General features: G+C 41.3%; 1 protein-coding gene across 3 annotated transcripts; it reads left to right on the forward strand.

Moving 5' to 3' along the window:
* The first annotated feature begins 19900 nt into the window (after positions 1-19900).
* Positions 19901-81717, forward strand: TENT4A (terminal nucleotidyltransferase 4A). 3 transcript variants are annotated; one of them, XM_076330307.1, is made up of 12 exons: positions 19901-20738; positions 34938-35061; positions 36589-36635; positions 37565-37685; positions 39297-39404; positions 40138-40266; positions 41361-41574; positions 48195-48321; positions 55459-55559; positions 55818-55990; positions 67947-68105; positions 79471-81717. In XM_076330307.1, exons 1-12 carry the CDS (start codon positions 19909-19911, stop codon positions 79648-79650), a joined length of 2313 nt encoding a protein of 770 aa, XP_076186422.1. In that variant the 5' UTR covers positions 19901-19908; the 3' UTR covers positions 79651-81717. The 3 variants fall into 3 exon arrangements, with proteins under 3 accessions (XP_076186422.1, XP_076186423.1, XP_076186424.1); XM_076330308.1 differs by having other exon boundaries at positions 79474-81717; XM_076330309.1 differs by lacking the exon at positions 67947-68105.
* The last annotated feature ends 62462 nt before the right edge of the window (positions 81718-144179 follow it).

Raw genomic sequence — 144179 nt, forward strand, 5'->3', positions numbered from 1 at the left:
GGTTGTTTAGCCTGGAGAAGAGGAGGCTGAGGGGAGACCTCATCGCTCTCTACAACTACCTGAAAGGAGGTTGTAGTGAGGTGGGTGTCGGTCTCTTCTCCCAAGTAACTAGCGACAGGACGAGAGGAAATGGCCTCAAGTTGTGCCAGGGGAGGTTTAGATTGGACATGAGGAAAAATTTCTTCACCAAAAGTGTTGTCAAGCCTTGGAACAGGCTGCTCAGGGAAGTGGTGGAGTCCCCATCCCTGGAGGTATTTAAAAGTCATGTAGATGTGGTATTTAGGGACATAGTTTAATGGTGGACTTGGCGGTGTTAGGTTAATGGTTGGACTCGATGATCTCAAGGGTCTTTTCCAACCTAAATGATTCTACGATTCTTGCATTTCAAGAGCAAGGTACATTGGTGAAAAGCATACTATCAATTCGGTCAAATGCTAGAACTGCCTTTTGTTTAAACAATATCCCATTTATTTGTCATACTTCACTCGTGCTCCCTTCCCCTTTCAGCAGCTTTGACAGATTTTCTCTGTTAGAAAATATCTGATACTGAAAAATTTTTCTTGAAAATACGTAGTGTGAAAATGAACTCTGTTCTGCCCCTTCCAGAAGGAGAAAACATGTATGCTTGCTATTGGGTATAATGTCTATACCAATTTTTGACAGAGACACTTCCATTCAGACTGCCTACATCTTTTCCAAAAATCCCCTACTAATAAAATATGGTTTGCGGTGTCTTGCTTGAATACTTTTTGGTCTGTTAGTAATCCTTGCTATAACTTGTGGAGGTTGACCAAGGCTTTTGTACCAGCGATTTCGTTATCCCAAATGAGGTCTTGAGGACTGCATAGTAAGGTTGTATTAGAATAACTTAGATGCATATGTGAACTTGACAAGATGCACTCAAAAAAGAAATTATTAAAAGTCACAAGATAAATTTGTCTAGTGATACATTCTTAATTATGTAAAACAAAGTATGTAGCTGAGATGTTCTACACTTGTGGTTAGAGCAAAGATTAACAGAAGCAGAGGCTACTCGTTTGGGTTCCTCTTCTGCTGTTAGGTCACAGTGAACTTTTCATTTGGAACAACTGTAGCACCTGCTGTTTCAACTATTTTAATTGTCGTTCAGCAGCATATTGTCTTTTTGAAGAATGGAGATAGTCTACAAATGACTTGTCTTATAAACTTGTATTCTTTCAGCAGACAAGAAATCCTGAATGCCTACCACAGAGTTTTTACAGCCTGTTTAGGAAAAACACCTCTAACAAACACCTGTTTGTTAATTTAAATAAACTAATAATTTTAGTATGAGAATGTTCAAGCCTGTTCTGCGCTACTAAGTTTTTACCAATAATAGTTGCACTTGTTGGGGCAGCCTTTCACACATACAACAGTCAGTTTTCTGAGGAAAACAGACCTCTGGGTAAAATTGCACCACTTTTTGCAGTGATGCAATGTATCTATCAGCATGTATGTGCCAATGTGCCCATGTGCCCACACAAAAACACATGTGAGCAAGCAATTGTGGAAATTCCTGTTGCGAGACAACTGAAGGGATAAGCCGAAAACAAGGTTTGCATCTGAAAGAGTCGCACAACTGCAACTTGCTGTTGAGCTTCTTAAAAAAAAAAAAAAGTCTTGTAGATCCCTTGCTTGATTTACCGTGTTTGCTTTGAAAGCAAACCCAATACGTTATGTTTTGTTGTGTACAAGTGGATGGTGGAAGCAATAGGTTATTTGTTCACAGAGATGAAAGAATACCTGTATAACGATTGGTACAACATTTGGTGCAATGCCTCTCCAGAGATGATGCGTTACCAGTGTGTTAGCAAGAGCCTCGCAGTGATGTTGTTTGTCCCCGCTCCCTAATATTTGCAGCCTCTTTCTTGGAAATGCCTTTCTACCTGTCCAGTTTCTGAGAGGGCACAGACGGCTGGATCTGAAGAGGGAGCACTAGCGAAGCCATGTGTTCCAGCTGCTCTGGGAGGGAGCGCTCCATTTCTCTTGGGCTATTGAAAAGGAAAAACAGTACAAACTTAGATATAAACTTCTACCAGAAAAGAAAGAGCTGTGTGATCGTATCCATGAATCGGGGTTCAAATGTTGAGCAGCACTGTCAAGACTAAATAAAGGCCTGTCCAACGTGAGCTAGCAGAAACTACCCCAGGTACCTGCTATTGCTGTGTCCTGCTGGCTGCTGTATTGAGTTGGGACCCAACCTTTTTAATCCATATCAGTGTATTGGTGAACAGTCCGAGAGGCTTCCAGCTATACCTCCCCCGTCCCAAGTGTTATGTTTGCTGCAGGAGACCAAGAACCAGATGCTATGCAGAGCCAGGATTTTGCTAATATGCAAGTGGCCCTGGGAGGAAACCCCGTGAGAAAGAAGCCCGGTGCACTAATGTAGATTTGCGGGATTTTAATGTTTTGCAAGGGCGGATATGTTTCCCCTCTGATTCTCTGCCTGCCTCTTTGAAAAATGGTGGCTGTATCGCAACAGCAGAACTGACTTGAAAGTCCCCAACAGTATTTTGAAAGTGTTCAAGCATTAAAGCAGAGTCATTAATATACACTAACATCAGTAACCAAAGATAAAAATAGTCTTTAGGGTGCTTCAAATAATCCTTGCAAATTTTACTAGGCCTCAGAACCGAAGACTAATAGATTATGCATAATATTTAGCATAAAACAATACAGCATATAATTGTTACTGATAGAATAAAGTAATACTAGAAAAAGTACTTTAGAAAATATGAATAGCTATGCAGACAGCATACAGCAGCTTAGTCTTATGAATAGAAAGCTAAATGATCAAGAAATATCAGCTCAGAGAAAAATCAGCTGGGATATTTTCATGAGCAAAAAGAACTAGTTTGTTGATGAACAGGATATAATTTTTATTAATTTTAATTTGAGATAAGGTAATATATTTGATTACTTAGACCGTGGTAATTTCATATTAGTCATTAAAATAGTAATGAAAAAATCTGGCGCTATGCATTGAACCTGCGTTCACCCAGAGGTTCCCATCTGAAGACACTCAAAACCCTCCTTGAAACATGATCTCTAGGTGCAGATAAATTAGGTAAGGTTTTTCTGCCTTAATAGTTTAATTCCCACTAAGTGTTCCCTAAGAAGTATTCCTGTAGCATTATTCCTGGACATCATTTTTTAGATCCATGGCTTAGAGTGGTTAAGAAGGAGGGTGTTGTGGAGCACGCGGCAGCAGCCCTTCTTATCCAAGGCATGCTGGTTGAATTGAGCACAACTTTATCGTTGCTTTCTAGCATGTTCTCAGCAACGTCTCCAAGAAGATACACTTAAATCTGTCAGTTATTTCTGAGAAGGGACGCCATTTGGTCTGCTGAGGTGGAAGACCTCTAACACAGCTCTGAAGAGGTCCATTTGTACTGTTGGAGTGATCAAGATGGAAGCACCTGGGACACAGCACACCTTCTCACCCCCCAAATCTCACCAGACAAAAATAATAACATGCTTGTGAAGCTGAAGTTTATCTCTTTAACTAAGCAAGTCCACTGAGGTAGATTTATATGTATATTATTTTGTTTTTAACTCACTCATTTTATAAGTTCACCTTCTTTTGTTTTGGTTTGTTTTTTTTAAATGATCAGTCCACTTTCTAATAAAACTAGATATAAAAAAGTCAGGTTCCATTAAAAATTGCCATGCCTATGATATGTGATTCTCTCAGTTCTCAATTTGTTACTTCCTTTGCTCACTGAGGTGTGTTGTCCTCATTAGATACCATGTGGCTATTGCTGGTGCGTCGTGGTTTAACCTCAGTCGGCAACTGAGCACCACGCAGCCGCTCGCTCACTCCCCCCCACCCCCGGTGGGATGGGGGAGAGAATTGGAAGAGTAAAAGTGAGAAAACTCATGGGTTGAGATGAAAACAGTTTAATAATTGAAATAGAATAAAATCCTAATAATAATAGTAATAATAAGAAGAAGAATACACAAAGCAAGTGATGCACAATGCAATTGCTCACCACCCACCGACCGATGCCCAGCCAGTCCCCGAGCAGCGGCCCCCCCGGCCAGCTTTCCCCCAGTTTATGTACTGAGCATGACGTCACATGGTATGGAATGTCCCTTGGGCCAGTTTGGGTCAGCTGTCCTGGCTGTGCCCCCTCCCAGCTTCTTGTGCACCTCCAGCCTTCTCAGTCAGTAGAGCACGGAAAACTAAAAAGTCCTTGGCTAGTGTAAGCACCACCTAGCAACAACTAAAACATCGGTGCGTTATCAACTTTGTTCTCATCCTAAATCCAAAACCCAGCACTGTGCCAGCTACTAGGAAGAAAATTAACTCTATTCTAGCCAAAACCAGGACATCGTGGAAGGGTTTCTTCCTCCGATTTCTCTTTCCTTTGTAAATTAGTCCCTGCAACTCCCTGATTTGTTGATTTGCTGTCCTTTAAAATCTTGGTTAAAAGTATCTATTTTTTCCTTTACCCTGTTCAGTCTCTTTGCTATTATGCTGTAACTTCCTCTAATATATAAGCTTTTTATAAAACACATCATTCCTGTTGCTATCAAATTTTCTCATGAATCGTTATTTGCTCCTGATTAGGCAAATGTTTAGGTAAGTTTGTGGTTGACTTTGGCTGGATGCCAGGTGCCCACCAAGCTGCTCTATCAATCCTCCTCCTTAACTGGGCGGCGGGAGAAAAAATACGATGAAGGGCTTATGGGTCGACATAAGGACAGGGAGATCACTCACCAATTGCTGTCACGGGCAAAACAGACTAGACTTGGGGAAATCAGTTTAACTTCTTGCCAATCAAAAGTCAGAGTAGGGTAATGAGAAATAAGAACAAATCCTAAAACACCTTCCCCCCACCCCTCCCTTCTTCCTGGGCTTCACTTCATTCCTGAATTCTCTACCTCCTCTCTGCCCCAAGCGGCACAGGGGGATGGGGAATGGGGGTTGCGGTCAGTGCATCACATGTTGTCTCTGCCGCTCCTTCCTCGTCACTCTCTTCCCTTGCTGCAGCATGGGGTCTCTCCCACAGGAGACAGTCCTCCACGAACTTCTCCAACATGGGTCCTTCCCATGGGCTGCAGTTCTTCACAAACTGCTCCAGCTTGGATCCTTTCCACGGGTTGCAGTCCTTCAGGAACAGACTGCTCCAGCATGGGTCCCCCACGGGGTCACAAGTCCTGCCAGCAAACCTGCTCCAGTGTGGGCTTCTCTCCCCACGGGGTTCACAGGTCCTGCCAGAAGCCTGCTCCAGCACAGGCTTCCCACAGGGTCTCAGCCTCCTTCGGGCGCATCCACCTGCTCTGGCATGGGGTCCTCCACATGCTCCACAGTGGATACCTGCTCCGCTGTGGACCTCCATGGGCTGCAGGGGGACAGCCTGCCTCACCATGGTCTTCACCACGGGCTGCAGGGGAATCTCTGCTCCGGCACCTGGAGCACCTCCTCCTCCCCCTTCTTCACTGACCTTGGTGTCTGCAGAGTTTTTCTCTCACATATTCTCATTCCTCTCTTCTGCCTGCTGCTGGTGTTGCACAGGTTTTTTTCCCCCTTCTTAAATATGTTATCCCAGAGGTGCTACCACCGTCGCTGATAGGCTCGGCCTTGGCCAGCGGTGAGGCCCTTTTGGAGCCGGCTGGCATTGGTTCTATCGGACACGGGGGAAGCTTCTAGCAGCTTCTCACAGAAGCCACCCCTGTAGCCCCCCCCACTACCAAAACTTTGCCACGCAAACCCAATACAAAGTTTTATTTCATAAAATTGCAAAGTAAAGCAATTACATGGTACCTGTAGGCTAAAGTCTTCTCTCAATTGCTTTAAGCGGTTTTCTTAAACTGTCATGCAATGTTTTGGAAGGTAGGCATTTCAAACTTCAGTGGATAATATGCTATAATTACTACTTTTGAAAGGGTTACAAGCAGAAGTCCATAAAAGTGAAGTGATTGTACTTTGTTTCCTAATTCTTCATACTAGCTGAATTGCCATCACAACAGCTTTAAATTTCAATTCCAAGTAGACAAAACAGGCAACTCCTTTGCAAATGTAACCCCGTCTGCTACTGTGGTTAAATCTCAGAGATTTTCTTGAATATTCCCATTTCTGATACAGATCAAAAAAGATAAATTACAAGTAACACTGCAGATAACAAACCATGCCTTATTTTTCATCAAGTAATAGTGTCATCTTCTAGCACTTGGTGTCTAGTTAACACTAGGCTAACTAGAAACATGAACTGATTATCTAACTTATTTTGTTACATGTAAAATCCAGTCAACGACTGTTCTCAATTGTCTTATTGTGGCACTGCACAGATGTGGGCTTACTGGGTACCTATTGCATCATAGCTTCCAGTGCCCAGTAGGCACTGCCTGGAGCAGAAATTGGTAGTCACAGTACCAATTTCAAGGACAGTCACCTCCTCTAGTTCAGGGTTGTGCTTCTTCCAGATGTGGACCACAGAAGCAGACGAGAATACAACCCCAAAGAAGCACCCAAATGTCATCAGCAGAGGTCTTCACCAGTCATCTGTGTCTATGTTGCACAATGTGTAGAACAACAAGGGATGCTAACCTTCCTCCTCATGATCCTCTTTCTCCTCCAGCCCCCCATATGGTACCCCTCAGTAAGGTGCGCCAGCCTCTACAAACTTACTGGTAACTAGACCAGTTCCTTGCCAGCACCTAAGGCATCGACCCTAACCTGGTATCACGGTGCTCAGCCAAGCAGGCCAGGAAAGATGGAAACCCACATAGAGAATTTTTAAATTCAGCCTTTCAGAGGCTTACAATTTTTGTTTGGGTTTGGAAGTTTTTTGGTGGTTATTTCGCTTTTGGTTGGTTTGGGGGGGGAGGGGGCAGGGGGAATGAGCTGTCCCACCCAGAGGGGACTTCATTTTTTGCCGTATTGTGCATGGGACAGAGGTGCTGGGAGCAGAACATGTGTTTGGCATTAGAGAGACATCCAGACAAACAGGCATGAAGGCCCATGAGATAGGTAGGAAACTGAGGATCTCTCCAAATGTTGCATGGTATACACACAGTTGGAGCTCTCTAAAAGCGCTTAGTTTTGAGGCAACAGGGTTTGACGTGGCTTGCTGATCAGGGATTGCTTTTCAGTGTTGAAGACTTAGCAGAGTAGAGGAAGACTGAGTTTTCCTGGTCAGGATTTGGAGGGAGAGAGACTTTTTTGTCTTCTGCACAAGATGAAAATAACAACAGCGTATCAGATGGAGCAAAGAACAAGAAACTAACAAGAATAAAGCATGTGGAACCTTATTTCACCCAATAGTTGGTAATTCTAGCAACTACCCTGAGGGTTAAGCTTCAGACATGCTGCTGTAGCTGTTGTAGCTGTTGTAACATAAATTTTACAAACACAAGGGATTCAGTTTCTTCCTAAATGTCCACAGATGTATGATGAAGTATAAGCATAACGGACTTGTAACTTCTAGGTGCTAGGGCTTGCCAAATCCAGCAGCCTGAGAGAGGTGAGGGTCCAACAGCTCCATGCCCCCAGGTCCAACCAGTAGCGAGGCTGAGCATGTATTCCCAGTGGACACACATACAAATGCCCATCTACAACACATATATACATATATACACGCCTAGCCAGACAGATCAGCACAAACAGACACACTCAGCACACGTGCAAACACAAACAGCACCAATAGCCTCATCCTGTTTCCCTCTCTGGCTGATCAGGATGAAGGTCTGTTAGTGGGAAATATGTCAATACAAATGTACAAGGTGGATCTCTCCAGCAGCTGGGCTTGGGCACCCAGTCTGCCCAGTAGCTGCCTCTGGATCCCAGTCTCTCCAGTCACTGGCACCTGGACGTATGAGCCCCTGAGTCTGCAGCCCCACTGCAGTTGCTGGTACAGACCCCCCCTTGCTCACAGCCATGCACACACACACACACGCATGGAGGCACAGTAATTATCCACCCTTAACTGTGCTTAGACATGGAGGGCATCCAGCAAGTGGCCCTGGATCCTCACTCTCCGCAACTGACAGCACCTGGGCATGCAAAACACTGAGGCCCACAGCTCCACCCCAGCTGCTGGTATATTTCGTCTATTCTCTGCTCAGATTTTCTCTAAACACCTTCAATTTTTTAAAAAAACTATTCAATGTTTTATTGATGTAACATTGTTTAGCACACAGTGTATTTATGGACTATCTCATGAACTGATCACAAGAGGGGTTCCTGGATACCAGATGCTTGAAAATCATTCGTTGTGCTTAGTCATCTCTAAGGCTCCTTCTGTTTCATGGCTAATGAGATCTAACTTTTATAACAATTTTTTTGCCCTGAATTAATTTCCTTTTAGCAAAATATATTTCCCTTAGCAATCTGAAATGGTGATGTAAATACAAAATCTACTCTACAACCATTTGCACAAACAGAATTACTGTCTGATGTTCACACAAGGAATTTAACTTCTCTATCCACTTCCCACAAGTGAAGTACTCTTATGTAAAAATAACTATGATGCAGACTGGCCCATATATGTGCAGGCTGAGCAGAGGGGCCTTCCAAGCATCAATAGAAAGGAAAGCAAGTGAGACTGTGGCCAGCTAGGAAAAGCAGGCTTCTGTAAGTCACTCACGTGACTTTGTATTAGTATGTCATTACTATTCTCATTAGTATGACAGTATTAGTCCCTATCTAGAAAATAACTACAGAGAAAGATTGCTTACTGAAGCAGTTTTACTTTGTTGGTTTTTACTTTGTTGTGTTTTTTTTTAAAATAACATCAAGACTCTTTAACATGTTTGTGCTGGTGAATTTTAGGCAAAGCACTATTTACAGGAGGAGCAGAAAGGAAAATGCTGGTACTGACCAGAAGCAGAATTTGGTCCTACATTTATTAGTGATTTGCAACTTGAATATGTTCTAAAGTACATGAGTGTAGCATGAGATGTAGGGGAAAAGTACAAAATACAAAGCACAGCTCTATTGTTTATAGAGATTGTTTTCCATGACACCATATATTTCAGCCTAGGGAAGTATGCCTCCATGGGCATTTTGAATAGCAGCCTTTGAATGGGCTTTCATTTTAAGTAAATCAGTTTTCTTAAAGGCTCTCCAGCAAGCATTTGGAATGGGTATTAGTGAAGTCTCCAGGTAATTTTGGTCTGCGAGAACAAGGTCTCTGACCTCTGTTAACCTCTGTATAGATTCCTCCAGAGAAACGTACTTCCTTTTTCTACTTTCTGCTCCAACAGCAAGGCCAGCTGTTTGGCAGCAAGGCTGGGCACTCAGCCAGAGCTCTACTTGATCTAGAAAAGGTTTTATCTTTCCTAATGTATACTGTAAATATTTTGTTCTAGCAGATCTGATTTGAAACTTTCCTGGGTGATTGATGAGATCTGCCCTGAGACATCACAGACCATTTCTTCTTCCTTGTGGGTAACTGCAGATTTAATTTCTGTGAGACTAAAACATTCTGTCTGTAATTCTTGCTGGGTTCCATGTGGCCCAAATGAGAGAGTTCAAAATGAATGAGAGAGTTTGAATCAGACCCAGCAAAGAATTACGCCATGCAGTACAAATGTCAAGAAATTGTTCTCAGCAGCTGTGCAGAAAGCTGAGGCAGAGCTGTCTATCCCATAAATGTCACAATCAAGGTCAAACCACTTCCACCCTGTCTCCCAGCCCTACACCAGAGCCATTGGTAGTAACGACAGATTGTTTCCAGGTCAGCACCAGGCAACAGGACCCTTATGGCCAGGCTAAGTAGCACATTATGCACCGTAACCTGTTGTCAACAAGAAATGTATTACACTCAGGGCAGGGGAAGGATTTCCCTTGACACAAAGGTGCAGAAAGTAGAAAACAGCAGGAAGAAATACAGAGCAAAAGGTGAAAGATGCAGCTTCCACATCCTCAGGACAGCAGTTGCAGACAGATCCTTATAATTTTTGCTCTCTACTCCTAACAGATACAGTCCAAGGGAAGACTCTGAAGTGGTCTGCAATTCACAGCCAAGAGTCAGACACAGATTTATGCAATGGCACTCTGGAAGCATCCCACTGGGTAGTATGGGGTATAGACTGGTACTATGTATTGTTCTCATAGGTAAGTTAAGGAAGCGAACGATCAAGAGAGAGTCCCCACTAGCGGTGCAGAGCGACTGGTCAATCTATACAAACAAGGAGCTAGAGGAGGATGACTGTATCACGTAGGAATTGGCTGCGTCCCTGACACAGCATCCCATGAGAACACTACTGTCAGAAAGGGTCGCCTCTGGACAGCATGACCTAGACCATCAACAAGGGAAGGAATCAACAGAAGCATTTAAAAAAAATGGCAACAAAGTCATCAGAGAAGCACTTTTCAGCCGGTAAGTGATATATGTGTGCAGTTGGAAAGGGCAGTAGCACGGCTTTATGCTCAGAATCACTTCTGTGGCGTTGTCTGCACGGCCAGTCTGATTGAATTCCTCCTAACTCATAGTAGACGAACTGAGCAAATAAGAGGCGGAGACTGCACAAAAATTATTCATTCAGTGCATCTTGTTCTACAGTTTTCTCCCACCATGCAAGACTCATTGGCAGCACGGATCTTGACTCTCTGCACTGGTAGCCACATGGCTTAGCCAGGTTCTGAGAATTTTGCACAATCCTAAAAAGCTCGAGGTTTACATTGTGTTAATGTCTGTCACCTTCTGAGTACATGCTCAAGAGATTAATTCCATCCAACAAAAACAGGTCTCATGAATCATGTCTGCCACCACCTCATGAGGAACAACCTGGGATAAACTTCATAGACATCACCAGGCAACTCTGAATGAGAAAACAGCTATAGCATGGTGATGAAAAGAGGCTCTCCAGGTCCCACTAGGCAGCCCTAGAGCCACAACCACATCTGTCTTGTGTCCAAATCAACTTGTTTCCAGTGAGAAGGAGGTCCATGCATCCTTGCCACCACACCAAAAGAAAAAGACAGCTGAGCAAGCTGTGTGTTTCTGTGAGCAGAACGAGTACTCTGTCTACCTGCTCCATGGCATCAGTCAATACCACACCATGAGCTCTACCAGAGACTCTGCAAGAAAAGAGTATCCCATTGCGAGCTTCATCCAGCAGCAACTATGACAAACAAACAGCTTCTAGTTAGAGTTGTAGTAATGGAGGCCAGCTCGTTCAAAGGCAGGCTCCTGGCTGCAGGGCAGTCAGACCTCTCACTCAGCTGGGAAGCACAAGAATCATCAGTGAACTGTCTGGACACCAGGACTCAGCAGAGAGGATCACTGGCCTGTGAGGCCTCCCTGTGGCCTCACTGGAGGAATCTGGAGCTGTTTCCAGCCTTCTGGATGCTTTGAGCCAATGGTCTTTTTGAGGCACGGGAAAAAAATGAAGCTGCCCCTTCATGAAGTTACATGGGTGCTTCACCTTCGCACATGGCAGCAGGAATGGCAGCCTCTCCTCGCTCCGGCCCATGACCTGCCTGGAGGGGCAACAGCTATTCTCCTAGCTCAATCTAAGCACAGTAACCGCAGGCAACCAGAATTCCTGATCTATTTCAACACTGACATTTCAGTCCTCCTTCCTCATGCCTTTTCTGCTCTCACCACAGTAAATGAATGCTGTTTCTTCAGTGTTACCTACATGTCCATAGAGTGCTCATCAGCCCAGGAGCTCAGAGGTATAGACTTACCGTGGAGATGATGCTTGCTGAGATTGGACACTGATATTGTGAACAGACTCCTTAACTCAGTTCACATGGCTGTGGAGTGGAGACTGCCATTGCAGATAACTGTCACATTCACTGCTGATACCCACAGACAGGAGATAAAGGCACTGACACCACAAGGGGGTTTTGGGATATTCAGGTATGTTCTGTTCATCTACAGTCTTCGGGATCCCAAAGGCATGTCTGTTCCACCGCATGTGCATAAGGTCCCAAGGTGAAATGGTACTGACAAACTGAAGAAGTCCTGGAGAAGTCCCAGCTGGTCTCTGTCCACAGTCTGTCTATGCACTAGAAAGAACTGATGGTGAGGCTGTTTATCATGTCTCAAGGGAGGCAGAGGAAGTTGTAAAGTCCTATATGGTTCCAGTATTAAGCTAGGAGGATTTGGTGTAAGAAAGCTGGAGTGCCGGTAAAGTCTGGGGGAGAGGTGTCTGAATACTGTTCTGCTGGTCCCTGGCCTTGACTTTAGCTCCTTCAAAGAGCAAATGGCAAATGTGTGTGCTGATGGATGAGTCAGTGCTCTGCCAGTTTTCCTGCCCTCCTGGCCAACACCCGCATCTGTCCACTCCACCTCCTTTGTTCTCCTTATTCCTAGTCCAGGTCTTTCTCTACATCAAATTAAATGTTCAGCCGTGCTCTCTTACTGACTCACACTTTTCCCATCCTTGTTCCTATCCTCATTCTAAAGGACCTGCTAAGCCATATTATTCTTTCCTATCAGTCCCTATCTAATCTATCCTACAGCTGCTGCACGTTAATGTTACCTAAAAACCCTGCCAAAAAATCTTGCTCTCCTTTGATCTTCTGTACTCCTCTGCTCACTTATCCATGGGCCAATGTGAATATGGCTTGGGTCAGCACTTTTATACTGGCATCAAGCTGTTTCTCTTCTGGAAATCTCCTTCCTGAGATGTCCAAGTGATTTAGTTGTGGCCCAAGAACAGTTAAAAATAATAGCTTTGAAGGTGGAGATGCAGGACAGAGACATACTTAAGGAGAGGGAGGTGCACTGCAACAGAGTGCAGTTTCTATTTAAAGAGTGAATGCGTATAGGTATGTACATGTGCTGCCTATAGATGAGGACCAGTGGGCAGGATGAACCAATGAAAAATACTTAGGCAGCTGACCACGCAAGATAAATTAGCTTCTAGAATCTGTACAAGATCAAATAAGGCTTTGATCTAGCTTGGAAACTAATAAAAGTGAGCAACATCTTTCACCATGATAGTCTTTGCTGACACCCCACGTAACTTTTCTTTAATTCTATCCACAGTCATTCTGCTATGCATAAATGATTCTTCCAGGTTTAGTATAGAAGCAGCTGGTGTCCTATCTGATGCCATGTTAACATGGCAGATGAGGGCTCCAGGGCACGTCCTCACTAAGCAAATTTTACATCAGCTCTCTCACAGCTTGTCCTGTACGTCTTAGCACTTTTTTATCCTGCTTTTTTTAATAGTATCTTGCTCTCCTCAGCAGAAAGCTTACATTCAACAGATCTGAAGGAAAGTGTTTTTATTGTAATATTGTTCCTAGGAGGAATGATGCATTACTTACAGATTCTTTTCCTAGCAGAAGATCTAGCCAGATCTACTTTTTCCTTCCATTTTAGAGCACGTGCAACCACACTGTGAGCTGGGATCCCTTCCCCTTGCCAGGATTCACACAGCAGGTTCCGTATGCCCTCAGCTGTCCTCTACACAGTAGCCTGGAGAATTACAACTTAAAGATTATCCTGGGACCTCCTAGATTGCAAATATGAGTAAGGGAGGAATCCTGACCAGTTCATTCCCATGAACTTTCATGAGAGTCTCCTTAATGTGCTCTCTCAACCCGTCATTCAAAGGCAAGTGATCCTTGTTACAAAAGCAACTCTCTGCAGGGTTCTGCATTAACCAGGACAGGAAGACAGAGCACCTGATTTCATACAACTCTTCAGATCACACTTAGAAAAATACTTTCAAGAGCTTTATAGACATGTAACATAAACTTCACTTGTTTATGATCTCTCTCACAGATTATTTTCTACACCTAAAATTATTCTTAAAACCCTCTCTGTGCTTGTTATCACAATTTAATTTCCATGCCTAAATAACACTTTGAAGAAAGAAAGTCTGTAAGATTTAATTCTCTTCAATTAGGTGTTAGTGCTGGCAGCACAGTCTCTCTTAAGAAAACTGACATGTCTTAAAGGCAGAAATTCCTAATCTCTGAGTTAAAAAACAAACCTTCCAAAATCTGTATCCTTCCAAACTTTCTCTAGATGAGGAAGAGAAACAAAATAGAACACAAGAACAATTTAAAAATTCACATAGACCATCCTTGATACAGAACAATTAAATAATTATTTGTTTTATGTCATGGAAAACTGTAAAAAAATGCTGTGTTAAGTATTTAATTGCTGTGTAATAAACCAAGATGAATATTCATAATAAAGCAGCATTTTGAAAGTAATCTCTATCAGAGCCCCAAATATATCAATGGAAATAGAACGTGGCTATATCAAGGCGACACGTTTATCTTGCTCCTGTTGTAGTACTGCACTTCTATACAATGTAGAGAGCGATGAAGATCTCCAAGAGAGAGTTCCCACCAGAAGTGTTGACACGCATCTGGCAGCGTGAGGCAAGAATCACACCTGGCTGTCCATGCAACCTCTCCCCCGCAAGCTGCCACCCTGACTGCAAGTGTAATTGAATGGCTTGTGAACCGCCTCCCACGCTTTCTCCATTTACCACCCAGCTATTTTATGTAGGCAGCTAGAAAAGGATTTTCATGTGTATGAACATGCCTGGCTGGAAGCTGCAGCTGTTCAGCTGTTGATTTATCGTCTCTTCAGCTTCTCTGACACAGGGTTGGCAACCCTTGTAGGAGTGGGGGAAGACGGAGTGGGAAGAGGGGATGGCTGGTGGTTGACAGCTGTTTCAGCCTCTGCACTTTAATTGGCTCTGAATATGCCTCAGCACTCTAAATTTGGCTGACGCTCAGCGTTCATCAGAAGAGGACGTAGAGCCATGAAGAGAGGAGGGACTGAGCAAAGTGGAAGATTTAAGGAGGAAAAGATAACATGATTTTAACCTGTTCAGGGTTACTCATGCCAGGCCTTCTTTAATGGGGGACAGAAGCCATTTTGAAGAAGGTAAAAGCCTGTGTTTCCAGAGGACAGATTACAAGAATGCCCCAAATCATGCCTTGTAAGAACCAGAAACTCCTGTTCTGGATTTCTACTCGTCTCCCCATTGTGATCAGCTCCGTTTGAGAGATGAAAACTCTATCTCCACTCTTCTGTCCAGGAATGTATTTACTGAAAAAAAAGTTACAAGAGTGCAGCTAAGGAAACTGTCTCCCCTTTACCTTCTCCCCAATGCTGCCTCCTGGTGACTAGCACGCTCTGAAGATCACTTGTTAGAGATGCACCTCCTTGGCTGGGCAGCCTTTCTCTCACAGCCCCATCCAGCTCGAGACCGTGGTTTGTTCAGTTCTTTCCTCTTCCCGCCTTCAGCAGATACAAGTCTGGTCAGATATACTGCTGAAGCCTACTCTCTGTGCCTTCTCCATCCATCCTATGGCCGCAAAGGCTATGAAGAAGGATATCAGAGCTGGTGAGCATGAAGGAGGTGATGCATCAGAGGCTTGCAGCGAGATTGTGGGGGACCAGAATGAAGGTCATATGGGACAAAATCCTGGAGATTTCCTGGAGAGTGTGAACTGTTGGAGAACCTGTTGGTCGCCTCTCGGCTGCTGTGTCACCCTGGTGGAATCACACCCATGGCAATTCCCAGCTTCAGAGAACAGAATTAAGGTTGCATCACATGGGTATGCTGTATTTGCATCTCATCATTTCCAGGGGCGTAAACTGAGCCTTAATATGGCTTAATATGTCTCATACTTTTAATATAAGTATGATATAAGTATTTTAATATAAGTATGAGACACTATCCACCCTTATCTGTGTTAATGAGTTCAGAGGGTTCGTTAAAAAACTAGATTAATAGCAAGCATTGGGCAACCCTGCCCAGCATATATTCCACTTAGGTATTCAACTCAATTGCCATTATTTACCAAAACATATGAACCATTCACAGAATTGGAACTGCAGTCATCAGGATGTCAAAGTCATCAACTACAAGGTTACCAAAGACTCCAGCACTGTCACTGTTGCCAAATCAAAGATGTATTTGGCTGAAGCTGAAACTGAAATATAATCTTCATCCAAGAGGGAGCTGTCGTCATGTTGTCTGTGACAACCAGCCTGATTAAAACACTTTATAACAGATTAATTAAATGACCTCAGAAGTAATGAGACTACATTTTTAGTCATTAGTTCTATAACTTCAAAGTTAAATAGTACCTTAAAGAAACTGAAGTAATGAAAAAAAGAGTAGCTACAAGGACATTGTGTTACTGGTATAGGACAGGCAATGCTAGTATGAGGCATTTTAATCTGACATTAATAATCTGAATCAAGCATTTGAACTTCCTGACGGCAAACAAGGCATTGTGTCTCCTGAGGTTAGGATCTTTTCACTATCTGCGTCCTCACAAGTTCACCAGTGGGAAGGAAGCTCTTTTGAAAAAAAAGCAATTTTTTCTGATGATCAAAACTATATTTGACTTTCAAACTTTCTGAGGGTCTTACTTTCAGTGAGTAGTTTCATTCAGTAAAGGACAACTGAACTAAAATCAACCAGTCTTTTAAAAAATCAATCCTTGCAAAGGAAATTCTCACTTACTACCTTTAGAGGGAAATCCTCACTTTAAGGAGACAAGATTAGAAACATGCTTTATTTAGATTTCTTAATGGAGAGGCTAGAAACAGAGGAGAGTAAAAGCTGATGTTAGAAGACGATAACTTTTCTTGTCCTTGTGCCACAACAGGCCATTGGGTGTTAGTTCTTCATATTATACACACTTATGAAGGAAACATGTAATGTCTCCTTTTCTGCAGAGATATTTCAGTGACTTGCCGCAAGCTTCGACGAATCATCATGGGATACATGAGTGAAGTGGTGTATTAACAAACCATTGCTTACAGATTTCTCAGAGGAGACTTCCTTCTTCTCCATGTTCTTAAAATGTGGACCCCCGAGTAGGTTGTGCCCAAAACTTCCATCCCACGCCCTCTATTACACTCACATTTGCTGCCTTGACCCCATAGAAAGAACTGACAAAGCACCATTGTAGCTTCAGAAATTCTGTCTACAGGAACAGAGTTTAAGTCAGTGAGAGGCAACCCCTTCCGAGAAGACTGTAGCTACTTCAGGAAACAGCCTGGCCCCTTCCAAGACAGCACTGGGATTGGTGAGAGTCTCAGGAATACTGTGTCTCTCCTCAATCAAAAGCTGCTTTTGAGTTACTGCCTCTTACCAGGCAGCGGTCTCTACCAGCTAGACCTCAAAATTAAGTTGGAGATAATTTTAGGAAAGTGGGAAATCAGGCCCTCTCGAAAGCGCTGACTTTCAAAAGATGGTAGCAGGGCAGGGAAGGAAATAAAGAAAACAGGTCATGAAACCGCAGAGCTTGGAGTTGCCTCCCTAAGATCTTTTTTTAAGTGTCTTTTTTTTTTTCCTTTTTTTTTCCCAAAACACTGATCAGTACTTCTTTATTAGATTTTTAACTCAGCAGCTTTAAGATGTGATCTTCACCTGTTGCATGAAAAGTCAGAACACGGAACTAAAAAGGTTGAGATACGGGCTCTACGGCCTCCTCAGCCTTCTCAGTACTTCAAAGTAGATCTACAAAGTAACCATTCTAACCACCAGCATACCACACCAGCTACGCTTGCAGAAACACTGCCGGTCCTCACCTCTCCTTGCTGAACCTGGGCCATCACAGAGGCAAGAATACAAAGTATTCAGGGCTAAAAGAAGAAAGAGACAGTATAATTCTGTGGTTTATTTCTTATGGCATTTATATAAAAAGAAGAGAGTTGAGGGACCTGTTTATTTGTCTCCATTCAAGCTCAATTAAAAACAAAACAAAAATATCCAAAATCCTTTGGGAAGATGAACTGTAGAACCAAGGACTGCTATCAGTAACTCAAGCGGCTGAATTCTGTGCTGAAGATTTGTATGCCTAGTTGACCACGCAAGTTAGAAGGGTGCTTTGGTTTGATCAGATGGAAATCCTGGTGAACATGCTTTTTTATGAGCCAATCATCTTAACGGCTTTCACGTGGTTTGGTTTTGGTTAGTTTATTGTGTACTTTTATGTGTAGTTTGGCTGTTATTCCTGAAAACAGATCTGTTTCTCAACAAAATCAAATGAATGACTTGCTTTTTCTATATGACTTCAAACAATAAACATTAGGCTATCACCCTCAAATCAGTTTTCTCTTGCTCTGAAGTCTAAGGCTATAGTTAGAGAATACAGCTGCATCAAACACAACTGCCCTCTGCTAATAAACGACAGTCCTGTTCTCTCATCCTCTCTCCACTCCCTCCTTAGTGCCAGCTCTGATCATAAAGTAAGCTCATTCAAAATGAACTGCTGAAAACTATTACTTTTCTTCCTAGTGCAGTTTTCTGCTGAATTAGCAAGTTAAATTGGCTCACTGATATCAGGGCTCGTGCAAGGGAGCAGAGAAAGGCAGTAGCAGGATTACAGAGGGTGGGACCTCTTCTTTTCTCCTCTTCTGTGGCAGTAAGTTGTTAGATCACCTAAGATGTACCACACACCTGCATTGGAGGGTTGCTGTAACTGGGATTCCCTGACAGTATTTGTCATTATGCACATACAACCTTTCCCTCTGCTGTTCTGCTGTCAGGTAAGGGCTGTATCCAACCGACTGGTGATTCCTGGACCACTGGAGGCTCCGGGGGTACCCCGGGGAGAGGACACTTGATCCGTATACATGCTGAAGGTGCTCAAGGAAAAGGCCAAATCACCGGATTAGAAAGAGAACAGTTATGAACATCATTCTGGAAGGCTGGCTGTTAAAGCCAATCTTTAGATGACAGAAGAAACACAGTGTATCTGCATTTGATGCCACTGCAACAGCCATGTGCATTTCACCCAGTGATCGCTGCACATGAAACCCACCTATTAGAGAGACACCCCTTGGAACAGGCACTGACCCCCCGAGATTCAAACCCAGTAAAAACCGAAGTATCCAGTGGAAATGTAGTACGTCACGATGCTTTCTCGGTGCTAGGAAGACAAGGAGGAGAGCCTCCCCTCGCTTATGAACTGCGTGCTTCGGTCTGCACGCACTGCCCGCCCGCTTCTGGCCCCCCCCTTTCCTCCAGGGGGTCAGCACGGCCCTGCGCAGCCCCCGCACTCCCGGCCATTCAGCCCCTCTAGAAGTAGGTCTGCCTGTACTCGCTGCTCATCTCGATTACTCCTCAAAATTCACCCTTTTGTGCCTGTGGGAACAGGGCTACACCTCTCCAAAGGGATAATGCCCGGCACGGAGGAGACAACGCAGTGCTTCTGGAAAACCGCCGCTGGGCCGCGGCTGGCTGCTGCCCCGCACCGCGGCTGCTCCAGCCGCTAACGGCCGCGCACAGGCTCCCGCCAGCAGGGCCCAAGCTCGCAGGGCCTAGCGGCAGCGGCGCCACCCCCCACTTCTCCCTGCCCGGCGGCGCCGGGACCCGGCGCGGCCCCGCCAAGCGCGGCCGGGGTGAAGAGGGTCCGCCCCGCGCAGGCGCGGTGGACGCCGAACCCCCCCCCCCCCCCCCCAGCCCGAGGGCTTCCGAACCCTTCCGACGTCCCCCGGGCGCGCATGCGCAGGAGGGCGAGAGCCGCCGGAGCGGGGGAAGCCTTCCCAACGTCCCTCTCCCTCCCCCTTCCCACCAGCCTCGGCGGGCCTGGCCCCTCCCCCCGGGGCGGCCAGCGCGCATGTGCGGTTGCCAGGGCGGCCGTCTCCAGTGCAGGTTTAAAATCTGCGGGGCATGCGCAGTGCCGGTTCTGGCCCTGGCGAGGGGGACGCCACATTGGAACGGCGAGGGGAGCGCTCCGGGCAGCGCCGGGCCGGGTACAGTTTGCGCCGCCTCCGCTCCTCCCGAGCCGCGCTCGCCTGGCCTCGCCCGGCTCTGCCCCCCGCCTCCGGCCGCCCTCCCTCCTCCCCGCGACACATGCCGCTGCTCCCGGCCCGTGTCTAGCGCCGCTGCCGGGCCCGGCGCGCTGAGGCGAGGGAGTGTGCGGCGGGCGGTGAGCGGGCGGCGGCGCGGCGCTCTGGCCGGGCCGTGAGGGTCGGAGGCGGGCGGGCGTGGATGGATCCCCGCGTGGCCTGGATCCAGCCCGAGCAGAAAGGCCCCGCGAATGCGCTGTGGATGCAGATCTGGGAGACCTCGCAGGGCGTGGGGGGCCGGGGCGGCGCCAGCTTCCCGCACTACCTCTGCCTTAACTCCCCGGCGCTGGACTCCGCCGCCGCCTCCCCGCCCCGCGGCCACAGCTGCGTGCGGTTCGGGGCGCCCGGCGGCGGCGCCTGCTGCTCCTCTTCCTCGCCGCCTTCGCCTTCGCCTTCCCCTCCGGCCCTGCTGACCGGACTGGTTCCCGCTGCCACTGCCGGCCCCGCGGCGGTGAACGGCGGCGGCGAGGGAGGGCGGCGGCTGCAGAAGTCGCCTTCCGTGTCTTCCTCGTCCTCCTGCTCGTCGGTGGAGTCCGGCACCGAGAGCCCCGGCTTCTCCTCCTCGGGATCGTGCAGCGGCGGCGGAGGCGGCGGCTCCTCCTCTTCCTCCTGCGGCCCTCGGGCGGCGGCGGTGGCTCCTCCCGGGCTGCTGGGCAGCGGGGCCGGACCCGGGGAGTTTTTTAACTTCCACGAGAACAAAGTGAACGGTGTGAACGGGCACCACCAGCCCCCGCACCTGGCGCGCAGCCCCCACCCGCCGCCGCCGGCGTCTCCTCAGCAGCACCAGTACCACCCGGGCCGTAGGAAACGAGAGAATAAAGCCAGCACCTATGGGATGAATTACCTGCTCTCCGGCAGCCGAGGCGTCGCCATCAACAACTCCCCCCACCAGCAGCGGCAGCCGCCTCAGCCAGCACTGCAGAGCCCCGGCACACCCTGGAAGACCAGGAAATACAGCCCGGGCGTGCAGGGGTGAGCAGCCGGGGCCCCTGGGGCTGCTGCAGCCCGAGAGGAAAGGGGGACCTCGGCAGCCTCTCCTGCGGCCCCTCCGGGCACGGGGCGGGTGGGTTGGGGGTCGCACAAACTCCTCTGGAGCCGGCTGTGGCAGCGAGGTTGATGATAGAGGATGGTGGGGCACAAAACCGTGTTCTTTCGTAAATCACCTTGGTCTGTGCTGGCTGGGTGGCTCCTGGCGAAGCAGTGATGCAGGCAGGGCCTGGGAACCCATAGGTACAGGGGTTTAGGCCTTGCCTTTTAGTAGGTTGGGAGGTGAAGTTGTCAGGCCACAATCAAATGGTACCTACAATAATTAAAGCAAAGATGGGTGGGGGATTCATGTCAAAGCTCCTAGGGGTCAATTCAGATTGTAAGGGGGAAGTGGAAGGCTTCAGTTCAGAGAAGCTCAAAGAAAACCCTTGCACTAATTTTTAAATGCCTCTGCTTAGGCTGTAGCAGACTGGTTACTTTGGGGAGTGTTAGGAACATCAGCTGGAAGGGAAGTGCCCAATTCTGGCTGAAGTAAGCATGAAAGTCAACGTGGTCTTAGAATGTTTTTGAGGGAAATGTTCTAGCTCTAGAATAGATGGAGCTAGCCACTATCTGAACTGAAATCTTGGCTTTCTAAAGAGAACACTTTTCTGAAGCTTACCCTATTCTGTGGCCATAACTTTCTCATATAAATGGGTAGTTAGTAAGGCTGAGTATTCAGTTTGGTCCGATTGGCATGTGGAAGGGACTAAACTTGAACAAAGTGCCTCTGGGGTGCTCTGTGAGATTTCTGTATTTCAGCTGTCAAATTTCACTCAGTCAAGGGGAAATGCTGCTTTCTAATGTTATTTTATTCGTGGGAAAAGTGCTAGCTGCATTGATTGACCATAGCAGATTTCTGATGTCATTTCAAAAATAGTTTCTTGGAACTCCTAAAATCCAAGACCCTTGGATGCCCATGGATTAAAGGCACTGCATATTTGTAGAGGGAAATAGATAAAGATAACAGGGTACACTTTCAGAGCTGGAGAAATTTAAGTGAGAGATTTAACTTAAGGACAGTGTCTTCCTTTTCTCTTTTGGGTGGTACTGTCAGGCGTTGAGTACATTAAAGTTTTCCAGAAGTATTAAAAGATGTTTTTAAAGTTCTGCTTTTGCAAACCATAGCCTCTTCTGGGGATGACAAGACTTGGGACTACTGCTTTTTAATTCCAGACTACTGAAAAAATGAAAATTGCTTACAGGAAGATAAGATTTGGATGTTTAAGAGGTGTCATATGCTAGGAGCTTTGGGTCCTGTACTAATAAGATGTATGTCTAAAATTCCAATAGTATCTTAAAAATAGTCTGAATTTCTTTGTTTTATTTCCATAGAGATGCAGTAGAAGATTGAGTTAACATTTTAATTTATCTGTGTAAGACAAATCAGTGCCACTGAGGTTAGATCTCCAGGCAGGTGGATGAGGGAGTTGCCTGAGGTCACCCAGCAGGCCTATGGCAAACCTGGGAACCGAGTCCAGGCACGGCAGGTTCTGTCCTCTAGCTGTTAGGCGGCACCACCTATGCCAATCACATATCCTTATCTTTCTTCTTCTGCCCTTTTGTTTTCTGTTGGCTTTCCTTTAATAAAGTTTATGCCACTTTTCAAGTATAAGTTTATAGAGAATCCATACACAAAATTGTTTAGCCAAGCTTCAGTTGCACTATTCAGTCCCATAGTTGTTCTTTTGCTGATGTGTTAATGACAAGTTCTTGGCTAAATATCTTCGAAAGTGGAAGCTGTTTCCTGATCTTCTGTCAAGGATCTGTATTACTACAGTGAGACCTGGTGCTAGGAGTGGGACACCAGTAACTACAACTTGTGTGATCCCATAGTTCCAGCTTCCCTTAGAGTAGCAGGGAACTAGTGCTGAAGGAGAGCATGGAAATTGAAACCATAGACTTAAATATAAGAAGCAGTTTCTGCCTTAAACTGAGTTCTGTTACCCAAGGTGAACCTTGGACAAGCATGTATTCTAAAACAATTTTCTGTTTGGTGTTAGAAATTTTTTAATGAAGTACTTACATGATTGAAATAACAAAAATATTGTCACTGATGGAGTGGCTTTAGGTGTCTGTCTTCTGCAGTAATTCCCGACTACTGGTGAGTTTAACTTAATTTTGCTGAAGCCAGGCTGGTGTGTTATTTGCTGTTCAAATAAAAATGCACTGAAAAGACTAGGGTAGGAACAGATCCCTACAGAAGTTTCTTCTGGATCCTTTATGTTCCTGATTTATTGCCTGGTGTTACTTGGAACTGTCAGCCCAGTCCTGAAGCATCACTTCCGTAACTGTGATGGTCTATTGACAGAGCATCTTCAGTGGTGTCAAACTGGTGTATGCAACTGTCAAAAAATGTGATCCTTACAATCTTCAGTAATTGTAGAAGACTTCAGTCCAATCTGCAGTCTGCTTTGGACATAGATTATAGGAAGAAGGACTTGATTGTAGATACTCTTATGCTCATATTATGCATGAATGTTAGAGCTTATTATGCCATGAATATTGTTCTCTGCAGAATGTTTTTCTACAACATGCTGAAATTTCCAAGTGATACGCAGTAGCTCACAGTGTTACTGTATTGTCTTTTGGTAACAGACTAAGAAGGGTAATCTCTGTTTGCCCTCTCCCAGACTGCAGTAGTACTTTTGATGAAATGCCTGCATGCTTTGAAATAGTACTGTGCTCTCTCCGCTTTTTCATTCAGAGCTGGAGATGGTCTGTAGCAGTGCAAGTTGTCACCGTTTTTTTCAAATGGATCATATTCAGTGGCTGTGTGACGGTAGGTGTGGTGATGTTTAGGAATGCTTTATGTTGTAAAGGCTGTGTTCTGCTGTTTTATGTACAGCATTCCTTTTTTCCAGTGGAGTCATACCTATTGTTTTTACCACCTTCTGACAGCAGCATGCCAGTCCTTGTGCTGTAAAGGGAATTCTGCCCCTCATAAAACACAAGTGTGAATAGTCATGCTTGATTAGATTTCATCCTAAAGCTATGCTTTAGGATGCCCTAGATTGACCTGTTACCATCTTCCAGATTTTTGGAACGTAAGGAGTGAGGAAAATGAAGCCATATTCATTCCAGTGCTTCAGCAGAGTGATTAATATAGCAAAAGTGTAAATTCTTAAATGTCTGGGTTTAGGTTAGGAGTACAGATGACAAAATGATTGGTTTCAGGTGTGATGCGGAGAAGTGTCCTTTAATATTATGAGGTTAGCTTAAACTGTTGGTGACTGTTCAGAACTACATGTGGTTTCTTGCTACTGTAAAGTATCCTCTCAAGTGGTTTTAAACTACATCTAGCATCTTAGGGTCTGCCTTCTTTGTACATCAAAGTAATACCTTCTGTTTCTGTAAAGTCAGTATTTTAAATATATCTGACTAATTTAAGCATCCAGAGAGTTTAAAAATACTGGAATTTTATTTCAAAATATGGAATCAAGCTATTCTAAACTTTTTACTAAGGACTCTACTGCTAGGTTTGCATTGTGTGGGTGCTCAGCTAATAGGGCACTTTCTCTTAAGATGTAGCTAATAGCTTATGAATAGTATAAAATCATATCTGATTTAATTATTCTGCTTCTTAATATGAATTTAACAAAGTAAAGAATTAAGGCATTTTTAACAATATAAGCCTGTTCTGCTTAATACTTTCAACTAAGTATTCAGATTAATTGGAGATTTTGAATGAGATTAGTGCTGAAATACCTGGCATATCTGCTTGGTACATTACAGTGCTGTGCAGAAACAACAGAACTGGCTTGTTGAGGATCAGCGTGGTTACCAGAAGTGTTACAATACATTGGAATGGTGCTCTGCCTGGACTAATTAGCGTTGCATAGCATCTGACGACTTACTGCATTCATTTTTCCCCCTCCATACCTGTTGTCTTTAACCATCTCTTGATAATGACACAAAAGTTCTGTTGTAGAGCACAAGAGCACAAATACCTCCGCATTGGTTAGGCTGAAGGAGGATTCAGGCCAGCATTGTCTGGTGACCATAGCAGATACCTGGGGAGAGTTCTCATAAGCAAGGTAAGCTTATGATGATGCTTCCCCAGAAGACTTGCTTCAGTGTGCAGCTGAAGGATACTGTGTATCAAAAGTGATGTCCAGAGATTCATTTCTGTAGCTACTCAGATGTGGTGGTGGTACTGTATACTAAGTCTGTATTAGGCTTTGTTTATTTCCTCACCTGTATGCTGAAGTGTTTCTAATTCCAGTCTTACTGGGTTTTTTGCTTTTATGATATATTGCTGAGCTTTGGTGACCAAGATAAATTTAATTACTGGGTTTTGTGCAATGCACTATTAAAAATACATTGCATTCAGGACCTTCCATAGCTCTAGTTCTGTGTTTGTCAACCCTTGCTGCTTCTTATGCTGCTGTCAGAGCTGGACAATGCAAATTAATTTGTAGGGATGCCACATTGTCAGACCCTTTTGCAAATTTTATTTTCTTGTACTTTGGCTGAGCTGAAAAAAATGCAGACTTTGGAAACTCTGTGAAGCCTTTACTGTCTGCACTGCGGTGTCCAGCACTTGTAAGGGCTTTAAGGGATTCCCAAGGGTGGTATTCTAACTCCTCCCTGTACTTAACAGTGCTGTCTTGCTCTATACTTTCTAATGAAGAATCAACACAGTGAGCTATGCTTCATCCACACTACTGTTAAATCATTAGTGTCTGTTATCTGCAATGTTAGGTGGATACTTGTAGTGAAGGTCTTAATGGAAGAGGCAGGCAGTGCTGGCAATGTACATTTGACTCTTGTTTCATCTGGCTTTAGGATCAGGGCAGAACTAGGCAGTATATACTGTAGTATGCAAGGAGGAGGGTGGGGGTAGTTGCCTGTTAGTCATAGCAAATTTCCGGAGAGAGACTTGAGAGAGCATTGGGACAGGGTTGAACGGATTGTTTTCATGCCTAAAGGTTGGTACGCAGCAGAGTTCAAGGGCAGCCGCTGGATGAATTGTCAAAAGAACAGAACATCTCTTTTTTTGCTGTTGACTAAGATGTCTAGAGCAGGTAGAGCTCAAAGTTTCCTTGCAAAGTAGATGCCTAGTGTAGAGTTAGAGACTGATGCTTTCGGTAATGGAATGAAAGGAATATTTTGGCAGCAGTAGACCTGAGAGAGAACATAGTACTAGAGATCAGAAAGGCTGAGCTACAGTAGTAAAACATGAGAAGGCTTTGCATGACAGGTGCTCACATCTGTGTGTAAAGGAGAATGGGACATGTTTGGAGCAGTTTAATTATGGCATCAGCTTCATGATGCTTTTCACAGTTGTTAGGCTTTGGCAGTAGAGGTAATTGGCACTAAGAACATAAACAGCTGTACTGAGTGAGACCATTCGAGGCCAATGCCAAATGTTGGGAGAAGAATATATCAACATGAGCCTGTGGTGATATTTCCTGGAATAATCTCTCAGGTTTAAATGATGTATGGTTCTCGGACTACCTGGGCTACAGGCAGTGCATTGTTAAGCTTATTGTGGATTTTATGTATGAATTTGTCTCATCTCATCTTGAGCTAGTATGAGCTTCAGGGATCAGCAGTGTCCTGTGGCAAGGTGTTCCTCAGTTAAGCTATGCATTATGTAAAGATCCAGTTTTTTTGTCCTGAGGCTGTCACTACGGTTGTAGTTGCTGCCCGCCACAGGTCTGTGCATTTATGAGGCAGTCCATGAGTGCTCTTTGCAGCTGACTTGGAAGAGGGAAGGGAAAAGTTGAATCACCTGATAGTTGTCTGTTTTCTAGTCTATTTAATCATTCCTTCTGTTGAAGCTGTTTCCTGCTTCTAGATGTTTATCACCTCTGTATGCCTTACAGTTCTGTTGTATCTCTGGGACTTGGACGAACCAGACCTGTGTGTAATAGTGTCGCAGTATTCCTATATCTTGGGCTATCTTGCTCTATCCTGTACTTTGTTTCCTGATTACTAACATGGGACTTGCCTGTTCTTTTTGGCTACTGAGTATTGAACAGACCTTTTAACAGAATTCTTATTTCAAGATCTTGATTCTCAGTGTTTAGAGCCAGTGCAGAGCCCCTCATTGCATCTTTGTAAAGACAATTTTCTCATATGCCTCTGTTGTGTTTATATTTATTCTATGTCAAATTCAGCCAGTTCTTGAGCTGGCTTATTCTAGATAACCTTGCAGCCTCAGACTTTTCTGCTTTACTATTTGTCCCCTTGCCAGATCACTTATGAGGATGTTGACTAGCATAGGGCACTCTGGGGCTTCACTAGTGACCACCTCCCTTTAATATGGAAACTAAGAGTTCCAGCTGCTTGTTTTCTGTTTAAAACAGTTCTTTATCTACATGAAGGTCTTCCTTCTCATCCCATGTCAGCTTAGTTTCTTTGTAAGTCTTCATAAGGACATGTGGGACCATTATCAAATGCCATTTGGAAATCCAAGGAGATAACAGGATTTCCTTTGTGGTTCACTGATTCTTGCAAATAATTCCTAATGGTTTTCTTTAAGACACTACTTCCATTTACGAAAACTATGTTGACATCTTGATGTAGTCATAACTATTCATGTGTTGCATTGATTCTACTTTTGACTAGTTTGACTATTATGAATGTCAAAACTAATGCTTTTAAATTTAAAAAAAGAAAGATTACTGCTTAATGCTCTTCTGATACAAATGCAGTATCAAGTGAGTGCTCCTTTTGGTGAATACCAGATTAATAGGAATAGATTTTGCTGTGAAGTATTTTCTACTAAAAAGTTGGTTTGGGACAAGTTCTCCCCATATGGTTAGGGATCGGGGAAACCTCTGAGGAATAAAAAAAAATTAAAAAAACCTAACTACTTGTCAGGCATTGTGATCACTTAACTTTCTCTGTTCCGATCACTTAATTCACTTAACAGAAGCAGGTTTTTGGGCTGCTGAGCTAGTTTATCCTTTCTCAAGCATAGGTTTGCATCTCGTTAAGTTGTTCTTCATAATCCTTTTTTATATCCTTAATCTTCCAATCTTCTTTTCCTGCTTTGTACGTGACTTCAGGGTTTCTGAAGACATCTTCTGATGGAATCCTGTGACAAGGTAGTAGAAGCTCTTTTTTCCCTAAAATCTGATTAGTGATGCACGCTTTGCTGAACAACCAGTGTGGTATCTTTAATACTCTCTGAAACACCTTATTCTTTTGGTTGAGATTCTTAAATTAAGAAGCTTCCTCTTTTATATGGCGAACTGGAGCAGTACTTAAATCCAGAAAAGGCTTTTTTAGCTTTTGTTGCCTTGCAGAGATACTGACTTTGAATGTGCAGGGTTTGCTGCTAGTGGTGCTTTGATGGGTGTCTCTCTGCTGCAAGATTATGTCAAGAGTTGCTTCTCAAATGTTTCAGTGGCTAATATGGTGTAATGCATACCTGATCTACATGGGCATAATTAGTCTCTCATCACTAATGTGTTTCTGCTGTTGCAACCTTTCTGACTTGTCTGGGATGTTAATCGCCTGCTATCTTTGGGCATTTGGAAAAGAATAGTATTAAGACAGGAATTTCAGTGTTTAGCGGTTCTATTTATTGGCATAGCAAGCTTGCTGATTCAGTTCCAAGGTTTAACATATGGTATGCTCCTTCACTGATGCAACAAAATAATTATGTGATGTTTTGGTGTTGTGGTGAAGTTCAGCAGCCTAAGTCAGCAGTAATGTACAGCTGTTCAGAAGCTTAAGAAGTGGATCTATTTTGCCATGTATTAACTTGGAGATATATATCTGTTTCTTTTCTAGATTTTTTTAATGCAGCTTTTTCAAAGTACATCCAGCCATTAATAAGGCAATTGGTTGAGTTTTATTGGATTGATATACTTTGCAAAAATAGATTAGTTTTTGATTCTTTTTCTCTTCCAAAATGCGAACAAATTCTGTTACTTAAGTCTGGAAATTTGCAGTGTAAATCAGTCAACAAGCTTAGTTTCTTGAGTGGGTGACCTGTCAAAGTGCTCCTAAGAGGTAAAATTTAATTGGCAAGAAACTCAAATCTAAAATTAGGACTTTCTCTGACTTGCAAGAGTGTGGGGCAAAGAGAAAGCTTAGAGACAAAATAGGAATACATTCTTGTGTGGAAAAGGTACAGTATATTTTATAAACTACTCTTTGTTCTGTGGATGAGAACAAAAGTACTTTTTTCTTCCATTCTCTCCTTAGTAGCTAACTTGCAAAGTAAGCTTGATTCTTACTTGAGTTTAGTATTTAGGGTACTTACCTGTAAAACATTTCACAGCTCTGATTCAGAAGTTCTATATAGCTGAGCTTTTTTTGTTCTGCCAGTCTTTGAGTTTGCTGCCTTCCATACAATTACAGTGACAAAGGTAATTGCTGTCTGAATTACGTAGTAATATGAGACTGATTTGGTGCAGCAGTACAGTCTGTGAACGTAGCACTGTTTTCATAGTTTCTCTCATCTGTAAGCCTAGAACACTGCGTAGGGCATAGAGTACTATTACCTGAGTGTTACTGGTAGTGAGGAGGACTGGTATAAAAAAGTAAAGGCGCCTGATGGGTGTTGAGTGGGGTGGGAAGAGAGGAATTGTAAGTTCATCTCCTCTTCTCCGTCATAGTTCTATTTTTGCTACTTTTGCAGACGTCTTAATCTTAGATCATATTGGAAAAAGTCTGTATCTCAGAATATACTATTGCTTTCAATTGTGTATATGTATTGTCCTTTATTTCACTAAACTGTGTTCCCGAGTTTCAGACTGTAACGCTGATTTCAACTATTGAATTTCCATGATAATGCAGTTGTGCTTTGCAGTAGTTGTAGGTGAAGGTATAGTTCAACAGATTTCTGAAATATGCACAGTGGCTGCTGGGCCTTTCACCATTTAATCTTTAGACAGTGAAGTTCAGGCATGTTTTGGGGTTCACACTTCATTGAAAGAATGTATCCTATTATTTGTAACCTTTATTTCTGTTGAAATGCTGCCTATGCCTCCCCATTTCTTTACCTCCCTTTCCTACTCACCCCTAGTGTTACACCCACATGCTTTAACTGTGGCATCCATTCTTTCCTTTATAAAAGGATTCTTGGCTGATGTGTTACTCTTTTCAGTTTGAAAAAAATTCTTGAATGAGTATGTTTTTAAAAAGAATCAGTTGTTCCACGTCATGTTGATGCAGTCATGTTTCTGTCTGTTCCTTTAGAATAAATTAATGTGCTTAGTAGTGTAGACATGATATTGAAAAGAAACAGGATGCTTACTTGGGGAACAAAGTCTCTGTAGCTTTTCATTCACCTTCTAGTTTGTTGATGCTGTTTGAGAGTTTCATTTCACCGCATTGAAGTTAGCCCTTGAAGTAACAAGTCAATGTTATATATAATAATAGTTGTAGATACAGTAAATGATGAGTGAAGTAAATGACCTCCTTCCTTAGAAACCTGCCTTTAAGGAAAAGCATAGCAAAAGTCTGAGAATGTCTCCTGAGTATTATTTTAACCTGAAGACTAAAAGTGTGTCTGCCTTTCCTAAAACAGTAAAAGGGATAAATTTTTGGTAAACAAATGGTGTCAATTCTGTTGTATAGTTCAGCCTGTAAGCAACAGATGTTTACTGTGCTTAGCAGTAATAGCATTAGTAACTGGTAGGTTCCTCCAGGCTGTTAAAATTAGCAAGCTGAATAGTGTAGTGAGTACAAGCAGCCTCTCTTCTGCATCCCTGCGTTCTAATCTTTTCCACCTTGCATTAAGAATACAGTTATGTCTTGCCAACAAGTTTTGTTCCCAGTGAAACTGCCATGTGAAAAAGTCAATTAAAATGCCTATCTTTGCTAAGAAAGTAGTGTAATAGGCATCTTAAAATGTGATAGAAGATAGCTAGGTGCTGGGATGCTGTTGGAGCCCAAATTCTTTATGAAGCCAGGAGATCGAGAAAATGGACTTGTGCTATATGTTGAAGGAAGTTATATTTTTTTAAAAAAAGAGCTAAGGTGTTACTTATATCTGCATGTATGTCATGTGTGGCAAATTGAAATTCTGTTCCTAATGATTAAGATACTGTCATAGTCCTGACTTAAGAAGTAACAAGTGCTTATGAAGATCATAGAGGCTACATGGGCAAAAAGCTTAACTGAAAACTATCCCTGTATTGGCTGGGTAAACATCCTGTGGTGATTTGTTTTGTCAGACACCAAATTATTCCTTCAGCTAGTAGAGAAGTTACTCCGAGATTAGTCCTGAGCAGCATACAGCATCTTGTTTTATGTATATCAGAGCTGCTTTTGTGACTGTGTTCCAATAACCTTGTCTGAGCAAAGATGTTTAGAAAAATGTAAACTACAGTAACATTAAATTTTAAAAAAGCATCTCAGTTTTGAGAAGTTTCTTCAGGAGGAAGCCAAAAGGGTAAAATGCTTGAAAATGCTGTATTAAGATGGTTGTGTTGTCATATGCTGACAGTGAAGATAGCATTGATGCTTATCCAGAAGGATGTAGACCAGGAAGATGTTCTCTGAGAAGTAGCAGCTGTTGAATTAAGGAAGACTGGAAAGAGCAAACAAAATAGAAGTCTGTTAAGACAGAGGGATTGAGCACTGGTTTGCTAAGTGCATTAAAATCTGAAAACATTGCACATTGAAAGCAAGAAACTTGCCGGAGTCACTAGGGCTCATAGAGAGACATGAAAGGGCACCCAGGAGATATCAGATCATGTAGTAAAAACTAAGTGAACTAATTGCATTGCTTTTTGTCAGAGAAGGGCTTAAGAGACTTCTCACCAGAACTTTCTTTGGCTCCAGGCAACTGTAACTTTAAATTTCAGTAAGGAGTGTTTAAATACATCAGCAGAGTAACTGTTGTATAGCCATGTCTGGTGGTATATGCTGGAGAATTCCAGAGGAACTTAACCATGAAACCGTGGCGTATGGTTTGAACTTTAAATGAGTTTTGATTATCTAGCTCTTGTGCTGTTGTCCCATGCAAACTGAAGCATTAAATGAAGTGCTGCCTTGCCCGTGCAAGGTAGAAAATATGAAGCTGACTTCTTAAAAAGTAGATCAGGGAAGGAAATGTAGACTAGTGATGGGTGGTATTCTTTCGAGTCTTTCATGATATGATTAAGAATTGCAACAGCGTTAACCATCTGAACAGAAGCTCAGTGGGGCATTGAAGTGAGAGTGTGCTTGTGTGCTTGCTGTTTTTCCGACCTTGCTGACACATTAGGGGCTGCTTTTGAAAGACTATGCTGTGTATGGTAGAGAGGCTGCAGTGTGTAGGGGAATGAGAGACCCCTTTTATTCTCCTCCTTCCCTAATATGGGATGGCTACTGTAAACGCATTTTTTTGAGGAATGCCTGGATCTCCTGGAGTGGTTGGATGGGGAATATTCTATAACAAAACAGGACTTATTTGTGTTGACTAAATATAAAGAAAGGGGCTAGTGCATGCTTTGATAAAGGTAGTTGTCTCGCAGGTCTCATTTCCTTGAAGGATTCATTGTTAATCCTTATGCACGTGGTCAGTCTGATAATACAGAACTGTTGGAGTTTTTCAGAAGAATGTTTCTGAGATTTTTTGAAGACTTTGTAAAAACTGAACAGTCACAGGTTTGCTGGGCTTATGGGTTAACTGCTTAGAAGTAACCAAAGGAAAGAATAAATTATTTACTTTATAATAAGGGAAGGTTACCAGTGGAATTACTCAAGACGGTTGCTTGATATATTCATAAATACCTGGAGGGAAGAAATGAATGAGAAAAGGATAAAAAGGATAATAGAAAGCTAGAGCTGACTGCAGACAGTCACAGTGGGAGTTCATTGTTCATTAGGTTATAAAATTGCTGATAAAATTAAATTCTAGTAAATATGGAATAATCTGAAGAAAAATAATTCAGGCTGAATATACCCAGTGGGTGGGCTTTGTTTGGTGGTTATTGTTCAGAAAACACCTTGAAGCTCCTTCATAATGGCTTCCTTTAAAGAGCAGCTGTATGCTCAGATATCCTCAAATAGCAGTTAGCAGCAATTTTTGCAAAGATGTGGACAATAAAATGAAAACAGGTGTGTGTCATGGACTGAATGGTGTAATTATGTGTTGACTCTGTGTGTGTTTCTGGCCACCTGTCAGAAAACATGGTGCAACTGAAAACAAGCTGAAGAAGGTTAGCAGTGATCAAACTTTGGACCTGCTCCTGTGTAAGGAGAGAAAAACAGATGGATTGCTAGCTTGAAAAAGAGCTGGTGGATAGAGACAAGTGGATATGAATTGAGAGCCTGAGAAGTGTTATGTTTGGAGATGAACTGCCAGTAATAACTTTTTTCCCCCAAGAAAGAGCATCAGATAACATTATTAACAGGCAGCAGTTTAAAATAAAGCACTTCTTTATTCTGTTGCATACTTAAATTCTCATAGAATGCTATGAATGACAAAAGCATAAATGGACTAAAAAGACCTGGAAAAATTGGTAGAAGAAAAGTCCTTTGAGCTAATACACATTATGGTTGGGATCGACCCCAAAAGTATGCCAAATGAAATTACTGGAGGCTTGGAAGGATTGCTGCAAGGGAGTTGGATGACTGCTTTGTCTTTTCTTGCTTTCACCCTGTATCTGCCTACTGCTGATTTTTATAAGCAGGACAATGGGAAGTCTTTAGTTTGGCCCCACTGCTGTTAGGTGTATTCAAGTATTTTCTTCATTGGTCTTGTCATCTTGGAAAGGGGGGGAAAAAGCATACTTTCTAGAAACAAAATAAAATAGGAGCATGCTAGTTTGTATTTTGTGTCATGCTCTGAAGTTTTGAAATCAAGTAGGTTCATCAACAAATTGAAAGGTTTAGTTAAGTCTGCTGTGTAGTTAAATGTTCAATTGTGGATCCAGGGCCAGTTTAAGGTAAGAGAAAGGGCAAACTAATTCTAAATATGTATGCTTTTTAGAAGTATCTTTGTGCTTTGCTGCTAAAATCTCTTTGTGTATGGAAAGGAATCCTGACACTTAAAAATCGGGCATATGGTCTGTTGGAGGCTATCTGTTAGAGTGGGAATTCTCTAGTAAAATGAGTTGCAAAAGTCTCAGGGGAGGAGTTGAGTTCTACTAGAGATCTATAAAATTTTCCTTTTGGAAAGCTAAGTATGTTAACTAAGGATTGAACCTGATTTTTTTTTTAGGACAGTATTTGAATTTCACTACAATGTTGAATTGATAAGTTTCTTGAATTAGAGTAAAATCTTAGAAATATGTCAACATCAAAAATATTTTTGTAAAATATCACAGCAGTAGTTATTTGCATTTTTTTGTTTTTGTTTGGCATGGCTTGATGTTTTTTCCATTGAAAGCAAACACAACATTCACCTGAAAACTCAAATTGATCTTCTTTCAAATTTGGCAGCGAGTGTTCTATAGTATCAGGAGATGGGAAACAAAAGGACTTAACAGGTGTATAAAGATCCAGTGTCAGAACTCCTCATGTAACACTGGTAAGAATATATTTAACACTTCTCACTTTGAGTAGTTCAGTTGGAAGGTCACTTCCTATATGAATGAATGGCTAATAAAGGGCTTGAGAGGTCAAAGGAATCTCTGTTTGTCAAAGTGGACATTTTCACATCAAGGAATACTCAAATGTCCCTTTTATCGCCCTCTACAAAAACTCATTAATGCCAGTGGCCTGTTTCCAAGTCTGTGTAAACTTCCACATACACAGAAGTAAGAACCCCTGGAAGAATAAACCGACTTGAAGATTTTAATCGTTCTTGTGCTGTTTCACATTTGGATCATTGTGTAGTTTTTAAGACCATGCTTTGTTTTTTAAAGAAAATAATCTTTGGGAATCAGGAATTGAATTTGACCTTCACTGTTGAGCCAGTAAGAAAGTTAGTAAATGTCTACTAGTGTTTGTGTCCTGTGTCTTTTGACATCTTCAGCATTTAGGTAATGTGATGAGGGCTGATGTGTAGGTATTGTTGAGATTACTGAGGTGCTGCCGTGAAAATCAAGTGTGAATATATGTGTCCCAAATCCCAGATTCCAAACCCTCCAGTTTCCCATATGAAAGCCTAACTTGTGGCATTCACCTTTCTTGAAAGTACTGCTGGTTTTGGTTAGATGACATTAAATAAAGCCTATGCCCTGTTTTTGTTGAAATTTATTGTAATAGTTAAATCGTCATTATAACTGATGCTACTCTCTCTTTTAGGCTACATGAAGAAATAATTGACTTCTATGACTTCATGTCCCCTCGTCCTGAAGAAGCAGCTATGAGAAGAGAAGTGGTGAAAAGAATAGAAACAGTCATCAAAGATCTTTGGCCTACAGCTGATGTGAGTGTAATTTAAGTGTTGATTTGTCTCTCCAGTAAATTGTAGAGCTTGGTTCACTTAACCTTGCTATTATCTTTGTGTTTAGAAATGAAGAGATAAGACTTCAAACTTAAGGCAATTGACTTAATATCACAGCTCTTGCAGTATGTGGCAGTTTATTTGAAAAAGTGGAGGAAATGTAAAACCTAGACTTCAGGTTAATGAAGGCTACTGATAATTTTTTTCATTTTGAGAACTGGGGATGTGAAGAACTGTCCACTTCAAGAAGTGAATTTCTTGAAGTAAAAGCTTATTAAGTTGATTGTCTCTGCATAACTTAATTTTGAATATTAAAGTGAGACTGACTACCTATGTATCCATTTCTGCAAGGAGTCCTCACTCTGTGGATACTTGTAAATACAAAAATTTTACAAAAGAACAGTTAAAAACCCCAGATTTTTTTGTACTCTTCACAAATTTGATATTCAGGGAATTACTTTAGCCCTGCTTTAGTGGGAAAATTGGACTTGACTTCCTGAGATCTTGCAACCAAAGTTGTTGTATTTTCAAACTCTTTATTACCCAAAGAGTAAGTTTCCTCCAAACAAAAAACATCCCAAAGGAGTGTGATGTAAACTGTATCTCTAGCATCACCTTTCTGATTACCAGATAGTAGTGTTGTCATTTAACAAGCAGAAAAACATTTCAGACCACTGTGATTTCATAGCCTTCCATGATGAAGAGTGAGGGCTGTGGCCACAGTACTGAGCTAAAGATACTGTAAAGCCCATCTACTTCATCCTCACCTATGATTTTCCTTAGTAATGACATTTTTCTAGCTTGTGGGAACAGATATAAACACTGAAATGGCCCAATGTTGCCCAGCCTTTTCATAGGTCACTTCAAAGAAGTGAACTTGTAAATTGTACTCTGCTGTAGCAGAGGGAAAAGAATGTCTCAATTCTCTAGATTGGAAGCATACTAAAAGTATTTAATGTGGACTGAGAACGTCTGTTCAGCATGCCTTCTTTTATACACACAAACACCTACCACAATTTCATAGTCATCCTTACAGTAAAATCTGGAGTATTCATGTTTATCTGAATTGTATGCTTAGATGCACTTGCTGTTTTTTAAACCTAAACATTTGGAAAAATGTTTCCCTTAAACTCTCCCAATTTCAGTAAAGCTGTCCTATGAGGAACAAAGGGAGCAGGGAGGAAGGAAATTTATAACAGCTTATACTTCTATCGAACTGGAAATAAATAGTGAAAAGGACTTGTTTCAAAAGTTTGTGCTCTGCTGCTAGCAGGATTGGTAGTCATTTCATGTTAAAAAAAAACCAAACAATTTCCTCTAAAGTTGCATCTATAAGAGAAAGTGTATTTGTATGGGCTTAACAGAGTATGTAGTAAAGTAAGTTCAATAACTTTTTTACTGGGCTATATCCTCAACAGGTCCAGAAAAATCTTAAGTCTTGTGAAAGTAAAATGAAGTGAGCATTCATAATTACAAGATACTTCACTGGTGTGATTTTTTTTTTTTCAGGTCCAGATATTTGGCAGCTTTAGTACAGGGCTTTATCTTCCAACTAGGTAAGTAATAATTTACTTTTATATAAAGCTTGTCTTCTTCTAGAGTAATGGTAAATTTCAAAGCAGAATTTAGACTGGAATGTGTAAACCTATCAAACTTCCAGTTAAAGTGTTGCCTAATGTCCCATGTGACAAAGGGAAGAGCTTTTGAACTTGCAGATTTGAGATAAGTATTTGATATATCATTGTATTGCTCTAGGTACTTACTGGCCCTTTGAGTTACCTTTTCTTCCTTGTGTCTGGGGTTAGTCTTTGGCTCTTTGTTTTCAAGATACAGTGAAATTGAATGTTTAACATTTCCTGTGTAAAGATTGTATTTTGTTAAATAAGGTGAATTACTGAGTGTGTCATTTATCACAGAGTTACTGTGCAAAGTCAGAGGAGTTGTCACAGCTGTGTTTTCCCATTTTTTTTGAGAGCAAAATGTCTTATTCAGTTCAGCGTTTTATATTGCTTAATGTTCAATAGATGGATGTGGAAAACCTCTGTAGCTTTGTCTTAAAGACTATGTCGTCTTTACATCAATTAAATTTTCAGTAGGAAGGCATTGGAAATTTCTTTTGTATGAATAACAATCACTGATAAAAATTGTTTGGACTGTTAACATGCCTGTCGACATGGGTAGATGAGGGATGGGATTGGGCTGTGGAAGTCAGAGGGGAGGGGGCAAGAAAGGTAAAAGAGAGAAGAGCTCAAAGAACTCATCAGAGAACTGGAAGCAAGAAACTACAGTACTACTTTGGGTCCTAAAGCATACTAGACCATCTCTTAACATTGCTAAAGAAAGCTTATTGGGAACCTAGATTAAAAGTTGCAAAATGGTCACCCTGGAGGACTTGTAATATGTAGAATGTCAATTTTACCATTTTTTTTGGAGGAGTGTTAGGCTTTAGACTTAATGGATGACATGCTGTGTTCTTTTTGTCTAGTGATATCGATCTAGTTGTTTTTGGGAAATGGGAACGGCCCCCTTTACAGCTGCTGGAGCAAGCACTAAGAAAACACAATGTGGCTGAGCCATATTCCATTAAAGTACTTGATAAAGCTACGGTAAGTAATAGTCTTTGGAATACTGATCGGAAAAGCTTTCAGACCCCTTAAGATGTTGGTGATAAATAGTGTTCTTAATTCATGAAGCAAATAAGACTGTCTTAAGCACAATGTTTTGCCCTGTCTATGCAAGATTTTAGTAGAATCTGTCTGTGCTTAGCAATAGCACACAGTTTTTTACACGGACAATGGTAATTCTGTGTACTGTATTTGCTGTAAGGCCATATTTTATGCTTACGTTGTCAATAAAGATCTGAAAGTCAGTATTTGCAAAATATCTAGTAAAATAAGTTAACTATTTCTATGAAGTTTTTCCACTGACCTTTGAGAGGACTTTGTTTAGCCAGGGGTCAGTAACTAGACCTGTCTAGCTTGAAACCCTGATTTTTCAGGTTGTCTTGTTTCTAGTGGCATAGTGAAGTGTTCCAAACCTAACATTTGTTTTTTCCCTTCCAAAATATGCTACTTAAGAGCTTTATTTCACTTGTGAAACTGATGTGTAGTATCTCTTGCATCTGTCTTGTAAGCCTAATGGATCACACTGAATATGCTAAAAGCTTAAAGTATGAGAATTTTATGTTACTGAGCAAGTGGTGTTTTCTCCAGGAGACTAAGTAGAGTATTCCAAGCTTCTATTAGCAAGCTGTTACGTTTTTGTGGTCTCTGAAATAGGGTGACTTTTAGGTCCAGAAGATTCCTGTGGCTTCTGTTGGAGTAGCAGTACATAACAGTAGCTCTGGTAATCTTTGGTTTACCTGAGAATGAGTGGGATTTTCAGAATCAGTGATACCAGTTAGTGATGGAAAATGGCGCTAGGCTTATCAATTTTACTAGCCTTTCTTATTTTATTCCCTCTGCTGTTGGTATAAAATGATGCTATACTTCTGCTCTTTTTTCTTTTCCATTTCAGATTAAAAATACAAGCAGTTCAATTTAAAATAAATGTTATCAGCTGAAGTTTAAGTTACGATTGTAAGACGTTTTTGTAGGATACTGCCTTCAAGGTGGTGGTGTGAGACTGAACTACATATTCAGTAGTTCTGTAATAATTTATTGCTGCCAGAAGAGGAAGTATTGCTACTCCTGCTTTGCTTTTATCCATTCTGGCTTTCGTTTGACTCTGCGGTGAACCAGTTCAGCTTGATAAACCAACAGACAGTGCTCTGTTTTTTTTTCTGCTAGGCTAGTCTTCTGTTGGTTTAGCAAGTGAATGGTGCTGTGCTGGGTCAGATGAATGCAGTTCCCACAGGTTATGAGAGTAGAATGTCTCCTGTTAACAGCAGTGAGTCATTAAATTAAGTAAATTTAGTTGTCTTACAAAACACAAATATTGCAGCTATGAAGGCAGTTATCTAATAGCTATGGGAGAGTACATGAGTGATCATAAGTCAATGTGATCATACATGCCTGTGTTTTTAATCACCTCACTAAAAAGTGTTTGCTTGTCAGTCAAGTTAGGACTATTGTTTTTTCTCAAAAACACATTTCCTTGTCTTGATAGTTGCATTCATTTGGACTGATAGTATCCATGTGTCTTAAGTGAGTAAGCTGGAGAATAGCACCAGTGTTGCATTTCTGGAGATTCATAAAACCTTGTTTTAATCTTTTCAGGTACCAATAATAAAACTTACTGACCAGGAGACAGAAGTGAAAGTTGACATCAGTTTTAATGTAGAAACTGGTGTGAAGGCAGCTCGGTTTATCAAGGAATACATGAAGGTATCAACCATATAATGAATGTTACACTACTTACCAAGGACGTGCTAGATGCTTAGCTAACCTTTTTTGGTATGGCTTAAGACTTTTGAAGATTTATTGCTGAAGACTGTTTTCATTAATACTAATTAAACATGGATATTTTAATTTATTTTCTACTGGTATCTACTCATTGTTGCCTTTGAGTGCTAGGTGTTTTGTGTGGATAAACCTGTACACTGAAAGGACTTCTACAATCATATCTAGATCTGCAGATAGGTACTAAACTTTGCTTCTAAAGCAAGTCTGTTCAAATTTTGCTTACCTTAAATTTAAGTGATGCTTGATTATGAGTACTATCTTGCCAAACAATGTCTAAAAACAATTCTTCTGTAGCTATGCACTTAAAATCAAGTTTACTTTTATGTTCTGCAGTAAAAGTACGGTTTAGATGGAAAGCTTTGACTATGAGTGACACTGGCATTCAAAGAAGGATATAAAAATCTTCCTGTTTAGGGGGGGGAAATAAATTTGATATGTAAGCTGTTTGATCAAAAAAGAGTTGAAGTCTATTCATCTGTTTCTAGAATAAAAAAGAAATGCATGTCTCAGTTCTTCCTGTGGAAATACTTTATAGTACAGTACTGAATAACATTTTTGTATTAGAAGATGAATCTTCTTGTGTTCAGATTGTGTAGTTCGTTCTTTGTTTTGGAATGTTGAAATTGTCATTGATAAGACTTATTTTGCTTTGCAGAAATATTCTTTGCTGCCTTACTTGATTTTAGTATTAAAACAGTTCCTCCTTCAGAGGGACTTGAATGAAGTTTTTACTGGTGGAATTAGCTCTTACAGCCTAATTTTAATGGCAATTAGTTTCCTGCAGGTAAGTCTGTTCCGTGTTTGTTTCTGTGTTCTTTAAAATATTTCAGTTTCTGTACTTATGCCCTGTTATGGTGCTGTTTCTTTAGACTCCCCTAGCAATGCACAGCTTTACTGTTATGGCTCTAGCTGTTTGATCATTGGCAGCTCCTATGGACTACCTCTCAAACCTCTAAGAACTTCTGTTCACTGTGTGAATTGAAACAGCAGCAGGAGCCTTGTGAACGGCATAGAGGCTGTGCATTGCTTTCTATACCAGGGCCTGTGATGTGGATTATGCTACCTTCCTGGGCAGCCTATTCCAGTACCTGATTCATCTTACTGACGTTTTGTAAATCTGCCAGGATGCAGTTTAAGTCTGTTGCTTCCTAGACTACTGGTACTGAATGTGCAGAGTAGCCGATTTCAGTGGTTTTTTTTTTTTAAATGATGAAATCAAAGAATCAAGTTTTTTAGTTATTTGTTGGTTAGGTTTTGACATACTTAAAACTGGCAGATATTGTAGGTAACTGATGAATTAGCTAATGAGTTATAACTTCTTCCAATACATTTTTGTGACAGTGAGCTTTGTACGAGTATGACTAGGTACGTTAGCGTCTTTCAGCAGCTGTGATAATGGAAAAACCTACATATTCTGCTGCTGTTAATGATTAATTGAAATGTTACTATAGATTTTACATACTTTATATAATATGGGGAGATTGAGAAAAGAACTGTATTTCAGTGGGGGTAAATAGATTCCCTCTCTGCTTCTGAAAACATTAAGACCAATGGATTTTATGTGAAAGATCAGGTATTACTCTGTTACTAACTAAGCCGTAATGTAGTATGCAGTACTTCTTTATTGCTTTTGGCTTAGGGAAAAGAATTTACTAATCCTCAAAAAGCTGGAAGAGGAAGGAAGAAAGAATTCTTTGGCTTCCAGTGCTGCCCCCTCTTGGTTATGTGAAAGTAGTTTAAGTACATGAAGAATTAATGACTCAGTTCGGACTTGTGTAAAGAGATTATACTCAGCTGTTTAAATGAGAGCTTTTTGTTGCACTGTTACGGTCTGAAAAGCATTAGTTTTTAATAATTAACAACTGTTCTGTGTCACAGCTGCATCCAAGAATTGATGCCAGAAGAGCTGATGAAAACCTTGGAATGCTTCTGATAGAATTTTTTGAACTCTATGGAAGGAATTTTAACTACTTGAAAACTGGTATTAGAATAAAAAATGGAGGTGCCTATATTGCCAAAGAAGAAATCATGAAAGTCATGACTAATGGATACAGACCATCCATGCTATGTATTGAAGATCCTCTCCTGCCTGGTAAGATTGTACACTTCTTGCAATATTCTGGAGCTCTGGCTCAACTTGTGCTCTCACAGCTTATGTTAGAGTCCCTAAAGTCTGTCAAATGAGTTAAGAAGCTGCACTGAGAAGAGGCTGTTGCTGGTGTCGAGCTACAGTTATGGTGATGGGCAAGGGATAAGGACCTGAAGTATTTCAAGATTCATAGCCTGAGTAAATTGGATTGCACGCAAACAGTGCATGTACATAATGCATTGGAGATTCAGAACTGTTGAGTGTATAATAAGATTCTCTAACAGTGTGGAGGGTAGTGAAAGAAAGAGGTCCAGGAAATCCTGGAAGGGGGTTTGTTAGTAGGAACAGCTCTCCATTGTTCATTATGAGAGAATGAGAATGGAAGGTGTAGCTTTCCTGCCACAGTCTGTGGTGCCATACTTCGGATAAATTATACCATATGGGAAAGAAATGCCCCAGATGAGGTATCTGTCCTGCAGGGCGGTGCAGCAGAGACTGCACAGAAACATGGGTGTATATCCATGAATGTGTAGCAAGGGAGCAGCCGTATTATGGTGTTGGTGTGAAGAGTGGTTTGCATAACTGGCTTCTGTACTGCACAGGGACCTTTAGAGAATGCCAGTTATAGTTGCATGTACTTTTGAAAGTAACTAACTTAAAATATTTTTTTTTCTTTAAGATTTGATTTTGATTCAGTAACCTTCAAAGTAATCAAGATTAATTTTGGCTGAGCTCCTGAAAAAAATTTCCAGCTCTATAGTACTCAGTTTGGATTCTATTTAGACTGTCACAAGTAGCTGAAATTCCAAACCAGCTTTTTAACAAAGACAATTTTCAGTTAATTTGGACTTCAGCGTTAGTATTTCTAGAATGTAATTGGCACTCAAACTCCATACTGTCACATCTTGTGGGTAGACTGCTTATATACAGCACTTTTAAAGCAAATACCATGGATCAGGAGCTGAAGTCTGGCACCTTTCTAAATACGCATATGCTGAATGTTCATATTTCTCTAGAACAGGTTGCAAGCTAAGATACTCATTTGTCTAACCACATCTCTGATAATGTTTGTAGCTCTGAGTTTGTGTCCATCATGATTCTTGCACTTGGCCAGGCATAGGTGTGATTTTGCAGAACTTTCATTAGGTTATTGAGATTTCCTTCAGTAGCTGTGTACTTACTTGCCTGAAGACCCATTTGAGTAGCAGCATGAGCCACATTTCTCTAGAGTCAAAAATCTTTACTGTCCTCCAGTTCTGTTCCTTCCTATCCGCTGAGGACTGAAAGAGAAGAAATTATGTATGCTGCACAATGTTTTAATCACTGCTAATAGTGCTTTGGAATTTTTTCTTCTCTTCAATGACTCTTCAGAGAAGAAAAAAAACCTTGCAAATCCAGCAGGGGTTCTGAACTGTTTGTCCTAGCATAAATCTTGCAGAAGCAAAGAACTATAGGTTAGAAGAAAGGTATCTAGTTATATGCTATCAAAGAGTTGATAAGAATTAAATTTTAGATGAGGTTATATAGGGGTGAGATAATGTAATTCTTACAGGAGAGAAAGTGTTTTGGCAAGGGAAATGAAAGCTGACAATAATTTGAAGTTATCTGACCACTATGTCCCATAGGGATATTTTCTGGCAGCTACCACAGAGCTTCAGAACTTGTCTGATGGAACTAGGAGGAAAATTATATAGAACATATAGGGTGGCTCTCTGAATCGGATCTCATGAATACAGCCTCCTTAGATCTAGACTGAATCACATATTCCTACAGTATCTAAAAGTACCTGTCAAGTGTATGTAGATAATGTCTAGAATTCTGTTAATAAGTTTAGTTCTGTTACTGCTTGTGTCCCAGTACAAAAAACTTTTCCAAGGGTTCAGGTCTTTGTCCAGTTGACAAGTCATCATCTCTGCTTGATTAGTTTATGGTCAGATCCACTCACTGTCTAACTCCATGAGGGTCAGTGCCAGTACTGTGGAGGAGATGGGAACAAGTATTTCGGTAAAGAATGGACACACACTTCTTGACTTAAGTTAGCATAAGCTGCTGTAGAGTTTTTCTCTCAAACCTGTTTTTGCACTGTATGCATAAGTTTTTAATCTTTTTTATTTGTGATCCTTTTTTAGCCTGATCACAGCTTTCTCTAAAGTTCTGGTTAAGCCTTGGAAGAAGACTTTGAAAGATGATTTCTTAATCCAGAAATCAGACAAAAAATACAGGGATGAAAAAAAGCCTTTCAGTTTCTCAAGATTATCCAAGTAGTGTAAAAGTCCCTCCTATGAGTGTATGCACTAGTTCAGCAATAGGGTGCTGAAAGGTGTAACTCATAAGAACACCTTTAGACAGTCTTGTAGGGGACAGGACTAAGTTCAGTGGGATTAGTTCTTTTAAGTTGGAGGAACTGTTTTTCCTTCAGTGTGAAATGGTTATGTCAGGCTAACAGATAAATAATGTCATCAGAAGGATATGATACTTCAGTTCTACCTGCTCCGTAGCTTCTGTTAGTTCCTAGATTTGGAAGGAATAGGCATTAACCTGTTGTGTTGCTGTTTTGGTCGTAGTGGGTTTTGCTCAGATTCTGCTGGGTGCTGTGGGGTTTCCTCTGAAATTCTCAAAGCCTGATTATTGGGTGCTAGAGGATTATAATTTCTGATTTGAGAACCAAGATTCCAACAAAGATGTCAGGAGTCTACAGCTGAAGTGGGAAGTGTGTTGAAATCTGGATTTGAGATGTCAGACTAATCTAGCTGGTGATACATTTTAAAGTGGTAGTTTATACTTGATCTTCATACGTAGCCTAAGATTGTTCATCTTCAGTTAGTGTCCTAGGACAGGGTAACGAGATGAAAATCTTTCCTTTGGCATCATCCGAAGAAGGGAGTTTCCATAAACATCTTGTAGCTGCCACCATTTCAGTTTCTCAAAGCAGTTGTCTTTTCTTTGATGTGTAAAAAGTGAAAGCATTCATTTAGGAGAACTGCAAAGCTAGGCACTCAGAAGTCTGTTCACAGGAACATGCTGGAGCAGGGTAGATGACATCATCCTAGAAGAGGTTTGTGCCGAGTTGGTCTAGCAGTATCCTGTCTTGGAAGACATGACTCCCGTTGCAGGTGACAAGTCTTTAATCCGTGGTTGTAAAACAAACTTGGCATTTACTCAGTAGATTGTTAGGGAAGCTAATTATTTTATGCCTTTGTGAATCAGGTGATTATCAAGGTCATTCAGTCATTTCTGATGCTCAGAACAAGAATGATTTTGATCTTGATTCAGATTGGCAGTGGCAAGACTTGCTAAATTGCAGTTTAAGACTTGGAGTTGAACCTGTGCTGCTCCCTTCATGAGAAAGGTTGTTCTTGATCCTGAATTGCTATGGGCACTAACAAAAGTTCTAAATCCTAAATTCAATGCATTTTCTTTGAAAAGAGGCTCTTCAACTTGCAGGAGTAATTATGCTTCATGTTGCTTCCTTCTTCATCTTGATAGGTCACAAATACAGGAAGTAATTAGATTTGAGATTGGCAACAACTATTGGGATTATCTGTTCTAGCCTTAGTGGCTGCCCAAAGTTATTCATTGCAGCTTTTCAGTATTGCATTAGATCCTGCAAATAGATGTGTGTGTATATAAAATATATGCCTTTATAAAAATACACAAATACCTTGAAGTTAGCATCTGAAAGAACCCCTTTAATGCTGAGTGTTGCAAAAAGGTACTTACTAGATAATAGCTTAACATAAATGGATCTGCTTCAGTCCTAGCTCATGGTCTTATCTTTACCTTTCCAGGCCATGTTCTTAAAACTGCTTCAGGTAATGGAAGGCTACCTGATGGAGTGGTAATACTGATAGTGAGCGATGGAAATCTTAGACATGCTCCTTAGGGATGAAGGGTTTGTAAGAAAGAATGAGGATTGAATTATACATGAAATCATACACCATTGTTATCTACTAATGTACATCTGAGGATTGAAGTCTGTATGATTTTTTTAAAAGAATGAGAGCATTTGGATTATGTGCTTTAACTGATCAGTCTGTAGATTGTGACAAAAGAATGATGCTCAGGTATGTAAGACGTGATCTGCTAATGAGAACGATCTCTCAGAAGAAAATCTTTTCAGGACAGCAAATGCAAATATGTGATCTTCTGGCTTCTTTAATGTGTTGCTTTCTGGATTGGGTAGGGCCACCTCTATACAGACTTGGCTGGTACAGTTCACAGTAGCTCGCGTAGTAGCTTTGGCTTCCATACCTGCTTTTCAGCTGCAGCGCAAGTCAGAAGCTCTGCAGACTGTACAATTGAATAAGATGTATTTATTCAGACATTTTTATGGACTAGTTACAGGTGCAGAATGAGGCAATCCAGGAACCTAAGTGTGCTATGGCATGAGCTATCCTGCCTCTGTTCTCAAATCTGCTTCAGTCAAGACTCATACACAACTTTGGTTTAAACTGAACTGCCTGAGTTTGCCCTAAGTGGATTAGGGAAGGCTTATGATTTCTTTTGCTGGCACAACAGTGGAGGTGGCAACAGCTGATGAAGGGAGTAACCAGCAGTTTGTAGCAGCAGTGTCTTCATTTTGGTGTAACTCCATGCAGGATGCATGTCAAATGTAGCAGCCGTAGCATCAGATTGGACTAAACTAATAAAATTCGTTTGTGTGTGTATTCTTAATTCCTGTTATGTGAATTTATAGAATCATTTAGGTTGGAAAAGACCCTTAAGATCATAAAGTCCAACCGCAGATGGAACTCGAATTTAGTGGTAGGTGCAGTTGTGTGTATTTAGCCACATGTTTATATTCCATTTCTGTACTGCTTCTCAGTTTCATTCTTTTGTATATATGTTTAGCATGTCATTATGTGGAAGGTGGCATTGTTGCAGGATGCAACAATGCGTCCTGCCCCTGGAAAACCTGTACTGAATTAATCATTGTTTTTCTAGTAGAATTAGCATTTTTGTGTTCTGTTTTCTTGACCACTGAAATACCTTGGTCTCTGTTCAGCTGCCTTTGGACTAAGTCCTTTGTGAAGTCCTCTGTTACTTTGTAGTGCAGCTCTGGACTTAACTACAATGTGTTTCTTCCTAGATTCGCTGTCCCAGACCCACATTGGTCTCTGCTTCTACTTCAGGATAGAGTCCAATTGCAAATATGCCATTTAGAGAGGCTTCTGTAATTTTGAGCCTAGTAGCTGCTGGATACTGCAGCGGTGCTTTCAGAACAAGATACTGAAGTAACTGAGTAAACAGGAAGTATTTCTTGATCAGTTTTTATTTGACCATATAAATTACTGAAGAAATTCTGTGTTCCCAAAATGCTGTTGTGTTCCCAGTCTGTTTTCATTGATTATGCTTTTCTGTTAAGTGGCATTATAGTTGGAGAATCTTGAAGGACTAAAATGTGTTGTCAAGTAGTAAAGCCAAGGCTGTTTTTTTTTTTTTTTCCCTGGATGGTGGGACCTCAGCATGTTTGTTTATAATGGCTTGCTGGACAAAATACTTCAAGTGAAGGGTTTCTCTAAAGTCAAATTCAGCCTCACTGGATTCAGTCCTCCAAAGGATAGATTCTGTCCTTCACCATCAATTTTCAAAACAGATTTTTAATTAAAACCTGTTCATGGGCCCTGATCTGATTTTCAAGCTTAAAATAAACATGTTCGGTGGTTCATCCCTTTCCAGTGTTCTCACAGCATTTCAAGCATCATTCTGAAGGAGGGAACCTTTTACTGTAAGCAGCTTTCTACCCACTCAAGTTCTAGTCTGTATTTTAGACATGCAATTTGAAGGAAGTTTTCTTTGTATTAAATTGAGTGGTGACAGTGAACCTTTGGTGTCTGGTGCCAAATATATCTACAAAAAAAACCCCAAATGTTTCTTCTGGCTAGTAATGGCAAGCTCTTTCTAGGTGTCAAATGGGAGACCAATGCTTGTACATTGTCACTGATACAGAAGCTTTAGCATGTTCTTAACTCTGCAGTTCCTCACGCATGGCACTGGATTTGGAAGGCGTTCTGCTATAAATGTCACTCATGCTTCAAGAGGGGCAGTCAAGAAGTGCCACTAACTTGATTGAAAAACAATGCTGTACAAACTTCTGGAATCATCTATGATAGATTTTTACAAACTGGTTTATCCTGTGGAGATAAATAATCTGTATGAGCTGGTTTATTAATCTGTAGTTTTGATAAGGTTAAGTAGGGGTTGATGTAAGTATACCTGGCCCTATGAAGGTAATGTGGTTGCACAAGTGGAATTTTAAGCTGAATTTGGCCTGCAGAAACTCCACTGGTAAGTGAGACATGATGCTTTAAGCTTGGTAGGTTCCCTCTTAAAAGACAGCTATAAGAGCTTTAAGCTGATGTCTGTTCTCTGTTTCTTTCAGGCACTGGTACATCGGTATTTTAAAAGTGGTAAATTGAATGCATAATGTTAAGTGTCATTCCTAAGATTAGCTGCTTTTATTGAGATAGGCACATTTAGTTGTTCCTGATATGAGTAGGATGGGCTAACCGGTTTAAACAGAGTTAAGCTGTATTGTTAAGGCTTCTGAGCTTTAAGTATGAATAATTTTCTGGTTACTGATATTAAAAAAAGATGATCTGATGACTGTCACATTATTTCAGGAAACGACGTTGGCAGAAGTTCTTACGGTGCCATGCAAGTGAAACAAGTTTTTGATTATGCCTACATTGTTCTTAGCCATGCAGTATCACCACTTGCAAGATCATATCCAAATAGAGATTCTGAGAGGTAATTAGTCCACTTTTTGAATATCCATTTGTCTGTGTAATCAATTAGGAATGTTTGGGTCTAAATAAAAGGAATATTGTTATTTATTGTTTAACTGTGGCTGTATTGAAATCTGCCCAGAAATTTAGGCTGCCCAGTGGTATGAGAGTGTAATACCTCAATGTGCAGCACTGAAATGAAGACAGCATGAGAAAACCCAGGATGAGTCCAATGTGAGGTTCTCTTAGTGTGGAAGGAAGCCAGAAGATAATTGGTCTTTCCTCAAACATTCTGCTTAAAGTATTTCAAAGGAAGGTCTGCTGGTTTAATGTTTGGTATGGTGTGTGTCTGTACTATGGCAGAAAGAAATGTGTGTGATCAAATTGCTTGTTTAGACACACTGACATGTGAGACTTTTTAAAGATAGATTAAAGGTGTATCTATTAAATGTGTACTGGCTGACAATTCTTGTTGCTGAATGAAACTTCATTCTTATATAAGTATAGATAGAACAACTTAGGGATTCCTGAAGTTTTGCTTGTGCCTTGGGTCCTGGCCTTCGTTAACTTCTCTGTGGTTCTCCAAAGGATATAGTCATTCTCTTATGAGGTGTACCTGTATTTATTACAGACATCAAAGAGTATATTTGTAAATGCATTTAATGGAAGCCTCAGATGTCATCAATATGTGTACTTCACATGTACACTTCTTACTGTATTTGGGGAAAATGTTTGAATTTTGTCACAACTTCAAACCTGGGGAGAAGTCCCAGCAGCAGTGTTCAGGTGTTGTGCATCTGACCTGTCTTTCTGCTAGTTCTGGGCTGTCTGTGCCAGTGATGCCTGAGTCTCAGAACTTGTCATGCCAGTGGCTTGCCATTCTGTCAAAGGGAGTGGTGCTGCAAGAGGAAAAGCATTCAACAAAGCCCTATATGCAAGTAGTTACCACAGCACCAATCTTGTCAATGCCAAAGGACCTGTAGGTGGATGATGAGCTGTTTGGTAACAAGTTTGTTGCAGAACCTCAACAGCAGTTCATGTGCAGTCTCAGTTTTTAGTTAAACCTGATGTGCCTGGGCAATCCAGGTGTATTTCAGATCCTTCTTCCACCTGTTAGGCAGAGTGGTCCAGGCTCTGTATAAAGACTTTTCTGGTGGTCTGACCTAAAGCCTTAGCCATCCAGGAGCCCTTTGTCCTGATCCATTTCTTACCTTTTCTAGGCTTGTTAGTGGTAAGTTAAACTGTAAACAATGGGCTCCCTTTAAGAGCAGTGACTAGCTATATGACATTTTACTAGAAGGATCAACAGAGACTAAATGAAGAACACTTGAAAGGGTAGGAACTTGCAGGAGGCTGAACTCCCCAGGCTGACTTGAGTTTATTCAGTTTTGTCATAATTGGGGCTAGCTTCCTCCTAAGTGGAATGGTTTGTTCTTGAACTACCTGGTGGGTTTGAATTTATATTGGCTCTTTCCAGGGAAAATTTCTGTGTACAGAGTCCTATTTTGTAGATGACAATCTCAGTAGATTTCAAATCTTTCTGGATAATCATCATTACTGTTTTTTTTTCAGGGTCAGTCCAACTCAGAGGAGCACAAGCCTATGTTAATTTAAGGCTTTCTAGCCAGCTGCTGCTTCTGATATTCCCAGTGTGAAAAGAGAGTCAGATTTTGGTCCTTCAGCATAGGCCTTTTTCTTGTCAATGTTCTGTAGTAACAAGTCCCACAGAATAATAAGGGGTAGATTCAAATCACTCTTACCAGTATCTTCATTCAAGCTTCCAAATATAACATCTGGAGTGTAGTGGGAGTTGAAAGCTATCTTCTGTCTGAGTGGAAACAGTAATCAGCTGAGTCCTGAAGGTAATTCTTACAGCTACAGGAATTACCTTAACACTGGTTTGTCCCCAGTCTCTCTCACCCATCCTCTTTCAAGAATGGCTCAGGAGAGGTTGATAGACAGTTCAGTAGATCTTGTAAAAGCAAAGAGAGTCCCATCATCTTGTAAGGAGGGGTTTTCCTAGTAGGAAAATGAGGACGCTGATCCATTTTTGAATCTGTACAACTTGTACGCAAGGTTAGGTTTGGTGTTGTGACTTCAGCCAAGGTCGTTGAAAATCATGATTGATTTCTTAATATTTGGGGCCACGGGGACACGAGTGTAGCTGTAAAATATAGTTGTGGACAGGATAGCTCCTGCTTAAGGGTCAGTGTCATGTGCTTTGAACAGCTTTAGTATGGTCTTTGACCATAGCCTGTCTCTAGAGAAGAGTGTGTCATCTTAAGTGAGCTAACTAAAGAAGTCTGTAAGGAGTGATATTTTCATAGAATCATTTAGGTTGGAAAAGACCTTTAAGATTATTAGGTCCAACCGTTAACCTAACACTGCCAAGTCCACCGCTAAACCAGGTCCCTAAACACCACATCTACATGTCTTTTAAATATCTCCAGGGATGGTGAATCCACCACTTCCCTGGGCAGCCTGTTCCAATGCTTAATAACACTTTTGGTGAAGAAATTTTTCCTGATATCCAGTCTAAACCTCCCATGGTGCAACTTGAGGCCATTTCTTCTTGTCCTATCACTTCTTACTTGGGAAAAGAGACTGACACCCACCTTGCTACAACCTCCTTTCAGGTAGTTGTAGAGAGCAATAAGGTCTCCCCTGAGCTTCCTTTTCTCCAGGCTAAAGAACCCCAGTTCCCTCAGCTGCTCCCTGTAAGACTTGTTCTCTAGACCCTTCACCAGCTTCATTGCTCTTCTTTGGACATGAAGTTTTAAGTTAGTGACCATTTTCCCAGCTTTATTCTGTTTCTTGATAAACCACAGGAAACCTTAGCAGATGTTTGGCAACAAGCTCTTGCTCATTGATTCACGTTCTTTGAAATAGTGGACTATCTGTTACTACCCTGTCTATGGTCTCTATTAAGGTGCAATTTCACATTATACCTTGTCTAGCCTAACTATCTGTGGGCTATCTCCTGTCAGCTGCTCTTTTTCTTCCTTCTCGGTCTGTATATTCCTGACTCTTGCCTTGGATCAGATCTAGCAATCCTGCAGTCAGAAGGTGAGTCAGATGAACTTTCTGGTCTGACTGAAACAAACACATCAATGCTTCTGTCATATCAAGAAGTTGATCTGGGCTTGTGGCTGCATGATGGGTGGATCAGAAGCAAGAGAGGCAGCAGGAGTTCATGTTTGGGGAAAGATGGGAAGAGTGGTATTGTACCACTTGACAATCATAAGTTATGCTGATCTGGATGTGACAAAGATGCATCCTTAGGTTAATACGTATGTCTGTAGATCAGGATGTTGGCTTACGTGTTGACCTGTCGCATGGTTCAGATGTGAATGTGTGCTCAGACTGCATCTCTAAGCAGCAGCGTAGCCACATTTGGGAGGCAGACGAGGTCATATGAAATGAGGAATGGAAGACTGGTTCTGCTGTGATGTGCCCTTCCAGTATAACTAAGACTTTTGAAACCTTTCTTCATTTCCTAGAGTTGCAGATTGGCACCAATAAGGAGGAACCTGTTACCAGACGTGCAGGTAGATGAGGGAAAGGGACTGTCGTGCCCACAGGCCAGAGCTCAGAGTTCGAGGAAACCTTGGCAGGGTTTTGTTACTGCGTGTCTGGAGTTGTCATTTACAGGTGATGATCTTCAAAAAAACAATAGTTTGGGCCATATATAGAGTGGTCTTTCTATCTGTGCTTGAAAGCTGCTTGGTCTCTTCCTAGTGTACAGTTCAACTGATCTAACTGCTGACAGGTCTGTATGTTCAGCTTGGGTTGCCCCTGGTTGGCCAAGATAGTCCTGGGAGCTGTCAAAGGGAATGTTAAATTTGCCTGCTAGATCTGCTGACACAGAAAGAAATGTGCTGTCTGAAACAGTCCTTCCTTTGCTTCACATCTTGAATGGTGGGTGGCTGTTGCTAGAATGCATGCTGTCTCTTAAGAGGTATCAGCAATATCAGCTTTTCCTCAACAGAGTATTTGTCTGGGTAATGGTTTTAGATTTTTTTTATCATCATACTCAAGCAGATCCTTCTCAGGTGCTCCTTAGTCTTCTTTTAGATTATATTGCCTTTCTAATACCAGGGGGATATTTCATAAGTTCAATTAAGGCCTACTGAACAGTTATTTTAACTGTTCTTTCACAGACTTGGTGTTTTTTCCCTGCTCTGGTACTCGTTCATGCGAAGCTTGGCTGGAGCTTTAGATATTTGATTTTACTGAATCTTATGTCAGCAATCTGAGCCTTTTAAGAGTGATCTTAAGATTTATTTGCATCGTAGTTGTGCTGTAATGACAGCTAGAAAGTGTCCCTGTGAACTGATGGCTTGCAGTGTGTAAAAAGAGGCGCTTCTAACCTCTTACCATAAAATAAACTAGGTATGTAAATAGCTTATTCCTGGTTTTACTTTAAGGTTTTTCCTTTAATAATTATCATAAAGGGGCATCTTTCATAGGAGAACTGTCTAATTTTCTTAACCAGTTAACTGTGTTTTTTCCACGTTTTCCAAACAAGCATCTCTGAAGAATTGTGGGAGTGTCTCATACATCTGTAGAAATTCTGGCCTCAGCCAAAAAAAGAAATGCAGAAGCATGGAATTTCCTCATACTGAAGATGGGGCAGATTAATAGGTTTTTTTGTTCCTAAGCATTTTCAGTGTTGAAAACAGAAATAAGCACAGTTTTTAAATGTTTATTTTAAAAAATTGTTCTCTGACCCTGTGGATGTGCTTGAGTCCCATACATATGAAATGGTGTTCTTTGAGAGCAGTATCTAGTTTGATCACGCTTGCTTCCTCTTTCCTTGCTGCTGTATTAAGTATATGGCAGTATAGCCTTCATCACCTTTCAGTTTCTGATGTCTCATAATGAATGTTTTTAATTTTGGTGTATGAACAATGTAGCATGGATCTGCCTTTGAACTCCTGACCTCATAACTTAGCAAATTTCTTTTTTTCTAACTTTCTACCAAAATGAGAGTTTGGGGCTTTGATCTCTATTCTCTGTGAAAGGAGCTAGTGAGAGAAGAGATTCCCAGGTTCTGTATGTGCAACTCTGCCATAATTGTTGGTGTAGCAGTAGTTTCACCCTTTATGCCTATTTGATAGCAGGCATTTTTGGTCTATCAGTCACCCAGGCTGATAAAAATACCATCCTATATCATTCATTTTCATTCTGGTATATGAAGGCATGACTATGGATTTGCTTCTGGGAAAGTACTCCAAGAAGCTTCAGACTTGACAAACTCCTTCTCCATAAGAGCTTGTGTTATGCAGTCCATGTTCATTTTCTGGTTCTAAGACCACAGCTGGTAGTAGTTGTGAAATTTATAGGTTATCCTGGAGTAAAAGCTCAAATCTTTCTGAAGGCATTCTCAGATGAAACTTCTTAGCTGCAAGATTTCCTTCTCTGTCCCGGTTCTGGAGACCCAGCATATGTATGTTTGAGTCCCGTACTGGCATTGCTGTTTTGGGAACTGCAACTTCAGGGCCACGGCTGATTCTCTGCAGTATTGGTCATCCCTGTCTTCATTTTGTCTCCTCTGGCTTAACTTCCTTTTTGAGATTGAGAAACCTGAACTGCATCGAGTAGTTAAAATGCTGTTATGTCATGGGAGTGTACATTGACAAAATACTATCCTCTGTGTTATTTGTTCCTTTCTTAATGTGCTCTACTTAGCTATTGAACTGTGGTTTCCAAAGAATTACCTGTTATAACTCAGATTTTTAGCTGCTGAGTGGTGACAATCACACCTTTAATTCCGCATGTAAAATTCAAAATTTTATTTTCCAACATGCATCGTTTTATCTACATTACATAAATAGAATGGTGGATGACATTCATTCTGTCCGTGAGGCCCTTCTGCAGCTATTGGACTTGAACTTAGATGATATTACTTGGTTCAATGTTTGGTTAAAATGCCGGACTGCCTTTTTCAGTACTAACACACTGACATGTCTTTAAAGTTGGAAGACCAAATATGGAACATGTGGTACTTGGTCCTGCATGAAATAGTAATCCCTAAGCCAGTAGGAGAATTATTGCTCCTTTAAAGGAGCTCCTATTGAATCATAGGTCAATTTATGAATTGACCTAATAAAGGTGGTCTAAATACACTTAGGCTATGTATGTCCTCCCTTCCCATTACACACCTAAACCAAAAGAAAATTCCAGTACAGGTACAACATACCTTTATGATGTGAAATACAAAAATAAGTTTTATTGTAACCGTTGAAGATTTTCAAAACTGAAATAAGATTACTTTCTCCAAGATGGTAACTTTTCACAGCCCATTTTTGTACAGTAGTCAGTCCTTCATCTATCTTGAGCGTGGAGTTTATAGTTAGTGTTTCAGCCACTAGTCCCCAATGAAAGGAAAGCTTGAAGGTTTAGCTCTCAAACAAGGACGCAACTCCTGCTCAAGAAGTACAATTCAAATAGCTGAATGTTGGGAAGGTATGTTGGAAAAATATTACTTTGTACTTGTTGATAACTAGTCACTGTTTAGCAGGACCAGGTAGGCTTTCTCTGAACCACTTACTGTCATGAATTTTCTTAAATTCTAACTTATTCTGGTTTTGGAGCCAGTCTCTTTCTTGTTTCCACTACCTCACGATCCATGGTACTTCCTTTATAATTGTGGGGATCTTACACCTTTTAAGTTGTCTTGTAAATCTGTAAGCAAGTACTAGTGAAGGTCTCTGTCTTCAGTGTGAAGGTCAGCTGGGGGGCTGGGATATTAATGTCTTCAGTGCATCCCATGACTGTTGTAATCCAGATTCTGTGGAAAAAATATTTTCTGTATGGAGAAATGCAAGAACATGTAAATTGCTTTATCAAGTACACTGGCATCTGCAGGTACATTCTTGATAATTAAGGTGCACTCCATTTAGAAATACAGAGTAAAAATCTTACCTATGTGTCAGTGCTTGCATGTTAGTATGGTAGAAGATAAGTAATATAGTAATGTAAAAATTGTGATGCTTCAGTGGATTAAATGGTGTGCTAAGGAAATGAAAATTCAAAAGGATTCTTTGGTTAGGGATATCTTAAACTGACTTTTAGCATAATTTAATTGCTTGTTGAAATGCTTGCAAATATGTAACCAATAGTCTTTGTTTAATACTTAATTGAAAAATTTTTTTAGCACATTAGGTAGAATCATCAAAGTGACCCAAGAAGTGATTGACTACAGGGCCTGGATTAAAAAGAAGTGGGGGAGCAAAATTAATTTATCACCTGAACTTGGTAGGTATTGCAAGATCTTTGAAACAAACATAAATTTTTTCTTGAATTTGATGTAATTCAAAATACTCATGTCTTGAAATTAATCACTTTCAGATATGTAGGAAAAAATAAAAGAAATTTGTAACTTTCTAACCCAAGACTAGTTTACTCTGAGCCTGCTTTTCAATTAGGTTGTTAAACTGCAGCTCTTCTTAGACCTCAAGGCCCATGTGTTTGTATTCTGTGCTCTTAAATGATACTTATGTTTTCTGTTAACAGATAATAGGTTGAAAATAAGAGACCAGATAGCTCCGTGCAATGGAGAACAGCAACAGAACAGAGACTCTGAACCATCTTACAACCAACGCTTGGCTTTGTCATTGGCTAGTACACAACAGTTATCCTCTGGCTCATCTGCCTCTTCTGTATCATCGCTCTCCGGCAGTGACATTGTAAGCTTTTTCTTTTAATGGGTTAAACTAAGAAGTGCAGAGTTTATCATACTCTTCAAAGCCTCAACTGATACAACAGCAGTTAATGAGATGCTGTCCCTAAGCTGCTACAGCAAATTAATAGCTTCCCCTGCTCAGAAAAATTACTGAAATCAAGTATTTTTTCATTAAATTAAATGGGTCTTAATTCCATCCTAAATCTTTGGTACTCTTTGTGGTGGTAGTTAAATGTAATAAAATATGAAAACCCAAGTTAACAGTAGCTAATTAAGTAGAAGAGTAGAAATATATCTTCATAAATCTTCCCATCAAGCAAAATCTCCCATTGTCAAATCCTGGTCCTTTTTTTCCACGCCCCAAACTGAACATGAACATCATATCGTGCTGTGAAGGTGAATAATATTCCTTACGGTTTTCAGCCAAGCAGTCAATTCATGTTTTAACGGTAATGGGGCCCTCATATGTAAAGTCTTGCTGTCAGCTTCCTTGTTTGAAAGTGTAATTTGAAAGTAATTGCTGGGCTTTATTGTAGCTTCCTGGAAGAGGAGGCTGTAGTCTTTTTAGGTATGTTCCCAGACTCTTAAGATTCTATAAGGTGTTTTTGTTTCGGTATGGAGTTAAATCAACAGGGAACTGGGCAGTGCAGATTATAAAGCACAAAATTGCATTGCATGGCATGAGGTGCTCATTACAAATCTACTGAAGCATTCTGTGCTAGGTAGAGGTATTAACTGGAACAAGGTGTAATACTCAGTTAACTACAATAGCGAGTAACTGGATGATGCCAAGAGAGGTCCAAGTACCTGTTTCTTGACTGCTTTCAAAAACTAGTCAAATATGGAATTAAAAGTTGGGAATTGTATTCAATAAAAAATTAATAACTTTTGAGGGACAAGTGCCTTCTTTATATGTTCTGGTTACTTTCTGTAATTCCTTTACACTACTGAATTTTCTGTGTTGAATTGTCTTTTCACTCCACCTCCAGTAAATAAGGTAAATGTAAGTTGCACTGTCTGGCTAATGGAAAAAGAACAGCATGATGCTTGCCAGTGATGCTACTAGCCATGCTCCTGGTTTGAGTATGTCAGTGAGAAAGATTCTGCTGCAATAAGTTTTATGAGAAAATGCAAATATTTGCTTAATATTGTGCACTCCCAAGGTAATGGGTGGTTAGCGGTTATGACCTCCCCTTAGTCCCATTTTGCCTGACGTTGAAGATGAAACTTCACTGCCTGATGCCAGAGAAATTAATGAAAAGTGAAAAGGAAGCTCTCAACAAGAAAGACCTGCAATCAGTTTGGGCATCCACAAAGTAAATGCAAATGCTACCCTTTTTAACAAAATAAAAAACCTTATGCCCATGTGCTTGTGACAGACCCTGGTTTAAGCCCTGGTCACTTATTGGTGTTAAGTCCTTAGTAGACTGCCAGCATGTTATCTTAACTTGGAATGGAATGGCAGGTTTCTGACAAATAACTGGTGAGTTCATCCTACTCACACTTGGATATGTGAGGGTGAGCAAGTTCTGGTTAAGCAGTCCTGAGCTGCACCTGATTCAGCAAAAGCAGCCTATTCTGCCAGAGTCAAAGAGGCTGTCCGTGGCATGATCTGGCATAATACTATGCCTAGGTTCCAGCAAGGGAACATCTAGCATGTGTGACAACTGGTATTTGTGCCAAAACTTCTGGTGCGCTGCAAATAGATATGATGCAGTGAACTTTGGTACCAGCTTCAGAACAAGGGAATATGAATATGGTGCATCTCATCACTGTAGAGTTATATATAATGTTAGCTCTGATCTTGTGGAAGGATTGTTTTTCAGGAATGATTCTGTATTCATTTAGAATATAGAAGTTCAAAGTTAATCTTCTGAACTTCTCTGATACTGAAGACTGAAAGCAAGGTACAGATTATAAAGAAAATGCAGGAGGCAGGGAGGTCCTAGATTGACGGTTTGCTGATCTCTTCCCAATAATTAACGTTTTATTTTAATAGCAAAATACTCATCCCTATGATGTCACTGTTAACCTTAAGCACAAGGTCTGCGTCAAGACGTTGTTTCTGGACATGTATTTTGCAGGACTGCAGAATATCTTTTGCTGTGCATCAACTACAAGATCCTAGCTGTCAAATTAGAGGGACTTGATAGTGTGTTTGCTTTTCAATTTACTGCTAAAGTTTCACTGGTAATAGTGATCAGCTGCACCTTGACCTTTTTGAGATCAGCCTACCAATGTAATAGAAGTCAACTTCTGTATGTTGAGGAAGAGGAAATAGGCTTGACAATTTGTGACTTTACTTGGTCATATTGCCCCTCTCTGAACTTCAGCTTCTACTGAAGTTCAAGTATTCCAGCTGTCCGTTCTAGCACAGAGGTAGCTATATTCTGAAGTCATCACATCATTGTACACAGGCCATAAGTCTGGAGGCCTTGCATATATTCGTCAATATGTCCTGGAAGCAATATTGGCGGTATATATTAAGTACGCAAGCATTATCAAAGCAGTGCAGTATTGCTCATAGGGATCCTAGAATTTTTATTAAAACCTATAGTTCAATGGTTGGTTGTAACACTAGTTAGTTTAGTTGGTTGTAATACAGCATGCTGTATGGTTTTTAAAGATTTGCTTCCTTGAAGTTCTGGCAGCATTACAGATTTTGCCTTATATTCCGTAAATATGGCTCAGCAGCTGAATAGACAAGGCTCCTGGTGTCTTGGACTTAGGGGCACTTCACAGATAGCAGTGGTTATAGATTTGTTCCAGCAGCAGGAGAACAGGTGTCAGAATAGAACAATAAAAAAGAGCAGGTTTTTCTGGAAGACTGCATTGGCATAAACCAGAGCTAACATTTAGAAGTCAGCCTATCAACTTTTGTACGTACTCAGAAAAATGGAAGTGTAGGGATGTAAGAGCTTAAAGTTACTACCCTGAGTTGTTTCCATTCCCGCTACTGCTTTCCTTCCTTTGGGGACCATACTGATGGTAACCTTTTGAAGATGAGAACTACCACTGAGGAACAAGAGAACTGCCTCCTTCAAAGACAGCCTTCTCTTTCCCCGTGTATTTTAGATGTATATGCTTTTCCTCAGTACAGCGCCTCAAATTCATGAGCATGATTGGTTTCACCTCTGCATGTCCAGGACTAGCTTGCAGGGGAACACACTTCTAGGCCACTGTCTACACAGCCCAAAACTCAGACCTGGATCTAATGAGACTAAATCATAATTTGTACAAAAAGTATACTTTTATGGATTTTCCAAGGCAGCAAAGCTATTTACAAAATGCCTTATGCTAGCACTATCTGGCTGATGAAATCCTAGTTGTGCTGTCTTTCATAAGTGTCCTAGCAAACTGCGAAATGTTAGTCACAAAAGAAAGCTTTCATAAGGACCAGTAAGTTTTGGATCAAATACTGTGTAGAAGAGAAATCTGTCTTCTGGTATCACTATTACTGTTAGTGAGATAGCTGTTCAGTTTATGGGTTTGTCTTACTGTACATGTCAATACAGTCAACACATGTCTCTGACTCTCTCACTGGCACTTCTAATGTAGTTCCTTGCAAAATACTAAGTACTAAAGTTCCTGCCCTGTTACCTCAGCTCTGTGAAGAATATAAATATTAGTGATCAGGAGCAAACTGAGGAACACATAGAAATAAACCCATGGATACAAGGAATCTGATGATCAGAATGTATTCGACTGCGCATATGTTTTTCTGGATTCTGTTAATTATCAAACTGATCTATGTAGTAAGTCTTTTCTCAACGAAGTATTCTGCTGTGCAGGTATTTAAAATACCATATGATGCCCTGACAAAAAGGCAGTATGTATTCTTCACTTATTCATGCAAACAGGTAAGTTGCAAAATACTACACATTCCCACATGATCCAACAAATGTTGAAGTGAATAATGGAAGATGCTTTATAAATATCTTTGCCATCAAGGACAGTGCAAAGTGTGTGAGTTTTTACTCTATGGGAGCAAGAGTCAAACTGTTCCACAATAGAAAATAAGCCTCTGGTGTTAGGAAATCTCACTTTAACTGTCATACTGAGTTAAGTGATTGTTATGAGAATCTGAAACCAGGTGAAATGAGCTATATTCACCCCCAGCTCTCTGCTTGTTCTGGCTAGTTGCAGATGTCAGTCTGAGAACCTAAGCAGTGACCAAATTCCTCTTGAAAATGCCTTTTTTTTTTTTTTTTTCCCCCGGGTGCTTTTTTGTTCTGGACCTGCACTCTGTAACTGGTGGCCTGGATTTCTTGTTGTTTAAGCATTGTGGAAAGCTGCTTTTTATTAGCTCAGGAAGTCCTAGAGTAGTGCTGGAGTATATCTGCTGCCTGATCAACACTCTCTGCCAAGTAAAAAATAATCCTAGGTATGTTTTTGCAGTCTCATTTTGGTCTGGTATAATTCCTGGTGCTAAGTATGCTCTGCAGTTTTGATGCTGTTATGCCAAATAAAGTACAGCATTTTATGTGACAGTGATACCTGCATATCAGTAACAGATGTAATGGCTCATACGAAAGTTTTAAAGCTCTTTTCTGTTACCTAACGGATATATAATCTCATATCCAGTCCAGCACAGAATCTCAAAGTTGTCTGTTAGAAGTTTGGATCTAAGAAATTCCATACACCTTATTTTAGTGTTTCTGGTGTTCTTTGGGCTTCTACGACAAGATTATTTTGTGAGGAGTTCTGACTTCTCAAGACTGTGCAGTCATGTCAAGGCAGTTAAAGTTTCAGTGAACAAGGTACTTGCATAGTCTAGTTTGGGGGAGAATGCAATCCTTGCCTCTATTTAACTTTTTAGCATTTACAGTATGTTCTTTCAGACTGTTCTTGAAATTTTAGCTGTAGCCATTGCTGTTTGGGCTTTATAAGAACCTTTCATCAGAATGTCAGTGCTTGATCTGCCCACCGTTCTGCCCCCGTCAGCTAGGGGATACGGTGAGCAGTACCGTAAGTGTTTTGTGGAATGTCTTTTCACTGTCTTCAAGTATTACGTATTCAGTACTTTGATTGGATGCTTACAGTGTGAGAGTAGTATATAAATATGACTGATAAGACTAATACTCATTATTCCTGTCATTCTGCTGAACGCATACAAGATCCACACTGACTTTGGAACTGTTACTTGCTCTGCAGTAATTGCGGCTTAGTACTTGAACTCAACATGCTTAATGAAGTTATCACCATCTCCCCTTCCTATTAGTCAAAGACTGTGAATTTCAGTTTATTAGCAGGAACTGTTGTACTTCCCTATTCACAGATAGAGGTGATAGAGTATATGACATATCTTGTCCTGATAAATGTTGCTTTTTTTTAAAGTGATTAAATTTGCAGGTGTAAGGCATGTGCTTATCTGCAGTAGAGGGACAGACGCTTCAGAATAGTTACTCTAACAGCTCTTCTTGTAGTCTTGTTAAATCTTTCTTAATGACTATGATTAATTTGTAGAGTTCCAGTTGAAATTGTGTGTAGGGAGAGGGGGCAGAAGGGGGTGGCCTAACAAAATTCTCAGTCTAAGAGCAAGAGCTACATAGATTTTTCTCACTTCTTTCTATGTGTCTGATTATTCTCATGTCCTAACCAAAGTAACAATACAAATATGTGTATGGATAGTTGATCATCTTTTTGTAAAAGAATGCAGATTCTGTCTTGCTCTTTTCCTGAACAAATAGAAACAAGTGCTCTAAAAAGTAGGCCTCTTAATCTTTAGTCTTTAAAGAAAGATAAGTGCTGACTTGCAGTCAGCTTGTCTCCAGATAAAGCAGTGGGCAACCCTGAGCAGAGTTGCGCAGACACAGACAACCTGATTTTACCAGGGAAAAGCATTTGATTGACATTTGATTTGTGGCATTTAAGAGTTTAAGCCTCAAATCCTTTAAAACTTTCTCCTATTCTGGCTATGCAGATTACTGACAGTTTCTGTGGACGAGAGGGGAACAAATTTTTCCAGGGCTGCTTTTGCCTGTTTTCCTCTTTCACCATATAGGCCCACATTTGCTTTTGGTTTTTTAACCCATATCTCTGACCGTGTGCTGTTTTATACTGTCTCATGCTCTCCTTCAGTTCTTCTGTCTCAGTTGCTTGAGCAGTCTTTTATCTGTATCCAATTGAAGTAAGGGTAAATTTCTGCAAAGCTGCAGGAGGCGCAATTTTGAACACAAAATTATAAAGTAATTTTGGTAACAAGTTATTCTAAACAGTGAAGGGTACAGAGAGAATGTGTAAAACAGCAAGTAAAATTGGATTTTACTGCTATGATGTCAGTAAAGTAAGGAGAGAAGCACACAGTTTTGTAAAAGTCAAGCTCAAACTCCTTTCTGATGCCAAAGGCTAGTTGTATTCTTGCAGTATCCTAACATTCTCTGCCGTGAAAAAAAACAGAGGTACCTAAGCCATTTTAGGATGGAAGAAAACCTAAATTCAATATTAACATTCTAGTATGGTATATGTTCAGCTTACATAATGAGTCCTATAATTTAGTGCTTAACTTGAAAAACACTAACTTGAAATATTACTATACTGTTAACAATACATACCAATTGAAAGCCTGTGAAATGAAAGTATTAGGAGTAACAAAGGAAATTTGAAATGACACATTTCTGGGACCTTTTTTTATTTAAGATGGCTTATCTGCAATACAGTGAGTATTGATAAAACGTGGAATAAGCCTGCAGTCAGGCCTGGCAGGATATAATGAGGTGAGGTTAAAGGGGTACTGTGCTTGTATTTAATCTTGGTAGATACTAATTAGATGACATTTTTAGTTGTCTTTCTGTAAAATGAACACTAATGCTTTTGGAGGATGCCTATTTTTCAGTTTGCTTTTGTATCCTGTATCTCTTCTTTCATTTTTCCCCTGCTGTAAGCACGATGACCAAGATTTTTTCCTTTCGTAATGTGGTTGACCTAAAGGCAGAAAAATCAACTAATTGCATCTTACTCGAGACTGTTTTGTATTGTTTATAGGCTGGCAAATGGAAATGGTGCAACTGTGTTGATGCAAATTCTTTACCCTGTGACCTCCCATAGAAGTAGAAATCTTGTTCGTCTCAATTCTACTTTATTTACACCATAGTTAAAGTTATGGCTCCACCTACCAAAACAGGAAATGGCACAAGCTGATGTGGAAGAAATTAGATGGGAGGGTGTAATCCATGAAATCACCTTGGAAGCATGTTGATTTATCAAGCAGAGTTAAGTACGCTGGGGCTAAAACCATTCCAGCGAGAGCATGCATTGAAGTTCTGCTCCTGCACGTGGCCCCAAACTATGAAATGTCTGAAGTTTTCTGGTGTTGCTTTATGTTCCAAGGAGTGTGGTTTTTACGCTTTTACTAAGCCAGTCCAGTAGTTAGATGTTCTTGCTAGGGATGTTTCTGTTCACTAGTTGCTCCTGCTTTTCTGCACTGGTGTTCACCTAATCCTGTGGTGAGCTGATTCAGAAGGTGAAGCTAGTAAAAAGGGGATTACTGTTTCTGTGGTTCACGTCCTTGAATTGGCTCATTATAATGTCAAATGCTAATGCAGGTATAATGGAGAAGGCCAGAATGGGAAAAGAGGCAAAAGGAGTAAGACTGGCAGCAGTTATCTGTTAAATCACTTTCATTGTAAGAAAGCAGAGGGGCACATGAAAAAATCTGTATAGTGTAAAGTGTTAACTATAAACACCAATTTTCTCACTATTTTCTGTTCTTTGCTTTCAAAGATGGAACACAATTTTTACTGAAGTGGTTATTGTTCTCTCACAGCTTCCAGCTCCTGAATGTTGTGGGAGAGAGAAAAAAATTGTTTAATTAGTGGGAGAAGTTTGGAGAATGGAAACAATAAGAACCTTTTTGCCAAGACCTCTGTAGTTCATTCTTAGGGGGTGGGGAGTGTGGTGTAAGAACCCAAATCTGTCACATTAGCAAGAAACTTTCATTCTATTGTTTAAGTTTTGATTTCTGAGAACTGACTTCTAGGATAGTTAGACTTTTTAACCACTGGGCCAAAACTTAAACAGACTGGGATGGTGAATTAATCTTCTTAGGCCACTCCAGCTTTTAAAAAAAAGTATTGTCTTGGAAATTGAAAGCTCTAAAATGGTAGCTATTGTCAGTCAATTGAAACTTCTCAACTGACTACATCATGAAACAAAGCAGAAGGCACCACTTCTTCATGCATTTAGAATCATGGAAAGGAAGCTTATGAGTATAATTGAGTGCACATGAAATTTGTGGAAACTGAACCTATTGTCTTGATGGATGAATGTACCAGTACAGTTTACCTTGTATCTTAAGCCTTGAGTTATTAATGGAATTGAAATAAGCTCTTACAGCCAGACCTAGTTAGTAAGGAGCTTCTGGTGAGTAAATATTCTCTTGCTGATGAGGTCCTCGGACTTTTTATAATGGCAGATGCATTTTGCAGAACAGTAAAGGATTTTTTGTTCTCTTCCGATGTCAGGAAGAGAAGTTTGGATTGTAAGATTGCTTCAGCTCTTCATCTTTCATATGACTGCAGTGCTTCACTGTTTCTGTCTAGACAGAAGGCTAGGGGATCCCATTTCTCAAGCAAAATTTGCAGTTAGGCGAGTTCCTCAGTAACACTTGAGTTTATAGGTCTCTTCCATACTCTATCTTCTTTCCAACATGAAGCTAAATTAAAGAGTCCTCAGTAATCAAGGCTATGAATAGTAGAAATCTTCCTTCCAGGTACGAAGTTCTTAGGAAGTTGAAACTGGTTTAAAGAGTATGTTTTAAAAGGGAAACTTCCCAGTAGGATAAACCTGTATCTGGCAGTCTCTCTTTGTTTCCAAAAGCATCTCTTCAGAAGATATTTTCCTTGCAGAATGAGAGACTCTGTATGATTGGCATTCATAGTAGTAGTATTCAAGAGATCAGGAACTTATCTTGGCTTTTAGTGCAGTCATTGTAGCTTTATCCCTAGATTATTTACTAGAATCAATTTAGGGATCTTACCCCTTTATTTTACATTCATCTTTTTACAATGTGACCTCTGTAGCCTTTACTCTAGTAAGGGTCAGAGCTTTTGTCTTCCAGACATGGATCTAAAGTGTCAGAGTATTACCTGTTTGCATTTACTTACTTGTAGGTCTTCTGAGCTTCTGTAATGCTTCAAGTTTGCCCACTACACTTAAGAATCCTCTCCAGAAGACCAAGTAAGACTTAATCCCTCAGTGTAGGCAGTGCTTGTGGAAAATCAGTTTTGTTCACATTAGGCTCAATTTTCTGATCACTGAGGTTAACCTTTCAGTTTGAGTAAGAAAGGTAATGCTCTTCACAAAAGGATTTTGATGCTGATGAGAAGTCAGCATATCAACTCCATACAGTAATCCTGTTAGCAATCCAGGATTGCCTCAGAAGAGAGATACAATCTACTTGTATGAGATGTGTTATCAGTAAATGACGTTGATGCAGAAGAACGTACCTATTACAAAATTAAAATAAAGCAACACAAGCTTCCTTGTGCTGAAGTCTCAGTTAAACCATATGACCCCCTTTTCTCTTCCATCTGCTGCTGCTTCCATACTGGAGTTAACTTTTTATTGCACAAAACCCCTTAGAAATCTTATAAATGAGAAGTGTCCCATCTGGGTTAAGTATGTGAATTTTCAGGGGGTCTAATTGTATCGAAGCAGAAGAGAAAGGGGAGGCTCTTTGAGTGGAGAGACTAAAACTATTCTTTGGTCAGGTTTGTGAAGGTTGCATCACAGAAGATAACGCATTGGTTTGGATAGACAGTAAGATCCCCTTTTCCCTCCCAACTGCCTGCTCATGGTTACTTGTGAGCATGCTCAGAAGTTGTCTGTTCAAACATGACTACCCCTGCTTTATTTTTCCCTCTTTTTATAAGCTTTTTAATAATTCCATGACCAATAGTGTCTAAAGAAACTTCAGCTTAGAAATCCAAGTTCTTGCCCCTGTACCTGACTCTACCACCTACTTAGGAGAATGTATCAGCTTCATCTTTGTAGAGACCTTAGCCTGTTCCTGTGGCTAATATTGTAGGATTGGGCAAAGGAGAAAAATGCCATCTTATCCAGGCAGTCGGCTTTGCATGTGCATACAACTAAGCTTAATTTTTTGATCAGTGCTACAGCATGTAGTTGCCCACTGTGAACATATTTATTAAATGGTAAACATCTGATCTCATAAATAAGACTTAAGTTTCTGCACAGATTCTTATTACCAGTATGATCTCTCTAGTGAATTAATGAGGCAAATATCTGAAACTGCTTCACAAAGGCATACTGTAACTTTTACCACTAGTTGACCTAGTAGAACAGCTCCTCTCTTTCTAGAACTTATTTTTTAGTAAGCACAACTTTATATGGACCAATAAAGGAGTGATTGTTCTAATAGCTGACAGTTTTATTGAGGACTGTTTCTACTGTGGGTATTCACTTCAGCTGGGATGCAAGTTTTGCTTTCTAGTATTTCATTCCTTAGGCTGCTCAGTATTCACAACTGTCAGTCTCTCTTAAATGACCTTCTCCTTTCCCCAGGAAAAGCTTTAAAATATTTTCTTGTTCCTGAAAATATTTTCCTAGACAGCCTATTCGCTAACCAAAGAATCTTATTCGGAAAGCAAGGCTGTGTGAGGGCAAGTAGTAGTGCTGGAGGTCTATTTAAAGTTTGCTTGGTTTAACTGAAGAGTCTTTGCTTCCAGGCAATTAATCTTTAGAGAAAGAGCAGTAGTATATTTCAGTAATTACTGTTAAAGGTCCTTGATGATCTGAGCCAATAATGTCTTTTAATATGGCAACTCCTAAACTACTAATTGGCCAAGCCCCATCTCTTGCTATACTTCGAGCCAGATGGCTGGGAACGGAAAAAACACTAGTGGTTTGGGATAAAGAATAGGTTTTTCCATTATTTTCAAGTTCAGAATACTTTGGAGTTAAGGGTGAGGTAAAAAGCAGCAGTAAAATGTAGGGGAAGCTACTTATCTGTTGCCGTTATGTTATGGCTGGAAAATATGTTTTACAAGATCTGTGTTCAAAGTTGTTTCAAAAGGCTGTAGCTTGCTTTTCAGCTTTCTCAGTGTAGAAAATAATTGGTCATTTAAGAATTGAGACAGTCAGGTGTTTTCTGACTTCAGTAATTCCTATAAACCCCTGCATCTGTGCTTGCCTCCTTGCTTGTTGTCTGTTAATTGCACCAGGCACACAGTGTTATAACATCACCAGTATGACTGCTTATGATGCATATGTAATTGCTGTTGGTCAGGCTGGAAGGAGGAGGAATAGTAATCAGTAATACCAGTTCCATTACAGTATCTGTTTCTGTAATCCTACATCCATCTTGCTTTCCCTGAAGAATTATCACTCAGATTTCCGATGGAAAGCGAGGGGAACAGAACTCCTAACTAGCAGTGAAGTGGGTGACTGGTGTGCATATACTAGTCTTGACTGGCAGACCGTCTCCTTGTTTCTTGGTAGGTGGAGCCCTAACTTTGCTGTTGCTGGGTAGAATGGCAGAAGACTATAACAATTACAGTGAGTAACTTTGCTGTACAGATAAGTACAATGCAGAACACTGTTCAGAGGACTGATTCTGTCATGACACCTAAAATTCTAGCCCGTGTATCACTAACAGTGTTGCTGTTCTTGTTCTGTTTTCCCAACCTTAGTTCTCATCTTTTAATTCGAATTTGGTAGAGGTATAACTTTGGCTTTAGATTGCACTGACTGGAACTGACCTCTGATTGCCATAGACCTGTTGACATTGTCTCCTTGATGCAGGTTCAATTAAACTTTTGCTAGATGTGTAAAATAAACATAGTGCTAGCTTGTATTTTATTTTTACCTTTGAAAAAAAATCATTAAATTTTACAGTATTCACATGAGTTGATATTTGGGTGCATTTTCACATGCATAGCCTGTATATACTGTACTTTCTGTAAAGTTGCTTTTCTTTTCCCCTTTTTCTCTGCCAAAAGGATTCTGATACACCACCTTGCACAGCTCCTAATGTTTACCAGTTCAGTCTGCAAGCACCGACTCAGCTTATGGCCAGTTTACCACCCGCATTGCCTATGCCAAGTGGTAAACCCCAATCTGCGCCTACGAGAACCTTGATAATGGCCGCCAGTAATCAGGTATGAGCCAACTAAATGGAGCGACTTTTTCATGAGAAAGTGATCAAATCGGAAGTGTAGATCATTTGCGCTGTGCTGTCAGTCTAAAAACCTCTGAAGATAACCTTCATATAGCATGTGCTAAACTTCATGTAATCATAAAAGTACTTACCTGCCATGTCAGAAGTGTGGGGAGAAGAATGGGTGGGAAAGGGTTTGGTGTTTGAGATGCATCTCTGAATATAAGAGCCCTTCCACAGCACACTGACATCTAGGAATAAGTTGAAGGGAGAGTCTCAGATGTCTGACTCCTTAAGTTGTATTTGAGACTCCTGGTGCCTAACCAGTGGGATATTTGCAGCTTTTTAGGCTATTTAACTTCCTGTTCTTAAAATAGACACTTCATGTAGGTGGTGTATCTGTAAGCTAGTTTTTGAATCTGAAGAAATAGTACTGACCTGTCTAGGCTTGTTTAGTTGTCTTGATTTTGAACTATTAGAACAGATCTGACTAGACTTGTAACTTTCTGTAATACATTTTAAAGATAGAGAACAGAAAATTAATTACGGGCATGTGTACAAGAATTTTTACCAAAATATTAAATGTGTGCTAAAATGTGCTGGGAGGTGAATGTGCAGGGAAACTGTATGCTACTCAACTAGCCTGAAGTATTTTAGCTAATGTATCCATTATAGTACAAGGGGAAGAAAAATCCTCAGTTTTTCTCACAGCCTCAGTGCCTCTATCGGAAAATATTCCCTCAATCTTGATTATTAAAACTATTCGTCAAAACAGCTGCCTCACATGAGCTGTAATGCAAGTTGTGGGTTGTAGGTTGCCTATGGTAACAAAATAATGAGCTGGTTTCTTTGAAACCTAGTTTTGGTCAGGTTCTTACAATGTTTTCCTTCTCTCAGTCCTTCTATCACAGTTTTTGGGAATCTAGGGCCAGGATATTTTCAACTTAACCTTGTCTTTTTTATTTGATTCAGCACTTCTTTGACACTTTGGGCATGATGCAAGATGTATTTGCTTCAGTTTCTGCTTCAAGATTGTTCAAGTATTTTGCAGAATCACAGAATAGTTGAGGTTGGAAGGGGCCTCTGGAAGTCACTTAGTCCAACCCTTCTGCCCAAAACAGTGTCAACTACAGCAGGTTGCTCAAGGCCTTGTCCAGTCAGGGTTTTGAGTATCTCCAAGGATGGAGACTCCCCAGTGCCCTGGGCAACTTATTCCAGTAAAAAAGTTTGTTCTTAAATTTAAATGGTGTTTTCTGTATTTCAGCTTATGCCCATTGCTTCTTGTCCTTTTACTGGGTACCAGTGCGAAGAGTCTGCCTCCATCTTCTTTACACCCTCTCATTAGTTAGACCCATCAATAAGATCCTTCCTGAGCGCTCTCTTCTTGAGGTTAAACAGTCCTAGCTCTGTCATTTCCTTGTATGACAAATGTTTCAGTCCTTATTCATCTTCATGAATCATCATCACTCCCATATGTCCATGTCTCTCTACTGGGGAGCACAGACCTGGGCCCAGCACTCCACGTGTGGCCTCACCAGTGCTGAGGGGAAATGATCACCTCTCTTGACCTGCTAGAGATACTCTTCCTAATGAAGTCCAGGATGCTGTTGGCCTTCCTTGATGAAAGGGCACGTTGCTGGCTCATGTTCAACTTGTCCATTGGGAATCCCTGGTCATTTTATGCCAGGCTGCTTTCCAGCTGGTCAGTGCCCAGTGCGTACTGGTGTGTGGGATTATTCCTTCCCAAGGGCAGAGTTTAGCATTTCCCTTTTTCAAACTTCATGAGATTTCTGTCAGCCCGTTTCTCCAGCCTGACGAGGTCCCTCTTTATGGCAGCACAACCAACTTACGTATCAGCCACTCCTTCCAATTTTGTATCATCTGCAACTGTGCTGAAGGTCACTCTCTTCCATCATCCAGTTCATTAATGAAGATGTTAACTAGTACTGGCCCTAGTATCAGCCCTTGGGATATACCACTGGCTGCTGACCTCCAGCTGGACTTTGTGCTGCTGATCAAAATACTTTGAGCCTGGCATGTAAGGGAATACTTTTCATTCAGCTTGTGAGTTTGATTTATATGTCTAGAGATGGTAACTGCCACTTACTACAGAATAATAGAAAAATCAGATAGTGCTTTAAACATTGAAACATTTAGATGAATAATGAAGAAATTTCATCTGGACAACATTTTCAACGTTCAGTAATATCAGTATTGAGTTAGGGCATGTTATAGCTTGATGCTCAAATTCTTCATAGTTATTACACAAGTGCTTGTTTTAGGCACTTCACTGAAATGTTTTTCACTCTCTTTTTCATTTAGACCAGGCTACTTTGCATACTGTAGGTGTTTCACTATTTCCTTGCCCTCAGGTTAATATAGAAGGGGCACCATCTTTGAAAGCTGTTACCACATGCTCTTCCCAGCTACCTCTGCAATCCTCAGTCATCTACCAAGCCCCACTTGTATCTTGAGGTATGCCTTTTGGTTTAATCTTGTAAGTGATTACACAGATTCCTCCCTGCTCTTCTCCCCTTTACCTGCCCTCCCCTACTGCTGAATCTTACCTAGGCAAAACCAGCTTATCTGCACAGGAAATGTTTTCTATTAGTGAGAAGCTAATAGAACAATATATTGCTATTTTAGTGTCTGCAGTTGAGTATTCACATGCTAGTATACAGTCTGAAACATTTAAAGTTTGTTTAAAATAAAACCGGAGAGCTATTTTAACTTAAACTTAATCTAAAACACGAACTTAGTCTAGTTTATTCTTTTCCTTAACAACTCTGCTTTTCTGAAGAGGTACCCTGGAGCTTAACTTCATCAGAATTACACAAAAAAAGAATCCAGTTTTTGAGGCATGCAATTGTTGGTACAAAACAAATTGGCATCCAGAGTTTTTGCCTCAGTTGTGGAGAGGCAATGTGTTGCATGAATTTTGGATCTCTGTTGGAATTTTGAATCTTGGAAAACAACTGCTTTGTAGCACTTTTTCTGGCTTTCTGTTACTTGGCTGTCCTTTCCAATACTTGTTAACTGTTCTTTTAGTAGTTTGTACAATACTTATATGTTTAAAATTGGGAATTTTTCTGTGGCTTTTGCTTGACAAAGATGTGCCTTTGAGATTCATGTTACATCAGAGGAAATTTCTTGCTATCTACAGTTCAGAAATGGGATGATGGTTTTTCTGCCTTGAATTTACCAAAAGCTTATGTATTGTGAAGTAGAAATGTTCTTTTTTTGATAAGGATTGTGACCAAGTCAGAAGTGGGAAATGAAATCATTCTACCCAGAATACTGTAAATGTCTCCTTGTCACTTGCAGCTTTCTGGAGCATGACTGAGCTAGATTAGGTTGATGGCTTTCCTTTTGCAGTTGATGTAACTTCAGACCATGCTAGTTTATAGCTTTTAATGGGCATATTTTACTAGCTCAGAGGACTCCTATCCTGGTAGACTTGAACGTGTACAACTTTTTCTTAACAGCAAGTGTTCTTTCATATTCAAAAAGTCTTTGAAAGGGGTTAATTTGTCTGCATGGTGTCTTCAGCCTTTTCCCTGGCAACTTTCTCTGCCTCAGTTCAGCTTGGAAGCTGTACCTAGGTGTCCAGTACTACCCTCGAAAGCAGGAGGTGCCAATGTCAAGAGCACTAACTGTGTTTTGAACAACTTGCAGCCTTCTAAGCAAATTTCTCTGCCATTAGAGCTTCCTAATACTTTCTTTTTTGAAACAGCTTTGGTGTGATTACCAATTCTATTTACATACTGCATAATTAATTGGAGAATTTCCAGGTAGTTCAGGGACTAATTAAGCTCCTGATACAGGTCTGCTTGCTTTTCGGGATCATCATTATAATTTTTCCAAGGTAATCATTCTTCTACTTTGCTGACAAGTAGTTTGAAATTTCACTTGGGAGAGCAGAACAGTTTATGAAGCAGTGCTGCCCACTGCAATAAGCAGAAAACCAGATATTGGCATGCATGTCCAGATGAATGGAGGGGGGTGGAAATTGCTTGGTGACTTCCCATGGAGAAGAAAGGACTACTTTCCTTGTTGTTATTTTGGGATGAAATAAGTTCAGTTTGTTCTTGGATTGTTGGTCACCTAGTCACCAATGAAGACAGAAGAAACTTCATGTCGCTTAGGTCAGAAGAACTCTTTTCTTTTACGCTTTAAGTTGCGTTTTTTTTTCCAAAGAGTGGTCTTTTGATTCAAAAGTATCTAAAGCCAGTAAGCACCAGTCCTTCTGCTGCACTGGCTTCTGGTGTGTCTAAGAAAACCTCTACTGAAGACCCTTTACATGAGTGGAGTCTGATCGTGAATGTGTTCATTGAAAATTTCATAGCAGCATTTATTAGCTCAGTTGTGAAGCACAAGAGACAACTAGGAAATAAAACCATAATGTCAATGCTGAAATACCACAGTCTAAATAACTCTTAGAAGAACTTGTAGAAGTAGTTTGTTTTTCAGATTCTTTTGTGTTTGGCCATATAAGGCCAGACACTTAAACTTATAAAACACTTGTTTATATTGCTTTACAGGAACTTCACTGGCTAAAATACTTTGCTTCAGTGTTTGCTCTTATTCGGAACAATTGTTAATGGTGTTGCTTTTTATCACTAGTAATGCTGATACTGCTAGTATATCTGGAATGGTTCCTCAAAAGTTAGCAGCATTGGAAACAAAAATAACATTGGTCAGGGGCTTGAGTCAAAAATGTATTTCTTGTAGATGAGTGCAAGCTGTTAAATGTAGTTCACTTCGATGAAAGATACATTTGTAAAGATACATTTTAATTCACATCAAGGCTGAACTCTAGTCCACTTTACCAAATATTTCTGAGAATGCAGGTGTCATCAGCTAGTCAGATGTACAAATATGCTAAATTCCCTTAGTAGTGTGATGCTTCAGAGTTTTTAGTATGTTAACTTCAATTTAGAAGTGACCTGATTTGTTTCTTCAATGGCATTGCTAAGCTGTTTAGGTACTGAAGGTTTCTTCAGTCAACCAAATGGCATTTTTCTTACCTTTTATTTAGAGCGCTCTCATTTAGGATGGAATACTTTTTCGGTGTCCATGCATTTTCTTAGGCAAAGGAAGGATACTACCATCTTACTTTGGAGACAGTTTCGTTTCTAAATGTCAGACTCCCATCTTCTGTGTATGACAGAACATTGTTTGATTTTTGATTTAATACATGCAAAATTAGGAACAGAAGATGATGTTTTATTTCCTTTCCTAAAGAATGGAGAGAAGAAAAAACTGCATCTCAGTTTCAGAGGCTGTTCAGCTGAAAACAGTACTTAAAATATTTTTCATCTTAGATTGTCATATATTTATATGGATAGTCTTTACGTGGTGAAATCCTTCCATGTATGGAAACTGACTCAGCTTGACTAGACCCTGGATAACCTAATCTGACTCTGCTTAGAACAGAAGGTTGGATTAAATGATCTCCAGAGGTCTCCATATGGACATCCACCCTAAAATGTTTATATGACTGTATGAAAGTCTCTGGCCAGCTTGGTGGTTGCTTCCTGAGTGCTTTTTGAGTTGCAGGAAAGAGACAAAGTCTAAATAGTAGTTTCTAGGAACATAAATAAACCTACCATAAATAAAAGATAGACTTAAGGAAATGTAAAAGTAATACCTGATTTTTGTTTGCATAGTACACCTTTATCTTCCAATGTCACTGTAATCAGATTGTTGGTCCCAAACTGAGATTGATTTGAATATTCACACACGCGTTTCCTCTACTGACTTTTTCACGTGTACTGTATTGATATCAGCTCATCATTTGGAAAGTGTTTTGGGTCTGCTCACTGTAATAATACTTTTTTTATTCCAAATAAAAAGGTGAGAAATCTCAGTGAGGTAAGATTTCTCTTTAAGGTCTAAAATTGTCAGCCTTATGCTAGAGAAGCTATTATCTCTTGTTCTCATTAATGACAAGTATGCAGATAACACTTCATGGCCCATGTCACAACAGTAGCAAAGTTGCAGTATGAGTTCTGTCTTCTGGTAGTGTTGTTTTGACTCTCGCCCCTCATTTTTGAAACTTGACTGTTAAGATCAAAAAGGGTATTTATTTTGTGCGTCAGATTCTACTTTCTTTACCATAAGGTAGTTCAAAATATGCTCAGATTATGACGGTAGTCTCTACTGTCAGTCACTCATTCTGAGGTCTCAGCCCTCTGTTCTCTCAAATACTAGTTTATCTTCGAACTGTCATACTAATAGTTGCTTAACCTGTTGTTAAAGGTGAAGAAAATAAAAAGCTTCCCTTTGTTACAGGCTACTGGCAGACCTACCGCACAAAGTAAAATAAGATATGAAGGACTGATATAACCTGCTCCCTTGTGGCTTTGAGTATTTCAGTCCTCTAGTGTTAGAAGATAAGAAACATCTAAAACTCTTCTTGCTTTTGAGCTCTTTCTAGTCTCCATGTTGATTTTTTTTCTTTGCTGCTCTCACAGCTGGTTGCATAAATGCTGTTTTCTCCTTTTAATGGGAGCAGAAATGGGTTTTGGCTCATTTTATAAAATCTGTTCAGGACTCAAGATCTTGGCAGTTGTAGTTGAAAGTGGCCAGTAGGTCCAAACAAGGGACCCAAAAGGAAGGGAAGTGTCTTTGATGTTTGCAGTGGTTTGGACCTTACTTCCCCAGATCGCCAGTTCTAAACGACTTGAGTAAGAACTTATTTTGATTTTGCTATACTTCAGCTTAGAAATCCAAAACACTTATAAATCTTACCAGGTTAAGAGTATGCCCAAGTAGCTGGTGCAAATATCTTGTAGAATCCTGTTAGCTAATTTAAAGTAATGAGGCTAGGTTGAACCATTGCCTAATACTTGATTTATTGCTCATGCAGTAATGACTAAAATGTCGGTTAGGTCGTTGCCCATTGTTTCTCTGCAAAACAGTGGATTTATTTCATAAAGAACAAGAAGTTGAATTTTACTTACATGCAAGATGCATTTTTTAGTATATTTCCAGATGTTGTTATGCTCAGAAAGTGGGAAAGTGAATATAAATCCTTTAAAAAAGGGTTCTTTATGGGTTTTTTTTTGCTACAAGCCTAAAATAGAGAATTTGGAAATATGGTGAGAAATTGAAAAGAACTTTGTGAAGTATTTTGAGGATGTATATTAAATTATTTAAGGGGATACTTAAAATGTTAGCGATGCATTAAAGCTCTTCTGAATACTACTCTGTAATATTTCACATGGAATGAATTTGAAGTGTACGAGCTTGATTACAGTTCTGATCAACTGCAGATGAGATTCAATCATGGCCATTAATCCTGTAGTCTTAACAACAAAGTAGTAAATATCTTCTGCAAAAATTATTCTTTCTAAACTGTCCTATGCCTTTTCTAAACTTTTTCTTCAGCTTTGTAGGTCCTTACCAATTATTTTTGAGCACTGTATGTATAATCTCTTTTCTTTTAAAGTTAAGAGTACTGATACTTCATTTTCATTGCTAACACTTCCCTGCTTTTTTCTGCTTACTATAGAGAAGATAACAGTCAAAAAACCCAAACATTGAAACAACTCAGAAACCTTGTTTATGTTTAGACTTCAGCTCTATGTTACTTGTGTTATTTCAAAGTGTAGGTGATTTATTTTTGGCTATAAATTTTCTTTTTGAATCATGACAGTCTTTGAATGTCAGCAGTCTTGTATACTAACTGCCAGTATTTAAGAATAAAAGTTTGGTTTCCTTAGCAAATAATTACTTGGTATTTCAGTTTCCACCAGATTTCTGTTGTTTGGGGTAAAGGCCAGGAACATCCTTTTCTTAAATTTCTGTTAAAATATCTGGAAACTTTTTTAACCTGGTATGTGATACAGAATTCCACCCCCACCCCCCCACCCCCCAGCTTGTCTCAAATGCAATTTTTTTAGTTTTCCCTCCAGATCTAGCAGCTTTTATTTGCAGAGGATCAAATTCAACAGACTTCTCAAAAAAAAAACCCAACCAACCAAAAAAACCCCACAAAAACCAAACCAGTTCTATCATTCAGTTGTTGAATCAATAGCCCTATGATGGGAAAGCAGACTATTCTATTGAGAAATAGATGTAAAGAAGTAAAAACATATAAACCAAAGATTTGTCTGTTGTATCACAGATGAAGGGCTTTCCTTTTTGATTATCTGATCTCTCTCCAGCCATCACCTGCTTACAGACATGCCATTTCTCAGTGATTATGGGAGTCCTGAGCATGTGAATATCCAGAAGTGTGTGGACAAGAGAAAGCTGTCTGATACAGCCTCTTGGGATTTCCAAAAGACATGAAGTAAATTGCTTTTACCGAAGATTCTGAAAGGAAACTAAGTGAAAGATGTGTGTCGTTTTGTAAACAATGAACTAGTTAGAAGATGAGAAACAAAGATTCCATTTTTTGTAGTACGTGGAGTTCACCAGGACAGCCCTGCAGGAGGTTGTGCTGGGCTTTGTGATGCCTAACATCTGAAAGGCAATGGATGAAGTGTGGCGAAGTTTGCTCGTGGTGTTAAGAACCTTAAGGGCCAACTGAGAAGGGGTGCGGAAGGACCTTTCAAGGCACTGCATCAGGAGGGAGAGAAATACTTTAAACTTTGTAGAGAGTGGCAGGCCCTGGGCTGACAGTTTCTTGCAAAGATGAGATCTTGACGTTTTTGCAGAAAACTGCTTTGATAATGCTTTCTTGATTTCCTACTGAGAATTGAGTGTCAAACGAAATTTCAGACAGTATTAGGAATAAAGAGCAGAAATGAAAACATCATGTAAAAATCCATGTAGATCCCCCATCATGAACAGTGAGTACAATTTTGCTTCCTACATCAGAAGAAAGTTATAATACAAATGGAAGAATAGGGAAGGATGGTGAGAGTGGTCAAACAAATGGAACTGCTTCTGTGTGAAGAATGAATGATTCTTTAACCTGGAGAAGAAAATGAGGTATATGAACTAGGTCTGTGTAGTCATCAGCAGTATATGGAAAAGTCAGAGAGCAGAATGACAAGAAATTAATTACTTCAAGAGCTGAAGAATCATCAGATGGCTGAAATTAAGCACGATGCTCATTTAAGCTGTGAAATGCCATAGCACAGGATGCAGGATGCTAAAAGCTTATGGTTTCAAAAATCTGAACAAACTAGCAAACAATATCTAGTGGAGAACTCGTAAATATAAAGGCACCATCTCTGACTTAAGAGGTCTCTGAGTCAACTTCCTTAGGCACCTGCTCTCAGCTGATGAGTTACAAGACAGATGGATTCAGATTCTGCTCTGATAGTTTGACAGTCTGTATCTTGATGGCCTGAAAAACAGTGCAAAATGCTTCATGACAAGCTAGAGATCACTTTCTGGCTAGCTTATTAATCATTCTTTGGAAGTTCGATTACCTTTTGAACAAACCAGGGATATAACTTCTTTTAGGATAGGCTTAATTCTCATACTTGCTGTGGTGCTTGTCTGATCTTGTTGTGACCTGCTTTCCTTCCCCCAATATTTTTTTTTTTGCTGAATCCTCAAATTAAGGATGAAGTTGCCAGATTTTTCACATTTCCAGCTGAAGAGGATAGGCTTGCTGAGACTGTATGCTCCTTGGTCAGAGTTTTGTTCTGGTTGTACAGCAGCAAAACTAAAGTTTTCCTCTGTCTCTTTTTCACCTTACAGTTGAGGGTAACTGTAATGACTGGCTGTTTTTAGTGTTTTCACTGTTGAAGGATTACTTTTAGTATTTTGACCTCACTTAATGTAGATGCTTAATTGCTTATATGATTGAGTCAGATTTACACTTATGAACTAGAAAACTTTGCTGTGCAAGAATGTGACAAGATGGTGTGTTTGCTTGAAGGACCACTTGCCAAAAATATAAAACATATTCTAAGTTTTTTTTAGTTTCATGTTGTTGACTTTCATAAATAGTGTCTAGTAGATGTTTTAGCAACATATGTCAATAAATAAGGTTTGGGCAGTTGTGTCTCTTAAGAATGAGGGATTCTCAGCTTGCATTCCCTTTTTCTGTTTGTCCATGAATATTTTACCATTGGTAGTCTGAGGATAGCACTTAGCATGTCTGTCTTGGGAGCCTAGAAGTTGCATGTTGAAGGTTGATTAGGTTGCTGTAGCACACAGTTTACAAATTAAAAAACAGTTTAAGGGTTTTTTACCACCATGCAGTTAACTTTAATTATTTCTCAATACTAGTCTTTACCAGTTTGTTTTTCTGTATGCTCAGTCTCTCTTCTAATTATAATTTGACAGTAAAAAGTTGTTTATGGAATTATGCATTCAATAACTGTTTTGCTTTTGTGCACACAATTGTAATGATGGCTTGGTGTTCTCATATTTCTTTCTACTCCAAACTTGTTTGGAAATACAGGTTACTAAAGTAGCTGCAGATATTTCATATTCTAAGCTGTTGCCTCAAATGTGAGCTTTGTGGTGTTCCAGTTTAACCACTTACAGTAGATAAAATGATGTATTGGCTTTTGTTAAAGGCAGTCAGTTGTCTGTCTTAGTTATTGCTGTCAGACATCAGAAAATGTTTCTTGCATTGAAGTTACCAATATTTGGGAAGTCTGTTTCAATTTCATCTTTTGCAACTTGTACCTATTTGAAGTACATATATGTCAAACCAACTTACTGTGTGCCATTAAGTGATAGGGCCGCCTGTAGTACCTTATGGTGTGGTAGATTTAATCAGGCTGCCACTAACCCTTTTTGGCAGTTTCTGTTCCAAGTTATTGGAGATTCCCCCCAAAGAAAGTGTCATGCTATGTTCCTGATCATTGAATTGTTTTGCCTTGGTCTGGATGTGAGGTATGGTCTAGGAGCCGTGTAGCCCTATGATCAGACCAGTAGAATTTACAAGCTCCTTACAAGCCATAGCTAGTTTACCTGTAGCTGAGTGAGATTATGGGCAGAGCAGACTCGTGCTTTGTATGTATCAGCTCATATGATCACGCCTTTACACTTAGCTATGATGTTTCTGAAAGTCTTACTGGGTATCTCACCTGGTCATGCTCTTGCTAAGATCCTCAAAAATAGAAACGACTGTCACAATTAGCATTTAACGTGGAAGGTCTCTGTTTTTATAAGGGTGATGCATAGTGAGTGTATTTCTTACTCATTCAAGGGTTTTAAGGACGCTTTGAAATCTACACCATTTCATTTGCAGGACATTTACTTCAGAAAACACTTCTTAAGCTGTTAGTGCCATAGGACTTGCACAGCTAAAATTAGAGAAGCATGAAAGTTGTTTCAAGTAGTGTTCTGTGGGAATGACTTGTATGTTGAGGAAATACCACTGGTAATATGTGCTTTGTTTCGGTTGTTTGTATGCCTAAACTGAGTGCTTATCTTGTGTTTTTTAGCAGCACGGTGGAATGAAGTTTTCCATGAAAGGAACTCATAACCAAGGAAACAGCTACAGCCCCGTCAGCAGTGGAGGCATAAGGCAACCAGTTGGTAACCGAGGACACCACCAGTACAATCGTAACATATGGAGAAGAAAAAAACACAGAGACAGTTTGCCTATTAGTCTGAGCAGATAATGGCAGATGCCAAAATGACCTTCCCTGTTCAGACAAACTGAGTGAGTGCCACTCGACTTGAGGGATGGAGACCAGCGTCCAGCACATCGTTTTATTGGTGTTGCCAAATATCTGCAACTGACTTCTTTGCATGTTTCTTTGTGTGGTGGTTCAGTCCATCTTCAAGAAGTAGTTGTGCTTATCTGTGAAGCCTTATTAAATGTGGAAGTTTGTTTTCTGCCTTCCCACAATGGTTCATACAGTGCCGAAGCAGCTCTGACAATAGAACTGCAAGGACATTTACAAATGCTGTGGCTTTTTTGCTGTGGCTACATCTGTTCCTTTGTGGGTTCTGTTTTCTTTTATTTTAGAAGTGAAGGAAACTTCAGCCCCTTGGAATTATTTTTTTTTTTATTTGCAGCAAATCAAGTTGGGAATTCATACAAGTAAATTTGCTGCTCTCCTGTTTTCATTTCAAAGTTCAGAATTTTTTGCTCTGTAAATATTGGAAGTATAATTTGTGCAATAACTTGGAATTTTTAATTTAATTTCATATTGTCACATAAGTTATATTTAAGGGGAAGAGGTTTTTTTAATTTACAGATCCTTTCCCAGGTTGCATTATCTAAGTTGGGTTCATAGTTTTGGCAGGTTGTCTGAGCAGTGTTACAAACATGACATTTGGTAATATTTGAGGCTTCTTGATTCACAATGAAAGTGCGATTTGGCTTACGGTTTTAAGAAGGTATTAAGCTCCAAAGCATTTTGACCCTGTGTTTTTTAGCTCATTGTCTGGCCTCTATCAGTCGTCTTGCTCTGACCAATGAGTTTTAATTTTATTCCTTTAACTAGACAACAAATCCAGCATTTGTAGTACCAGAAGTAAAACTTTTGAGAGGGAGGGGGAAAAGGTTGGTTCGAGTCCTGATGTGAAATTAAAAAGCTGTGAACTACACGCTTTGATGCATTTTAGTAACGTAACCTGTTGATGTTTGGGTTCAAACAACATTATTAAACAGAGGTACCCGGCTTAAGGAATGTGGAGAAAGGAAATATGTTGATTCCATTAAGGAATCTGTATAGCAGTATGCATTAGTTCTGTTAAGAGCAAATATATAAAAAGTACTTCAGCTGCTCTAAGCATTACGAGAAGTATCTTTTAATGTATTGCAGGAGAGCACAGCCCAGTGTTGTACACAGTATGAGTGGCTGGCACTTAATTTACAGATGCATACAGGTATACTATGCAAGTGTGTATTGCCATGACAAACACTGTCTTTAACTTTTTGAAAAATGTACATCCTGCCTAACCCTGAGTTTTTTAAAGCACCACGGTTGTCCTGGGAGTAGGTCACATCTCACGCCCTCTGACTTCCTGTTTTTTTTAATGAGAGTTCTTAAGCTATACAGAAAACTACAGATCAGTTATACAAGTCCACTAGCAGAGAGAGCTGAAGAATCCTGTTAACAGGACATCTATACTGTGTACAGATACAGAAGGTTTTAAAACTGATATCTGAATATTAAAATGAGGTGTCAAGCATGAAGCTTTTTAATATGCTGTATGCCTTTGAAGCAGAAGTAGTTCACGTTATTACTGAATCTGTCAAACACAAACAGGTCCTTGAGGGGGAGAGAGGGCAACATTCCAAAGTAGAGTAGTGCATATCTGTTTGCAAAAAGTTTGTCTTAATGCTCCAGACTCATCACAATTTAAAAAAAAAAGTTTTAAAAATTGTGAGCTGATTCATAAATAATATCTAAGGGCTGTTACATGAGCCTGTACTGCTTAGTCTTCACACACTAGCAATATTGAGCATAACTACGTTAAAGAGCCTTCAAAGGCTTTAGTTGGTGTCTTATACTAGCGTCCATTTTAAAGCAAAACTCATTTGAAAAGTGGTATCATGTAACACTTCAGTCATGGTGAACCAAATAAATTGGCCTGGCTATCACTGTGGTTATGTGCTACAGGTTTAAAAAAAAATCATGTTTAAATTTTTTGTGTGGACAACTACGTGGAAGCTAAAATTGACATATTTTTATGTAAAGTTTTCTATTCTTTGATTTTTAATAAACTTTGGAGACCAGTCACTCTTCTGTACATTTTTATGGGAAATGTAATGGATGAAGTAATACTTGACCTTATCCCCTTGTTTGACGTATGCTTTGAACATCTGCTTTAAATTGTTCATGCTGAACACCTTCAGAATGAGCTTGGAAGGTGGATGGACGCCCTCTGCAAACGTGTTTGTGTTTATAAAGGGAGTAATGAACATGGCTGTTGGTTTCGTAGTTGTGGTTTTGATCCCTTGATAATGAGAGAGCAGAGGAGCTGGAGGTAGTTCCCAACAGTATTCTTAAAAGAGGAGATTGACTAACTGATCCCTTGGCATACCTTAACTTTCCATATAATTTTTTAGTCCCTCCCTGTAGTTTCTAAATTCCTTTCAAAATCTTTGTCCAGTTTTCAGCCTCCTCAAAAATTGGACATACCTTGTCTTTTTTGTTGATTTCTATTAACCCTCTGAGAGGACTCTGAAATGTCAATAACTGACTCGAATTCAAAATTTCAGAAACTGAGGCTTTGGAAGGAACTTGTGTAAATCCATGAACTCCAAGAAAGGGAACTGAAGTGTTTTTAGTAGACAGTAATGCAGGGCTAGGGGTTCAGAATCAGAGAGGTCTGTAGTACTTAGTCTTAATGAGGTCGTTAGACTCCATATTTTTTTAATGGTGAAAAAGAGAGAAGTGGTGGGAAGGGAAAATAATAAGCACTCAGTAATAGCTGGGATAGTAACAATTTTTTTTTTCTGTCAAGGTCAGTTAGCCAGTGGGACATGGCTGACAGAGGGATATATAATCTCTACAGACACAAAGATTTGGTCTTGGAACTTCAGTTTTCCTGGGCTCCACCTTTTTTCCCTTTTCCTGCCCAGATGATGACGTTGCTTTATTCTTCCCACAGATTCTGCCCAACTATTTATCCTTGTTAGTAGTCTCCTTTAACGCGTTAAGAGTCTCACTTTGTTCCTTTGAACGCTTGTTCTCTGATGATAATCTCGGATACCCACCTCATCTGTTTCCCAGCCCTACTGACTATTTTGTACACTGTTGATAGGCAAAATTAGCCATGGACTTTAGATGTGGCAGGAAGAGACGGCACATTGAATGGATGAACAGGACCCACAGAGTACATCGTAGAAAGAGCTCCGTTGCTATCTGTTGCTATTTCCAAGAGATGTCAATGCTGGTGTTGCATTGGACTTGTCCTGTAGCTCCATCCCCCCATGCACTGAGGCAGGGTGAGAAGGCAGAAATGTGACTGCTGGTACAGTGTTGCTGGTCCAGCAGTGTTTCTTTCCATGCGAACAGCTGTGGGACAGCATCTTGAGAATGGGCATAGCAACAGTCTGTCAAAGAGCAGTGTTGAAATACAGTATACCTTCAAGTAATGTCAAGCAATGTGACCTCTTTATCATTTGTGGGCAAAAAGAAAAGCTTAAATTGTGAATGCTAACAGGCAACAGATAAGTTGGTGTATATATATGTGTGTGTGAGAATGTGTCAGCTTCTGAGCTCTCAAGGACAGCAAGCCGCCTACTTACTGGCTGCTGCCAGTATAGTCTGGTTATAAATTTAATAACACCTGCATGACCGAGCCATTGATTAAGTGGCTGATCATGTCTTGTACTTCTGCCCATAGACTATTTTGATTGGGGCTTGGAGTGTTCTGGAAAGCAGGTGTGGTGCCAAAAAGAAGGATTATGGAAGTGGCCTTAGAAAGAAGGGAAGCCTGAAAAGAAAGATCCTGGAGGTCAGGAAGATGCATGGAGAAAAACACCAGGGGATGCCCCGGGACCTTGGCTGATGCTGCCTCGGACTGGCGACTGTGGGTAGCTGTATAGCATGAAGGGACATGGTTTTCTGCCTGACCTTTGCACACCAGCAGCAAGCCTGCCTGCTGGGAAGGGAGTTGAGACCCTGGCAAATGTAATGCTTTGGGGGAGCGAGTGGATGAGTGTGTGAAATAATCAGCTGGGATAAAAAGCTCTGATCTTGTTGGTTTGTAAATAAACTCCGGTGTTCAGACCTAGTACAGGTTGTTGTTTACTTTAATGCACTGGTAACAGAAAATGGTGTCAGAATGGCAATACTGACCCTTTACTGAACCTCAGGTTCACAGCCAGAAGACTGTTGTAGCTGACCTTTCCCAAAATCTTCTTCAGGTGGCTTTAGGCTTTCTTTTCAACCAGGATATTAACTTGTATTAAATTTGGCTTTGGGTGTTTTTTTTTTACTTCCTTCCAACACACTGCATAAGTTTCGGCCTTGCCTATTTTGGATGACAAAAGTCCTTCATTTGTTCTTGGCAGTAGGAGATCACTTTAGGAAACCTATGGACAGCTTGTGTCTGCAAGAGATCTATAGGGCAAAATGTTTTTAACTTTTTAACCAAGGATTCTTACTAGAAGATCAGCCGTATATTTCTAACTGATTAAAGTAATGGTCATAAGCTACAGTTGTGTTTTAGTGAAAAGATGATAGGGATGTCTCTTGTAGAACTTCTTTGTTCCCGAAACATGCAAAATTATTGCCTGAAGCTCTGGTCACATTTCTCTGTTACGCTGCTGCAAAAGTTTTGGCACAGAATGTTGCCTATGGCACAGCAGCCTTTCAGTTTCAAATCAATTAGGGATTCTCCAACCATTTGCTTTTTTAATAAGCCTTTTTTATTGAGGGATTGTTGCATGAACATAAAAAGAAATTATGAATGGAGGGATTTTTTTTCCTTCAGGGAATAGCCGGTATGCATGCTCATACTGTTGATACACCTGTCTACGCTTGAGATCAGGAAAATTTTCTGCTGTGTTATTGCTAATGGCCTTTGTGCCACTGCCTCTCATGCTAGGATTCTGGGTGCAAAGGGCATCTCGTCTGACCCCGGCTACTTTCCCCTTACCCACCGATGTGACGTGTTTTTCTGCTGTGAATTCTTAGCTGTGCAGCAAGCTGTTTCCTGCTTCAGTAACTTATGGGAGTTGAACAGCAGGTTGATTTACTGCCTTACTAAAAAATGGGTTCCAAATAAATGCTTCACTGACTCATTCTTAAACCTAAAACGAGGGATTTAGGAGCTCCTATCACAGGATTTTCTGTGTGAGAGGATGGAAAGCGGTGTTTAAACTGGAAGTCCATAACTTCTGTGCTAAAATTACCACTTTCTATCAGTGAAAACTTTGGCACTGATCCCCTTGGGGATGTTCTGTTGAGAAAACCTTTGCAAGAAGACTCCTTGCTGCTTTCTCCTCCTTTCCAGAGAGGAAAAGCTGAATCTTCTGATGGGCTACATCCACCCCTTCAGGATTACTGTTGGATGTATCTGGCTAATTTGAGGAGCCAAGACAAGTAGGTGAAATCTCACCTTTGTCAAGAGTTCCCTGTCAAGGTGATAACAGACAACTTGAGTACCACTTACTGTGTAATCATGGGCGAGATCATCAAATCATCTCTGCTCTCTCAGGGAAATTTCTTAGGAGACTGAGGAACAGAGAATAAGATTAATCTATTAGTCAATCATATACGTGTGTGCAGTCTTCTGTGGATGAACAGAGCAGAGTTGCAGTTCTCAGCTGCAAGTGCAAGATTTGTTCTGCTGTCCTTACAAGGACCTCGGGGGGACCAAAGTCAGCCCGGTAGATCTGTTGGCCCCTCAGATTAAGAGGAAATGCTACCACTTCTGCTCAAGAGCAGGTCTGTGCAACAGTTTTCTGACTAGTTCCTGATATAACGGGTGAACAAAATGACTGGCCATTTCCTCCCACTCCTCTGTTAAAAAGGAGTGGTCAAGGGAATGAAAGGTTATGTGAGTTACATGCACCGTGTGGATGTGAGTGTTAGAAATCATGAGTGGTTAAGCACTGAATACAAATGCTCTAGAGTTGTTGTGAAGTTTCCATCCTTTGAAATTTTAAAAACCTGCCAGGACAAGGCCCCAAGTAACCCAATCTGACTTCAAAGTCAGTCCTGCTGGGCCACGTGACCTCTGTAGCACTCTTCCTAACCTACATTTTTCTATGATATCACAAAAAAGAATAACTATTTTTTGATTTTACTTTATCTCCGTTGGGTTTATGAAGTGTTTTAATGGGGACAGAAGTCAGGCAGGAATTGTTCATTTTTGTGCTTTGTCCTGCACTTGATAATGTATCTGCAAATTCTAGGACCAACAGGTTGAAACAGGTAAGAACATACTGACTTCTGGAGTTAATAAACCCTGGAAATGCATAGTCTCCAGACATAGATTACTGATCAAGAACTAAATCAATAAATCTTCCTGACTAAAATGCATTTTTGTTTGTATCTTCTCTGTATTATTATTATTGATAAATATGTATTTTGTCTCTTCTGATTTCAGTCAACTTGCATTTGCAATGGTAACACAATGAAGATGTGCGGGAGTAGTGGTTTGTGTAGGACATCAGCAAAATACTCCAAAATGCTAAGTCCTTCACCTTTTCTTTCTGATGAGTTGCATAGATTCATCATGGAAACTTTTGATAATTAAAATCTGCTTGTTTGCATTTATTCTGCAGTACAGGAGTAGGTAGATTACTTAAACTAATACTGCCTGAAAGGTAGTAAAACAGCACTGATGGAGCTGAAAGCATCATGAAAAGGCTTTTTTAAAGCTAAGATTTGGAAGCTGCTATTAGCCCAAGTTTTACCTAAATAACTCTAGATTAGCTGTCTAGATCAGAGCTGTCCCTTACTTTGCGTCATAGAAATCAGAGAGAGAAGAATGTTCATCAGGAGTGGGTATATAGAAGAGAGAATTTCCAGAAAGAGAAAGGAAGCAAAATCTAAGAGCTTTAATGATCTTAACTTGAAATATAAAATAACCATTCCAGCAGAATGGGAATTGTTATTGCAGATCTACTAATAAGGATTTAAAACCACCAGCAAAACCCCCGCTAGTGCTAGTATGATGTATGGAGAAGAGCTCCAGGATCTCTAAGACACTAGTATTGCTAAGAAATGGCAAAAGTCATTATCTGGACAACTCATATCAGTATTTCATCTTTATTTCTGTGGGAAAGCAGAATAGGGCTAATTAGAAACTGAGGCAAAATTTAATGTTTTGCAATGCCTAACCCAGTGTTGCTGCTATTAAAAAACAAAAAATTGTTCAGTAAGGCATATGATACGGTTCAGTGCCATATGGTGAATGAACCAGGGTGTTACCTTCTACTTAACCGGAATGGAATCAATAGATGGCGCTGAGTGCAAATTTTTGGGCCAAGGTGGTGCAGTTAGTTGAAGATTAACTTTGGAAACAGATTATTTTGACTGTGTTTGCTAATGATCGTGACACAAGAACTGCCATGCACCAGCTGAATTTGCTGATGTGACAAATGTGGGAAGCGTAGCCAACACACAGTGTTAGAATTTTGTGGTACTGAGTATTAGAGATGGGATGAAATACAAAGCACAAGGCTGGAAATTAAGAATTTATAGCTACTTCCAAACAGGGAAAGCTTATGGGTTAGAAATGATAAAGAGGAGAGAGACCTGGGCATATTTGTTGACAGTATGACTGAATTCACCAGCCTGTCTCATAAAGATGATATGTGAACCTAAGACATATCAGATGAAATATTTCCAGTAGTGTTAGTGATTTTCTTTTATTACAAGTCCAGAGTTTTACTGGTTAAATTACCTGTGGCTTTCCTCATTTCGAAGGGGGGGGAGCGGGAAAGGGACAAAAAGAAAAGTGTAATCCTCTTTTTTCTTTATTCAGTCATGGCAGGAGCTACAGACACAGGTTTAAAGAATCTTCTGACACCTGAGGATCTACTTCATCTGGAGATTCATCAAAGCTCAAGTTAGCTTTTATGATGTCATCTCAAAATGATGTGAAGTACTAGGGATGACAGATACCATCACCCAGCTTTTTGCATCAGTTTGCACCATTCTTGTATTGACAGACTTTTGATCTTTGGCTTTGATATAGGAGTGACTTGCCTCCTGGGGATGTTGAACATACTAGCTGACTGTCATTTCAGATCTATGGATGACAAGTAGAAGGTTTGACTGGATGTAATCTGTCTAGGGAATGTGGTATGACTGAGGTAGCCAGCCCTCCTTTCTCAATTTCGCTGGAGAAATGCGTGTGGTTTTACTCTGGGTTTCCTGTCAGATGCTTTTGTGGTATCTGGAAGAAAAAGTCATGCAACATCTCGGAGCCCTCCAATAACCCTGAGCACTTCAGTGGATAAAATGGGATGGGAATTTCATTACACCCTTTGACCTAGCCTGGCATCCAAGACCTAGCTCAGTCCCCGATGGCTCTTGCTTCCCATTCCTGTTCACTGACCTACTGATACCGATAGGCCCAAACTCAAAAGTGTGGGAGAGGAGGGGTGGGGAGGCATCGGAGATTGTGAGGAATGTAATCCTGTAGGTGTGAAAGCTATTTAAATTCTCATTGCATGGCTCCTGGATGTCTGCGATGGCTTGAAAAAAGGCTAATTCTTCATCAATGAGAAGGGTCCTCCCATGGGGAAGGAGAGAGACCTACCACAGGATTGTTGTGTCTAAATGGAATAAATTTCTCTGTTCCCTCCCCAAGTCCCTCTCCCATCTACTTGTACAGTCAGGTCTTAGTGACCTGAAAGAATTTTCTTTTCCACTATTTTAGTGTATTTGCTTTAACTTGGTATAGATAAGACTGTCCCAAAAGGGAAAAATAGCTCCATTAAGCTGATTTTACCTGTTACTTGCTCTACAATATTCTTAATACTAATGTTGTCAGATTTATGCAGGATATAGTTGTTTTTTTCCTCTGTACGCTCCCTGCAGCTCTAAATTTAATGCTTAAAAAAAATCTGTCATGAACGTGTCCTTAGATTATAGTATGGTCTTACAGCTTTATACAACAGAATATTTGGTGGTTGTTACCCATCTGCTGGAAAGAGTCAAGGTTCAGGATTTAATGACAGATCTGACCTTATTGACTCTTTATCCTTGCTAGTTTCCTATTTTCAGTCCTTTCAAGTGTCTGATGCAGCTTTCTCTAAAGTACATTGTGGATTAGGAAATTAATTTATTGGTTTATTTTCTCAGATCAGAGGCTTCCAGGCCAGAGGAATTTTGAAGTTTTCTAAACATCTAGGAGATGCTCATGGCACTAAGCCTTAGTCCCAATACTGTATCTACAACAGACAGGATGTTGGGACCAACCCTGACTATGCAGTTGTCATTCGAGCTGATGGGGCATATTAGATCATGTTAAGAGTCTGCTACATGATCATGCAGTAACCACAAGATGCACCTTAGTAGTCAGAGCACGTTCCACCGTGGCATAAGCCACACATGGAGCTTTGCTCAGAAATGTCTCCATCTCTGATGTGTTCAGAACAGCTAGATGGGATGTCCATGTGTACCTCCATCAAACATTATGGAACTGTTGAGACGTCCAAGTGTACGGCGGCATTTTGCAGAGCAGTGCTAAGATTGTTATTTGCTTGGAAGACTCAGAAATGCCTGGACAGATCCTAAGATGACAGAATCATAGAATAGTTTGGGTTGGAAGGGACCTCTAAAGGCCGTGGGCAGGGACATCTTCAACTAGATCAGGTTGCTCAGAGCCCCGTCCAACCTGACCTTGAAGGTTTCCAGGGATGGGGCATCCACCACCTCTCTGGGCAACCTGTGCCAGTGCTTCACCACCCTCAGCGTAAAAAATTTCTTCCTTATATCTAGTCTATATCTACCCCCCTTTACTTTAAAGCCATTCCCCCTTGTCCTGTCGCAACAGGCCCTGCTAACAAGTTTGCCGCCATCTTTTTTATAAGCCCCGTTGAAGTACTGATAGGCTGCAAGAAGGTCTCCCCGAAGCCTTCTCTTCTCTAGGCTGAACAACCCCGGCTCTCTCAGCCCTTCTTCACAGGAGAGGTGTTCCACCCCCCTGATCATTTTTGTGACCCTCTTCTGGACCTGCTCCAACAGGTCTGTGTCTTTCTTATGCTGAGGGCTCCAGAGCTGGACGCAGTACTCCAGGGGGGGTCTCCCCAGAGCAGAGTAGAGGGGCAGAATCCCCTCCCTCGACCTGCTGGCCACGCTTCTTTGGATGCAGGCCAGGATATGGTTGGCCTTCTGGGCTGTGAGCGCACATTGCTGGCTCGTGTCCAGCTTCTCATCCACCAGTACCCCCAAGTCCTTCTCGGCAGGGCTGCTCTCAATCCCTTCATCCCCCAGCCTGGATTGATACCAGGGGTTGCCCCGACCCAGGTGCAGGACCCTGCACTTGGCCTTGTTGAACCTCATGAGGTTCACAGGGGCCCACTTCTCGAGCTTGTCCAGGTCCCTCTAGATGGCATACCGTCCCTCTGTAGGATGCTGCCTGGAGTATCCAAGGGTATAAACAGTCATGTCAACCAAACCTCAAAGAAAGAAAAGGCTAACAAACACTTTTCAGAATGATCCACCTGTTCATTCATCTCGCAGCTATCTTCTCTTTTTCCCTATAGCCCTTTATCTTTTGTAGGAACTAAAAACCTGTGCTTTCTGGCTCTCATGAACTCCTGAGAGGGGAGAGGACTGTGGGGGAGGGGAGTGGGGAGGCATCTGAGATTGTGAGGACTGTAATCCTCTAGGCATGAATGTTATCTAAATTACCAAGGCAAAAAGCACTATTCATTATGCATTTAAATTTCAGAGACTCTTTTGATGCACATGAGGTAGAAAGAGCTCAGCAGAATCTTTCTAAAGATGTTTTATGAAAAAGATTGTGGTGAACATGAATTCATTTTTTCAGCATTGTTTAAGCAGATTGCTCTCAGTAATTACTTCACAATTAGCTTGTCCTTATTTCTTTCTAGGTAAACATTGAATTTGGAGAAAAAAGAGCTTTTTCCCTGTGTATTTTGCAAAGGTGTTTTTTATTTTTTTTATTTTATATTAAGTGAAAGTTCCCATGGAGTCCTGGAACTGAATGTTGCTCATCTAGCAATAAGACTTTAAATTGACTCGAATATAGGATTTTTTTTTTTTTTTTTTACTTCTCTCCTTACAGGGTATTGCAAGATTTTCTGCTGTTAATCAGGTAAATGAAATTTGCTAAATTCAATTTGCCCTGACTGCAGAGAGGGTGCGCTCTTGCACCGCTCTTATGTCCCATCGTGAAATAAACAGCTCACCTGCTTCTGGTTTGGAGTTGGTGCTACCTCGATTGAAAAACCTTTCCTGAGGCACAGGGTAGCTTTAAACGTAATTTCATTTTGTTTCATACAGATAACACTCAGAACACTTTATCTGTAATAAGTAATGGATCACTGACCAAGGTAGTTGTTTTTCTATCAAAATTGTACCTGGGAAACCCTGTATTCGATTTGTGCTGTGCTGCTGTACTGCTCGCATAACATTTCATACTTCCAGATGTTAAATTGTTGTTTCCTTCTTAGGGATCTCTTGGTCCCTTAACTACGCACATCCAGCTCAGGTGCATGAGTTCCTAATTGTTTTAGCATGCAGAAGAGATTTTTTTTATTCCTAAGTGCTCTTGGGAATGGAACTGGGACACTGTCACGTTTTCTCTAGCCTGAAATGGCTGCTTTTTTTTTTCTTTTTTTCTCCCTTCAAGTTTAAGATGTCAGCTGAAAATAGAGTATACTCAGCATGGATGTAAAAGACACTCTTGAAAATAGCTCCAAGCATCATCCAGATTGGGGATTCTTTGATTTGTGCAAACAGGTACTAATGTTCCTTGTGTTATCCAGCTTTAGTGCAGTGATCAATTTACCATTAATACTATTTTCTAAAGGTTAAAGAATTGATAGAGTGAAATCTTTAGTCAGTAACATAATATCAGCAATCATCACGGCAAATGAATTTGTATTCACTAAATGTGCATGGGGAAGAATGGATAGGAATAGGATTTCTAACATAGAGCAAAGACGTGTGCAAGCCAGAACTTCTTTCAATTCTTCTGTGCAGTCCAGGCAGTATGCAGGGAGTCTGCGTTACCATCAGTTTAAGAGTTAACTTTGTGCTTTTAAAGAGGAATTGGAGTTGCAAGTGAAACAGGCTGAATCAGTAGACCTTGTATTTAAATAGGCTCTTGCATTTAATTAAAGAACTTCTAAACACAACTATACTTGTTCACAAGGTTATCTTTTCTTGCCCCAGAATTAGAGTTAGTTCGCTCTGGGTTTGGGTGTTCGTTTTATGTTTGGGTACCCCCCCCCCCCCCCCCCCCCCAAGCTTTTCTTTCCTATCTTCCTCCCCACTTCTTCCTGGAAGTTACTGGAGATAAGGGTATTAATATCTGTTTTTCATCTTGTACGTTTTTGCTGGGGTACTGCCTCCATTTAGACTAACATTCAGTAAGAGCATTTAAGACTTTCATTGTCTTGTGTTTATATCGACACTGTGAGAAATGTGTGGTTTTACAGAGCTTCTTGGCTTTCACCGTCAGAAGTAAGCATTTGTTCTACTGTAGCGGAAGGGTCTTGAATTTTCTTCCAAAAGGAGATCTTTCCTAGAGCCTGTTTCTCTCTCCAGCTACTTCCTAGGCTGTATAATGAGTAGTCCTTCAGAAAAAATAATGGTTTGTCACTACCCTGTATCAAACCTTTTGTGTTTTGCCAAACGTTTGTCTGCTGGAGGTTCATCAAATATTTTAGATTTCTGGTTTGGTGTTGTATCTCTTTACTTTGAATTCAACATACTTTTAAAAAAAGCTTTCAGCAATGCAGCCTAGCCCATATGTCTTTTTCCACATAAGTTGCTTCTACATAGCTCTCAGTCATTACATGCATGCTTCAATTCAGATTAATTTAAGCATTTCAGCCATCTATTCAAAGTATGGCCAGATTTGGAGAGGCTGAGAGTAATGTCCTGTTTAGTGTCTATGTAAACGGTATAGTTTCCATATAAGACTACATAGGATACACAGATTAGGACTTTTCATCTTGGACAAAAGATAAGCGAAGGTAGATGTGACAAAGGTCTAAAATACCAGGTATCAGGCAAGGGAATAGTTGCCAGTCTCTTCTAATAACAGTTGAACAGCATCAAACAAATCATGTAGCTGCAGGTTGAAAGGGAGCAAAGGGAACGATTTTTGTAACTCCTGATTTAGCTACAGAATTTCTTCCTGAAAGATTTTGTATGTGAAATCTTATTTGAGTTTGAAAAGCAGTTGGACAAATCCCAAGAAAAGAAACCCGTTTGGGGCTATTAAATGCGAGATAACACCTCTGGATGCAACAACCAGAGCTGCAAATGGGTTGGTTTGGAAAGGGGAGCTGTGTGGTCCAGATGGAAGCATCTCTCTCCCGCTACATCTCTTTTCATTCCCCTTCAGAGGCAGGCAGCAGTTTCCAGAGCTTTGGCTGGCTTCAGGGTGAGGTAAGCTGTCTCCAGATAAGCTGAGAATGGTTTGTGTGGAGGAGGAAAGGTCCGGAAGAGAAAAGGAGTTTCTGCAATGAAAAGGATCTGGGAAAAGGCATAATAAGATGAAATTAAAGAAAATTGCATTAAAAGGGGCTGGTGATACTGGCTTCTCCAACTGTACAGCAGAGTGGAGAGTGGTAAAGGGCTTTAGAGTGAGGAGAAAATGAAGAGTAAGCTAATTGCACAGAGGTGCCGGAGAGGAGGAGTGGAGGGGAGAGATCAGTGGGACCTGTGGTGGGTGAGGGAAAAGGGGAAGAGTAAAACAAGAGAGAAAATTTGTAGCCATTTACAGGGCCTTAATACTTTTTGTCCATTGTGCCCCACACCACCACTTACCCACCTACCATGTGATACCGCGTGGTACTAGAGCCTCCAGCTATTGTTGTCTTTTCTGCCATCTGCCACTTCTCTGATTTATCTCATCCTGCCGCTGCCACCGCTCTGTTGTGTGGCCAATGCTGTTTCTGGTACGGTTCTGCTCCTATCCACGCGTGGATTCAGGCCAGTGGAGGCTGTGGTAAATATTAGTAAGGCTAATGTACTTAAATATATGAAACCAAGCTTTCTCTAATGTGTAGAAGCCTCTTTTGTATGTAATCTGTAGCTTATTATTTCAGTGTTCCACAGATTATTTTAATCGCGCCAAATTTCTGTGTGTTGTCTATTGGGTCTACCCTCTGGTTTGGACTATTGGCAGTTCTGGTTGGGCACAGGTTAGGGCAGCCTGAGAGCTGCTGTAATGTGTGTGGGAATCCCCCGGTCATGCTTTTAAAGAGGCTTTTTAAACTAAATATGTCCCCTCTCTCTATGTATTTAATTCATATTACACAGTGTTTACTAGAGGTATGTGGGAATACTCTTAATCCCCATACTTAACAATGTCTAACACTAAAGCACTTTCCTTCCTGAAAAACCAATGATTTCACATGCAGGGAATTACTCTGTTTTTACTCCATAATTATTCCATTTATACATGGACTTTCGGAGATGAAATCTAGATGACTTTTATTACTTCGTTATAAAAACATTTAGTATGTCCCCATACGGAAAGAAAAAATAGATCAGGCAGACTGTATAATGCATCAGGGTAATTCTTTTCTCCTTAGCTGCAATCTAGTACTACTTTATTTTCTGTGGGGATGCTTCCTCTGTTGGTGCATGTCAGAATACTGCTGTGGAATTAACTGATTTACAGCAGCTAAGAAAGTGCTCTCAAGAGTTTTAATATAATGCAGGATTTAATGTTTGTAAAATGTCTTAAGAAGTGTAAAATACTGAAATAATTAGTAAGTGCTTATAAAAATCTGAGAGGGTGATACTAAGATTCAAATGTCAGCATCTTCAGTAGTTGATAAATGGAGTGTGTAGAAGGTGAATTCTGCAACTTTCCTTCCTCAAGTATGCTGCTGTGATTCGGTGTCCTCTACCAAGCTGCTAATATTCACGTGACTTCAAGTAACTCAGTCATCTTCCTGATATTCACCCCTTTCAAGCCTGCTTGAAGTTGGCCAACAGAATCAAATATTCGAATAGAAGACATGTAGGTGGGACAGCTAGAAAATGGAATTGTGTAAGCTTAATTTTCTTAGGAAACCTACCTAAAAATATGGTCTTCTAGACCTATTCGTCAGTCTTGCATCCCACTGAACTACAGTTTTTCATGTGTGACAGATATCAAGATTTGAAAGCAGAGAACACTTTGATTAAATTTGTCTTTGTTGCCACAGGTACGTTCTGTGTATTCTTAGAATGTAAATCCTGCTGCTAATTAAGTTGTTCACTATTTGAGATGATAGTCTTAAAAAAAATATAGCTCATCTCAGGGAGTCCCAGAAAGTAAAATGTCCACGCACAGGATTGTAATTTACCAGGAGTAACTACTGTATATCCATTCAGTGGAAGCAATTGAAGCTATTTTCATTTTTTATAAATTCTTTTCAGTTTGCAAAAGTTACTTTTATTCTCAAAAACTGGAAAACAGTTATTCTGAAAAAGTCACATATTGATGATTTGGATTGAGCTGAATAATGCAGAATAAAATCGTTCAAGCTGATCTCTGTTTGCTTCATGCTCCATTTTTAACTATAAAGAGAAGAACAATGAATAGATATAATCATAATATCTATGCAGAAGCAACATGCTCAAAGGGCTACGGCAAATACAAATCTTACATAATGAGTTTGATTGGATTCTGTATCTGAAGAAAACAAAACCCGACAGAAGCAGGCTGGTTTATGAGCAGCAGAACTAATGAATTTCAGTCTGTTCTGGTTTTACCGTTTCTGTCTCCCACCCTCGATCCCGATGCCTCACGTGTCTCCTGTGGTATTGCCGCTGGGCAGAAGCCTGTAACTAACCCGGAGCTGTAGTTTTCCTGCTGACCATTGCCGTACGGACAGAACACCCTCTGAGTTACGACTGCAGTTTGATGTCAGGACGCTCACGTATTTGCGCTTCCCCTTCACCAAGCTGCAGATTTTCAGGGAAGCTGTAGAAATTGAGTTACCTCAGGGACTGTGCAGCATGTGCTCTGCAAGGAGCGGCTGAGGGGCTGGGGCTGGCTCAGCATGGAGGAGAGAAGGATTCAGGGGGACCTGATGGGCTGCCAGGACCCACAAGGAGGTTATCAAGAAGGTGGAGCCAGGCTCTTCACAGGGGTGCCAGGTGGGACGGTAAGAGCCAGCAGGTATAAATTGAAACATGAGAGGTTCTGACTGGTTGTAAGGAGAAACCTTTTAACCATGACGACAGTCAAACGGTGGATCAGGGTGCCCAGAGAGGTTGTGTAATCTCCATCACTACAATTTCTCGAGACCAGGTTGGATAAAACCTTGAGTAATGTTTTTCTGATCCTGCTTTGAGCAAGAGGTTGTATTAGGTGACCTTCTGAGGCTGAAGTCCCTCCCGATCTGAGCTGTTCTATGATCCTATTTTTCTGTGCAGTGTGGTTGACCTCATGAGATAGCTGCATGAAATATACAGGGAATTGCATAAACAGGAGATTGCTTTTACATTTTTGCCCCTCCTGCTCCCTTAAAAAAAAGCTTCATTTTGCTTACGATAAAAATAGGTATGAATTTTGTTTCTCTCCATCACAGCAAGCTGCTAATACTTGGGGGGGAAGCCTTTCCTACACCACATCCTACACCCATAGCAGATCAAGGGAAGTGAAGAAGTGCACAGGACCACTGTGCAAGATGAACTGAAACAAGCTGTTTATGCTTTGATATTTCAATTTCTCTTGCAAGGGGTTTCAAGGGACTTAAGCATCTCTGTTCCCACCTATTTAACAGTTCTAATGGTTATTAATATAATTTGTCTTTAGTTTCTTAATCCTACTATTTATAAAATAGCTATTGGTTTAAAGTTTAATTCTCTTATAATAATTCATTCCCTTAGTAGGAGTGTTTACTGTCTTGTAAACAGGCTGACATCTTAGAGACTGACATCTTACAGAGCCTTTTTTCTTCTACAGCCATTCTTGAAAACGTTTCCCAAATCATGAAAGGAAGGAATCAGCTTAGGTAATCAGGAATACTCCCTATGTTTCTTGCCAATTTACTTCATTTAAATGTGGAAAAAGCCTGGGAGACTGGCTTTGGCTTTCTCCGTGAGAATATCTTTTTGTATATGAATCCGCTACACCTCTCTTGAGCATTCTGAGGTGTGGTGACTGCTGTATCCCCTTTCTATGCACCACTGTGACTTTTTTATATCCTGATATGGTCATTCTGGTTGCAAAACAGTTGATGGGACTTTATTTTTTAAAAATCAGGACTGTTTCTGAAGACAGCTTGTTACATCTGTGATATGACTGAAATATCTCTTTTGCATTATTAACTGGTGGAATTCTTCTCCCTTGAGCCACGATACGAAGTCAAGAGCTTAAACAGGTTCAGAAAACAACTGGCGCTCTACTATTGATAAAAACCTGTACTGCAACGTTAGATAAGACTGAGAGAACAACAGCCAAACAGGGAAGATTATTAGTTTGGACACTATGTGGGCATCAAAAGAGTTTCAGGGAAAAGAAGTGGGGGAGGGAACCAGCCCGTTATATTTCTGAGGTTTAGGCTAGACAAAAGGTTTTCTTGTTACAAGTGGAAAATTCATGTTTTAAGTTTGACTTAGCTGAGAGAATATACTGAAATATCAGCTTTAACGGCTCATAATATATTTAAATAGCCAGAATATTTACAGAAGGTATTGAATGGTTGAGAAATACACTTTCTTTCTGAAAGGAACAGTAATTGATAAACAAGAAGCTAATTAAATTTTATCAGTACCATTCAGAGTTGGCTTTAAAAGCTGATAGGAAAGGAGAGAAAAAAGACTATGGTAATTACTTCAGGTAATATCAGCAAGGATGTTTTTATTTTTTTCCCAATTTGCCTATTAGTTATTAATTTACTGTGTGTGATAAATTGTTACTACTCATACCTCTGCCCTAGAATTTAAATCATAGACATGTATTCTCCTTGCAAGGGCATAGTTTTCACTAATCCCAGGATGAGACGGCCTATGTGACAGCAACTCCATGCCACTGGGCGCTCTCCAGGTCTGGAGCTGCAGGGAGTGCCTGCTGCTGCTGGCTAAGGCTGGTGCAGAGGGAGAGGATGTCCGTACCTACAGGAGGTGTGTGCTGGTTGAGGAGGTGTCCCACCAAGTTAAGGAGCTGTGGGAGGAGGGTGGCACGTAGCACAGCATTAGGGATGATGAGAAACAGATTGACCGGATCCAGACAGGACCCAGTCACTGCAGAAACAAGAGCCTGGACTCTCGGCTGCACGCAGGAGCAGCCAGACCCTGTGCTCGTCAGGGTAGCAAATGGAGGCTCCCATGATCATGAAGGCAGAAGGCTTGTGACTTCAGGCAGCAGGAGGGCAGTTCCTTCTCCAGCTGCAGATCTGCACCTATAGAATAGGTTCAGTGCCCTGGTAGCAGGCGAGGGGCTGGGCACCAGGTATCAGAGCTGGCCAAACCTGAACCACGTGATAGGACCAAGAGGAAGCGACCTGCGGTAACAGTGGGAGAATCCCTCCTGCAGGAAGCAGAAGCCCCCGCTTGCGACCTGACTTGCTGTCTAGGGAGGTGTGCTGCTTGCTGGGGGCTTGGATCCAGAACACTGCGGAAAGACTGCCAAGGACAGCCCTCACACTATTTCCCCCTGCTGCTTTTCCATGTGGGCATCAGTGATACTGCTGGGGAGACCTCGAGCATGTCAAGAATGACTGCACGTCTCTGGTGTTCAGGGTCAAGTACATGGATACCCAAGTGGTTTTCTCCTCAATCCAGCCAATGACAGAGAAGGGCTTGAGTGAGGATTGGATGGATCCTACATTTCCTTTTGTTGAACTTCATGAGAGTTTCCTGTCAGCCTGTTTCTCCAGCCTGTCAATGTCCCTCTGGATGGCAGCACGACCCTCTGGCATATCAGCCACTTTTCCCAGCTTTTGGTCATCTGCAAACTTGCTGAGGGACCACTCTGCCCCATCATCCAGATCATTAATTACTCCATTTCCTGATGTTATGCTCACCCTTTCCCTGCTCCTCTGGATCCTACTGTCTGTGGTTTCATTCTGGTGGTGATGGTGGGTGTTATGGTGAGTTGTCAGCACCTTGTGTCCTTTGCCAGGAGGAATATGATGTTCATGTTGATAATTTTGTCTTCCTCCTTCTAGGATCCACTTGAGGTCATTTCTGTATGTTTCCTAACACACTTTTACACCTTTGCTCTTTCTCTAGCTTTATGTTACATCAAAAATTACTATATCTCGTATCTTTTAGGTATTACTGTTAATAAATGTATTACTGTTCTGATATCTTACCAGGCCTATATTTCTCTATACTTTATCATCATGTTAGAAGCATAAATATCTCATTCTACATGGAATAATTTACTACTACTGCTATGTATATCAAGCTATGGTTGTACAATACAAAGATAAATGCAAGTAAAACAAATTAGCCATAGACAAGTAAACTAATTTAGAACAACCAAATAAAGCAAACTTGCAGGCAGGTCAAAAAAAGTTGAGACAGAACAGGTCTGAGAAGCTTCAGGTCTGGTGCCTTTTAAACTCATTACAGAGCTTATGGCCTGTCACTAGCCATGGCAAAACTGTATTACAGGGCTACATGATCAAACTGTTAATAATTTGATTCCAGATTTTCTAGTTTTGTATCAGTTAGTAAGTTGGGATTTGGTTAATTGTCTTCAGATCTGTTGTTCCTCCCACGTGAATTATGCATAAGAAACAGGAGTTCCCGAGTATAGTAACTTGTTGGCTTTTAACATCAACACATATTGGATGCTGCATTATTTCTATCACAATGAACTATCCTGTTCGGTTTAATGGCCATGATGTCAGGCTCCAGGAAACGCCATATATAACACAAGCTCTTTTTTAGAAGCAAATGATACAGTTCCTGGGCTGTAGCAGTACTTTCTGTACTTAGACTGTATAAACACCCTGAAGTGCTTTTAGTTCAGCCAATGCTTCACTATAGGCTGAAGAATCTCTCACCTATATATATTGAGGGAAGCTTTTTGCCTTACTGCTTTTGAGACCATGGGTTCATAGTACTCTTAGTGTCATAGTGTCCAAATTGCCTGTGTTATCTCTCTTGTGTCTTTTTGCCCTTGTTATACACCAGGTTAAGATGAGTGCAGGTAAGCTACCTAGCGTTTGCATTTTCATTGCCTTTCAGAGTATCTGTACTTTTTAGCCACTGCATATTTACTCTTCATTTTGTCTATGGGAAGAACTATTCCCACGGGTATTCTTCAATAGGCTTTGAATGTTTCAATATCATGTCAGTCAATTAATTTTCATTAAAGACCTAACCTTCAGGATACTCGCTGGGAAGGTCTGAGACTGCCTGCTGCACCTAGTTGTGGACCTGAATAAAAATCTGTCAGTTAAGAGCAAGGATGAGGCTGGCTAGGAATAGAAAATTGTCACTAGCAGTTGTTTAAGATGCAGTTTTAATATGAATTTAGATGCAGATGTCTATAAATAGAATAAAACTTTGAATATAAAGGTAGTTAAATAGTTTTTTAAACACAAATAGAAGACTCCATTTTCTGAGGGTTTTGTTTATTACAGCTCTTTCATTTCCCACTTCACAAAGGCCATTCTCATGGGTTTAAATGTTTTCATTTTCAACTTCACAGTAATTTACAGATAGGGAAACAGCCATGCAATATGCTTATGGTCCTACCAAAACTGTGATTGCCACTCTTCAATGGAACTTGCAAACAGCTCCCGGGTGGCCAAATCAGTCCAGATGTATTGTAAGCATGAACTTACTATGACGCGTTTTTAAACTGTTGGAGGTTTTTGACCCTACTCTTCTCAAAATCCCATTTCAGAACATGATTGCATCAATGGTCTAGATATCCTCTTCTCATTTCAAATGGATATTTATTCATGACTCATTAAGAATAATTTGTTCTCATGCATAATAGTTCATTTTCTTCCCTGATGTTAACTCAGATATCTGCTATTATGTGTATAGGTATACATGCTATAATAATTTTTGCCTTTTAGAGGATGATTGCTTGGAACCAAACAGCAAATACTTTCTCACAGTTTCTCTTAAAACAGGCCCCCCACTCCTTTAATCTCTCAGGTAGGCCTTCTCCACATGCCTTTTAAGATTCATCTTTCTTGAGTATAGGTCGTCAAACTTGGATCCACTACTGAGATGATGGCTCACAAGAGCAATTTTCCATCTACTGCGAATACCTCTGCTGACAGATTTTGTTATTTTATTCTTGGTTTTTTTAGTACTGTATCACACCACCAATTTATGTAGGCATACCTGAGCAAAGTGTCCCAGCACTGTCTATAGAAAGAAAAGCTAACGTGACACTGGCTCTCTGCTTATAAAACCAGAACAGCTCTGCCTGACTTAGTGTACTGTTATGTGCCCTGATCATGTTGAGAGCAAAGCTTTACCTACTGCTTCTTCACAGTGTTGGTAACAACAACAAAGTTCTTCCAAAATCTCCTTCTGCCTTTCATAAAAGAGAGAAAGAGAAATGAAAAGTCTTACATAAAGTATTTCGCTGGCAAAAGGCCTTCTCTTGCAATAATATGTCGAGAACAAAGACCAAATTTCTGAAATTTTCATTATTTTATATTTCTGCATCTGAGGAGATTCTTGGTTCAATGTTTGACTATGATATTTTCCTCTGCACATATTCTCAGGGATCTATTTTAAATCTTGCTTGCTAAGTTTCTGTACAGTGTCTGTCAGTCTTATGCCGTTACATACGGTGCATTGCTATACTCTAAGAAAGTAGATCTGAAATGTAGTTTGCAAAATGCTAGTTGCAGGAAAATTTGCCTCCAAATTCTTATTCAGAAAAAAACATGTGACTTGAACTGCACTGTTAAACCAGCCTCTTTCAAGGCATTGCTTTTCTTTCAACAAATCTGATTTTATTATAAAATATGTGAGGAGCTGGGTAATACCCCACAACAAAATTTCTCATTTCTGGTTCTTTCATCACATGCATCACAGCGGTACCTGTGGCTGCCCTGAATTCCAAAATCCGGGACCTTTGAGGCACTTAGATTTAGAAGGATAGCAACAGAAATTAACTTCTTGGGTTTTCTAGATTCAGTCATATCTGAAAAGCAGCTGTCCGGTTGTAGATTTTCTTCCTGCATTGGCACCTGTAATATTCATATGATATTGGGATTCTTGACAGTTCCTGTAAGGGGCGAAAGTTAGATATGAACGGGTATGGAAGTTCCTGACAGAGACATTTTTAATTTATTTTAAAAAATGAATAATTAAAAAAGAAATATGTAAATATTTAATCACTCAATAGTCATTACTAATTAATCAATAACTAATGATTCAATTAATAAGTAATGATTTAATATTATTCAATACTTGAATATTAAAAGAAACATTTAAAATGCATATTGGGTTTATCTACGTATTGTTATTTTATACACATGTATGCATACATTCGTACACACACATATATGTATAGTTCTAGTCATTGTATTACACCATAATGACCCTTTGCCAGAGGCTGGCTTATGTCAAAATGATTTGGATCTATCCCCAGCGCTCCCCACTATGAATGACTGGCCTTGTTCATATGGCGTAGCGCTTAGAGAGACCCTTGCCTCAGTATGTGCCCTACAGATTTTGCACATACTTATTCACATACCACACTAGCATGCAATACATGTTATCCTCAGCGTTTGTCTACCTCACTTTGCAACAGCCTGCAGTTCATTACTGTGTTTCTTGTATCAGCTGTTGCTGCTGGTGGTGCTGCTTAAATGCCGTGTTTGTTGCTTGTGTTTGAGTAGTCTTTTCACTACGAGGCCTGTTAATGGGCCGGCCTCATCAGCAGACTGATTTATGTCCTGGGGTACCTGGTCCATCAGAGCTTCCAGAGTATGGATGAATAAGTAGAACAGACCAGTATCTTTGGACAAAGTCCCTCACCAAACCTTTCAAGGAAACTAACTAGCTATGACATAGGACAGAAGGCCCATGCATCAATATATAATTGGTTAAAAAGGTAAGTAATAGAGAGTAAATGGTTAGGTCTGGCTAAAGAGAGATCACCAATGTATCTACAAGGACTTGTGCTGCTCACCAGAAAAGGAGATGAGCAATGGGTTAAGAAAATTGCTGATAGTGCAAAGTTATTCATAGCAGTAAGGTTTAGAGCGGGCTATGAAGAGTTGAAGGACATTTCCAAGTCACTCAGTCTTGTAATAAACTTACCCAGATGAAATTCAACGGAGGTAAGTGTAAAGTCATGCACTTTGGGGGAAGATATGCGTAGCTTCAATTGTAAAATGATGGGCTCAGAGAAGATCTCTACAACTCAGGGGCAAGATGGTGGGGTTATGCTAAATGATTCCATGAAGACATTGGCTCAGCGCCCAGTAATGGTCCAAATAGCAGACTAAATGTGAATTTTTAGGAAAAAAACACCACCATTGTTTCATTGTATAAATCCATTCACCTACCACGTAACTTTACAGCCTAGCAAAGGTGGGGGATATAATAGGGGTCTACAAAACTGTTCACTGTTCTACAACACAAAACCTAGAGGCCTAAACTACTAAAGCTAGCAGAAAACCAGTTCAAAAGAAACAAAAAGGAGGTTGTTATTTTTGCAACAATTATATTTACAGATTTATGATTGTCTTGAAGATCTGCTGTAGAGCTTGTGCTGTGAGCAGCTTCTGCTCTCCATTTTTGCCACTATTTTCCTTCGTTGCTTGCTCTTCTAGCCACACCTTCTTCTTGCTCTCTCGCTGCTCTAGCCAATACTGCGGTTTTTCTAACAGTTTCTTGTTATTTCAGCTCCTAATTGGAGGGTCTGCAGTACTGCAAAAAGGAGATGCTTAAACATATATTAATTTGTCTTTAAATCATGAGAGAGATCTATCTCGGTCTTAACTACCGCAGCTGTAGCCTGCACGACGGTCTGTGACTACTTTACAGCAGATCTCTAATCTGCTGCCCTTTCGTCAGGCTGTAACTTCTGTAACCTCGGGTTGGAAACCATTGCCCTAGAATGACCGCTACTCCTGGCACACTTAGGCGTAACTATTTCCTATTTTGTCTTACTCTTTTACAGACCACGTCCAAAGAAGACTACTTGGAGGAGAACTCTGGGCAGGATGGCCTACAAAATGCTGGTGCGAGTGGTCTCCAACTTGAGGGAGGAGAGCGGTGCCGCAGTGATTACCTGTAGCAAGTGGACTGCAGGAGAGACTGGGGGGTGTGGCAGTTCTCTGCTGTGTTTTTCCAGCCTGTTTCTATACATATATGAGGAAGCAAGCAGCGTTCACCTCATCCCAAGGTAAGTTTGGCAACTTCCTCTGTCCCCTGCCTGAGGTTACTGTTGACCCGCCAGTGACCCGCGCACAGACTGGGTGGTTACTGGAGAGCAACCAGGAATTTTCTAGAGTTGGGTGGGGAGTGGGGAGCAGAAGGGGTAGGGAAAAGAGCACCAGATTTCTGATTCACCTCTGTCATCTCTATATTTGCAGATGTCCATCTGAAATAGTGCTGTGCACTCTGTTCACTTTTGTGCATACAGCCAGCACCTTGTACAAGGCTAATGGTGATTTGACATCACAAATCTCTCTCCTCCCTCTGAGGCTTGGGAAAGCTTCAGACAGACAGCTACAAGGACCCATATTTACTTCCTTTGAGTCACGATGCTGCTATCTCTGAGCTTGCTTCCACAGAATGATGCCAAGGGTACAAGCTCCATGTGGCAGGGGGAGAGGAGGTATGGGTGGAGACAGGCCTGCTGAAAGAGTGTTGGAGAGGACAGTTCCTACCATCCTCTGCATTGCCTGGGCAGAGCAGACCGTGGGGTGGACTTTGAGGCAGAGGCACTATCTTCCCATGTGTATGCAGTGTCCTGCATAACAACCCCCTGGTATCAAATGGGACCTCTAGGGGATGCTGTGAGTAACAAACAGCAGTAGGCAAAAAGGCAAAGAGGATCCCGGAGGCAGAAGACACATACAGCAGAGAGGTTCTAACGATGGTTTGCACATGCGTCAGTAGTTCTGGCAATTTATTTCTGGGATAAGCTGTTATGAAATGTTTGTCTATTTAGGAATGATCAGCTTGACAAATGATGGTTGTAAAATGAAGACTCTGAAATTGCTGACCTTAGGAAGCCCAGATAGCAGGTAGTTTTAGTAACTATCAAGACCGAAGACACATTAAAATAGGCACAAATCGTATTTGCCATCATGAAGGCTTTCCATCAGGAAGCAAAATAGCAATCACCTTTTTTTTCCCTCCTAAAATTCAATACATATGGAGGATTTGCAGTTATATTTAGGGAAATAAAAAAGGAAATTACAACATCATTACTATTTCTCTATGGATTGTCTGTCAAAAGACTGCAAAGCTGGTAAAAATACCTGTAGTGAATTGGAACCAGACCCCAGACTAAACTTGCAGTTTTATGTGAATGTAAAATAGAAACGAACTTGTTGCTCGTTTATTGCAGTTCAGGAGAAATCAAAGTGGAGGAGTTCAAATTTAGAATATGTTTCCATTACTGTTCCATTTGCTGTTTTGTGTATCTCTCGAATCATTACAGCTGGATGACTTTATTAAACTATGACTTTATTAGGTTGAAGTGGTCCAACTGTTCAGCTCACAAACAGAAAATGCTCAGAAATTGGCTTAGCCTATCTTTCTTTATTATTTATCCACAAGGGACAAATTATTCCTTATGTCTGATGAAAAAGCTACGGTTCATTTTGAGGACAATGTTTAACAGTGTCTACTCAGACACTCTCTCCCTAAATTTCCTGAGGGATTCCAAATGTATGCTATTAGTTATGAAGATGACATAGATGGAAGAGATTGTATATAATAAGCTGGCAGCAAAGTAAGACTTTAATGGTCAGCTGAGAGATTGTACTTTTTAATTCAGATGGAGATAAAAAACTGTGTAGTAATAAATATTTAAAATAAGAGGGAAATGAGAAACTGTACTATTCCATTTTAAAACAAAATGTTCCACTTCTTATTAAGGACTACAACAACCTTTTGCTTTTACTCATCAGTGAGGAAAGATGACTAGGAACAACGTGAAAAGGAACCATTCACTTCAGTCACTCTCCAGCATACATGCCAGGCATCCATGTACCTGCAAATAACTTTCATGACTATAGGTGACCCAAAAATTTCAGTTTTCATTACAAGCTGGAGACTAATATTAACCAGACTTAAGCTTACATTTATGCAACTATTTATTACCAAGTTAACAAGAGATTTGTCTAACTTTATGCTATAATTTCTTGTTCCTGTATACATTCTGATATAAAGCTTTGTGCAAACTGAAAATCTACAGAACTGGCAACACATAAAACTTTGGGATTTAGCAGTTTATGCAGGGATTTCTAATGATGCATCCTGAAGGAATTCTCTTCTAACAAGCCAGAAGTCAGTAGTATGAGACATTTTTGCATGTTTGATTAAGTGTCCTACTGCTGAATTCCAGATTTATCGCACACAGGAAAATCAAGTGTTGCCAGAATCAAACATGACAAATTCTTAGCATTACAGTCATTTCCTATAAAAGACTATGCCCTCAAGAAACAAATCCAGTGATCACATCCTCCTCCTTACTGGGGGAAAAAGAAGAAAATCTGGCAATGAACTATAATGACCTAACAAGTGGTAAAATTCTAGTGGTCCTTCCAGCTGGCACAAGTAACAAGAAAGGTTGAGTTCAATTATTGAGTAGGTATCCTCCTTAAAAATAACTAATGAGAAAAGCTGCAAATCAAGAGAACTGAATTCCATCATCTAGGCTCCCATCATGACTAACACCCCTGGCAAAACCAAGGGAACTTCACTGGGAGGGCAATGCATCTTAACTGGAAGAAGATAATGCATCTGGGGAAACCAGCAGTGAGTAAATGGACAATACCAAGGCAATCATTATGGCCTCCTTGTCTTGCCTCATTACACACTCAGAACTTCCTCTCTGCTCCCTGTGGATCCAAAATACGGTACACATGCATCTCTCCGTTGTCCGTTTGACACTGAATAAAGAAGCCCTACCAAAGTCCCTCAGCTAGTCCAGAGGTCTGTACAACAGCAGCCTGAATAGTCCTATCGTTAGGTAACTGTCTCAGCTTGACTCTGGCCAGTTCCACCTTGGCCTGATACCATACTACTGCTACTAAGCCACCTTGGCTTTCTGCATTGTGGCTGTCACTCCATTGTTTTTGCCTCCAAAGAGGAATCTGAGATATATGGCATCCACTGAATAAACTCTTGTCCCAAAACAGAAAACCTTGGATAGCTTTGTCAAGGTCCTCTGGACCTAGATGGGGGAATGAGAGTCCAGAAAGCCCTTTGCTCTAGACAGGTCTCTTATCTGCTCGCTGCCCAAAAGGGTTAGTACCAGGTTTTCCACTCAAGGTCAAAACTCATACGTTAATAAAAAAAGCCCTGAACTGTGGTTTAACTTAAATTTAAGTAAGGCTTGACCCACCCACTCCCCTTGCTGACCAGAAGCCCTCTCTCACTCATCAGATGCCTATTTATCCGGAGTCCTCAGGAAGCCCTGAGCTGCTCCCCTCCCTCACCAAGAACAGTGTCTGCAATGAGCTCCTCACTCTTTGGGACTCCAGCTACAGCCGCATGTTAGTGGAGATAATATTTTACAAGCAGGGAGTTATGAGGGAACAGGATATTTTGTTCTAGTAACATCCCCAAACAGCACGGTGTTTGCTGTTGTGTGCTGTGCCAACAGCTGCCCGGTCCACTGCACCGAGGGGGCTGCACTGCCTTCTGGAGGGGTGGGTCGGGATGAGTGCTGAGTGCTCATGTGGTCTTCAACTTGATTTGCTAGACTGGAAACTGTCATCACAGTATAGCTGGTATCCCTTTCTGAACATCTCATTAAAATATGAGGAGTTTAAAGTGACAGCAGTTGCACACTGGTGCAACTAAAATGCTCTGTAACATAACGAACGATAATTTATAGCAATACAAAGGTTCAATTATTTGAGTACAAGACATTCATAAATGCACACGTGCTCTCATTGCTTCCACCTGCAAGTTAAAAAGAATTGTATCTGCTCTGGTTTACAATAGATAGTTGTTAAAAGTGGATTCGCTAGTACTGTAACCATTGACTGGGGAGGAGGAGTGACTCTATCCCACCCAGAAAGGAGGGAGAACCGTCATCTTTAAGTGGGGAGACTAAGGGAATCGCTATGGTCCACAAAATCCAGCCAAGCAATTGTGAATTCGGAATTTGGAATGCATCTTAACTGGAAGAAGATAATGCATCTGGGGAAACCAGCAGTGAGTAAATGGACAATACCAAGGCAATCATTATGGCCTCCTTGTCTTGCCTCATTACACACTCAGAACTTCCTCTCTGCTCACTGTGGATCCAAAATACGGTTTCGTACGGTTTCGGCTGGGATATAGTTAATTTTCTTCCTAGTAGCTGGTACAGTGCTGTGGTTTGGATTTAGGATGAGAATAATGTTGATAACACACCGATGTTTTAGTTGTTGCTAAGCAGTGCTTACACTAAATCAAGGACTTTTCAGCTTCTCACACCGTCCCACCAGTGAGTAGGTTGCGGGTGCACAAGAAGTTGGGAGGGGACATGGCTGGAACAGCTGACCCCAACTGACCAAAGGGATATTCCATACCATATGATGTCATGCTCAGTATATAAACTAGGGGAAAAGCTTGCCAGGGGTATGTTGCTCGGGAACTGGCTGGGCATTGGTCAGTGGGTTGTGAGCAACTGCATTGTGCATCGCTTGTTTTGTATATTCTTTTATCATTATTATTATTATTATTAATAATAATTATTATTGTTGTTATTATTTTCCCTTTCTTTTCTATCCTGTTAAATTGTCTTTATCTCAACCCATGAGTTTTACCTTTTTTTTTTTTGATTCTCTCCCCCATCCCACTGGGTTGGCGCGGAGCGAGCGATCGGCTGTGTGGTGTTTAGCCGCCTGCCAGGTTAAACCACAACAGAGATTTAGGACTTTGAGTCTCAAGTCTCTGGTCTCCTTAAGAGCACTCAGAGCTTCACATGGCAAAAAATCATCACTTCAGGTACAGGAAGGTTTAAAATAGATGAAAAATTCATTATGCATTTTGTAATTTGGTGCCTGGATTTTGCATGAGCATCTTGGTTTTCAAGCTTTATTCTGCAATTCCTTGTTCCTAGTCTGGATGTCTGAGTTATATCACCTAGAAATCTTCTCTCTTGTCATTTGTAACAAGAGTGCAGCCAGTCTAAGACTTAAACATCACAGACAGGCTCAGAGAATTTGGGAGGGTGGAGTCTGGTATTAGAGGGCAGAGGTAATGCAGGTGGAAGAAGAAATAAAAGGGATCAAAGACAACAAATCAGTGATACATCCAAGCCCGGATGGCTCTTTGCACCAGCATGGCAAAACACATCCAGTTTCTGTAGTCAAAGTCTACATAACATTACATGTAGCCTTACCTCTTGTGGCCTCTGATGCCATCTAAAGGATCTGTGCATGGTTGGGTTGACTGGAAGCAGCCTTTGGGGCAAGAATTAAGTTCATAGCTACAGATTCTTGGGTGCCTTTGCTTCTCTGTCACCACCTTCTCATGGTGGAGAACATGAGAAGGAGACATGACATAAAGGAGACTTTATTTGATCAACACGTCAGCTAGAGTGTGCCAGAAGAGGAAAAATAGATGTTTAAAAGGATAAAAGTAACCAAATTTACTTGGCAAAGAGTTAGAGTGTATTCCAAAGGCAATTGCATGTTGTGATCATTTTGGATATAGGCAGGTAGGAAAGATGAAGAAACAAATAAGCTATAAAAAATATTTTTCAATTTAAATTAATGATACAAATTCATAGACGCTTAGATTGAAAGCATCATCCAGGGCTTGCGGATTTTTCACAGCATATATTTACAGAGGAAGGAGAAGAGTATAATAGAGATGAAAAATGTGAGTAGATGTGAAATACCTGAAGGAAGTACTCACAGTATATTGACAGTGATGAACTAGGAGAGAACTTGTTCAATGCCATCTTGCTAGCAAACTGTTTTGAAAATGTAAACCTTTTTTGGCTAAGAATGGGTTTGTTCAGCAGAACAGAATCCAATCAAAAATGTAAATGATAATAATCAAGACAGACTAATTTCTTTGCTGATTTTTGTATGTTTTGCTCTGCAAAATTATCTGTAAAAAAGGAAAGAAAATATTTGGATTTTTTAAACTGTACTGAATAACAAATTGCCTTTACATCATGCAGTCTATCTTGATAGATCGTTTTTATTATTCACACATCGGTGCATTGCTCCTGCACTTGTTAGTACCTCATGAATGGATATTCCCTATCTATTTCATTTACTTTGTCTGTAGTAATAAATCACAGTGGGTTTGTTTATATGTCCTTGAAGTAAGACAAATAACAGCCTTACTGCACTTAGCCCCAAGCTTCCTTGTGGGTGATATGTATGCCTGGAAAATTAAGTCAGAAGCAACAGTTGTTTTTTTATGATCCAGTTGCTGTCTGTGAAGCTCTAGAGAATGGAAAATTACTGCTACGATTTTCAAGCAGTTGGGACTGAGCTGCAAAAAATGACCTCCAACCTCCAACTTGGAGCCTTATTGAAAAGATTTCACAAACAAGTACGTATAACCTCTTCTAAAAAGAGACAAGCTTGAAGTACAAGGGAAGTAGAATGACTCACTAACAGCTTTCAGTTTCTAAAGAGTTGTGGTCAAAATTCACTGAATTAAAACAAGGTAATCTTGTGGTAACTCTAGCATCATCAAAAGGTTCTGTTTGTATTTAGGGCAGAACTTTTTGAAGGTATTTGATATTTTTGAAGATGATTTTAAATAGCTCACTTGCTAAAACATGCATGTTTGAGAGACCTAAACATAACCAAAAATTTGTGTAGAATAGTTTTGTCTGAAAACGTTACCTAAAACTGAAGAGGAGATGGAGCTTTCCTTGCTACAGGATCTGACCTCTTGGATGTTCAAGGCCAGGAGAGCATCAGTAAGCTTTAATGGCCCTCACCAGCTTCACCCGGGGACTCCACTTGCCCCTTCTGCCAGTGGGCCCAGGGCCTCATTTAAACTTAAGCTTGGGTCTTTAGTCCTTGCATGAGCTATGTTGTGGGCATAATGGTCTCCAGTTCCTCCTTGGGACAGACCTTGGACATACGCAGTAGGTAACATTATTTCCACTCCTGCCTCTGGCCCTGTCTCCTGTCAGTCCCAAACTGACCCCCAAACCCAACTGATTGCTTTGCTTTGCTTTGTCTGGGGCTGTCAATAGAGCTTGTTACCAGCACCCTGCCCTGACTACTGTGTGCAGATCCTGTGGGACTGTGTCCTGAACCTTCAGGACTGTGCCCCAATCCTGCGGGACTGTGCCCCATCGGTGAGGACACTGCCTGGGCTGCAGTTGCCTTTAGCTCCTGGCTTGTCCCCTCTCACTGAGCAGCCCCACCCTTGCTGCTCCCTGGCACTGCTTTGGGCTAACCGAAATACAAATCATTCTTTGTCTGTTTCAGAGATGGACCTTCATAAAGCCCTCCTGTTTTCCAATACAAGTTCGTGTCTCACAGGCTTATGGCACCATGTCAAGAGAATGACTGTACATGATGCTCTGGGATGCAGTGTTTTGAGCATTTTCTCTAAAAGATGTTCCACTGTGCCAATCCTAATGTGGTTACAGATGGAAAGACCAGACATTCCCCTCATACCTCATTAAGTGATTATTTAACTGACAGTTCATATGTTAAGTGGAACTGTGTCCTCTGTCCCTCAGTGGAGGCAACCCACTACATTTAAATGCAGTTTGGAACGGAGCTGGATACCTCCCCTTATGTGTGCTGTATTCACGAGGTTCCAGAGACCTTCTTACCCCCTTCTTTGCCCTGTGGAGCAGGAACAGAGCCAGGAGCAGCAGTGCAGCACCAGCCACCCCAGAATACCCTGCAGCATGCCAGTTAGTTGGCCTTTTGGCAAGGCAAACACTTAAAATAGGGTGCTCTGTCAGTGGGAGTGACTTCTCTGGCTCTGGTGGATAAAGAAGGGATACAGCACTCCATCCTCACTGCCTCTCTGAATGTTACCTAGAACCGAACACTAGCCTGCTGGTTTGCTTTCAGAATAATTTCTTTATGTCTCTGTAGGGGATAAATGGAGTATGAGATACCCATACAGATGGAAACGAAGTTGCCACAGGTTTGGAGGTAAGGTCCTAAGGTTTGAAAGCTGGTTAAAGAATAGGAAACAGAGTAGGGTTGATGGTCATTTACCAGGATAGAGAAGTATCAGCAGTGGCATCCCAGGGATCAGTACTAGACCGAGGTTTATCCAGCATCTTCATCACTGACTTGGAAATGGCAGTGCACAGTGAAATTTCTAAGTTTGCAAATGATACATTTGGGTAGTCAAAGGCTGTTCAGATGGCAAGGAACTCCAGAACAACCTCATAAGCTGGAGTGAATGGGTATTCATGCCATTTTGTCCAGGGAATGGGGAGAGGGAAGGGACACATGGACAACCCTACCCACCTCTAGGAGACATGGAGTTCCATCGGCTGCATCAGTCTGTGGTTGCCCCTGGTGACACTGGCCTTGTGGAGGAGGAATCTTTGTCCCAGGAGTCCAGTCCCTACAGTGGCACAAGACAGTAGTGTAAGCTTGGGATGAACACCGGTGAGTGCAGAGCTTTTGGATGTAAAGTGCCCCCCTTCAAGGCTTTCTGCAGGGAACTGGAATCTGCTACCCCATTCCAAGCGGACCACACCCAGTAGTCCCTTTGCTGCCAAAGACAGCTACCATTCCTCTAGAGTCTCACTGTCCCTGACTCTTCCCAGCTAGTGGGGCAACAGTTTACGGTAAGCAAGTTAATGGGGGACTGGATCGCAGTGCTCAGGGGCAGTATGAAGACTGGAGGAGAGACTATCAGTGATTTTCCACCTCGTGCTGGGGCAAGCCAAAAGCTTAGCATGCTAGCAAGCCTGGGCCACAGCTGACTCCATGGTTTGGCACTGCATGGAGCTTCAGATGATTTGATAGCAGAATGAAGTGGATCTGTCTTTGGTATATGCTGCTTAGGCAACCCAGGTCTGCAATTTAAGCAGTCCCCCTCCTTAGAAGCATCTTCCAGATACAGTATCCCAGATGACAAAAGTCTTAGGGAAGATCATAGAATCGTAGAATAGTTTGGGTTGGAAGGGACTTTAAAGGTCATCTAGTCCAACTCCCCTGCAATGAGCAGGGACATCTTCAACAAGAACAGGTTGCTCAGAGCCCCGTCCAACCTGACCTTGAAGGTTTCCAGGGATGGGGCATCCACCACCTCTCTGGGCAACCTGTGCCAGTGTTTCACCACCCTCACCATAAAAAATTTCTTCTTTCTATCTAGTCTATATCTATTCCCCTTTAGTTTAAAGCCATTCCCCCTTGTCCTGCCGCAATAGGCCCTGCTAACAAGTTTGCCGCCATCTTTTTTATAAGCCCCCTTTAAGTACTGATAGGCTGCAATAAGTTCTGCCCAAAGCCTTCTCTTCTCTAGGCTGAACAACCCCAGCTCTCTCAGCCTTTCTTCACAGGAGAGGTGTTCCATCCCCCTGATCATTTTTGTGGCCCTCCTCTGGACCTGCTCCAACAGGTCCATGTCTTTCCTGTGCTGAGGGCTCCAGAGCTGGATGCAGTACTCCGGGGGGGGTCTCCCCAGAGCAGAGTAGAGGGGCAGAATCACCTCCCTCACCCTGCTGGCCACGCTTCTTCTGATGCAGCCCAGGATACGATTGGCCTTCTGGGCTGCGAGCACACATTGCTGGCTCATGTCCAGCTTCTCACCCACCAGTACCCCCAAGTCCTTCTTGGCAGGGCTGCTCTCAATCCCTTCATCCCCCAGCCTGGATTGATACTGGGGGTTGCCCTGACCCAGGTGCAGGACCCTGCACTTGGCCTTGTTGAACCTCATGAGGTTCACACAGGCCCACTTCTCGAGCTTGTCCAGGTCCCTCTGGATGGCATCTCGTCCCTCTGGCGTGTCGACCACACCACTCAGCTCGGTGTCATCTGCAAACTTGCTGAGCGTGCACTCGATCCCACTGCCTATGTCATTGATGAAGATATTAAACAGTACCGGTCCCAATACAGACCCCTGCGGGACACCACTCGTCACCAATCTCCATCTGGACATTGAGCCGTTGACCACTACCCTCTGGATACAACCATCAAACCAATTCCTCACCCACCGGACAGTCCACCCATCAAATCCATACCTCTCCAGTTTAGAGAGAAGGATGTTGTGGGGGACTGTGTCAAAGGCCTTACAGAGGTCCAGATAGACGGCATCTGTAGCCCTTCCCGTGTCCACTGATGTAGTCACTCCATCATAGAAGGCCACTAGGTTGGTCAGGCAGGACTTGCCCTTGGTGAAGCCATGCTGGCTGTCTCGAATCACCTCCCTGTCCTCCATGTGCCTTCGCATAGCTTTCAGGAGGATCCGTTCCATGATCTTCCCAGGCACAGAGGTGAGACTGACTGGCCTGTAGTTCCCCAAGTCTTCCTTTTTTCCCCCTTTTAAAAATGGGAGTTATGTTTCCCCTTTTCCAGTCAGTGGGGACTTCACCGGACTGCCACGACTTCTGAAGTACGATGGACAGTGGCTTAGCAACTTCATCTGCCAGTTCCCTCAGGACCTGCGGATGGATCTCATCAGGTCCCATGGACTTGTGCACCTTCAGGTGCCTTAGATGGTCTCAAACCTGGTCTTCTCCTACAGTGGGTGGCTCTTCATTCTCCCAGTCCCTGCCTTTGCCTTCTGTGGCTTGGGCGCTGAGGCTTGAGCACTTGCTGGTGAAGACTGAGGCAAAAAAGTCATTGAGTACCTCCACCTTCTCCTTGTCCCGGGTAACCAGGTCTCCCGTTTCCTTCCGGAGAGGGCCCACATTTTCCCTAGTCTTCCTTTTATGCCTGATGTACCTATAGAATCTTTTCTTGTTGCCCTTGATGTCCCTGGCCAGATTTAATTCTATCAGGGCTTTAGCTTTCCTAACCTGATCCCTGGCTGCTCGGACAATTTCTCTGTATTCCTCCCAGGCTACCTGTCCTTGCTTCCACCCTCTGTAGGCTTCCTTTTTGTGTTGGAGTTTGTACAGGAGCTCCTTGTTCATCCATGCAGGCCTCCTGGCATTTTTGCTTCCTCTTTGTTGGGATGCATCACTCCTGAGCTTGGAGGAGGTGATTCTTGAATATTACCCAGCTTTCTTGGGGCCCTCTTCCCTCCAGGGCTTTGTCCCATGGCACTCTGCCAAGCAGATCCCTGAAGAGGCCAAAGTCTGCTCTCCTGAAGTCCAGGGGAGTGAGCTTGCTGTGCGCCCTCCTCGGTGCCCTAAGGATCTTCAACTCCACCATTTTGTGGTCGCTGCAGCCCAGGCTGCCCTTGACCTTCACATTCTCCACCAGCCCCTCCTTGTTGGGGAGAACAAGGTCCAGCATAGCACCTCTCCTCGTTTGCTCCTCTACCACTTGGAGAAAGAAGTTATCATCAATGCATTCCAGGAACCTCTTGGATTGCTTATGCCCTGCTGTGTTGTCCCTCCAACAGATATCGGGATGGTTGAAGTCCCCCATGAGGACCAGGGCTTGTGAGCGTGAGGCTGCTCCTATCTGTCTATAGAGGGCCTCATCCACTTGGTCTTCCTGGTCAGCTGGCCTGTAGCAGACCCCCACCGTAATGTCACCTGTTCTTGCCTTCCCTTTAATCCTGATCCATAAGGTCTCAGTCGGCTCCCCATCCATCCCCAGGCAGAGCTCCATGCACTCCAGCTGGTCATTGACATAGAGGGCGACACCCCCTCCTTATCTCCCCTGCCTGTCCTTCCTAAAGAGCCTGTATCCCTCCATCCCAACACTCCAGTCACAGGAGCCATCCCACCACATCTCTGTGATGCCAATAAGGTTGTAGCCCTGCAGGCGTGCGCACGTCTCCAACTCCTCTTGTTTATTCCCCATGCTATGTGCGTTTGCATAGAGGCATTTAAGTTGGGCCCCTGATGAAGCTGTCTTACTGGCTGGAGTTCCTTTGTGCTGCTCTTCAGGTGCTCTCCTGCTGATGATGCTGGAGAGATCCGCTGCTGTTGCTGCCCTAACCATCAGTTGGTTACAGGCCAGAATAGCATTCCAGTGAGCATTAGTAGGGTTTCTATACATGCTTTTGGGATGAAACATGGACCCTTTCTAACATCAGATGCTTGGTGATATTGGGCAGCCTATACAGAAACATGGCATGTACCTTTGGGGGTGGTGAAGAGCTACCATCTCCTCAAACGACAGTCTCCCATGGCAACTATAGCAGACAAAGCAGCAGCTGCTGGGGATTATGGCTGAATAGGAACCAGCTACTTTACAGACCAGAGTGCTGCCTCCTGAGAAATGATAATGCAACAGTTGTAAAGATAGTCAGGTTCTTGTTTTCCTAACTAGACTGACATGAGTCCCCATGCCCGTGCACTCCAGCCAGCTCCATCCTCGCTAGAGCACATAAACCACTACTAAAACACCAAAACTGGTGTTTTGTATCTTGGCCATACAACAAAGGTTCACCACCACACTCCTGGAAGCAACTTCTGTGGCTGATCTATAGGTGTACTCCAATCCAATGGAGGAACTACCAGAGCAAATAATAACCTCCTTCTCTGTCTTCTCACACCCAGAGGGGACCCAACTCACAGTTTCAGCATAGTCCCAAGGCAGCCTTGGGCAGCAGCCTCAGCTGCTTTTGCCTGCTCCTTCCACGTGCAGGTCCCTCAAATACCTGCTGCCCTCCAGCACCTTGCTCTGCTTTTCAGCCAGCCCTTTCTGAGCTCAGAGGTGTCTGCGTATAACTCTCACATGCTGTGTGGGGAGGTTTGCATCAGTAGTGTGAGATGGACACTTCTCAGATCCTCATGCAAGGTAGGACTCAGGATCTGTGTAATGAAAGAGGGATGTACAGCAGCCTCATCAGATGCTTGATCTGGCCCCCTCTCCTTAGGCGAAGCACAGAAGCACCCTTCTCACAGTGACCCTCTCACAGCACAGGTTGTCTGGCTTCTTCCCACCTCTTGCTGTTCCACTTGATGTATTGTTAGAGACAAAAAGGAACTCACCTTTATTTGTTACCCTGATTAAAAATCTAATCAAAATACCACAGACTGATTATTATTAGTCCAGTTACAATATTGCTTGTAATTACAATATTGCTTATGCTTGAAATGAATACAGGAAAGCTTCATTAATAGTAGGACTGGATAGGACTGGGTAGGAGGAAGAGTTTCTTCACCATGAGGACAAAAAAGCAGTGAAACAGGTAGCCTAGAGAGGCTGTGAAATCTCTGTCCTTGGAGGTTTTTGTGACCATGCTGGAGATCAGACCAAGCCCTAGGCAATGCAGTTTGATCTTATAGCTGTCCCCACTTCAAGCAGGAGGTTGGACTGTATGAACTGTCTTCCCTTTGAACCTGAATTATCCTCTGATGATGAGACAGATGGCACTCACACGACGCTCCTGGATGATACCCAGCTGGAGCTCAGGCGCTATGTTGCAGGGAGCGCTGCCCTGATGTTAAGGGAATGGGTCAACAGGAGCCTCATCAACTGCACAGGCAAAGGCCAGTCCCTGCACCAGGGACAGCATCACCCCATGCAGCAAGCCTGGGTTCCCACAGGCTGGGCAGCAGCTTTGCAAGATAGGACCTGGGTAGGTGACCCAAGTCCAACATTAGTCAGTGGTATGCTGTTGTGGCCAAGGTGACTACCGGCAGACTGTGGTCTCTGGGCCAGACTGGAGCTTGTAGGGTGGGGAAAGCCATTCTTCCCCTCTACTTGACACTCATTAGACACCAGCAGGAGGACCAGGTTCAATTTGGGGCTTCAATGCAAAAAGGCAGCCTATAGGAGGAGTAAGCAGATACAGGGTGCAAAGGAGGGCTTTAGAAATATTGCCCAGGTGTACAGGGATGGTTTAGAAAAGTCAAAACTCAGCTGCAGTTGAAACTGGTGAAGGACATTAAGGGCACCACGAACTTCTACTGCTACTTTAGTAATAAACCATGGTCCAATTTCTTAGTGGGTCAGTAGATTTAATGAAGTAGACACAGCCTGAGGTACTCAAAACCTCAGTCTTCACCAACAACATCTCCCAGGTCTCTGTGCTTAATGAAAGAGTTCAAGGAGGAGAGGAACAACCAGTAGTATATGAGGACTGAGTCAGGGATTATATGCGAGAACTCAACAGTGACAAGTCCACAGGACCCTATAGGCTGTATCTGAGGGTGCCAAGACAGCTGACCAATGTCCTTGCCTGACCACTCTCCATCATTTTGAAGGCTCAGGGGGATCAGGGGAGATTCCTGATATAACTGAAGAAAGTTGCACCCATCTTCAAAAAAGCTCCAAAAGTCAACTCAGGGAAATAGAGTCTCACTTTAGTGCCTGGAAAAATCATGGAGTGAGTCACCTTGGAGCACACTTCTCCGCACACACAGAAAGTAACTGGGAACAGTCAGCATGGAGTTACCAAGGGTAAGTTATGCTTGACGCATCTGCTTGCCTGCTGTGATGGAATGACTGCATTTGTGGATGGGGTAAGAGCAGTGAATGTCATCTATCTTGACTTCAGGAAAGCTCTCAACACTGTCTCCCACAGTATTCAAGTCAGTATGATATTGTATGGATAGATACATGACTTGAGGGGTAAACAACAGGTTGGAAGTTTGGGCCCGGAGGGTAGTGGTTAATGGATCCTCTCATCCCACCACGTTATTCTTTTGAATCTGATTTTTCCTATGATCCTGTCACATGATGGTGGTTACTTGCAGGGCATTTCCCCCCAGGAGAGCTGCAGCCCGTGCTTCTGCTGAGTCAGAATAAGGCTGATCCCCAAGAGGACCCATCAGATACACTCCAGCTTTATTGCTCACACCAAATGCAGCAGGGAAGAGGAAGGGAGTGCAGCTCATGGTCGGTAAGGAACATGTGCGGCAGTGGGAATGAGCAGTTCAGAAATTTAGGGCTAGGGAATATTTAGAAGAATACAGATTTGGTAACTTTGGTCAGTTATTGTTTCACTGCTTATGAAGTGACTGTGGGGAGAATACATCAAATCCTTGACTGCTTACATTAATTCTTTGAGCATGGAGTCTATGATCAGCTCTGTCCTGAAGTTGTTGGCATGCATGAATTTTTTATGTTCCCCCCCAATAAATCTAAGCAATATGAATGTGGGGACATTTTTAAAATGGGTCAGTAATCTGCATATTTAAAGAGAGGGGGGTTTTTTAATCCACTTTTTGTTTGAGTACCACTGTTGTAAAAGCAGTTGAGGATGCTGTACACAGTCTATCCTCAGGTCTAAGATTATTGGCAAGAAGCAATGTTATGTAATCTAAGTAACAGGAACAGTAATATCAGTTTTGATGGTAGTCTCACAGAAGTGATAGATCTGACAGACCCAGAAGTCTCTGAGTGGTAGAAAAGTTTTACATGACCAGCGGGGGTGGTCCATGAATTGGAAAGGCACGCTAAGTGATATTCCACCATTTGAGGATCTGCTATGTGTTAATATATGTCATCATCTTGCGTGAAAGGAAAAATGGCAGTGGGCTCTCATCATTGTCAGATGACAATTAACACCGCAGGACCCATTTCCTCCTTTTACACAATGAGCATTAGAGTTAGGGTGTCAGGAAGGTGTTTGGGTCAAGAAATTTTTGTGAGGTTTGTCATTCATTGTACAAACATGTTTACGGCTGTAAATATTACTGCTAGCTCTACCTGCCATGCGCCTGTGAGGATAACATGGGCACAAGAATAAGGTGCTCTAACTCATGTGCATGGAAGTCCCCAACCTCAGCATCCATTTCCTAGAATCTTTAGATATTTTTAACTCATGAAACTAAGGAGCCTTTCCCAAGCACTGCAATCCTAGGCCTACAAGTGTTATTCCCCCTTCCCTCCTTTTTTTAACACTGTTGAAAATCAAAATTATATAACCCATTCCTCAGCATGAATATTATGTGTGTCAGGGAACAGAGATGGCTGGCTGCTTCCTCAGGGAGGATAAGCTGAGCGAGATAACAGAGTCAGCAGGGATAGTGCCTCGCTGTCCAGATCACAGTCCTGCACTACCTGAGCAAGCCAAGCAGGGCAGCCCTGGAGATGGTAGCCAAGTTGAACTGAGAGTCCAGATCATAAGGCAAGTCTGGTCCAGGGTTCAAGTTGAATGAGTCAGGTCTGGGGTCAAGCCAGGAAGCCAATCTGCAGGTCAGGGTCAGGTTTGGTGAGGGTAATCAGGATCAGATACAGCCCAGTGATCGTTGTCTGAGGAGAAAAAGCAGTTCTTGGAATGGCACAAAGTAACGAAGGAGAAAATTTTTGACCTGCAAGAACTAACTTATCGCCAACAAGATGTGAAACTTTTGAGAGGCTGCAGGAGTGAGACTGTGGTGATGATCATCTCATATTCTATGAGAAAGGTGGTGATGAAAATGTGAGTGGACTGCAGTATGGAAAGTGACACTGGCCTCTGCATGTTCATGTTCCTGTTTTTGTTCCTCAAGTTTAAGACTGTAGTGTTAATGGGCTAAAGTACATAGGGAGATTTCAAAATAAAATTTGAGGAGAAAGGTGTTCAGTGAGGTTACTGTGGTCTTTCTCATTTCAAGTGACTCGTGTCTACATTGCTACCAAAGAGCTTGTACAAAAAATATACTTAGTCTCATGCAAACCTTGAGCACCATGTTAGCTCTTTTTGCTCCCGATATGACTTACTAGTTAATAGGCTTCCATATTCCCACAGTCTTTTCCTAAATTACTATCCCAAACTCATTTAATGCAAATTATGACAGTTTCTGCACTTGCCTCTGAGCTTGTTTCTGACAGGGCACTGACCATCACACTGCTGCAGGCCAGCATGAAATTACATCTCGGTTTGATTTTAATGGAAATCCCCTGCGAACACAATGTTCCAACAACCATGAACTGCACTGCTCCACAGACCATTTCATTGCAGAGTAGCTAAAACTACCGGTGCTCTCTCTTGTGCTTTGTGCTTGCTGTCTCCAAACAACTCCACCTCCTAGCAACAACCATCATACGTAGATACCATAAGAAGTGGAGCTTGGTTTTGGTTGGTAATTAGCCTTAACATTTTTTATTTTTCTTTCACGATTTGTATGCAGTTTAGGCTAACTGTAGTGGACCTAACCAGAAGGCTATTGTCCATCAAGAAGGTGGTGATCCACAGAACAGCTGACCTGAGCAGGCACAAGCCTGTGTTGTGACTAACAGGCACAGACAAGGTTAACAAGACAGGTCCAAGGTCAGGTCAGGAAGGTCAAACAACACCCCAAGAACAGGGCTAGGGACAGGCACACTGTCCTAGCTCAGGCAAGGACTAAAGGCCCAGGACTGAGCTTAAACGGAGCCCCTGGGCCGTGGGCATGAGTGAGGCCCCAGGTGAGGCTGGTCAGGGTGATTAGGGACTATTAGTGCTCTCAGGTCCCTGACAAATTCTTGGCATGGCATAGAGCTAATCAGGAGGAGATGTTTGACCTGCAAAAAGAGCTAAGTTGCTGTTGCTAACAAGTTGTAAATATTTTGAGGGGCACTTGCAGATCACAGCAGGAGGAGATCATGGTGTGGGCCTGTCATATGTTCTGTGAGAAAGAGGGTGACGAAAACGGGAAGGTTTATCACTGTGTCACTGTACAGTGATAAACCTTTCAGTAAAACTACGTGGTCTGTAGTTCATGTCCACTTACTGGTTTATGTTTCTTAAACCTAACACAGAGACACTCTTCCATCCAGGTGGCTATCAGAGGAAAAAGAAATATTCCACTCTATGCAGTGACTTATTTACATGGCCAAAAAGGAACATATTCAAATCTGTCATGTGTTACAAAGCAGGAGATATACAGTGGGAGCCTAACTTCTTGGATGACTCCACAGCCAAAAACAGGGTACTGACAGCTTTTGAATTTAACGGGTGCTTTTCCCACAGCTGTGTCAGATGCTACCATGGAAATGACTGAACCCCCTGACAGGGAGAGGGTGCCTTTGGGCACTTGTGTTACACAACACAACAAAGGATGGACCACCTGAAGAGAGCAGACGTCAACGTCAGCTTTGTGCAGGCGCAGGAGTGGGATGCTGGGACAAAGCCAGGTGGGAGCTTGCGCAGTTCTCAGCCAGGAGCAAACGCTGCTGATGCCCGGAGGTGCGCTTCTGGGCAGTGGGACATATGCCTTTTGCCTGTATGATGGAGCAGCCCCTGACGAGAAGATACATTACTATGATTTTACTAATTGTCATCACTTCATCAACAAAACAATACCATCTTGGACATCCCAAAGTTATTTCTGAGAGCTCTGACACCCTGATGGCATACTTTGGGCTCGTGAATGCAAACACTACTCAGTGGGAGAGAACCAGATGAGTTGTATGGCTACCCCTTTTCTCTGACTTATGCTGTGTCCTCCTATGGTTTTGTCAATAAGGATGCGGCCCCCATTTCATGGAAGCATGTCAAAAGAGGTGTGACCCTGGTACACAGCACTAAGACTTTTATAGCATGTTTTGCCCCTGCATACATATGCTTAGAGCTTTATGACCTCTTAGGTGCCCTCCAATACCACTGGCTTTATCACAACACAGACACTGAGATTTTAATGAATTGTTCAGGGGACCAGAAGAACCCCAGCTTGGTGACTGTTTAGGTGATCTGACAAGTGAGCTGCTGCTAGACAAGCACATTACTGAGTTTGCATGATCAGGACTCAAACCCTATGGCTACCTGCAGTGTGTATGAAAGTTAAAGGCATCACTCTAAATGAAACAAACAGAAAACATCAATTTTGAGTTGCTAAGGGACCCCATCTTGGACTACAGAATAAATTCAGACAGTGATGCACCCCAAAAGATCATGATAGCACAGTCCTCTGTTGTCAAAAACAAGTGTGTGAAAGAAACAAGGACCCTTCAGAAGATGCAGAGATGCTCTACGACAAGAGGATACTCACTAAAGATTTTAACGGCCTTCCCTATAGTTTCAGATCACTGGTCACTTGGTCACTGTTAGGGACATCCTTTTTCTGCTATTTTGACAAGGCACAGCGACTGTGGGAAAAATTACTTTATAAAAAGTCTTGGAGAATGCCAACTGCTTGCTTTTTGCTATGCCCAAGAGCATCATGTTCAGTTACAGTTGTTGGCAACTGTTGCATCAGAACTGCAAATCTGCAAAAAAAAAGCAGAACTGCTCTGCAGATATTTTTTTAATCAAATTTGTGGAGAACTTAGCTGAAGATCTTAGTAACTGTCCTTATGAGAAGAGGCTGAGAGAACTAGGAATGTTCAGCCAGGAAAGGAGAAGGCTTAGGGGTATCTTATCAGTGTGTACAAATACCTGATGGGAGGGTGTAAAGAAGATGCGGCCACACTCTTCTTGGTGTTATCCCATGGATGAATAAGAGACAATGGGCACGTATTGAAATTCATGAAAAGAGCTGCACCTTCACCCTTGACTCAAAATACATGGTCCTATTTAAGAACCCCTGAGGTAAGCTCCAGATTGTGTCCTTAGCCAGGCAGATGTATGCCAGCAAGGCCCACTCCTTTTTAGAAGCATTTGAAGTTGTTACTTAAGCACTATATGGGTACCTGGTTGTCAGTTTAAATGCTTCCGGAGGCTTTTGGACTAAGAACTGAATTTTTTCTGCCAGTGCAGCTGGCCATTTGCATATTGGAAACAGCTACTGGCATTCAGCGCTAAATAGGGAGGACCCAGACCAACATCCTGCCTTGCTATCAGGGCAGGCTTAGGAGCATGGTGTCCCACCATCTGACGAGTGACCTGTACCTTCTGGAGCTGTTGATCTGTTAGTGCACTCAGGGCTATGCCATCAGTCACTCAGGTACATGCCTAGAAATGTTTCTTTGGCATAGGGGTTTGCTGAAAAAAAAAGGAGAGCTCTTTGGTGTCTGTCTTCAAATTTAGTCAAAAGACACCTATCTCCTCTGGTTTATTTCTATCGCATTGCCAAATATGCTGTCCACAATCATATTAACAGTGGTGGTCAAAGCCCCTGCAAAGTGTATTTCTGCTCTCACATTTTCTGTTTTAATCAAGGAATAGTGATCAACACGTTGCTGATCTGGAGATGGGTTGAAGGCAAACAGGGTATAGCCGGGGGTGAACTCTTCCTTGTTGGTTGACAGCATATGTAGTCTTTCATATGGCTGCCAATCCTCTGTATGAGCTGCAGGTATTCTCTCAAACAGCAGCTGTTCCTAAAATCAAGCTGCAGTGGTTTTGCTAGGGTTTGTTCACCATCCACATATAGAGCCGCAAAATTTATATCTTCGTGTTTAAAGTTGAAAGGGTTCTAAGCATAATTTGCTGCTAAAAGCATCGTTATCTATCAACACAATGCCAACAAGCTCGGGTACCTGTCCCAGAAACAAATTTTCCTGGTTGCTGACATGGCTGCCTGCCTGTTATGTTGAATGCTTTCATGCCCACCCAGTCAACCAGGTATTTAGCATTGGCCATGTGTAAAGACTCAGTGTGTCCTGCACCTGGGTCGGGGCAACCCCTGGTATCAATCCAGGCTGGGGGATGAAGGGATTGAGAGCAGCCCTGCCAAGAAGGACTTGGGGGTACTGGTGGGTGAGAAGCTGGACATGAGCCAGCAATGTGTGCTTGCAGCCCAGAAGGCCAACTGTATCCTGGGCTGCATCCAAAGAAGCGTGGCCAGCAGGTCGAGGGAGGTGATTCTGCCCCTCTACTCTGCTCTGGGGAGACCCCCCCTGGAGTACTACGTCCAGCTCTGGAGCCCTCAGCACAAGAAAGACATGGACCTGTTGGAGCAGGTCCAGAGGAGGGCCACAAAAATGATCAGGGGGGTGGAACACCTCTCCTGTGAAGAAGGGCTGAGAGAGCTGGGGTTGTTCAGCCTGGAGAAGAGAAGGCTTTGGGCAGAACTTATTGCAGCCTATCAGTACTTCAAGGGGGCTTATAAAAAAGATGGCGACAAACTTGTTAGCAGGGCTTGTTGCGACAGGACAAGGGGGAATGGCTTTAAACTAAAGGCGGGTAGATATAGACTAGATAGAAGGAAGAAATTTTTTGCGCTGAGGGTGGTGAAGCAGTGGCACAGGTTGCCCAGAGAGGTGGTGGATGCCCCATCCCTGGAAACCTTCAAGGTCAGGTTGGACGGGGCTCTGAGCAACCTGATCTAGTTGAAGATGTCCCTGCTCATTGCAGGGGGGTTGGACTAGATGACCTTTAAAGTCCCTTCCAACCCAAACTATTCTATGATTCTATGATTGTCCACCAGGACCACCAGATCCTTTCTGGAAATGTGGTTCCTTGATAGCTGTCCCCCAGCCTGTACTGTTGCAGGGTTGAACTGTCTGATATCTTCAGAGAGCTTTGGTTCCTTTGATCATGGCACTTCATTTGATGAAGATGAAGGTCTACTAGGAGAAGATGGTATCCACCTGATAATAAGGAGAACATCCATGTGAATTAGACTTACTAATGTAATAAGAGAGTCTTGAACTATGCTCAGAAACAGGGACCTCAACACAGAGGCAAGTGAGGAGGTGGTGCATATGGAGGAGGTAGCACACGGGAGAAAGTTACAAGGAGGACTTTTCACCTTCGTGTTCAAAAGGAAGGGCATTCAAAGGTGTATCTCAAATGTCTGGACATTAATGCACAGAGTTTGAGCTACAAGCAAGAAGCATTGGAGGTGCATGCACTGTCACAGGGCTCCTTCAACATCAGTGCAGTGCATAAACCTGTAGCTAATAACAAGACTTTTTCATTCCATACGAAGTGAACTTCTTCATAAGGGAAACCAGCAGATATAAAGACATTCTGCCTGTCCTACAGTTGTTACTGCTGTAATAATTTTCTCCATAATTATTTTGTTGGGTGGGCATAACTACCACATAGGGAAGGAAAGACCTCTCTCTCTACAAACTTTTCAACCTGATACATTGGCATCAGAAGACTGAAAGTGATGATACCTTACATTTCTTGAGAATTTACACAAGTTCTTTGTGTGGAAAAACAAATGAAAGGTAATTTCCACTCCCTCCCTGCCCCCCCAATTTCTCTTCTGTTTTCCAGTTCATTTGCTTTTCCCACATCTCTCTCCCAAACTTGCATTTGCTTCAGCAAATCCCTGGAATGTATTCAACACTTTTTGTCAGGATCACCTTTACCACTGGGGGGGAGGGGAAAAGAGCTGTTATTAACCTTTAGTAGACTTTGCTGAGTTATCTCCCTTTTGCTTGATTATATCATGCTATAAACCTATATTTCTCTTCAACTGTGCACATATTTTCCTCTGGGAAGACAGAAATTTTATTACAGCAGAAGTCTGTGTGCTTTCTAAAAGAGCAGCCTTGTACTGATGAAAAGCAAAACTGTGTTGACAAATGCACATATTTATTTTCACAGCTGAATGCAATTGTTGCTTCTTTTTTGTGACCTGGTCAAACTCTAGTAAAATAAAAATTGAAACCAAGTTTTAATGACAGAAATCTGAATGACTAAAATAGCATGCAAAAATATTTCCCTTTCCACTAAATCTGCTCCTCTTCTATAGCTTATTTATCCAGGATGAAAGAAAATTGTGGTGTACTCGAATGTCAGTTAATGAATTTTTAACAGGGAATTAAGCTTTTTAAAACTAAAGAATGTGAGTCAGTAAAGTACATTTAGTCATGAACCAGCTCAATCATCTTCAGTAGTCATTTTTGCTTGATTAAGGTTTGTAGGGCATGGTTGTTTATGTGATGTATGGTAGTCTTCTATGTAGGGGTTTATGTTGCTATGAACTAACATAATGTTGACATGTTACTGACACATTTCACCTCCTATTCACAACAATTACAAGTCAATACTTTCTCCTTGCCTAGCTGAGACTTTAGTATGGCAGAAACAAGACTGATTAAGGTCCATCTTGGATGAAGTGGAAATGTTTCTTACTATGAAATACCAGTAGTAAATCAAAGCAAACAGGGACTATGCCATACAAAAACATATTAATTGTCTCAAATGTTTTTGGATGCCTTAAACTGCAGTAGTAGCTACAGCACAAAAGGCACTCATGGGTCCCTTAGTTCTCTCTATGAGAGATACCCAGAATATTCAGTGTGTGTAGAAATTTTCTAATGTTAAAATGACTAGACACAGGTCAAAGACAGTTTGACTGAAATGTAAATGTACTTTAGATCAGGATTTTGGCTTCAGGTATGCAGATAAAGTGAGCAAGCATTTCAAGTCCACAAACAGTATCAATTATCTGTCTACAGTCCTTATGTGTTTCTTTCCATTAATAGCTTCCTCTTTCTTTGATAAAATCCATCAAGAGCAGTGGCTGTATGGGTGATTTTCCACTATTAGTACTGTCTCTTGAAACTATAAAACCCAAAGTCTTTGCACAATTTCATTGCAAATATGCAACACTTCTCAGAATTTTTGATCCCAACAATTCTACTAAGAATAAGTGACATGGGTACCCTTTAACAGTTAAATTTTAATCCCAGCCTTGCAGCTGGTGGACCTGGGGAGATGGAGCTGCAACAGCCTCACTTCTTTAGCTAATTTGGTCCTTCATTCAAAACTTTGAAGGCTTTGTTTCTAGATTAACATTCGAATCTCTTACCTTGATTACTTTGAGTTGTCTAAGACAGGCCAGTGAACAATATATTTGCTTGAGGTGCAGAAACCATGGATTAGTACACCTTTATTTCCATGTAAGAAAAACAAGCTTAGCATCTGAGCCAGTCAAGGATAGAACGTATTTCTTTTACTGGCTGTACTAAGGACATCCTGGTACGAACAATGTTTTTAAGACCTGAAGTTGCCAAGTTCCAATATTCAACAGTAAAGACTTTCACTAGATTTTGATGTGAACTAAACAAATTTCATCTTTTTCCTCTAAGGCAATCTATTTACTACAACATTTTTTTATCATCTCCCCATTCCTCAGCAGTATCTTCATTCATTTAAATGAATAAGAATAGGAAATTAACGCAAAGAGAACTGAAAGGCAGCAGCCTATGGTATTTTCTATCCATATAGATCTGCATGGAGTAACTGCTGCCTCGTGGTGGTGATGATTGCTCCGAGAATGCAGTTATAGCTGTTTGACACCACCTAGAGACTTAAAGATCCTATGACAAGAAGAGCTGATTGTCTGTCAAACCCAGACAATATTTTAGAGGGTTCTAGAGAAAATGAACCTTTTAAGAGAATGGGTCCCTCCCTAAAATGATATGGAGGAGCTTTGTGTCACAGAATATATAGGACAGGAATTGTCCCAATGTTAGTAAGAAATCTGTTCACTTGTGGAAATGTGTTGGGAGTTTTTTCTCCATTCCCCTCAGAAAAGGAGAGTTCATCACTGTTATATTTTTCTAGCTGCTATACACCCAGCAGTAGTGTTCTTTTGTTTACACAGGCTCATGCGTACAGCTGTGTATTGATGGTGTTTGGCTGATCTGTATGTCATAAGAATTGTTTGTGACAACAGTGCTTTTTCTTAAACATACGTCATTATTTCTGAAATATTCAGTAGTTCTCTGGCTATATTTGGAGGTCAGCTGTTTGTGAAGTTATTTGTGAACTGAATTACTTCTATTTTATGTTTAGAAATGTTAATTTAAGTCTTCTGTCAATAGAGAAATCATTTTGAGAACAAAGCCTTTAACATAGTCCCTTTATTGTCTTTTAATGTTTTTTTCCTAAGTTGTTATCAGCCTAAGGAACATATTGGTACAGCTTTATGGCAACCTATACACAATTTTAAAATAGATATTAGGGACATCAAGATAAGTTCAAGTGAGCAAACCAGTGTGAATTCACAGAATAGTAATGTTATTTTAATTATTGCCCAAATGATTGTTCTAGTAACTAGCATTCTGTTTATTAATCTAAAACCAGATACGAACCTGTACACCTGGTTTCAAATCTCCCTCTACACTGCTTATGAGCATGCCATCTATCTAGCTACAGCCTGCTCACACTGATATCACCAGTGACAGCAGAAGCCATGACAGTGAAATGGTCTCTCTAAGTGCCCTATCTGTTCTAGCACTCTCCCACCAAAGGAGGCTGTTTCCTCCCTGAGAGGTGAATCCTTCTGAATTGCCATCCTCACCCACCCTCTCCATGTGGTTGTAATTGACAGAAGGGCAATAGAGAATCAAAATCTTATTTTAGGGGATGCAGTGAAGAATACTGAACATTTTAGCTATTAAAGACAATACATGTGTACAAAATCCTTTTACATATCTTTATGAGTTATGCTGCACCATAAAATTTGTGGAGTGCTGCCATGGACATTTTTTCCTCCAGTGAACAGCTGACTCAAATGAGAAGTTTGAGGAGAAATTTTTTTTGAAATGACAAGTTTTAAAATGCTTCTTTTAAATATTTCACCGGTGCTTCAGAAATTTGCTGCACAGAAAAACAGGAAATAAATCTATGGAGTCCTTCTGTTTCCACAGTGTTCAATTATCAGTGTTTTTCTCCTGAGGTCAATAGGCAGGGGAGATCTATGGAGCAAATGAAAATATGAGTAGGCATATCCACACTAATTCTCACCTACCTAATGCAGGAAATGAGAGTAATGAAGCTATGATAGTTTATAGCTCAGATGCCCTAGTGCAAACCCACCTTCATGAGCAGCCTAAGCTGATACTAGACTGGGACCTGAAACATCTGCAATATAGCATATTCTGTTCAGCTCACTGGTAGGGAGAAGAAAAATCAAGCTAAAGTCAGGGTACAGAGTCAGGGCAATAATCTCTTAAACTATTGCAGTAAGGTCTCATCTGCCAGAATGAAATTTCTGTCACTACTTATTACTTTTACTCAAGGTAGAAAGAATGATTCTACTTTGGGTGCACCTATCCACAGTACAAATGTACATGTCTTGATAGTGTTGTCACATCTACCAGTTGCATGCTGGGATTAAAATTTAACTGTTAAGGGGTACCAATGTAGAACAATAAAATGTTCCTACCAAGCCACTAGATCTTTTTTCATAATTTATTCTCAGTAGAAGTTGATGGAGTCACAGCAGTCTTTGGGTGAATTTAATATACTTTTGACTCCCTTGCTATCCTAAAAAAAAATTCTTTCATTAAACTATTTACAGTTCACTAGGCAGAAATGGGAAAGAAAACACCAGAAAAGTCCATGTTCCAAAAAGTACTCTTCTCCTGTATGCCTTAATATATGTTTGTATTTCCTTTTCTAGCATGTAATGTTAGAAATGTCAGTGTTAATTTGAAACTGAAGTCCATTATGGAAGGTATTATAGTAAAGTTTTCTTGTTTCCAGGTTTGTTCATATTATAATGTGAGGTTAAGAAAATTCCACTTTTCAACATCAGTTATATCTTACTAATATTTGAGTCACATACTGGAAGGGAGCTTTGATGTATTGGGTTTGCATGGCAAGGTTTCGGTAGTGGGGGGGCTACAGGGGTGTCTTCTGTGAGAAGCTGCTAGAAGCTTCCCCCATGTCCGATAGAGCCAATGCCAGCCGGCTCCAAGACAGACCCGCTGCTGGCCAAGGCCGAGGCCATCAGTGACGGTGGTAGCACCTCTGGGGTAACATATTTAAGAAGGGGAGAAAGCTGCTGCGTGGCAGCAAATGGGAGAGAGGAGTGAGAATATGTGAGAGGAACAACTCTGCAGACACCAAGGTCAGTGAAGAAGGAGGGGGAGGAGGTGCTCCAGGCGCTGGAGCAGAGATTCCCCTGCAGCCCATGGTGAAGACCATGGTGAGGCAGGCTGTCCCCCTGCAGCCCATGGAGGCTCACAGTGGAGCAGATATCCACCTGCAGCCCATGGAGGACCCCACGCTGGAGCAGGTGGATGCACCTGAAGGAGGCTGAGACCCCCATGGGAAGCCCACGCTGGAGCTGGCTCCTGGCAGGACCTGTGAACCCCGTGGGGAGAGAGAAGCCCACACTGGAGCAGGTTTGCTGGCAGGACTTGTGACCCCATGGGGGATCCATGCTGAAGCAGTCTGTTCCTAAAGGACTGCATCCGTGAGAAGGACCCACGTTGGAGCAGTTCGTGAAAAGCTGCAGCCCATGGGAAGGACCCATGTTGGAGAAGTTCGTGGAGGACTGTCTGCTGTGGGAGGGACCCCACGCTGGAGCAGGGGAAGAGTGTGAGGAAGAAGGAGGTAGAGAAAACCAGGAGTAGAGTTAAGCCCGGGAAGAAGGGAGGGGTGGGGGGAAGGTGTTTTTTAGGATTTGGTTTTATTTTCTCATTATCCTACTCTGATTTGATTCGTAATAAATTAAACTAATTTCCCCAAGTCGAGTCCGTTTTGCCTATGATGGTAATGGGTGAGTGATCTCTCTCTGTCCTTATCTCGACCCACAAGCCTTTTGTTATCTTTTCTCTCCCCTGTCCAGTTGAGGAGGGGGAGTGATAGAGCAGCTTTGGTGGGCACCTGGTGTCCAGCCAGGGTCAACCCACCACAATACTCAAGGGCAAAATCACGATAATTATTCCTTAGAGATGATAAGGACCCGAAGGTAATGTCATAACTACATTATAGCATTCTAGAAATAAGTCATGTCTTCAACAGTGCTATTGAAGAAACAAAAAGTGAGACAGGGAAAAAATATTCCTTCCCATTTTCAGTTTTCAGACATGTTTTAGGAACAGACAGCAGCAAATATATTGAAAAATGCATACTTATGTGTAATGTTTTATACCAAGGACAATGCTTTCTCCACTTGTACAAGCATATAAATGTCTTTCACTGAGCCATGGATAACTGCTCCTTCAGGCATTTTTATTGAATCACTTCTCAGCTCCAAACCTCTGCCTTGTGAAAACCAGAAAACAAATTTTTATGATTATCACTAATTTTGATCACTGATTTCATGTGAAATTGTTATACTGACAGACCACACCATTGGCCTCTATTATCTACTTTGAAGAGCTGGATCTCTTAATTTTGCTACAAGTGAGGTAATTATACTTAAGCATGAGAAGAAGAATGAGAGACTTGCTAATTGGCAGTTGAAATCTAGTAGTGGTATTTCTTAATCTTTAAGATGAGATTTGAGTTATAAGTTCATTAACATCATTAATGTGAGATGAAGCAACACATATCTGTATACAAGTGTGTATTTTCTACATCTTGACCAATGTTTCATGATATTTCAATGGGAACAGAAAAAATCTGGTGTGCAGGAAAGAGGGAGGTTTTACCTCCCGCACAGGGTAGATGAGAAGGGTGAGGAAATCCAAATTTTGTGGTAACAACAGAGGAAATGGCTAGCTGGTACCTTCTTACTTTTCTAGTCTAATACACCACCAACTTTTAGATGATAAGAGGAACCGTTATAGATGAATAGGAAAAATAGGATAGGATCCTATAAACAGACCAGAGAATATTTTGTGCCAACAACTGCTAATATTAAAAATGCTTAAATAGAGCTGGAGTATTTCTAATGCCATGTGAGATTACATAATACACACATTCATATATAAAAATTAATATCTATATGTATATAAAACATACATAGATATGTGTACATGCCTGTCTCAGAGCCTGGAATCAAGCACAGGGAACAATTTTCCACGTACTGTAGAGTTGTATGGTATTGTTGGAGGGACTTTTGAGCAGTAAGGATCATTGGTCTGTGCAGAACCAGTCACTGGGATTAGTGTAGCATAGTTTATCTGCTGCAATGCGATAGACATGTTTCCATGATGGTTTCTTGCTTTTCAGCCCTCCCTTGGCTTCATGAATTCCCAAACACCGGAAACTATAGGAAACAGTTAACATACAAAATGTTGCATGCCCGTGCCCTCATCTTCACGTCCAGGAGGCAGATCGCTATATAAGATTGCTGTTGCTATGCATCTTGAAAGCATGAAGAAGCTGAATGGATAGATATATTATTATTTGACCAGAAAGATTTGGTCTGCAATGAAAAATGTCTAAAGAAGATGGGAAGATGATAAGACTTACAAATAGTGAAACAGGATAGTCTGTCCTAAAGGGACTAGAGGATTGCAACTGGCCAATACTTTCAGCTAGCTGCATCTTGCAGGATATGCAGACTTAACTGCATAACTTAAATATCCAGTGCTGAAGGTTTGGCTGGGAAGGAAAACATCTCGGTTATCCCTTAGAAAAATAAGACTTGGAAGATTTGAAATGATCTACCAGTCTGTGGTGTCTACTAAGGGAATGGGGAGATTCTTAGTCTCAATTGCTGGGTTAACCGGAGCCCAGGAATGGGTAGTGAATCAACAGAAGAGAAATTTGCTGCTGGATCTATCTGCAGAGAAGTGAAGGTTAAGAACAGACACAGAAAAAACACCAGAGAATATCTTATGGAAACTGACTGTAAGAGGTTTGTTCTTGTAGGAATTGAAGTACAGGACATGGAAGACTTGCCTTTTAGGGAATATGAAGGTAGGAAGTGCTAGGTTATGTTGTAAAAAGTTTGTCTTCACATATACAAATGTGCACAAAGGAACAATGGTGGTGGTGGGGACCCCAAATAATACCCTGCCAGACTACTCCCAGTCTTACCACAGGAGAGTAATCAACCCGTAAAAAGCCCATCTCCACAAACATGAAGGAGCACAGACGCAACGTGACAGGCAAGTTATTGACAACTCATGGTAGGTTGACCCCAGCCAACAGCCAAACTCCCACCCAGCCGCTCACCCACTTCCCCCACTGAGCAGGATGGGGAAATAACATTGAACCACCTTTCTTCTCCCCTTTCCCAGGCTCAGTTTCACTCCTTCACTCCCAACTCCTCTACCCTCACCATGAAGCAGCACAGGGGGGAATGAGGATCGTCTCACAGAAGATGCCCCTGCAGCCCCACCACTGCCAAAATCTTTACACCTACACCCCATATACAGGCCAATAGCCAGTCAAGGAAACAGAGCCCCTGCCCCAGCTCCTCCCAGGGATGTCGCAGGAGTCCACTCTGCTCTACGGTCTGGGGGTGACGCCCATCACCATGAGGCAAATTTCCCATGTGTAGAAGGGACTTACGCTTTTGCAAATGTGTCCCGTGTGCTAGAATTATTCACCAAATCTTTAGACGACTCTAAGGGAAAATCCTGGGACAACTCAAGTAATTGAATTGAGAACAATCTAGCTTGTTGTCAAAAATGAGATGTAAATTGGCTCTTGTGGGTGGACTTGTTTTATTTGAATAAAATGTACACTTAAATGCACATATTCAGGGTCTTTTGAAAGCAGGTAGCCCACCACAAATGGAGACCTAAACTGCGACAGCCACGAAGCAGATAGAGACCTGAGAGAAAAAAGCTAAGACTGGGTTCTCTGCAAACTGCCCTGTGGAATTTGAAAAATCTAGTTACAATGGGAAATAAACATGTGCAAAGTGATTTCCTCAGATTACAGAAAGAATTTCAACCTTTATGGAGTCAGGCAGCAGGGCTTCGGTTTGTACAAGAAAAACTAGGAGCCTTTGGGAGGGACAAAAGGTACAAATTTCAGCCTCACCATTCTGTGAAGGAATTGATGCTTTCAGCCCTGTCCTAACTTCTGTGTCTCTGTATCCATCCCCGGACTGAACTTAACCCTGTAAATGGTGCAGACAGTGTACGTGTCAATACTATCACTAGTGCTCAGAGCATGTCTCTGCAATCCCCCCACAGGGAACCTGGCCATGCTCCCGGGGGTGCTGGGGACGGGCCCTCAGCCCAGGAGACACCGAGAAGTAGCTGGGACCCTCCAGCCACATGCCAGGGTCTGCCCTGGATGAGCAGTGGCAGTGCATCACCAGGTGCAGAGTGGTCTGTTCCAATGGGAGTCCTGCTGCTGGGCCTGTCTCCAGGCTGGATCTGACCCTGGCTTTGCTCTGAACCTGACTGTGACCCCAGTGCTGGTTAGCGCAGGGCTGTGCATGTGCCTCCTGGGAACACATGCTCAGCCCCGCTGCTGTCGGACGTGGGAGCCTGGAGCTGTGGTTGCCCTGTCTCTGTTGGGCTGCCAGATCCAGCAGCTCCTGCCAGTGCCCATGCGCTGCCCCTGCCACAGCTCCTCTGGGACCCACAACAATTCCCCTGTGCTCCCAGTACCACTGTGCTGTCAATTTACCTGCTCGGGTAGGTCTGGAGATCTGATCCCCTCCTTATCCCCACTGGGTGCATAATAGGTCATCCTCTGCATCCAATCCAGAGTAAATCAAACAGTAGGCAGGGGAAGAAAGCCAAGCATGGAGCAAAGAATAATGTACCTGAGTCTATACACAGTGGTGTAGATGTGACTTTCCTTTATCCAAGCCAATTGCTCTACGAGAAGACCTCTTATATGCTGAGAAACCCTTGCAACAAATCCCAACACATCTACCATGAAAGCACAGCTCTGCTGAGCTGCAGAGCAAACCTCTCACTATTCTGCCTTCTGTCATATTGGCTACAAAATAATGAGGTAACAGAATCAGAGAGAGTTAACCTGGGGACCTGAAGAGACTTGGTCTCCAGCTGTGAAAGTCTTGATGACTGGCAGTTTAAAGGGGAGTTCAAGTGCACAGATGACAGCAAACAGTGTGATAGCAGGAAGAGAAGCAGCTGGAAGATAAGGATGCAGGAGCAGGACTGACAGCTTCTTTACCGGCTGTTCTGACCCCATCTGTACCTGAACTTCCCACTGCAGTCATCCCCGGAACTGGCCAAGAGACCAGGGCTTCCTCACTTGTGCAAATCACAAGAAGAATAGATATTTCTTTCTGATATGCAGGTACCCATATGATAAGCATTCAGACCAAGTTCTTAATACCTACAGACCGTACCTTCTCCTGCAGTTAGGAAAGACATGCCGACCATCTTTTTCTGCCTGATACTGTCAACAGAAGGGTCAGTGAGATAGGTGGGGGCTGACTGACTGCAGCTGAATGTTCCCCTGAGAGTTTTAAATAAAATTTGCAGTGGACCCCCTACCCGTAACTGCCCCGGAAAACCGAGCAGAAGTCTCTAGATTCAGTCCTGATGATGCTCCCACCTGTAAGCAGTGAGGGTAGAAGCTGTTTTAGTCTCTAAATCATATTCTAAAGGAGCTCAGATGCTGCCATGATGCTTGTTTTTCCAGTTTCCTGCTGTGAAATTGCATTAAAAGAAACGAAAAATACACTTTCTATTACTGCTTTTTCACACAATCAGATGCTGTACTTAACTACAGGAATGTTATTTACCTGTCAGGATAAAGACAAGTTAAGGTCTGTAATAGGAAGTCCTGGAGACATTCCTTCTACTTCTCTGAACTCCATGTGATGGTGTTTAGGGGATCCCGACTTCAGTGTGACAATGTTGCATAGTTAGGATTGACAAGCTGAAACTTAAAATTGTGAATATTTTTTCTTAAAGAGTGACATCTAATTACTAAATAACAGAAAGAAAGTGCTGGTAATCTCACTGGTTATTTGTATTTAGAACTAGAATAGAAAACATGTTAAAAAATAATACTGGGAGAAGCCATCCTGTCCTTTCATAGTTTCTTCAGAAACATTGGCAGTCTAAAAAAAGCCTCTTTTCCCCCAGTTATATAATTAGAGGAATTCATACATTTGCATTCAAGAAAGCAGTCACTTTCAAATGTGTTCTACAAAGCCATTTTATGAAAAGAGCCATTTCTAAATCATGCTGTTCTAAGTGCGCTAAAGCATAAAGTGTAATTAGACTTCTTGCCTTAGAATTTAGTGGGAAATGTTTAAAAAGAATTCAGCCCTCCTTAAAGCATGAGTCATCAGCTGGCTGGGGGCCTGAAGAGCCACAGCACAGTCCTCTATCCCTTTGTTAAAAGGGATGCTTGTATATGAACTTGCCGTTACAGAAAGAGAGACATATGTTTTGCTGGTGGTATTCCCATATGTTTGCAGAGAGTTCTGTTCCTGTCTCTGTTTCTAGGACTCCGGTTCCCATTACAAGAAGGACCAGCAGAGGAAGAGACTGTCTCTTCTCGTGCTCTTTGTCATCAGAGGAAGCGGTGGGAAACTCAAAGAGGGACTTTCTGTTTCGTCAGTCGGGAGGAGGATCAGCAGGCAAAGTCCTTTCAGCCCAGCACCGAAGTGAGATACATACGGATCTGCTCTGTGGCTCATTGAGCAGTTGCTGTTTGCTTGATATGTAAAACAGCGAAGGGATGGGCCATACTCAGTGAAGACCGTATCTTTAGGCAGTTTTGTAGCCTTTGAATGTATGTGAACTTCCGATTTCTCATTTCCAAAGGATTATCATTTGAATGTAGTCAGGCAGCCTCGAGAGCCAAAAAAGCCTTCTTGTTACATATGTAGTAACTGTAGCAGCTCCTTCATCTGCAGAAGTACTAAAGCTTTTAAAAGAAACATTTATAAGAAGGGATTTTTCTTCTGGCTTTTTTTTTTTTTTTACTTATTATCTTCAGACTGGGGGAACTTGTGTTTTGGCACATCTGTCTTGGAAATGGCTGTATTACATGACCAAAAATTAAAAAGATAACAGTCAATTGCAGCAAGCATGTAAATCAGAGAATTCAAGCCCAAACAGCTTAAGATTCACAAAACTGTAATTAACGGAAAACAAGTTTTATAACAAAAAAATATTAGTCAATCTTAACTATATGCTAAATATCCAATTTGTTACTTATTTATGAGCTGAAAAATTTAGAAGTCAGCCTGCCCCCGCTTCCAATAAAGTGTTAGTAGAAGCATTCAATGCGCAATGTGGGAGTCATGACTTCTACAGGAACTCTAATTTTTCCTTGTGCTGTTCAGCGTGGCCTCTAGAGAACCCCTCATACTCATTTTAGATCAGATTCAAAGTGGTCTTTTCCAGCCAGTGTAAATTAACTTGGAACACTGTTAGGTTATGCATCAGAGGATGAGATGTTTAATACCGGTCTCCTCTCATCCACATCCTTGATTCATGGTAACACGGCAATTTAAAAGACAGAAGAAGGCAAGAGCATATTCCATATGTTTCAGTCAGGAATGCCCAGCCAACGACTCCAGTTTTCTTTGAAGCATTTTCTAACCTTGGTGCAACTTTCTGTTCAGGTTCAATTACTGTAGTGCTGCAATATATCACCCAAACAATGTCCTAGAGGAGAACCACAAAAGCGTCACACAGAAGAAAAACAAAATGGTGAGCTAGAGAGGAGTTACAGAGTTTATGATAACTGCCCCTTAAAATTTTGGAGGTTTAGGTGAGGTGTGCACGTGCCTTTCCAAGATTTGGGCCTGTTTTATTTATAGGAGAAATAATATGTGCCCAGAGAATGCATAAAGATAGCTTACATTTAACTAAAACAAGGAGACTATTTTGTAATGACATTTTGATTTTCTCAAAAAAGAGAAGTTATTCAACATTTTCATGAAGTGGAACACTCACCAACATACTGTATGGTAAATTTTGTTTCAAAGATACACAATCCTCATGTTGCTCTTTAGCTCTGACAAAATGCTTCTTGCACCATTAAAGTTGAGTTCTGCTGAACACTTATTTATTTAAAATAATCTGTGAGAATTTTCTGTATCTGACTGAGCATGGTTTTAATAGTCTTTTACTAGACAGTATAAATGGAGGCTGCAGGATATATAGAAGGGAATCATGCTGTGGAAAGATAATGGAGTCTATATGTGCATTCAGTATCTCTATGCTATTCAGCTGTTAGCTTTATTATCTTTACTATCATAGTCTGTATTTTTGTGTTATTTCTCATCCAAAACATTACCCATTTTTTAAAGTGTTCTGCCGTTCCGTGAGTAATTTAGAGTGACTCTACAGCGTAAGATGAGTTACCAGCTGCTTCTGGCAACTGAATTATTATTCATTATGGTCTTAATGCATGCAATATACACTAATCACAGTATTACTTTTACTTTTGAATCAGTCTAATAAGCTTAATGCCATTGTGGGTTTTGCCTCTTGTCAGATCAAATTTTACAGGTTATTGGACTAGAAGGATCAGAGTTTCTGAAGCAGAGTTATTGGTGAAATCTGGATTTTCTTGCCGTCAGCTGGAGTTTTCCCTGAAGCTTAGATGACAGTCAGCTTTCTATGAGGAGTTTCTCATTTTTAGGGGATGGGTCTAAGATGAAAGGGCTTGGACATTTCAAATCCAATGTTGGTCCTTTCAAGAAATCAGGGGTCGGATTGAACTTGTGTGGGCCCTAAGAAAAGGAGAAGCATCAGGAATGAGAAGATACAAGCCTCTCCCTATTAAAACCCCCTCTGCAACCATTCCTCTCCAAAGAAACTTCTGAACCACTTGTGCCAACACGTTCGATGCTAACCATTGCAAAGCTCCACCGAGAAGGCCACTTTGCATTCTTCTTTCATGTTAGCCTCCAAGCCAAGATTGAATGTTGTCCTGACCTTACAGCACAAGGCATCTCTAGAGGGAAACGCCATATAAGATCAGGGTACTCAGACACGCTTGTCCCCTGCAGCTGTCCTTCCTCAGCCGCCACTTGTAGAACTCAAGAAGCCTCTTATCCTGTTTTCAGACTGGAGCTGAGGCAGAGCTGCCTTTAGAAGATGGTCCAAGGCAGGACTGCAAAGGCCTTTTCTCTGACGTATGTTTGTCATGGTTACAATAAACAATTACCTCAGCTATACTCCGCTCCTCTGACCTCAGGTGACTGCAAGGAAGAAAGGTGTGTCATTTATTTGCAACCCTTTCAGTAACCCTGGGCATAGCATTTAGCATAAGATAAAGTAGCTAGCTGTATATGACAACTCTTAGATAAAGATGATCAGAGACCTGTAACATATGACTTGAAGAAGCGTATGATGTTGACAGGCTCTGAAAAAGATGAAACTGATGGATGTTCTAATTGCTCCCTACATCTTAGTGGGCAGTTACAAAGATGATGGAGCACTTCTTGTTAGTGCCAGATACTAAAACAAGGAAATACCCTAGAGATACCATGCAAGGGCTTTGCAGTTTTCTCTGTCCAGCCACTGGGACGCTGCTTTAGCACCACCAGCATGCCAGGCTGATCCATTGTACAGACAGAACTGATGACTCAGCTGGTTTATACCATGGCATGCCATGATATTTTTACAACGGACAGGGATATTTCACAAAGAGAGGTCAGTGCCGGCACTGCCCTCTTCTATTTTAGCCAGCTCCCTGGAAGAGTTTGAGACCCTTTCTCCAAAAAGCTACTCCAAATGGAAAGAACGGCGGCAGCCTTGATACCGGGTCTTTTCTGAGTAGTGGCTTTTTCATGGCACGTGGCAGGGATGACAGGCAAGTCAGCACATAAGGCAGCACGTGTTCAGTGTAGTGACCCCTCCTGAGGAGGCCACCCAACCAGGGGTGACTTAGCCTGTGCTACAGTGTATTTCTGGTGCGTGTTCCCAGACCAGCCTGTGAAGAACTTGGCTTAGGGGTAGGATGGCCTTGTATGGGTCAGCTGGGGTTACTGTTTCTGCATCCCTACGTTTATCCCAGAGAGCCTTCTGCTCATCATTGTTGAGGTTAAGCATGCTCCCAACCTGTCTGTGGCTGTGTAGCCTCCCTGGTGTGTGTCTTGCTCCTCTCTGTGGTTCAGAGGTTTCCCTCTTTATAGGCACCCTCTGCAAGGGTGATGAGCCTCCTGTATGAGCAGTACCTGCAACCTACCTGTGCTACAGAGTCTTTGCAAAAATGAGTTACCCATGGGGTGGAAATATCCTGGGGGCATGAGGTGATGCCAATGTCACATTGCCTTTGGGATATGTACTGGAGAACAGACCTGCTTTAGCATTAAATATTCACAGGTGAAAGTCAATGTCACAGCCCAATGGCTGGAGACACCCCAGAAGGCACTGTCAGGACCAAGCAGACCCAGCATTTCAACAGAGCACCCTCACAAGACTTGCAAGTGTCCTTCAAGGCCAAATATGCTGTTGCTGCTTGTGGAATTTAACCCTATATATATATATATATATATATTGCCTGGCATCACTAAAGCATGAGGTAGTAAAAGTATAGTGCAATTGTTTGCCTTCCTCTTTAAGCACTTAAGCCCATTGTTTATATACACTATTAACATGCTCAAAATCACTCTGTACCTATCGACTGATTCTTTGTAGACCTGTACCTGACGAAGCCATCCACATTTCTGCTGATGGGCCCGGGCACAAATGCCTTAAGGTTGAAACTGTTCCGCAATTAATAAGCTGCTTAGTAGCCTTGATGTGCCTGAGGGAGAATTCCTAAAGGCTGTTTCTCCTACGTAATCTGCAAGTGGAGCCTGTGGCTATGACATGATGAGAGATGATGCCACACAAAATGAAGCTGACATATTACGATACCATACCACTGGATGTCAAGAACTCCCATGTAAATGGAGGGTCAGATCATTCCTGTATCTGACTTGAGGTAAGTGGGGCAAGCCCAAAAGAAAAAAAAGGGTAAAATAAGCCCACAACAGCCAGTGACTTAGTAATTAACCCCGTTGTTCAAATACTTGAGTAAAATTCCTGTTCTGAACCTCTTGCATATTTCAGTTTTGACAGTTCAACACCTATACTGTTCCATTTTCAGACCGCTTTATGTGCTTCAGTCCTTCTAAGTCAAGATGGTTTGCTATGCGTGTTTTATTATGAACACTTCCTGTGTTGGTACGTGGGTTTTTTTTCACACTTCATTATATATTTCTGTTTCCACATTCCATTATGCATCTCAGCTATTGTGTCTCCTTTGGCATTTCACATGCCATGCTGCATTAATATTTCAATTCCTGTTTTTTTCTTGTCCTTATGAATGATCGTTACCACAAATCATTTTATTTCTGATTTCACATCTCATTACTCATTTTCCAGACCCTCACTGTGGATTTGAGTGTTCATATTACACCATACACTGGGGGGTTTCCTTCCCGTCAAACACTGATTTTTCACAACTTGTTATGGATTTTTCTTTCTGCATTTCATCATGCATTTAATCTTTCATAATTCATTCTGTATTTTCCCTACTGCATCACATGATTCACTACTTAACTTTGCATCTTATTCGATTCTTCCTCTTTGATCTTAAAGATGCATTTCTGGTTTTCCCTATGATTACTCTTTCAGATTTTGTATTTCATGGCTTATTACAATTTTTCAACTTACTATACATTTCTGATGTCAAATCCTATTATGAGTTTTCCTTTTCACATCTCATTACCCACTTTTTTGATTCTGCATCTCAATATGAATGCTTTTTTATATCTCATTTCCAGTTTCCAGTTTTGGTTTTTGCTGTGCGTGTTCATTTTTATTTCACTGCTTGGTTTTGCTTCAGCGTCTCATTATGTACTCTTAGATCTAATTAGGAATTTCATGTATCATCGCTTATTAGTCAATTTCCTTTTTGTTGCCCGTTACAGATGATGCATAGCATTCTGAGCATAAGCTTTCAGATTCCCCCATGCGTTTTCCCTTTCTTACATTCTTCGGTTAACTTCTTACATCTTAGGATAAATTTCATATATTCCTACTAGCTTCTTACTATGATTTTTCAAATTTGCCATTTTTTTACACCTGAGTAAACTGTCTTTCTTTTGCACCTCAATAAACACATTCTTTTAATATCTCATTACTCATTTGATTGGTATCATATTGCAAACTTAATTTTTGTATCTCATACTAGGTTTTCATTTACAGAATGCATAATGAACTTCCGGTTTTGTATTTTTTGAAACTCGGGGGTGGTGGTGCCTCTTAGCATACATTTTCATAGCTGCAAATCCTCACACGTTTCGTTTTCAGATTGTGCATCTTTTCTGTGTTTTCTTTTTCAGAGCTATTTCTGCACTTTCCTTAATGCATGCAATTATGCAGCCTGATTTATTTCTAATGACATGTTTCAGATTTTGTAGCTCATGACACATTTCCGATTTTGAATACTCTCATGCTTTTCTTCTTTATCTGTTTATGCATTTTTATTTTTGCATTTCCTTATGAATTTCCCCTTTCAGAATGAATTTTCCTTTTTGTCTCTCACCAAGATTAAATTTTTCTTAGAAGTTATACTGAGTAAATCACCTGGTTTGATTTTTTAACTTATGCGCTACCTCCTTTGGTGTATAACAAAACCTGTTTTAGATTTTTGCGTCTCCTTTTTTAATGTTTATATCTGTTCTGCATTTCATTATGCAGCTCCATTAGTCACATCTTGTTACCCATTTGTCTTTAAAATGTCATTACATATTTCCATTTTACAAGTCCTTACGCATTGCTTATGTTGCATTTTTCCACTTATGAGTACTTGTTTGTGCTTTTGAGCAGCTTCATATGCACCAGATGTGATCTTTGCTCATATCATCATCAATTTCTCATCTCATTGTATTTTTTCAGGTTTTCCTTTTGTTACATATGTTCTTACTGCAGGTTGGTTTTTTACAATTGATTAGGTCTTAAATTCCACATCTCATTATGTTTTTCTTTTCACCTCTTATTGAAACATTTCACTTTTTAAACTCAGTATGCATTTTCATCTCTAACACATGCTTTTTTCCCTGTAGTTCCACATCTATTTTAACTTTCCTATCACACGCACTCACATCCCCTTGCATGTATTCTTGCATCTCTTATTTCCCACTTGCCACTATGTTGCAATATTTCATTTTTACTTTCAAAGCACATGTGCCTTTTTTTGTATCGCACTACAGCTTTTCATTTTTACCTCTTATTTAACCTTTTACTTCTGTCACGTTTGAATATTCTTTTCCCCAGGCTGTTACGTTTCCTTTTTTATATAACATTATGTATCTTTTTATTTGCATTTCCTCCTGTTTACACATTTTTCTTTATTACACATCAGTTCTGCATTTCTTTCGCTTTTTCCTCTTCTTACACACTTGCATTTCATTATGATTTTTCCATTCCATCATGCCTTTTGCTACTTACCAATGATTTTTAAAGGTTTTACTTTTCACTTTTACACACAAGTTTGTTTTTATATGTGACCTTTCATTCTGTATCTCCTCAGAAAATATTTTTTTCTCTTTTGCATCTTATTGCTTTTTTGCTTCTCATTGAATGTGTTCCTTTCTACAGCACAGTAGGTTTTGTTGGCATATCTCATATACACCTCCCTTTTCACATAGTGCTGAACTTGCCTGCCTCTCATCATGTCTCCCTTTCTGCCCCTCATTATGCAAGTTTTTTCACACACCACTACAGATCTGGCTTTCACATCTCGTAATTCATTTTCATTCCCTTCTCTCTCACAATAATTTTGAGTAGCTGATCACTCAGAGGTATTTATTTTGCCTTTGTATATACCATCTTTATGCTGAAACCAAAGTGTACTTCCTCACACGGTTTACTTGGTCCTTCTTTTTTTCTAGTTGCTACTTGTGTATGTAAAAAAAAATTAAATTGATACTTCTTTCTTTTCCCCCTACTGGATGACCAAGTGCTTCTGGTTCACAGAAAAAACCAAGAGGGAATACAACAGAAAATACATATGTCAACACAGAAAATACATTGCAGACACTATGG

Source organism: Aptenodytes patagonicus, chromosome 2, assembly GCF_965638725.1.
Source record: "Aptenodytes patagonicus chromosome 2, bAptPat1.pri.cur, whole genome shotgun sequence".
Classification (NCBI taxonomy): domain Eukaryota; kingdom Metazoa; phylum Chordata; class Aves; order Sphenisciformes; family Spheniscidae; genus Aptenodytes; species Aptenodytes patagonicus.

Excerpts from the sequence above, each read along its gene's own strand:
- TENT4A (XM_076330307.1), top strand. The coding sequence starts at position 19,909 with ATGGATCCCCGCGTGGCCTGGATCCAGCCCGAGCAGAAAGGCCCCGCG. Across the intron at positions 41,575-48,194 it reads TGAAGATCCTCTCCTGCCTG|GAAACGACGTTGGCAGAAGT; the intron begins GTAAGATTGTAC and ends ACATTATTTCAG. Across the intron at positions 55,560-55,817 it reads TAATTTATCACCTGAACTTG|ATAATAGGTTGAAAATAAGA; the intron begins GTAGGTATTGCA and ends TTCTGTTAACAG.